The 143,610-nt window shown below is 45.6% G+C and overlaps 6 protein-coding genes across 9 annotated transcripts in view; 5 read left to right on the top strand and 1 right to left on the bottom strand.

Moving 5' to 3' along the window:
- The first annotated feature begins 7,295 nt into the window (after positions 1–7,295).
- Positions 7,296–10,619, top strand: ikzf5 (IKAROS family zinc finger 5). Its single transcript, XM_047029219.1, has 4 exons — positions 7,296–7,692; positions 7,849–8,030; positions 8,202–8,375; positions 8,465–10,619. The coding sequence occupies exons 2-4, from the start codon at positions 7,898–7,900 to the stop codon at positions 9,424–9,426; spliced, it is 1,269 nt and encodes a 422-aa protein (XP_046885175.1). The 5' UTR covers positions 7,296–7,692; positions 7,849–7,897; the 3' UTR covers positions 9,427–10,619.
- A 171-nt stretch (positions 10,620–10,790) lies between these two features.
- Positions 10,791–17,840, bottom strand: LOC124474034 (deleted in malignant brain tumors 1 protein-like). Its single transcript, XM_047029884.1, has 20 exons — positions 17,769–17,840; positions 17,579–17,617; positions 17,171–17,324; positions 16,764–16,960; positions 16,404–16,502; positions 16,188–16,286; positions 15,879–15,971; positions 15,705–15,767; positions 15,184–15,282; positions 14,983–15,021; positions 14,698–14,796; positions 14,497–14,535; positions 14,212–14,310; positions 13,897–13,938; positions 13,628–13,778; positions 12,921–13,135; positions 12,456–12,631; positions 11,820–12,211; positions 11,375–11,619; positions 10,791–10,962 (listed from the first exon to the last, which is right to left on the bottom strand). The coding sequence occupies exons 1-20, from the start codon at positions 17,818–17,820 to the stop codon at positions 10,904–10,906; spliced, it is 2,451 nt and encodes an 816-aa protein (XP_046885840.1). The 5' UTR covers positions 17,821–17,840; the 3' UTR covers positions 10,791–10,903.
- A 2,169-nt stretch (positions 17,841–20,009) lies between these two features.
- On the top strand, positions 20,010–33,958 carry plekha1a (pleckstrin homology domain containing, family A (phosphoinositide binding specific) member 1a). 4 transcript variants are annotated; one of them, XM_047029539.1, is made up of 13 exons: positions 20,010–20,114; positions 22,675–22,878; positions 23,352–23,408; positions 23,648–23,693; positions 27,120–27,217; positions 27,366–27,500; positions 27,752–27,892; positions 28,042–28,110; positions 29,331–29,395; positions 29,554–29,707; positions 30,085–30,158; positions 31,352–31,426; positions 32,212–32,533. In XM_047029539.1, exons 2-13 carry the CDS (start codon positions 22,738–22,740, stop codon positions 32,438–32,440), a joined length of 1,284 nt encoding a protein of 427 aa, XP_046885495.1. In that variant the 5' UTR covers positions 20,010–20,114; positions 22,675–22,737; the 3' UTR covers positions 32,441–32,533. The 4 variants fall into 4 exon arrangements, with proteins under 4 accessions (XP_046885495.1, XP_046885494.1, XP_046885491.1 ...); XM_047029538.1 differs by lacking the exon at positions 31,352–31,426; XM_047029535.1 differs by lacking the exons at positions 30,085–30,158; positions 31,352–31,426 and having other exon boundaries at positions 32,212–33,958.
- A 2,755-nt stretch (positions 33,959–36,713) lies between these two features.
- On the top strand, positions 36,714–56,011 carry htra1a (HtrA serine peptidase 1a). The gene is made up of 9 exons (XM_047029866.1): positions 36,714–37,705; positions 45,837–45,936; positions 46,166–46,370; positions 53,181–53,375; positions 53,691–53,723; positions 53,863–53,977; positions 54,180–54,237; positions 54,363–54,458; positions 55,367–56,011. Exons 1-9 carry the CDS (start codon positions 37,246–37,248, stop codon positions 55,533–55,535), a joined length of 1,431 nt encoding a protein of 476 aa, XP_046885822.1. The 5' UTR covers positions 36,714–37,245; the 3' UTR covers positions 55,536–56,011.
- A 1,631-nt stretch (positions 56,012–57,642) lies between these two features.
- wapla (WAPL cohesin release factor a) lies at positions 57,643–70,177 on the top strand. Its single transcript, XM_047029275.1, has 20 exons — positions 57,643–57,957; positions 58,644–59,054; positions 59,331–60,018; positions 60,382–60,701; positions 61,092–61,222; positions 61,439–61,537; positions 61,717–61,884; positions 61,998–62,134; positions 62,410–62,521; positions 63,048–63,284; positions 63,431–63,542; positions 63,729–63,826; positions 63,965–64,041; positions 65,011–65,183; positions 65,431–65,546; positions 65,675–65,938; positions 66,419–66,632; positions 66,767–66,855; positions 67,023–67,118; positions 67,983–70,177. Exons 2-20 carry the CDS (start codon positions 58,670–58,672, stop codon positions 68,046–68,048), a joined length of 3,582 nt encoding a protein of 1,193 aa, XP_046885231.1. The 5' UTR covers positions 57,643–57,957; positions 58,644–58,669; the 3' UTR covers positions 68,049–70,177.
- Positions 70,178–106,851: 36,674 nt separating this feature from the next.
- Positions 106,852–143,610, top strand: part of LOC124474190 (glutamate receptor ionotropic, delta-1-like) — a 146,547-nt gene continuing 109,788 nt past the window's right edge. The window contains exons 1-2 of the mRNA XM_047030128.1: positions 106,852–107,188; positions 109,022–109,177. Of these exons, the coding sequence (XP_046886084.1) occupies positions 107,110–107,188; positions 109,022–109,177 (235 nt within the window). The 5' untranslated portion in view covers positions 106,852–107,109. The remainder of the gene's footprint in view (positions 107,189–109,021; positions 109,178–143,610) is intronic.

Here is a 143,610-nt window from a genome sequence, read left to right on the forward strand (position 1 = left end):
TCAGCCAGAAATCCTCAGCACAAATATATGCCTCCGGTGACGGACAAATATTCCGGAACAAGCTTTACCCTTTTTTTTCTATTGTGGCAGGAAATGAAGTTGACACACAATTGTGTTTACCTGACACTAACACTCATGTCATCACCGTGGATACAACTGCAGTACAAGAAGTACAACATCACCCAGCACACCACGCATGATTGCCCCCTCCTTGTGAAAGACAGTAATTGGTGTTTGTGTGCTCTCCTTCTCTTTCTCCTGTCGCTTTAAAGAGTGTGGTAAAGAGTGCTATCGCTGGCACCTGATTAGCATGTGTCCTCTGCCTCTTCCAGCAGCTGTCGGGACTGCCTAATGACAGGAAACTTGAGCAGAGACACACATGCACACACACACGGGCACGCACACACACAGGCACACACATGCACACACACAGACACGGGCGCGCACACACAGGCACACACACACAAGCACACACACATGCACACATGCACACACACACACACAGGCACACATACACACACACACACACACAGGCAGGCACACCTACACACACACACATGCACAGCTCTGCTGAAGTCATACATACCAGTACTTGTTCCTTTTCTGTCAATAGTGTGCTTCTTTTTTTGTAATTTTTCTCCTGTCTAAAGTAGGTATGCTATTATAGGCTTCTCTATTAAACAGTCAAAATGGAGCATTGATTATTTGTAAAAACATAAGTGCAAATCAAATCAACATAGCACGATAAAAGATGAGGGTTGCTTACCTGCACATACACAGGAAAATGGGAACAATTATTGACCAATTGATTTTCATGTGGGGGGCATTTATTTTCCCCCTTGAAAAGGCCTTGACTGTGGAACTCCCCCATTTCTCCACAGCACCATCACACCAACAACCACCACCGACTCCCTCCTGTGCCCTCAATCTCCCTGCACCCTCCCAGGAATTCATTTCTCAGCCTCTGGAATGCAACTTTTCCATCAGCACTGTTATATATTTGGCTTTCCATTTCACTTTAATAGGGACGGAATTGGCTACATATTCTTTTACAGCCCCCCGACACCATTAGAAAGCCTGTTGTCATTTGGATTATTTATGAAAAACTATTTCATGCTTACTTACATTTGCTTATTTCCCCCCAGTGCAACCTACAGCAGATTTGGTCCATTTCAAACGTCTTAAAGCCAGTTCTTTACGTGTGTAGGTCGCAACTCTCGATTGCGCCCGGGCTGAAATGCTGGTGTAGAGGGCCAAGCCATGGAGAAAAGGTGACAGATAGATTATGGGGATGCCATGTGAGGGAAGAGAGAATGGAGAGAAGGGGCCATTGCATGGTTAAAAGGACATGGATTCTAAGAGGTAGATGAACACGAAGAGCTACACAAGGTGGAAAATAGAGAGTCAAGTGGCTGAGCGGGTAGAGCATTGGGCTAGTAATCTGAAGGTTGCCAGTTCGATTCCCGGCCAGTACGATGACGTTGTGTCCTTGGGCAAGGCACTTCACCCTACTTGCCCCGGGGAGAATGTCCCTGTACTTACTGTAAGTCGCTCTGGATAAGAGCGTCTGCTAAATGACTAAATGTAAATGTAAAATATGAGACTGGGTAAAAGGGAAAGCTTGTAGAGGAACAGTTAAGAGGGTGCTTTCTAGAGGGCAGAAACATGGTAGATGTGGGTTGGGTCAAGGAATAAAAAATATATGCCATGACACCATAAGTTTTAACACACTGACAAGCAAACAGAGAAGGGTGTTATGTTACCATGACAAATATAATAGTTTGGAATAGACACAGTAAGAAACATGCTAAGATAGCAGAGGAAGTTATACCATGGATTTATATTTTAGTCATAAAACATGCCATTTCCTTTGTCATCGTATGGTGTTTATGAGTGTCATTGAATGATTTTAAACCATTTCTATCGACTTTTCCAACAGTTAAAAAGGCAATTTTGTCACGCAGCTCAAATTTAATCCATCAAAACTGCCTTACTTAAAGTTAATGGTATAGCCAGATAAAGCAGGTGACACACTCCTCAGCAGAATGACACATCCATCCTTATAATCGCAAGCTTACTGTATACCCCCACCCCCCTCGCACACTCACGCACATACACACAGACACACTGTGTGCACATACACACAGACACACAAATACACACACAAACTCTTTCCAGTGTTTGGCCTGTGTTTTATAAAGTGACCCTAATAAACTGCGGTGTGGCGCGGCAGGTTTGTCACTGTCACAGGTAAATGATGTAATTAATGAGCGCAGAGGGGAGCGTATCAGGGCTGGGCTGGTACCTCTTAAACACCTCTCCAGCTGGCTGGGTTTGGGAAGGCCCAGCTGGACACAACCACGGGATCGATGCAGGGTCAAGGGTCAGCCGACCCCCCTATTATGGTCTGTGCTGCTCTCGTTCTAACTAACGATGCCTGCAGGAGCCAGGACAGCGGTTGGGGATGGAGTTTGGAGTGGGTCCGAGCCTCGAATGAGGGCTTGGATCAGGCCTTGGTCTGGGGCCCTGGAATAGGTCAGTGGGCCTGGGTTGGGGCCTTGGTTCAGGGTTTGGCATGGAGATAGTGCTTAGGCCACAGCCAGAACAGGGAGGGTTTGTATGGTAATAATGTTGGACTGAAAGGAGGTCTTTAAAACGTTTTAATATACAAAAGGTACTGTGGTACAAATTGGACTCACATACTATATTTCCGATCTCAAACACAACATAGCTACAGGGGGAAGGCCCTTGGCTAGCGCTATGAGTCATTGGGTAGGATAGGACACAGAGCAGCAGGGGAACATGGGAAATCGTTCCTGGCCAGATTGGGTTTGATCAATACTCTCAAAGGGCACAGCCCTCATTAATCTAAAACTTCCCTCACATTAGGAACTCTGTCCGATTGAGACCACTCTATTCCGACTCAATGGCTGCTCCAATAGATCCATTTAGTTATCTAAAGCATTTAATCTAAAGTGCACATATATAGGATGTAACGTTTGTGGAATCTAAGAAGGAAAACATGCATTGTATGGGCCTGAGTACATTATAGCACTAAGCAAGCATGATTGGATCTGAGGCTCAATTAAGTTCTACTCAGGCGATTATTTATCACTTCAAAATAAGCAATAAATACAAATGAAACCTAGATCTCTCTGTAGAACCTATAATAACCGAAAAGTCAACTTCTTATTTGTTGTATTTGTCAGGTTTTATTTTTAATTGTTGTATGCTGAAGAATATCCCTGTCATAGACAAGCCTACGAGTGCATGGTTTGTGAAATCAACCCTGAAAAAGTAGACAAGTCTTCTTTGGTCTGAGCCGTGTGGTGGACATGTGGAGAGGTTCTGAGCCGTGTGGTGGACATGTGGAGAGGTTCTGAGCCGTGTGGTGGACATGTGGAGAGGTTCTGAGCCGTGTGGTGGACATGTGGAGACAGCAGATCCCTGGTGCTTAAGGAAGTGCCATTGGACACACTATATTATCCTGCTATGGACAGGCTCATCTATTATGGGTCTTCTCGTGGACCGAGTGAAATGCTCGTATTAGGGCAACTGTGCGTTCAGAGGCATCATTCAGGACAATGAGCTATAGCCACAGAGTGACAAGCTAGAAAAATGCCCCCACTTTTCAGGCTGTACAAATGACGTTTGGCAACGATAACTCACAATTGGACACTTCATTTCAAGTTGCTAGCGAGCCAGCCAGTCAAAACCTATTATACCATCTTCTTTATTTGTGGCCCGTGGTTTTGGTAGTCAGGCTCTCAAATAAATACTACTCAAATGCCACTTCAGTCAAAAATATTGGCCAATTCTTTCTGTACCTCGTCTGGGTCTGGATGGCAACCTGCTTCTGGAGGTATAAACCTTTAGGAGTCAGGTGGTCAGGCATCCATCATGACCAACAGCAGTATGGGCAATAGGATATATGCCAGTGACTAGAAGTGACCAGTACAGTTCCCTTGAGGGCTCTTCACCAAAGCATGGTATTCAAATGAATTGATTACCAATCTATCATAGAAGAACTGCTTGCTCAAAGGTATAATCATTCTCCTATGAAGAAGAGATGGGTTTGAATACCTTTAAAAATTGACAGTCATTCAAGAGTAATTGTATCGTTTGTCACTATACTGACAGGGTATTTCATTGTTTTCAATATTTCAGCCCAGCGGAAAATGTGCCAGAGGAAACCCAGGCTGTCACGGCGTGTAAAAGGTGTGAATTCCTCTAAATGTGCTTTAATACGGTAATACGGAAGTCACAGGGACATTCCTACTTCCTAAGGTGACAGCAGCTTTATTGTGCATCGCGTCATAAAGTCACATCATCGCTGTTCCCCACTATTATTAAATTTAACGTAGTGTGTGTGTGTGTACGTGTGTGTGTTTATGAGAGACTGAGTGTGTGTGACAGCCTGGTGTTTGTAAACAAACATGTTTAGAGATATAGTCTGGATGGGGGGAAAATGTGCCCTCTGAATTTGCACAGTAGCTTCACAGTGTCTGAAGTTTAACATTTTTCTAAACTATTTTTTTTTCCTTCCAAAGCATGGGTAGTTTTGGTCAACCTTAGGTCAATAAAATGACTGTCCCCCAAGCTGGTCTATCTATCAAAAGATAAGAATTTGTCTTTGGAGGCCAGACTGAATTCATGAGAGACAGTTCTCTTTGGTTTGCCGGAAATTAATCAAGGAGATGAGGTTTTGGTGTGCCTATATCACATCTAATCTGTCCTTTGTGAAATCGTAGACGGCTCCAAACCTCACCAATCGAGAGCCACACAGTCTTTATGAGAAGCCACTTGTTCCCTGCATAATTGCGGGGTCTCATTGCTGAGTTAAATAGGAGACGGGGGTTGTCGGGATGGCTAGTCTTGTTTGCCCATGTAAAGTGTGATCCAGATAATAGCATTCTCATCAAAGGCGGCAATTACATTCATTACAGCGGTGCGAGGCGCGCCTGCAAGGAAATTAAGTGGTGCGGGGAAAGAAAAGCTTAATATATACCTCTATTATTCTCCTCCCCACCTCTCTGCTCTTTTTCAAATGAACCACGTGGAGCGGGGGGGGATCTCAAGAAAAGAAATAGTCTCAGAACAAGAAGAATAAATCCAGTCAAAGTCCCCCTTCACCTTGCTGCCACAGAGGCCGCTCTGGCTACAGTTACTATGGCTGCACTCTCAGGGATTAAAAAGCCTTTTCTCGGAGGCTGACATGCATGCAGCTTTAACACAACACCATAATATGACTGGAGTCTTTAGAAATGGCTTAAGGCCTTCTCTAAATTAAAACCCAATTTCTTTCAGGAGCAAGGAAATGGATTGTCTTATGTCCTGTAAAACCACAAACAGCTCATAAATCAAGCAGTTTAGAGGAGAGGGAACCATTTTCATTTAGGGCACTTAATTGTGAATTAAGGCAAGTGGATAACACTGTAATCTCCTCTAAAGCAGGTGTTTTTCTATCTGCCCGACTCCTTTCAGAAACATATATACTACGGAAGTGAAAATTAAAAGGTACACCGTTGAACATACTTTAGATAGAACCATACATTTAAAATGTTGAATAAATTGTATTAAGTACTTAGACTTGGAATCTTTCTAAAATACACATTTAGCCATTATTAAAGCAAACCTAAACATATATTTTAAATCTATTTGTAAATTGATGATAATGTGTTAGATGCCTTGGAGTCATGCAATGCGGGCCCAACTTATGTTCCCCCACAACATTCAGATCATCAGAAAACAATAAACACAAGGCCGTTATCATTTAATTCCCAGATGTTCCCGTCTAAATGTCAACTTGGGTTGAATGAGTTACCTCCTCTACAGCCTCATTAATACACACTGCCCTTTTACCACAGTGACCAATACATCCTGCAGTGTGTATATTATTCATGCCAAATGAGAGGACGTTGGCTTGGAAACGCCAGTATAGTGGACTCAGGCCTAGAAAATGTGTTGCCTCGTTGACTAGGCCTTGATTTAGCTTGTTTGTGTTTATTAACAGATATCTGGTGTAAACAATGAACATAACACAGGCTACTTATTCACTTAGACCACACTGGGTTTTGAAAGATTGGATACATGGAGCAGAGGGAACAGGTTTGATCAAATTTGCAGTTGAGTAAACCACAAAAACAAAAACTGTCATTCATCTTTTTCAACGGACAAATTATTGTCAGTGTGAGTAAATTATTTAAAAGGATCTGCCCCCATTGGAAACCTGAGCATAATTAAATTGCAATAAAATAACATTAGTGTCGACAGGCCATTAGGAGGTGAAGTAATTGACTGTTCTCGCGGTTGTCGTTTCAGACAGTCAGGTCGGCTATCATGTCTTCCAGATACCAGGTACCTAATCCATGAGGTTTGTTTTGTCTGTGCTATCCAACTCAAACACTACATATCTGAGACTTGTTTAACTGTTGTTCATTTAACGTTAACTTCAATGTGGAATGATCAGTATTTTTGTTTAAATGTGGGTGCTCTGTCGATCAACGTCAAAAGCGAACGGACGGAGGCAAACGTGTTTCAACAACAGGACACGTATGCCACCCAGTGCCAAATATCGGGACTGTCTCTATAGTAGCTAATTTTCGTTTTCTCGTCAAATTAATGTCTAGAATGATTGTAGCATGTAGGCTACGTATGGTGTGTAACTACATTTTTCTCATCCAAACATATTAAGTCTACTCAAGCCTTTCTGACAAGTTGCTCACGTTGCAAAGGTCAGGCGGTTTCTATTACTTGTTGTAATTTTCTGGTTGCTTCCCAAGAAGTACGTAGGCCTACCATTGAAAATGGATACGATGGCTTCGCACAAACTAGTCATTTATCACTCTGTCTTTAATGCTCTTGCTTGAACGTTGACACAACAGAGGGAATGTGATCTTCTGTAAACTTATTAACCGTTCAATTATTGATTGTGATGAAACATGCATGAGTCAATTTAACGCAATGCGTCAGCTCAAATAAGAATCTTCGTGTAATTGTGGGATTTAATTTGTGTTAGGCGTTTTCTAATTGTCTAATGCCATGCAGGGAATTTCGTTTTTCAGAAAATTACATTCTAGGTATAACATGTTGTTATCGAAGTTAGCCTACAGTTTTTTAATTGAAGGCCTGATTATTAAAATACTTTTTTTATTTATCTAGCTAGCCTACCTATTACTGTAAACTGAATTTTTCAAGTTACAACATCGACACTAATGAGCAATAACTTATCCTATAGGAACTGTTATTCGCGCTCCCATTGCACCAAAGGCGGGACAGATTTCACTGATGGACTCAATGAACTTTAACCCCATGAACAGCTTCATTGTTGTGATTCTGGTAGACAAGCGCTTCTCTTACACATTTAGACTGAACAGAGATAGCCAGTACGATAGAAACAATAGTATGACTTATTGCGGTCAAAGCTTGGTTATTAATATTAGGATTTTTTAAGGTGTCAACACAGTTTTTGTGGGCTACAAATGACGAAATGTCTTTAGGGGTAGATAGCTGGCTGACGCGTTAGCAACCACAGCAACCTGATGATGGGGAATGCTGCTTAGCCACAACGACTTTCAACGCCACCGACTTCACGCAATATTGTCCATCACTAGCGTCGTATGCCCGCTATGTCAGTCTAAAACATAGCTTACGCTTGTTACTTAGGGAAGCTTTCGCTGACGGTCTGAAAATGTAAGTTAACTCTTAGTGGATATTGTAACGTTAACTTGTATACTGTAACTAGCTCTAACTTCATAATCAATCGGATCATGTTGTAATTAAAGCGATTTCTTATTCCAGCATTTGTAACTTCATGCTGACGCAGTCTATTGTATTCATTTATTTCAGTTGGAATATTGCACGGAAGGCCACCTGAAGCCGCCATTACAATATTCCAATGGGTGAAGAAAAGCCAGACACTTTGGACTTCGTAAAGGATTTCCAGGAATATCTCAGCCAGCAAACTCAACATGTAAATATGATATCAGGATCTGTCAGTGGTGTCAAAGAAGCAGACGATCTTCCAGCAGGTAACAACTAAGCTACCTATTCATTTACCCGTCAACAGACATGAGCTGATCATGTTGCTAGAGCTAGTTGACCCCGTTCAGTTAACACTGACCCTTTTCATCACCCATCAACAGAGAAGGCATTTAGTCTTGTATCCAACAATTCTTTGTGTTCTTTCATTCTGTGTCCAGACTGCAGTCAGAATGGTCTGGACCATCCATCTGTGGACATGGCACTGGAGGATGGTTCAGGCCTACTGGTAGACGGCTTTGAGCGGACCTACGATGGCAAACTCAAGTGTCGCTACTGTAACTACGCTACCAGAGGCACAGCCCGGCTCATCGAACACATCCGCATTCACACCGGTGAGGCTTCCGGCAATGAGACCCTTGTCATATTTCTAATGATGTGTTTCCTTCCTCGTGTTTGTGATGCATGTTTTTACCTTCCGTAGGAGAGAAACCTCACCGATGCCACCTGTGCCCGTTTGCCTCGGCCTATGAGCGCCACCTGGAGGCCCACATGCGCTCCCACACGGGGGAGAAGCCCTACAAGTGCGAGCTGTGCTCCTTCCGCTGCAGCGACCGCAGCAACCTGTCCCACCACCGCCGCCGCCGTCACAAGCTGCTGCCCATGAAGGGCGCCCGCTCACTCTCCCACAAGAAGATGCTGAGCGTGCTCCAGAAGAAGACCGGCCTGGGCTACGGTCGCAGGCTCCTCATCAACTTCAGCCCCCCTTCCATGGTTGTGCACAAGGCTGAGAACATGAACGACTATTCCCACGAGATGCCTCGTCTGCGCCAAGAGGCCTACGACGACCAGGGAGGAGAGGGCGGGGAGAGCCGGTCCAGGGACGACTCCCACCATCATGACCTTATCATGGAAAACCCCCTTAACCAGCTGTCCACCCTGGCCGGCCAGCTGGCCAGTCTACCCTCAGAGACCCACCAGGCCAAGACTCAGACCCCCATGTCCCCGGGGGCCGAGTCCTGCGTCGACGAGAAGCCTTTCCTCATCCAGCAGCATCACCCAGCCACGGCTCCCGCCGCTGTCGCCGTGGCAGCCAGTGCTGCTCACTCCTCCCCCATCACCCCAGAGCCCAGGCCTACTCCTCACAGCAACTGCAGCCCGGGGATGGGCCCCTGCAGCGAGCACAGTGGACGCACAAGCACCCCCAGCGTCACCAACAGCCAGCCCAGTACCCCGGCCCCGGGCCTGACCTCCCTGCAACAGGACCCCCAGATGCTGCACCACTGCCAGCACTGTGACATCTACTTCCCCGACAACATCCTCTACACCATCCACATGGGTTGCCACGGTTATGAGAACCCCTTCCAGTGCAACATCTGTGGTCACAGATGTAGGAGCAAGTATGACTTTGCTTGCCACTTTGCACGGGGTCAGCATAAGCAGTGATTGGCCGGGGTCAGCATAAGCAGTGATTGGCCAGGGCCAGCATAAGCAATGATTGGCCAGGGACTGCTAAAAAGATGGAAGAGCTTGGTTTTTATTTGATTCCATAATGGGGATTTTTGTATTTATTTATTGCTTTTAAACTTTATGAAATTGGCCTTGATGTAGCCTAGCCTTTACACGTTTTGTGGACGGACATTTTCTAAGACTGACTTAACATTTGTAGATTTCAAAATGTATTTTTGTGTACATTTTAGAGTTCCCATGCTATGTATTTATTATTTTATAGCGATTAAGTGTAATAGAGATTTAAGATCTCACATAAATCAGTCAATCATCACCATTCCATAAGTTCTTTGTCACCACTGCAAAGATTGTATTATTATATTTGTGATGTGATTGCACTTAAAAATTTTCGTAATTTCATAGTGCATAGAGGGCACTTTTCATTCAAATTTCCAACAGTGCCTCAGATAGAATCTGGTTTGGATAATTTATTCAAGGATATAAAAGGACATTATCAGACAGAGTACCATGTCACTTTTATAAAGTCAATTTATCTTTATAAAAAAAAAGTGTATTTCTTTTTATAGAGGAGTAACTGTTGATTTGCAAAGGTCCCATACACAGTGCCCTCTGCAGAACCTTAGCAAGGAGGCCCACCTGTGGCTGTTACTGAGGGGAAGAGAGCTGCCTTCATATCATATCATCATCACAAGTTAGCCTAACGTGTCAGAAAGAGATCAGATCTTCTGTTCAGAATTGCCAAGTAGCACCAGAGATGCCATGTTTTAGCCTGACGTTAATCACCTTGAATTGCCTCAGTCGTGCCGTAGTATCAAGGCAGTGCATTACACTACCTGGTTCTCAATTCTTTACTGGATATTTACTGAGTGTTGTATTCTGAGTGGTCAGGTGTTGTATCCATAAAGGTGGACATATGCTGAAGGTGAAATAACCTACCTTAGCAGGATTGTTTTTTGTGTTGGATGCTGTCATGTTTGTTGCCTGGCAACAATGAGAACATAGCAACTGTTTCTGTCATCATGCTTAGATTAAAAACGATGTCTGATGATGAGTTTGTTGTCGTAGGTTTATAGACTTGCTTGGTGAATGTTTTAAGCGTTTTGGCGATCACTTTCTATCCTACGGGATGACAATTATGTGAAGAAAAAAATAATCCTAATAAAGTGTTTTCTAACAGAAATTCCTGTTGTCTTTTCAAGTTTGCAGTTACTCCTTTTTAGAGGCATCCTTGTGCAACTAACAAGTTAACACTTCAGCAGTAGCCTACTCTAATTACCTCAGTATCCTTGCCATTTAACTGGTGTAGAGTTCGCAAACATACAGAATACCTGAATTCAACAGTCTTTTGAGGATGCTTTTATTGATTTTTCAGAAATAAATGGTTATAGTGTAAGTATCAAATGTTACTGAGTTAGATGTGCTTCTGATTACAGGAGTTGGTTCACAGGTTTACTCAGGCCTTCACCTCATCCTTGACCTCTGGTTGAGGAAGTTCTCCTTCCTTCTCAAGGTCTGAAAATGGCAGAAAAATGAACATGTACTGTCTTTTATGTAGTACTTGAGCTAAATTTTTGTTTCATTTTTATCGCTGTCATCATGAACCACAATCATAACCTTCTCCATGGGTTTACTCAACTTGGCTTGGACTAAAACTTAGACAACAAAGACATGACACGAGAATAAAAATACACGTGTTGTGTTGTGCAATGACTTCGTAACCACCAGACGGGGTACTACAATGCTGATACGTTTAGTAAAATGCTGTATGCAGAAGAAGAGTGAAGTAAAGAGACAACTGAAGCTGCACACATTTCTTGATTGCCGAGTCTACTTTTTCAATGCTACAATACCACAACATGCAAGAATGAATCTTTTGTCAATGAATGAATCTTTCATATGATTCAGTGAGCACCAGTCTGCTGACCTTGACGTTGGATGGGGCCCAGCACCAAGGTGTGGCTGTCGTGGTTGGAGCCCAGGGCCCTGGCCTTGCGGGAGGAGCAGCCTCGCCGACAGCGGGAGTTGTAGTCCGAGGCCTGACAGATGATGACCTTGCACTGCAGGTATACAAACTCGTGGGTTCGCAAGAATTTGAAGGCCTTGAAGGTGAAGCGGGCGTAGCTGTGATTGCCTGAGAGGTAGGGACGGTAGGTGTTGTCCCTTGGACATCTGTGGGGACATTGAAGGGCACATGCTACTTTTGAGTCCCTCAGATTCAATAAATGTATGGTTGTGGAGGTATAAATGTTTATATTAAAGTAATCGAACCAACCATGAGTGAAAGAGGGCTCAAACACAATTTTTACTTCTTACCTACATGAAAAGGTATCATAAAGTGTACTTTAACATATGAAGCTAGTGTTTCTTACCCGTTGCGGACCAGGTCATAAGACCTGGTTTGGAAGTCGTGAGGTGAGGGCGAGGCCACGCAGGTGTCCAGGAACAGCACCAGACTGCTGTCGCTCCTCCTCAGACTCACCTGGACATACAGGTCCTGGTTGAGCTTGACCTTGAAGGGGACCTCTGTCACCTGGTTGTAGAAGTTACTGGAATGGTAGAAGGCCATGGTGCCGTTGAACCTGCCCGATCCTGTGATGGAGCTGTTGGAAACCTCGTTGGCTTGGTACATATTCTGGACCATGATGTCCTTCTCCATGTGACACTCCACGTTCAGTTTGAATTGCGACTGACGCGAGATCTCACCCGAGTTAGACGGGGTTGCACGGAGGGCGTTGGTGTACACCACTCTCTCATTCACAAACTGTCAGAGTGAACGTGAAAGGAGGATGAGGGAAAGGAGAAGAGACAAGCTTGATGGAAACTATAGTCTACACAACACTAATCTACTTGTCATACATCTCATAACCGCATCTTGCAGCAGATCTATTGTGCACAGTGTTAAGATATGTTGGATTCATTATCTAATAAATCATGGCACTCAGGGTCTGACTTTGAGCAATGTGAAATTCTGTGGTAACCACTGGCCTCTGGCATGAGTTGCTTACCTTTCTTACGGTTCCACAGGTGTTGATGGGGAAGCTGAACACCACTTGATAGCTGGAGACTGAAGGGCGGCAGTGTTGGTCATTCAGGTACAGGTTGTATCCATCATAACCCAAAGAGTTCAGGTAGGATCTGGAGACCACTATATTCATGATGTCCGAAGAGCAGTCCACCCGTCCTGACAAACGACAGCACAAAACATCCTGTTCGTCTTCCCCATTCAGAAGAAGTAATTCTTGCAGAATCGGAATGTCCACCTCCCTCTACAGCAGATAACCTTCACACACGCTTATCCACAAGGCCAGGAAGAGAGACACTGTTTCTACCGCTCAGTCACCCATGACGAGTCTTCTATGGAATCCAACCCCTAGCCTTTCTATCTTACAGAAGACTCACATACATTAACATAAAGACGCCAAGCTGGTCAGAGAAATGTGCTTCTTCCAAGCCTTCCCTGTCCAGGTTACCTGTGCTTGCTGGCAAAGAGCTGCTGAACTGAGCCTGAAAGCCACGGCTGACCACGGATCGGTCGGAGCGGAAGACAACCGTCAAGTAGCTGGAGGAAGAGTGGAAGGCATCCAGCGTGGTGTTCCCGCCGGAGCACAACTTCCCCAGTGGTCGGGAATTAACAGATGGACCATCGTACACGGCGACGTAGTCACAGTTACAGCAGTTCTCCAACCTGTGTAAAAAAACGAATGTCATTTAGGGGTCTTTAGCAGCAGGTCCCTGACACGGCTGAGAAGAGCGACCTGGGCTGCGTTTCCGGATAGCGATGGATCGTAACTAACGATCAAAAAACGAAACCATCAATATTTCTTACGTGTTTCCCAAACATGCTTGTAGGTTAATCTATGCGCTTTCAAGAGCTACAAATTTTCAAGAGACACTTTAGCTACGATGTCTTTGGGAACGGCCAGTAAAACTAAGATTCGTCCTACAATGGATTCTACGATCAACTTTGGCTGATGCTTTTGGGAAATGCAGCCCTGGTCTGCAATCTATGTGAGCTGCAGTCTTAGAGTAAATGGTTCTATAAAGAACCAAAAAGGGTTCTATCGCTTGCTTCATAAGGGAAATGGTTCTTTGCTCCAAAATGTAAAACCCTACGGTTCTATATTGAACCCCAAAGAACCCTTATTTTTTAAAGTGTGTGATCGAGTATGACACTCACTCCAGCGAGGTGAATGATAGGTAGACCCTTTGTCCAGCAGGGACCGATAGCTGCCACACACAGTTAGCGTTGTCATGGTAATAGCCAGGGTAGTAAGGGCTGGTGAAGGACCCAGAGCCATACAGGTTCTCTCCACAAGGCAAGTGAGGCGCTAGAGCGAGGAAAGGACAACATGAGAAAAGGAAATGTCAACACGTCAGATCTTCAAGAGTCAGTTGGGGATGTCAGGTAATTAATGAAAAGTTAATTTTACTGAGAATTGTCCATACCTGCTGTTGTGTATGGGCCGTTGGTGCCCATTGGACAGTAAGCTGAAGGAGAAAAATGGGAATTACATTTAATGATAATAATAATAATTTATGTGGTCATCTATGAAATGTTCAGTCACCCTGGACTACTTCAAGTAGTATACAGCATACATTTTTAAAGGCTTTTATTAGAACAAAAGTTGCCATTATTTGTGTAGTTCTGCATAATAAAATGTTCACATTTGTACATTATAAGTTGAGAAAGCACAAACTTTCACCCATTGTCTCTAAAATTACTGTAATGGTGCACAGTCAGTCACAGCTGAAAACACTTACAGCTGTAGTCATAGCAGCAGTTGCCATAGCGTTGACAGGAACTACTGCAGGAACAGCTTCCAAGATTCGAGCCACAGTTATACCGACAGGATCTCTGAGCTGGAAACATAAAGCAGATGCCTCATTAGGACAAAATTATCCTGTCCTATATGGTGTTGGCAACTGCTTAATAAACAGTACCAACAACCAAACAAAAACACTGATTTAGGTAAACATGTTTCTTTTGAATATGCCTTAAATAACTGCAAAAATTATGAGTTATAGATATAGCCGCCACAAATATACCTGTAGTCGGAGCATCTTGTGTTGTACTTGCACAGTAATCTATAGAAGACAGACATATCCTTAAATGTCCTTTACATTGTAAAACAGGTGACCAACGATTGTAATTGGTAACATTGTAAATTGAGAAAGGACACACAGTCACCCATTGTTGCTAACATGACTGAGATGGTGTTAAGTCAGTCACTGAGCTGAATAACTTACAGCTGTAGTCATGGCAGCAGTTGCCATAGTATTGACAGGAACTGCTGCAGGAACAGCTTCCAAGATTCGAGCCACAATTATACCGACAGGATCTCTGAGCTGGAAACATAAAGCAGATGCCTCATTAGGACAAAATTATCCTGTCCTATATGGTGTTGGCAACTGCTTAATAAACAGTACCAACAACCAAACAAAAACACTGATTTAGGTAAACATGTTTCTTTTGAATATGCCTTAAATAACTGCAAAAATTATGAGTTATAGATATAGCCGCCACAAATATACCTGTAGTCGGAGCATCTTGTGTTGTACTTGCACAGTAATCTATAGAAGACAGACATATCCTTAAATGTCCTTTACATTGTAAAACAGGTGACCAACGATTGTAATTGGTAACATTGTAAATTGAGAAAGGACACACAGTCACCCATTGTTGCTAACATGACTGAGATGGTGTTAAGTCAGTCACTGAGCTGAATAACTTACAGCTGTAGTCATGGCAGCAGTTGCCATAGTATTGACAGGAACTGCTGCAGGAACAGCTTCCAAGATTCGAGCCACAGTTATACCGACAGGATCGCTGAGCTGGAAACATAAAGCAGGTGCCTCATTACATTACATTTACATTTATGCATTTAGCAGACGCCTTTATCCGAAGCGACTTCCAAGAGAAACCTTTACAAAAGAGCATAGGTCACTGATCATAACAACGAGATAGTCCCAAACATTGCAAGCAGCCAAAACAAGAAGCATACATTGTGAAAAAACTAAACAGGACAAAATTATCCTGTCCTCCAAGGTGTTGGCAACTGCTACAAAAAAAACACTGATTTGGGTAAACATGGTTTCTTTTGAATGTGCAAAAACTAAAGTACTTAAATAACAACAGTTATAGACGCAGCAGCCAAGGATCAGAAGCAACCACTTTTGACTGCATACATTTATTCCCCCCCCCCGTGTAAAATCAACTGTGGCTGTCACACAAGATGGTTTGCAGGGGGTTTTACCTTGAGATGTTTCATATGTGCCCTCTGCTGTTGGGGTTACTGCTGTTGTGCCCTCACAGTATTCTAAGAAAGGTAAATTATTCGCATGGTGCAACGGATTAGAACAAACGAGAGACACTACTAAAGTAACACAACACCCCCAATGTAAACGCAGATTGTAAGATCTTCACATACCATAGTAGCTATGGCAACAGTTTCCATAGTACCGGCAGTTGTAATGGCAGGAGCAGTGTCCAACATTGTAACCACAGTTGTACCTGCAGAGATCTTGGTGGAAAGGACACACACACACGTTGAGAGGTCTTCACACTTAACGGCTAAACTAACACACATAATTTATAATAGTTTAGTCGGTGAATCGAAAGGAGTATTAAACAGATTTATTGAAATACCATAATAGTACAGTATATACTAGTATAGTACAATATGGGCCTATGAACGTCAATGGTTTTCATTCCTTCTCTGTTAAGCAGGTTAACCTACCTCTGTCAGCAGTTGTGTCCATAGGCCAATGAGTGGGCTCCATAGTAGTCTCCAAAGCAGTGGTTGTTTCAGGTTGCGGGGACCCACCTGGACAGTGGTCTAAACACACACGAAAATTGAACCTTTACCATTAAAAAATGGGAAGCATCCACAAGGTAAAAGTTTTATCAATAAATGAGGCAAAGGGATGAACGCCTGGGCATTCTTGGTTCTTACTTCGATAGTCCTGGCAACAGTTGCCGTTGTATTCACAGAGGTATGAACATGAACAGTTCCCCATCTGATGGCCACAGTTATATCTACAGGATCCTTCAGCTACATGTAAACATGAACAGATGTAATCAACCATTGGATGTTGCTTCTAAAACATGCTGTTATTTCTTCAAGAGTAAACCGCCTGTAGACAGTATTCTGTTAACAGTGTTCACTATCGTGTGAAGAGTTATATAAGGGAACGTATTCATAAATTCCCTGTCTGCCATATCAAAATGCAGAAAATACAATACACTATGGAGATCCAAGACACGGATAGTTAGGTGAGGGGCTGGTGTGTTCCCCTCAACTGCAGTGACTTACCCACTAACTGGTATTCAGCCTGAAAGCCTTGGTGGTTTTGAGATCCATCACTTTGGAACTTCACGGTCATATTTGCTCCAGTGGAGTGGAAGGAGGAGGACTGTCTGTCACACAGCTTCCCCAGCAGTCGGCCTCTGGTCGAGGAGCCGTCGTAGACAGAGATGGCATCGTACTGGCAGTTGGAGCTTTTTTCAAGACTGAGAGCAGAGACAGGGAGGATGGAGAGGAATGGTCAGATTTCCTCGCTTGTTTGCTAACTATCTGTCACATATGTAATGCGTCTGACTGTATTATTTAATGGATTCATCGTTTTCATCGGAAAGTTGAATATAAGTGGGAGGAGCCAGCTTTACCTTCTGTCAATAAAAGGAGACGTTATCAGTGTGTGAATGGAAGCCTGCTTATACCTGACGAAGGGGAAATCCAGTTGAATAACTTGATTTCCTCCAGATGTCTGGATGTACCACACACAGTATGCATTGTTGGGGTAGTTGCCTGGGTAGTTGGGGCTGTTAAACTTTCCTCTTGACCCTAACAGGGAGCCACCACACTGGGCATAGGCTAAAAAGAAGGAGAGGATACAATATTTAGAACAAGTTGTTGCCTCAGTCACCATGATTCCTTCTAAACAGGCACCTTTGAGGGCATATATCAAATGTCCTAGGTAGCTAAACAGTGCATATGTCAAGACGGACATCTTTGTTAGGATTGCCTCATGACAGTCGATTATTTCTGTCTTTTGGATGAATTGTTCAACAAATCAACGGTCCTGAAAACACAAAATAACGTGTCTCTAGTCATTGCATCTTCCTTACTGCTGGTTCTATACCATGGATCTGGTGTGGTCCATTGACCTAAAAAAACAGATTAAGAGTTAATGTCAATGAGCAGAATCTCAACATAAATGTTTGTCAGAGGCACATTGATGGCTGCAAATCAGAAGTCAGTTTATTCTTAAGAAACAGACATCAATTCAAAACATAACGTAGATGTCTGTAATCTTACCTTGAGCTGCACTTATGAGTAGCAGAGAACAAGCTACAAAAAGTGTTGCCATGTTTCACCGATGGTCCGATTGTGTCAGTCCAACATTACAGGGGTTTAAATACCCAACGGATGGCTTGAAACTTCCTTAAAGCACCAATAAAATTGCATCTCAAATCATGTCCCAAATTCTTTATGACGACTGCGTGGGAAAGTGTACACATGGGCCTGTGGTCATAAAGTATTTTATTCAGATAACGATGAGGATGTCACATCCAGCAAAAGTCGAGCATCTCATAAACCTTAACTTCCAACAAATGACAAGAACATTAAAGACATACACTTGAATTACCAAAAGGAAGAGTAATCAACCTGCATATGAAAATGTGCCGGTATGGCTACATCTGGTACATTAGCATGATGGACCCAAGCACTCGTGTTGAAGATTCACTTATTCTTCTTATGTAAAATAAACATGAAGAGGAGAAACTCAACAAGTGGGCAAAAGTGCTAAATCAGCAGGCTTGTGAAAACACCTTTCCCGCTCTCTATCCGTGTATACTTGCAGTTGAAAAATTGAATTGGTTCCATGCCCCAGTACAAACCAGTAGGCTACATGGTAAATGTGTATTTATAAAAGGACATTATTTGTTAAATGCATAACCTATAATTAATTCAAAACTGCTTCTGTCGAAATAATGAATATTGTGACCAAACTTTGGTTTTGTTTCTATAGACAACACTTATCTTCATCTGGGCGATTTCCTTAAAATGCAACCCCATGCTGAGATGAATGAATACCTAAACACTGTCACATCTTTCAAAGGCTATGAGTTTTGCCAAATATAATATGCATATACATTTGTTTACATCAGATATGTCAAGTGTTTGTGACAGAGTGAGCCCGGATCCTAAACTGTGTAGCTGCACATGGTGTATTCTGTTGACCCAAGTGCCTTAAGAGGATTTTCCTTATTATGTGCAAGTGTGCAATTCTCTCGAGGCTGTAAAGCAAGCACCTGTTGAGTTTACGTCCTTTTCCCAAGACAGAATGTCAGATCAGAGTCACTACCGTTTAAGAGACCGGTTTAGCATTTCTGTCTGCTAGTTCTGGTTTAAAGTAGTAAGTGTTAATCCATTCACTTCTACTTAATTGAAAATAGGCTATTCCTTCACTCTGCACGTTACACTTGCAGACGTTCGATGTCCAGTGACTCGGTGTACATTTACATTTAGTCATTTTAGCAGACGCTCTTATCCAGAGCGACTTACAGTAACTACAGGGACATTCCCCCCGAGGCAAGTAGGGTGTAGTGGTGCCTTGCCCAAGGACACAACGTCATTTGGCAAGGCCGGGAATCGAACTGGCGACCTTCAGATTACCAGCCCGATTCCCTCACCATTCAGTCACCTGACTCCCCCCGGTGTAGTTCTACTATATCCCGTGTAATAATACAATTCTGTATCGGCAGATTTGGGGTTCGGTTGTGATATGGCGGGAATATTAGCATCCCAGTGTTACTGCAGTTTACTTCCAAAGCAGGCATTCACAACCTTTTCGCGGCCACTTACTACATTGCTTAAATATTTTTGCGGCCCCCCCAAACCAAACTTCAACAGAGTACCCGCCTACTTGGAAGTCAACGCTTTTCAATGAGGCGAGGCCAGATTCTCTGTACAAATGAAATGTACGAGAGTCTGGTTAGGACAAGGCTACTGTGGCCCCCCTGAACTGACTGAATTAATTTCTTCTTCTTGTAGTCATCATGAACTGAGGAAGGGACATTGCAGCCTTTTTTGCCCCAGTAAATAAAAAGGTTAGAGAAACATATCAAGGTATTGAGAGAGCTGAGGAGCTGGAAGAGGGAGAGCCAGAGCCGTTTGTATGATTTTAATGTAAAGCAAAATTTTAGTTTAATGTAATGTTTAAATATAATTTGTTTCCGTTTTTAAATGTGCCTCTCTGATTAAACACTGGTCCCCCTTGGCCCCCCAGTAAAATTAGTCTAGAACCGCCACTGGTCCTTGAATTTAGGTATGCCTCTTTTCTCATTCCGAAACCAGTTCTAGAAGTTGTTTTTCGTCCTGGAAGACCTTAATTTGCATACAGTATAAAGTTAGTTTAGCTAACCATTAAAATTTAAATCAAGGCGCCTGCCTTTGACGGCCAAGTTTAGAATGGATCGATATCTCGACTAAAAATTGTGTACAACTGAATTATACCACTAGATGGGGCAAAAAGCATTACTGCGCTGTAAAGAACAGCAGCCCGTGCAGCAGTGATGGTCTGTTCCGAGTCAGCGTCACACTTGACTGTTCTCTCGAACAAGCTCACCACATTTACCGGCAGAAGTCTAGTGTGAGTGGGTAAGTAGCTGCCTGTGTTGATGCTAATTCAGTGTAAATTGTAATACTGTTTTACCAGCTAGCTTGTCGTGTTGGTTTAATTAAGTGACGTACGCAATAGCTAGCCCTGCAACACGAATTGTTTTGGATTTAACTCTTTCAAGTGATGCTATCTAGCTAACTAGCTACTGTATGTTATTTTTCTTCAACAAGGCCGGTTAGGTTCGGATAAAGTGTTGACCACACTCACAGTTAACGAGTTAGAGATGGATAGAATTCAAAATATAAACGAAGGCTAAACTCTGTCTCCTGTCGGATAGCTTAGCTATTAGCCCGAATGTATATGCATCTGTGCTCAGGTAGGACAAGTCAGTCACCTTTCTTGAATGAATGCTATCGGAGTCACCGCCGGGTGGCCCGGGATAATTTCACGGAATACTTTTCTGCTCTACTCGATTGCTTGATTTGTTCATTATTCTACTCTAACTATTTAGACAGTGTAGCCTCTTTCATCCTGTTTTTTACACAGCCAAGATGAACTAGTCTGGCCATACCATCCATGTCCATATACAACGCTAACTAGCTGCCAGAACTTCATTACTGTAATTATTGCTAGTTTGCTCATTTTTAATCGAGAGGTTATCCATTTTCTAATGGTCTGACGTGCATTGGTTTGTGTAGGAGGACGTGGTCCTTTTTTCAAAACGTGTTAGGAGAAGTTCCTCTAACAGACCCTTCATTGTCACCAAATACTCATTTGAATCTAGGACGTATTTAAATAAAGCCACACTAGGAAGACGCTAACTGATTCCCTAGTCATATTCAAATGCAATTCAACTAGAAAAAAATTCTAGCCAACCTGCTTCGATCGTTATGGTGTTGCTTGATTGCAACAAAAGTTAGCCTGAGGTTTTAATGGGTGAGTGTTGAGGTGGGGGTCTATTAAGTGTCCATCTTTTCAGCAGAAGCATGACCAAACTTGTGAGATGCAGAATATTTGTCAGTATCTCCTAATCTACACAACGTTTATCTTGAAAACATGCCAGCTAAACATCAGTTATCCCCTAATTCGCACACAGTCGCTAATTGCAGTCCTTGTTGACTGCAGGACATGAATGTAATGTGAAACACAGTGTTGAGTGGTCATGAAAGACAAGGGACGTGGCAAGGAAAGACGATTAGAGATATTTCGACAAAGAATCCTATCAGATAAACAGAGGCAGCTAAGCTGTATTTACGCTGTTGTGATAGAAGACACATTGTCTCTCTATTGTCAAGGAGTCGGTTGGCAACCAGCAAGATGTAAGACATCACGAGGATAGCGCCGGACCCTGGCAACATGAGTAGCTGTTCTGGCTTTCTGGTCAAAGAGCAGACATACTTCTCATGCATTCTCATCTCACATCTAATGCATTTTAGTTATGTTTTCTATCTAGGGAAGCATCAGTCAGACCAGTCCATCTGTCACCATACCCCACCCCACCTCACAGAACCTCTCTACTAGACACCGCACCACCATGTGTCAGCTGTCATTCATTTTCTACCATTCTGAAGTCTCACTCGTCTAGTTGTTTACCCCTCTCCCCACTCTCCCACTCTTTCTTTGCCTTGGGGCTGTTTTATGGACGACCATTTGGTTGGTAGGAGAGGAGACAAAGGCCTCTCTCACCCGAGTCGCTATGGAGACCCACATGTCTGAGTGATCCAGGACTCGGCCGTAGGCAGTGGTCAGCTATAGCATCTCCTCCCACTCGGTCTGCCTTGACACTGTCTTAATAGAGAGTGAGAGAGTGTGTGTGTGTGTGTCTATGAACGTGAGAGTGTGTGTGTGAATGTGTGTGTGAATGTGAGAGTGTGTGGGGTCACGGGGCGTCTCTGCCTGTCATAGGGGGTGTGTCCAGACAATGTGTGGGTTAGCCTTGACGTCACCCCTAGATTCAGCATACAACAAGCAGAGCTTGTGTCTAAACTGCTCCTTGTCTGCTCACATATGGCTCATTGTCATCCATGCTTAAGGACGGAGGAGAGAGAGAGAGGGGGGGTTAGGGTGTGAGGTGAGGCCTGTGCTCTTAATCATTCACTATCTCCGAAACCACCCTTACTGAACAGGAAGGCCGGAGGCGTTGAGTTCAGCTGGCTGGCTGAGGTGAAGTTAAAGATTAGCCAGTGACCCCACCCAGGCCCAGCTCCGGAGGGTGTGTGGTACTGTACACTGCTGGCTGGTGACCTGAAGGTGAAGGGTGTTCCTCAACCATGAATGTGTCACTTGAGTTATTTTCAGTTAACTGTGTAGGAGGGAGAGGAGGAGGAGGGGGAAAAAGAGAGAGAGAGAGAGAGGGGGTGGGGGGGGGGGGGCAAAGAGCATGAGCCTGGCAGACGAGGCCAAGGGTGTGGTGGGGGTAGGGGCAAAATGAAACAAAGGATTGAGTGAAGGAGAATAAGCCTAAAGACATTGAGTGGCAACTCCTGCTTACTCCTCTCACTCTCCCCCCCTCCTCTCTCCCCACCTCCTCTCTCCCCACCTCCTCTCCCCCCTCTCTCACCCCCTCCCTCCTCTCCCCCCTCTCTCCCCCCCTCCAAGCTCCCGGCCTCCTCCCTGCGTTTGCTTCCGGACCCCCAGCCCAGGGAATGTTCCGACGGGGACATGCCTTACGTGGATAGGCAGAACCGAATCTGTGGCTTCCTAGATATCGAGGAGAATGAGAGCAGCGGGAAATTCCTCCGTCGCTACTTCATCCTGGACACACAGCTGGGCAGCCTGGTCTGGTACATGGACAACCCACAGGTAACTATCACCCTTCACCTTCTACACTGCCCTGCTTTTCTAATAGGAATAATACTGTGTTCATTTGGCAGACACTTGTTTGGTTTGTTTGGATAGTCCCACTCCCCTTAGCGAATCAAACGTGTGTTCACACGAACGGGTTTTCACTCATAAACCAAACAGTCGACCAATCACCGACAAGCAAGGAAATCCCTCAGGAGGGCAGGTTTGACAGGTCATTAGAAACATTCAAAACCTCTCATATGCTTGTTTTATTTGGGAAGCATCTCTACTAACTAAATAGCTCCTGTTATTCCCTTGAATAATGATTTTTCCCGTATCTCACTCTGTCTCTCTCTTCGTCTCCTTTCTTTCCTCCACCCCCCCCTGCCCTCCACCCCCTGCCCTCCACCTTCCCTGCCCTCCACCTTCCCTGCCCTCCACCACCCCCTGCCCTCCACCCCCCCTGCACTCCACCCCCCTGCCCCCTTTAGAATCTGCCCGTGGGTGCAGACTGTGTCGCCTCCCTCAAGCTCACCTACATCTCCAAGGTAGGAGTGGCTACTCTCAGCATCATGTCCTAATTTAACCCCAATTATACCCCATATAGCGTTGTTATTCATTCATTTTTACTGTGTGCGTTTCGCATCCTTTCAAATGTTACCCTGTATTGTTTTGTAAAACTACTACGCTTAAGTGCCTTTGCAAATTGCCGCTCAGGGACAAATAAAGTGCATTGAATTGAATAAGCTTCCGTTTGACTGCTTCTCACAGTCCTTCTGTCTTTCAGGTGAGCGATGCTACTAAGCAGAGACCAAAGGCTGAGTTTTGCTTTGGTGAGTCTGACCGTGGAGGAACCACAACCTCTCCTGGGATTCCTCTCTTTAACCTCCTCTGGTTAAAGGATTGATCCTTTTCTGACCTTGTCTGTGTTTCCACACAGCCTGTGCAGCCGAGCCAGCCTCCATGTGCAGCTCAGCCAGCTCTCGTCCTCAGCTGGAAAGCCAGCGCTCGATCCTCAGGCACTCTTTTCTAAAAAAAGACAGTTAATATAACTGAACTCCTCACAGCATCATGGCCCTGGACCACTGTACATTTACATTTAGTCATTTAGCAGACACTCTTATCCAGAGCGACTTACAGTAAGGATAGGGACTCCCCCTGAGGCAAGTTGGGTGAAGTGCTTTGCCCACGGACATGACGTAGTTTTGCATGGCCGAGAATCAAACCGGCAACCTTCTGATTAATATCCCGATTCCCTAACCGCTCAGCCGGCTATGACGGCTCATTTAACAGTTTCTCAAATGTAGCAGTTATTTTTTGTAATGTCTGAGCTGATGACAGATCCAGAGCCAAAATCAGAATGGCCATGGAGTAAGGCTCAGTTTGGCCCTGGAGTAAGGCTCAGTTTGGCCCTGGAGTAAGGCTCAGTTTGGCCCTGGAGTAAGGCTCAGTTTGGCCCTGGAGTAAGGCTCTGTTTGGCCCTGGAGTAAGGCTCAGTTTGGCCCTGGAGTCAGGCTCAGCCTGGCCCTGGAGTAAGGCTCAGTTTGGCCCTGGAGTAAGGCTCAGTTTGGCCCTGGAGTAAGGCTCAGTTTGGCCCTGGAGTAAGGCTCAGTTTGGCCCTGGAGTAAGGCTCAGTTTGGCCCTGGAGTAAGGCTCAGTTTGGGCCTGGAGTAAGGCTCAGTTTGGCCCTGGAGTAAGGCTCAGCCTGGCCCTGGAGTAAGGCTCAGTTTGGCCCTGGAGTAAGGCTCAGTTTGGCCCTGGAGTAAGGCTCAGTTTGGCCCTGGAGTAAGGCTCAGCTTGGCTCTGGAGTAACTTGGCTCAGTTTGGCTCTGGAGTAAGGCTCAGTTTGGCCCTGGAGTCAGGCTCAGCCTGGCCCTGGAGTAAGGCTCAGTTTGGCCCTGGAGTAAGGCTCAGTTTGGCCCTGGAGTAAGGCTCAGTTTGGCCCTGGAGTAAGGCTCAGTTTGGCCCTGGAGTAAGGCTCAGTTTGGCCCTGGAGTAAGGCTCAGTTTGGGCCTGGAGTAAGGCTCAGTTTGGCCCTGGAGTAAGGCTCAGCCTGGCCCTGGAGTAAGGCTCAGTTTGGCCCTGGAGTAAGGCTCAGTTTGGCCCTGGAGTAAGGCTCAGTTTGGCCCTGGAGTAAGGCTCAGCTTGGCTCTGGAGTAACTTGGCTCAGTTTGGCTCTGGAGTAAGGCTCAGTTTGGCCCTGGAGTAAGGCTCTGTTTGGCCCTGGAGTAAGGCTCAGTTTGGCCCTGGAGTAAGGCTCAGTTTGGCCCTGGAGTAAGGCTCAGTTTGGCCCTGGAGTAACTTGGCTCAGTTTGGCCCTGGAGTAACTTGGCTCAGTTTGGCCCTGGAGTAACTTGGCTCAGTTTGGCCCTGGAGTAACTTGGCTCAGTTTGGCCCTGGAGTAACTTGGCTCAGTTTGGCCCTGGAGTAAGGCTCAGTTTGGGCCTGGAGTAAGGCTCAGTTGGGCGTGAACGTGTGGGTAGGTTTGGACTGGAAAATTGCGTTTTTTTTTTTAAATTTAAACCGGTTGAGGAACTCCTGGGTTAAGGCCTAAATCATGGTTTGCGTTTCACGGTTGGTTAATTTTCTTACTTCTGGCCAGCATGTTCATGCTCGCTATAGCTTTAATGCGTTCTTAATAGCTCTTTCCAGGAAAGGCTGTTTTGGAAAAGCCGTCATATAGGCAAATACTTCAAGATGGACTTACAGTAAAAGTGGGGTCAGAGCAACAGGCTGATTCATTGTTGTGTGTGTGTGTGTGTGTGTGTGTGTGTGTGTGTGTGTGTGTGTGTGTGTGTGTGTGTGTGTGTGTGTCTCTCAGACCAACACCACATTTTAAGGCGTGTGTGTTTGATCCCAGCAATGAGTCAGATAATGGATCTTATTCCAGTTACCCCGGAAACCCCCCCTCCACCCCACCCCCCCTTCATACCAGGTTTCCTAGCAACCTCCGTAGTTCCCTGGTCTCTGCCCCCTGATTGGCCTGACGTTCTCGAGCCTCTGCTCTGAGTCCCACATGAGGATGTGAGGAATCTTCCTTCCTCTGACGGTTGGTTCCTTGGTTTCTAGAACTCTCTCGTCTGAGAGGGTGCTAGTACTTTGGAACATCTCTTTTCTTCATCTCTTACCGGTTGACTCCAAAGATAATTTTACTGACAGACAGTGTTCCTCTCCTTAGTAACTTCCCCCTCTCCCTTCTCCCTCTCTCTTCTCCCTCTCTATGTTGGAAATGTGCTACTCAAATTTACGCCAACTGCAAGCAGAGAGAAGGTACAGGGAGAGGATAGAGGGAGCGGGTGTCTCATGGATTTTCCTGAACTGAGACAGGATGTGACCACAAACTCTCTTCCTCTCACGCACACACACACACGTGCACACACCCACACACACACCCACGCACACAGTGTGGAAGAATGATGTCCTTTGTGACTCCGTCCTAAGAAGTGTTTCTCTGCCCTGCCACCCCTCTGCCCTGCCACCGCCCTGCCCTGCCACCCCCCTGCCCTGCCCTACCACCCCCCTGCCCTGCCCTACCACCCCTCTGCCCTGCCCTACCACCCCTCTGCCCTGCCCCCCCTCTGCCCTGCCCTACCACCCCTCCTGCCCTACCACCCCTCCTGCCCCACCACCCCTCTGCTCTGCCCTGCCACCCCTCTGCCCTGCCCTGCCCTACCACCCCTCCTCCCCTACCACCCCTCTGCTCTGCCCTGCCACCCCTCTGGCCTGCCACCCCTCTGCCCTGCCCTGCCACCCCCCTGCCCTGCCCTACCACCCCCCTGCCCTGCCCTACCACCCCTCTGCCCTGCCACCCCTCTGCCCTGCCCTACCACCCCTCTGCCCTGCCCTACCACCCCTCTGCCCTGCCCTACCACCCCTCTGCCCTGCCCTGCCACCCCTCTGCTTTTTAGAATGTTCTAGAAGTTTGGAAGAAAGGACAGGGACATGCATGCAGAGGGAGAGAGAGAGAGAAAGGGAGAGGGTGAGGGAGAAATAGAGAGGCACTCTGTGTCAGAATCAGTGATTGAGAGCTAATGAGTGTTTGACCTAAAAGTGTTCCGTGTGGGAGTGAGATCAGGGAGTGATTTGAGCTCATTAGCGAGAGGCTTTTTCCACTTCCAGGAGCACCCAGTGTTCAATGTCCTGTTAACGACAGCATCACATCCCATCTAGTACAAGCCTGATGTGCTGCCAGCCCAGCTCTGGGAGATGAGTCATTTACACTTGGTCAGGCTTTGAACTTGTTGATGTGTGTGTTTCAGTCATCAACGCTGGGATGAGGAAGATCTTCCTGCAGGCGAACGACCAGCAGGACCTGGTGGACTGGGTCAACGCTCTCAACAAGGCCACCAAAATAACTGTGAGACACACACACACACACACTCTCTATTCCATCCATGTGTTGTCACCCATGTGTGTGGAGGGTGTGTGGAGGGTGTGTGGAGGGTGTGTGGAGGGTGTGTGGAGGGTGTGTGGAGGTTAGTGACTCGGCGTTCCTCCCTGGGCAGGTCCCCAGGCCGTGTGAAGGCCAGCAGGACGTGCAGAGTCAGGGAGCCCTGCAGGAGCTGGCCCAGGGGCCCAGGAAGCAGGTGTCCTACAGGACGGAGATCATCGGAGGGGTCCCCATCATCACCCAGACGCAGGTACCTGTAGTCCCCACGCAGCTCTGTGTTCTCTGGGCCACGTGCTGCCGTGTTGACCTGGGGGTTACACAGTGAGACACAAGTATGGACTCTCATAATGGCCCAACCTCCGTCAACACCCCCACCTCACCCCTTCCACCTCCCTCTGTTCCTCCTTCCCCCAATTCATCTCCACCCCCTGCCTGTCTCCCTCTTCCCCCCTCCCCTGGGTCTCCCATCCTCCGCCTCCCTCCCCCCCTCCCCCTCTCCAGCAGGAAGGTGGAGAGGGCCAGGATGGGCCAGACAGGGAGGGTCTGCGACGGTCTCACAGCCAGCTTCCGTACTTCCTGGGCAGGCCGGCTCTGGACCACACGGTCATCAAGTCTGGCTACTGCGTCAAGCAGGGCGCCGTGGTGAGTGAAAGCCAGCGCTCGGATGGAGCTGCGGGGTTTCCAGGGGTGCTGGGAGAGGGCTGGATACCCTGTAGGTCCGGGGGAAGGTCCTCCAGGAGTGTGCCCTGAGACAGTTTCTCTTGTTTTTGACACGTCTTATCTTTCCCCAGATGAAGAATTGGAAGCGGAGGTATTTCTTACTGGAGGAGAACTCGATGAGTTACTTCAAATCAGATCTGGTAAACTGCCAATCTCATCAACACTGTTAATTTTTACATTTACATTTAGTCATTTAGCAGACGCTCTTATCCAGTGGTGGAATCAACTCCCCACCTCCATCAGAGACACGGACTGTCTCTCCACCTTCAAGAGAAGGCTCAAGACACACTTGTTCCGGGAGTACAATGGTACTTAGGAATGGTTTGCTGAACCCAACGCTAGTTTCCTCAAGGTTCACAATGACTCTTGCTTAGACTGTTGCTCTTGTTGGTTAGTGGTAGCTGATTTAAACTGTTGTATTCTTTTTTAGTTAATCCTATTTTTATTGCTTTCCTACAGGTACACCTGCACTTAGAGATTAATGTTGTGTAATTTTTAACTTGTTTAACTACATGCTCTTATGGTTTCTTCCCTTTAGCACTATTTTTTGGTTGTTCACAATATGTACTTCTTGTTTTTGACTACCCGCAATGCTGTGGGGCTATCTTGTTGTTATTATCAGTGACCTATGCACTTTGTGAAGCTCTCTCTTGGAAGTCGCTTTGGATAAAAGCGTCTGCTAAATGAATAAATGTAAATCCAGAGCGACTTACAGTAAATACAGGGACATTCCCCCCGAGGCAAGTAGGGTGAAGTGCCTTGCCCAAGGACACAATATCATTTGGCGCAGCCGGGAATCGAACTGGCGACCTTCAGATTACTAGCCTGATTCCCTAACCGCTCAGCCACCTGACTCCCTGTTAATGCAGTATTGTCTGTTGAAAGTGACAGATTTCTATATGGTTGTACTTCCACTCATTTCTCTCTCTGCATGCCACACACACGGTTGTAACACGTTTCACGCTAAGTCTGGAATTCTGCACATGACCAAACATGCCTCTTTACCCCTTCCCAACCTCCGCCCTCCCACGCACACACACGTCAGCACCCGTATGGGCCCGTATTGTAGACCTAGTGAGACAGCAACAGTGCCCAAGGACATGGCCTGTCTGTCCTGACACTGTCAACGCCAGGCTTAGAAGACAACAATGTTACTATCACAGTGTCCCTGAACAACAAGGCCTACTGCACCATACCACAAGCTTTCTCTTTAGTTTAACATTTATTATTATTCGTTGGTTTAGCATTTATTATGAGAAGTTTAGGTGTAGAGAATAGAAATAATAGAATATCATCTCTCTCTCTCTCTCTGCTTCTGTCTATGCCTCTCTCTCTGCCTCTGTCTCTCTTTTCTCTCCAGGAAAAGGACCCTCTGAGAGTGATCCCATTGAAAGAGGTTAACAAAGTCCAGGAGTGCAAACAAAGGTGCAACCACAAACACCTCCTCTCTGTGGAACAAAAAGCCCTCCTCACAGCTGCCCCGTCTAGTGCTGGGTGAGCCTGGTACTCCCTGACTGACTGGAACCTGGCTCTTGCCCCTCCCCCCTCTTCCCCCCCACCCTCCTCCCTCTGTCCCTCCCCAGTGACATCATGATGAGGGACAACCTGTTTGAGGTGGTCACCCCGTCCAGGACCTTCTTCCTCCAGGCCGACAGCCCGGAGGAGATGCACAGCTGGATCAAGGCCGTGTCTGGAGCCATCGTGGCCCAGCGGGGCCCCGGGAGGTCTGCAGCCTCAGTATGTACCTGAGGGAGGGAGGGAGGGAGGGCCAGGGGGGCATGCTGTCTTCTCCTCTGTCTCCTGTCCTCAGTGTGTCCAGCTGCAGGGGATGCCTTCAGGATCAGGGGATGTCTGGAAGGGCTCACGCCAGCAGCCATCCAACCCCCTGCTATCCACACACAAGCACCAATCGAATCTTTTAAAAAGCAGTAATGCTCTCCACGAGTATTACTCCGTCCCCCCCTGCCCTTGTAGAGATCAGAGCCGGACTGCCCCGTGGCTCAGTCCAGCCTGAGGCCCCAGGCAACACACCCCAGGCCTGAGGCCTGACACCCCCCCCCCCCCCCCCCCCCCCCCCGTGTGCTCTAATCCAGCTTTGCACTGTGTTGTTGCAGATGCGGCAAGCCCGCCGGCTGTCGAACCCCTGTATACAGAGGTACACGTCCCGCATCGGGGAGTGCAGCAGCACGTACGTCAGCTTTTCTACCCCCCTCCCCTCCAAACCTCCTCTCCCTCCAAACCTCCCCTCCTCCCTCCTCTCCCTCCAAACCTCCTCTCCCTCCAAACCTCCCCTCCTCCCTCCTCTCCCTCCAAACCTCCTCTCCCTCCAAACCTCCCCTCCTCCCTCCTCTCCCTCCAAACCTCCTCTCCCTCCAAACCTCCTCTCCCTCCAAACCTCCCCTCCTCCCTCCTCTCCCTCCAAACCTCCCCTCCACCCTCCTCTCCCTCCAAACCTCCCCTCCTCCCTCCTCTCCCTCCAAACCTCCCCTCCTCTCCCTCCAAACCTCCCCTCCTCCCTCCTCGCCCTCCAAACCTCCCCTCCTCTCCCTCCAAACCTCCCCTCCACCCTCCTCTCCCTCCAAACCTCCCCTCCCTCCTTACCGTCCGCTCTCCTCATCCCCCTGGCAGGCACACGCTGCCCTCCTCGTCCAGTCTTGCTGGACTTACTTGCTGTAGTATCCTCAAGGAAGGTGGTCGCTCCACCTTCTGAAAATATGTCCCCATTTGGACACCTAACCCACCCCAAACTACTGCCCCCCCCCCCCCTGCTGGGATTGCTCGATAACAAACCAAAGCCTTCTCTCTCTGCTGCCTCGCTGATCTCTCTGCTGCCTCGCTGATCTCCCTGCTAGTCACCCCCCCTCTCTCTCCACCCTCTCCTGGCCGTAGCTGTTGGCTGCGCGTCTTGAGTTTTGGGTTTAGGATGTTGTGAGCTTGGACACAGTTTCAGCACAGCGGCTTGGCTGTGCTGCACCTCCCCCCCTCCCTCGCACCCCCAGGGCTTGGTTTGGGGTTTTCGAGCATCTCTTACCCACCCTTCTAATTGAAGATAAACATTTCTCTGCGACGTAGTGAAATCTACAGCTTACACACACAGCACTAACTACCTCAACGTAAATTGTGAACTCCAGCATCATAAGCCATTCACTGGCCCATTTCCTGTTTAAAGTCTGTTTTTATATGAACCTTTATTCTCTTACACTGTCTAATCCTCTGCTTGTCCTTCTGTCTGTCCTTCTGTCTGTCCGTCTGTCTGTCCGTCTGTCTGTCTGTCCGTCTGTCTGTCCTGTCTGTCCTTTTGTCTGTCTGTCCTGTCTGTCCTTTTGTCTGTCTGTCCTGTCTGTCCTTTTGTCTGTCTGTCTTCTATATGTGTCTCAGCAGTCTCCTGCAGCTGTGTACGTGTCTTAGATGTGTAACATCCTGCCTGTCTCTAGTCCTGCCTCCTGTCCGCTGCCTGTATGTCAACACACACACACACATTTATATTTGTGTCTCTGTGTGGTAGTCTGTTTCATTCATGTCTATGTGACTGCTCACTAACATTGTCTATCTTTCTGTTCTGTATTTCTGTTCATCCCCCTCCTTGTCTTTCAGAGAGTGAAGTCTGATAGTGAACTACTAGCATTGAAACACTGAAATCTTCCATCTACTGCTCCCAACTCTCTTATAATACTCCTACCTAGCACCACTCTACCCATCCTACCACCCATCACTACTATACTCTTCAAGCTTTACTTCCATTACTTACTTCTATTCTACTCTACCAGCTACATATATATACTTCTACTGATCACTACTCTACCAACTCCATGTATACCTTTGCTCTACAAGCTATTAATTCTTCTACTACATACTACTCTACTGTATCAGCCAGCATTCATCCAGGATGCTGTCAGAACATCTACCAACACTCCTGCTACTACCACTACTGGTACTGCTGCAACTGTCCACATTACTACATTACCACTGCGACTACTTGTACTGCTAGTATTCCTGCTCCTGGTACTTGTGCTGCTCCAGATAGGACAGCTACTGATCCAGATGCTGCTTCATCAGGTCCTTTACAACATCAACCACTGACTGACTGCAGATACATCTCTTTGGCTTTTCCTGTAATCCTCTCAATTTTGTTTTTTTTATCTGACCTGTCTGCCCTAATGTCTCTCTCTCTCTCTCCCCTGTCTCCATGTCTCTCTCCCTCCATCTCTATGACTTCTCTCCCTCTCTATCTCTCTCTCCAGGAAACATGCGGTCGTTCCTCTCCCTCCACAGTCTACCGGAGCCCAGCGGGCCCCCCTCTCCCTCGCTCGCCCGTATCTGCAGTGCCACCCTTCCCAGAGTGCCCTGCTGTCGCGGGTGGCGCCCGCCCGCAGCATGGCGTGGGACAGCGAGCACTTCATGAGCCTCCTGCCGCGGCCCGGCCGAGCCCGGCCCCGCCTCTCCCTCCAGGAGACGCCACTCGCCAAGTGACCGCCGTCGCCACGGCAGCCGAGCCGGAGTCGCCGTGGCGACGGCGCAGTCACTTTGAGCCCTGCCCTCGCGAACCTCCCCTCGACCTAGACGATGCCGACCTGCCGGTCAGTGAGGTCTGACCTTTGACCTCATCCTCTGGTTACGGGAGGGGACTGTAGTAGACGTTAGCGTTAGCGAACAGGCTAGCTGGTTCTGGTGTACTTTCAGATAGGGATTTTAATGGAACAGAACAGGAAGATGGCTTACGACTGCGTACACCTTGTGCAGTTTAAATGAATACTGGCTGTTCCATGCGACGGGTCACTGTAACGGTGTGTGTGAGAGAGGACTGGCACTGTACAGAAATATGCACCAAAGACGTCGCCCGGTTTACCAGTCCCTCCCACTGCACCCCTTTCAAACCTATTTATTTACTTGTATGGTTGAGACTGTCAAAGTTCCAGGGCTGAAATCAGCTTGTCCGTGTGACATAAAATAAGATTCAGGAAAGAGCTTCATTAGAACCTGTCACACGGTGATTTTCTGCCAAGTCGGTATACATCATGGCAGCTTGTAGACAATATTTCCTCGTCTAATTTGACTAATTCAACCTAGCCTATTGCCACTTATTTCCTGTTCTAACATCACTAATCTATGTGTATTTAACACTTTCTGTATTTGTGGGATATTTGACCAAATGTGTTGGAGCCACTTATGTCCAGTGTAACTGGAAGGGGTAACCAGTGGTCACTCTGAGATGACCAGTGTCTTCTGGTCGTGGTACCAGAAGATGTGCAGCCTTAAGCAAGGTCTTCTTCGTTTGCCAAACTTTTGAGGGTACTTTGATGGATCCCGCCACATGGTTTCCATGGTTACGGTTTCCAGTGACTGACTGTTTAGAGACGTGAGGATGGATTCACTAGTATGAATGGAGCTGGGTGGCTTGAGGAAAGGCCGGAAGGAGATTCTGACCTGCAGTCAGGTTAGGACCGGTTAGGACTGGTAAGGACCGGTTAGGACCGGTCAGGTCAGGGCCGAGGCTTTTTCAAGCAGCTGTAAGCAGGTTGTGAGGATCATGTAGAGATGTTGTTTAGTAACATAAGACCTTGTAAGAATTTGTATTTTTATCTGCATGTTGCCAATTCACTAATAATTGACCCTGGTGCCTCTGTGGAACAGGGACTGAAATGTATGTTTGACAAATCTGGAAATTATGAGGATGTAATCTTTTTGTAAGCTGTTTTGTTTTTTGTTTTTTTTTGCCAAGTTTTTTTGTATATTAATTGTTAAGCTTTTAGATGTTTACTTTCAAAGTCCCCTGTGCCTGTTCCTCCAGATAGGTTGGGTTATTCCTGCAGTAGGCAACTGTTCTTCATGTCTATTGAGAGCCTCGTTGTAGTTCTACTAGGTGAGATCGCCTTTTAAAAAGTGCCTGCATCAATTCTATCCAAATAACAAAGCAATTTTAACCCTTTCATTTGTCTTATGTAATTGTGATTATGTCACTATTTATTAAATGGATGACTTGGAACCAAAGGCCTGTGTAGTCGGTGAATCGAAAGGCCAGAGACGCTTGGTGTTCGTCCCTGGCTTGGGAACCACAATTCACCTTAGGTTAGATTCTCAGGAAGATAATTGACTCGTTAATATCTGACTCCAATTTTAAGACACGTGCACAAGTGCGTTACCTGTAACCTCGAGCGCTAAACAGTTAATGACATGAAACTCTGACGTAGGTAAAAATCGTCTGCTTGATCAGAGCACCGACCCTAAAGTATGCGTGTTCACTAAACAGTCGTTTATCTCTACTATAATATAGATTTAACCATAGTCGACCTAGTAGGATATGTAATCGATCACTCAGAGGCCCCGGTAAATTCCTTCGGAGCGTGGAGATCCACTGTAAGTGACTCAGAAGCCTTAAGTTAAAACCTACTCAAAAGTCTATGTTTATAATCAGTTAGCCGCATCAACCAGACAAGATCTAAGTTTTCACCGCCGTAGCCTGATAGATACGTTTCAAAGAGAACAAGTAACGTCAAAATGCACAATAATAGTTTATTATCTAAATAGTAAGATAATCAATACAATGATAATGAAATATCAAATACAAAACATACCTTCAGAGCAATGGTTAACAAAGGTATGTCACAATGAAGACTAGGCGCCTAACGCACCAGAGCTGTATCGTAAACAAAACTCGAAGTGATTGGTAACACTTCTTCCTATATACACCCAAACCTGACTAAAATGGGGACACCGGTCACATGACTGAAAAGTAGTCTAAACGCATACAAATTCAAATTGGATCATTAATCAAGGCTACAGTAGACCAAGTGGTTCCCTTGCAAGACAGGGGAATATGTTAAACACATGTTGGTCTGCTGTAGGCACAAACTCTGTAAACCCTGTACATGTACATGTTACAGTATTAAAATTATTACAAACATGTAATACATAAAGTAAGATACAAAAGCATATCAAACATGACATTAAAAGCTGTTTAGAACCTTATTTTCAAGAACACAACTTTTAATGATAATTTCAGAGTCTTCCTCTGTCCATCTTCCTCTTCAACTGTTGAGACCACCTCTCCAGAGGTGTGTCATTAAGGTGTGATGGTCATTTTAGCATTAATGCAAATCAACAACTGTCCCAGACAAGTGTCTGGGTGACCAGTGACAAAGGGGCTGCCAAAACAGCCCTACACCTGGTTAATTACTTTTAATTCTGTGGCAACTGTATTAATTTGAATAACGCTAATGCGCATAGGAACATTTTTAAATGATATCATACAGATGACTTGGATTATTGTGTTTTTGTTGTAACTTTATCAGCTTTTTGTTTTTATTTAGAGGTTGTGATACATTAGTAAATGTGGCTGGTGAAGAAGTGAAACTTCTTTCCAACTTCATGGTCAATGGAAGACCACACTGCCCTCTAGTGGCGAGACAGCGTCTTACCCGCAGGGTAGACCACACTTCATCCTGTTTTTGTTTAACACCCAGCCAGTCAGCTGGACCCTCTGAGCTGGGTGGGGTGGTCCTGTGAGGATCCCCTTTTGGGACCATGTACTTAAAGTCTCCAGCTCTTTCATTTGTGAGTTGGGTTTACCTCAGCGCTGTCAGTGACCTGTCCAGGATGAACGATGCTCAGCGGAGCATGGGCGGACGATGATGTCATAGGACGGAGAGACGTCATGGTTACATAAATGGTCAACAAACATACAAACTCAACATGTAGACGGTCTTTGGGGTCTCGTAAGAGAGAGGAGAGGCTGAGAGCACTCCCTGCGCTTGTTTCTGACAGTAGTTCTGCTTTTATTAGCGTGAGGGAGATGAATTTGGTTTTACGCTCATAAAGTGGACCACTTTAGGTGGGCTCTAGAGCAACACATGTTCAGCCTAAATACACACGTTGATCGTGGTCGTTTTAGTAAAGTTTTCATGAGAACGCTGTTTTAGTCGTGTCGGTTGATCAAGTTCGAGGAGAGGGTTCCCTCCAAATATGGATGAGAGAAATGTATAAGGCCATTGTATTGTTCCTTAACTCAACCCACATTTACCTTTTCCATTGAACTGTTTTAATGCCACTTGGTAAGGTAAAAAGAAAAAAAAATCCCCCAAACTGGTTAGATTTACAACGTACGTGAACAAAGTGATCCTTTATTCTTGAATCTGCACCCCGCTGTGTTCATATTCAACACCACAGGGGGCCAAGCCCTCACCCAGGCCTGGCTTGAGAAGTGGTCTGACCATCTCTTTAAAGCTACATACTCATTAGAATACCCCTTGGCCCCTAACCAATCGTGAGAGCGCTTTATGACGCAGATTCATTGGTTCTCTGTTTACAGGATGTTTAACAGCTCACCACAGGCATGTATGCATACAAAGATTTGTTGTTTTGGTAAAAACCCATAACTGGTCATGGCAGTAACTTTGACTTTTCACTGTTTCTCTGTGCAGTAGGTGTGAGTTGTTCTGAAGCTAGCTTTGTTTGTGCACATTTGTTCCACAAAAGGGCACAATTCGATTTACAGTAGACCACAAATAAGAAACTAATATTCATTCATTTACTTTGGGTAAATTAAGTTTAATTCCTAACCACATGGTTTATTTACTGGTTGCTTACTGTTTGGTAAGTTTCTAACCACACATTTGGCTTTGGTGTCTTGAACAGAGCAATATATTGCTCTATTACTCAATACAATTAATGAGCTGTATCCATTGTTGGGTTGGCAGGATTGTCTGCACCAAGCGTGACTAAGTCATCAAAGAATCAGCTACAATTCATTTATATAATGCCACGTATACAATACATCAGTACAAGGATTTAGAAGAAAACATTTTACCGTTTAAATCCGAATGTAGGCTTATCTTTTGGATTATTATCGATAATAAGTAGTGGATTATGATAAAACACTATGATTAAATGTTTTAGACAAGCCTACATAGCCTACTATATTATACTATACTGTACGCTGACCAACAAATTGAGTGGAAATAACTACAGCAAAGCTCCCCCTTTTATGGGACGTCACGCACATACACCAATCACAAAGCGTGGTGTTATTGTCTAGAAAGTGTGCCGGGTCATGTGGAATTGAGTAGGCTTTCATGAATGCAGTGCCAGCAAAAAAACGCCAAGTCGCGTATTGGTGCGCAGTGAAAGTTGAGCTTTCCTAAAACCCTCTAGCTGAAGAGACTGCCCTGCCGAAACCACTCAGTCTCCTTATCCCAAATCACTGTAGCCTCCGCGGACTTTTAAAGGACATTTAATTGTTTAGCCAAGAGCTTAACAGTGGTTGTACTTTAGATATCATCATGTTTTGGCCACTATTGTGCGTAAATGTTTTCCTGTTATCCGTCCCTGTACACGCTCAGATCTCTAATAGGTACGCTATTGGCTGTCCCAGTCGCTGTGACAAGTCGATGTGTCCCCGTATGCCAACGGATTGCTCAGCAGGACAAGTTCTCGACCACTGTAACTGCTGCCAGGTGTGTGCGTCCGGGGAAGACGAAGCGTGTGGCGGCAATGGCAAACTCGGCGACCCGGTGTGCGGAGAGGGCTTGGAATGCTCGGTGTCCGGTGGTGTGGCATATTCAGCCACGGTCAGGAGGAGAGGCAAGAGTGGCATTTGTGTCTGCAAAAGTACCGATCCAGTTTGCGGCAGCGACGGGGTGTCCTACCGTAACATCTGCGAGCTCAAACGGGTCAGCAAGCGGGCGCAAAAACTCCAGCAGCCACCTGTTCTGTTTATTCAGCGGGGAGCATGCGGAAAAGGTAACTTGCCTGGTTCTATCGTACCGTCATCCTCTGTGGTCACGTTAGAGACAGTTTTATAGTAACTGACGAATGTTGTTCCAATGACCAATTGTCCGAATTACAATGTGGACTTTGCGTCGCTTACTCATTGCCGTCGATAGTTCCTGTAAGACTGTATAGTGAATGGGGTCAGAAAACATGTGTGGATGCAGCTGCAGTCATGGAGGTAACAGTCGCCTATTCATGGTGCAACAAACAGCAAGTGGCCTTTGACAATAAAACAATGGCATCCATTGAAATCAGTGTCTGTCTGTGTAATGTACCCATGCATACAAATATGCTCACAGATTATTGATAACTCTCCGTAGAGAATGGCTCAGTTCAGCTGAACCCAACTAACTCTGTGTTTTTTCTGTATCAGGCTGTAGAATGAGACTAATCACTAGGTTACAGTCAGCATAACACTTAGAGATTAGCCCTGACATGCCTGCAGTCGTATGCATATTTGATGCTTGATTACTGCAATCACATTCACCACACATTTTCCCTGACGTGTCTGTGTTGAGGAGTGATTGTGAACAGACTCCTGGTACAGCAGACACTGTCAGAGCCTGGCCAGCAGCCTGGACTCCTGCTGTCACAAACCAGCAGGACTTTAGATGAACCACACGGTGTCTTCATCTCCTTCATGTTTTCTCTTGTAAAATTCCTCAATGTCCGATGTTAAGGTTGATGAATAAGATGCTGTTCTGGTCCCATCTAACCACTGAATTCTTAGATAATGGTATCAGAGTGAATACTCTCGATTAAGGGATTTGTTTCTCTAAGTCTGTTACAGTGCTGATGGTTACAGAAGTCTGTTACAGTGCTGATGGTTACAGAAAACTCACAGGTGATGAGAGATCAAAGGAGATCCTGTTCAACTTTGTGTGTGTAGGTGTGTGTGTGTAAGGGTGTATGTGTGGCGAGGGGGACATGAGTGTGTGGGTGTGTGTATTAGTGTGTGTAGGGAGGGGTGTGTGGGGAGGAGTGTGTGTGGGCCCCATCTGTTGAGCACCACACCCCAGCACCTGCAGCTTGATGGACGGAATGCTCCCCTTGGCAATGAACCCCCCCCCCCCCCTCTCTCTCTCTCTCTCTCTCTCTCTCTCTCTCTCTCTCTCTCTCTCTCTCTCTCTCTCTCTCTCTCTCTCTCTCAGTTCTCAGTCACCCTTTCTCTCCCCCCTCTCTCCATCCTTTCCTCTCCTCTCACTCTTTCCACTTCTCTATCTCTCTCTCTTGCCCCCTCTCTCCAACATGAGTAAACACTACTTTTGGCAGCGCTCTGTAGGACTGTCTCCTCGGTGATTGACGGCAGAGATGCAGTCACTCCGCTCTCCTCATCAGCCCCTGTCAGCCGAGCCTCAGATGGGAGAGCAGGACTGTGTGAGCAGGACTGTGTGCCAAGCTACATGAGGTCCCCTCACCAGAGCGAGAGAGCCCCCCCCCCCCCCCCCCCCCCCCTCAGGCAGCGAGTCTGGACCCCGGCTTCTCTCAAAGAAAACACACAAAATTACACTTTGCATGATGTCACTTGCATCTGGTTTCTGAAGTTGTTGATTAGGCAAGTTGTTTAAGTTGGAACAGGATGTAGGTCGAATCCTACTCGTGTGTTTTCTTAAATAACTCACTTTGTCACCGATAGGCATATAAGGACTCCAGAAACAAGTTGAGATTTAGAGGTGTTTTTAAAAGCATAGACTGAGTGAATACATGTGTTGATTTAAGGACTTGGTTTGAATGTAAACCATCACACCTCAACAAATGGCAACACAATGTATGACTATGAGGAGTGATTCTGTGACTTTACATTGGCAACCCCTGACGGTGTTTAGATGGGAAAGTGCAAATCCTGTAACTGTTCCTGGTGTGAGTGCTGATTAGACACATTTCACTCCAGCCATAGTCCCTGCCTCGTCAGTCTTGCCTTTACCGTGAACAGTCCAAACATGTTCCCACATTTCCTCCTCCCCTCGCTTTCCCATCCTCCCCAGATTTCCACCAGGAACACAGAATGGGACAACTGTTTGTCTACATGGGCATCTCTTTCCTTACTTGGCAGAGAGAAAGGGATTCTGGGATGTTTTGCTCGCGGTGTGTCGGAGATTGTGTAAGATCCACAACATCCTCAGCTGTGACCTGACTAAAAGAAAATGAGACGGAGAGAGAGAGAGAGAGAGAGAGACAGATGGAAAGGGAGCAGCCTTGATGTAACCCTAACCCTCTGTAGGAAGGGAAGCTTCCACATAGAGAAACTCATAAAGCAGCCGTGTCAATACAGGCAGGCAGTCTGGGGCTGGTCTAGGACCTGCAGGGTGTGTCAGTGTGTGTGTGTGCTCATGTGCATTACTGTGTGTGTGTGTGTGAGTATGTCAGCAGGGTATGTTATGGGTCGAGGCATGATGCCTTGTGCTTGTGTTTAAAGCAGCTTGTGGTTTCAGTGGGTCCCTTGCTTGTTTCCCATGGCCTGCCTCTCTCCTGCTTCTGCTAGGGCATGCCTTCTCCCTCTCTTCCCAGGGTCAGAGTCATCAAAAGACCATATATCTCAGTTTAACTGTCTGTCAGGCCAAGTTTGTATGTGTCTGTGTGTGAGAGTCAGAGAAAAAACTGAGAGCTTGAGGCTTACTAAAGTATTTTATGTGACTATGCCATACGCTCAACAACTGGCAGTGGTTCAAAAAGACAAGCATCGTCCATGAGATATGACCTGTAGCTTAGTGCTCTCACTACTTTATGAAAGCACCTAGACGTGACACACACCAGCTTTCATGACAGAAATAGCTAACAGTTAATAAAGTAAAATCTTTACAAAGACATTCCAACGATTCTCCATATGCTATGGTTGAGGTAGGTTTTTCCTCTTCTTACGACAGCTGTTTTTGAGTTTGTCAGATGACTTGATTCCACCAGTCTCCCATTGCGGTCCTCACGCCCAGGATTACGTTTGTCATCAGAGAGCAACCTGCCTCGCTCTGGAGACTTCCAGAACCTCAGCCACACCATAACCTGCCTCGCTATGGAGACTTCCAGAACCTCAGCCACACCATAACCTGCTCTGCTCTGGAGACTTCCAGAACCTCAGCCACACCATAACCTGCCTCCCTCTGGAGACTTCCAGAACCTCAGCCACACCATAACCTGCCTCGCTCTGGAGACTTCCAGAACCTCAGCCACACCATAACCTGCCTCGCTCTGGAGACTTCCAGAACCTCAGCCACACCAAAACCTGCTCTGGAGACTTCCAGAACCTCAGCCACACCATAACCTGCCTCGCTCTGGAGACTTCCAGAACCTCAGCCACACCATAACCTGCCTCGCTCTGGAGACTTCCAGAACCTCAGCCACACCATAACCTGCCTCGCTCTGGAGACTTCCAGAACCTCAGCCACACCAAAACCTGCTCTGGAGACTTCCAGAACCTCAGCCACACCATAACCTGCCTCGCTCTGGAGACTTCCAGAACCTCAGCCACACCATAACCTGCTCTGCTCTGGAGACTTCCAGAACCTCAGCCACACCATAACCTGCTCTGGAGACTTCCAGAACCTCAGCCACACCATAACCTGCTCTGGAGACTTCCAGAACCTCAGCCACACCATAACCTGCCTCCCTCTGGAGATTTCCAGAACCTCAGCCACACCATAACCCGCTCTGGAGACTTCCAGAACCTCAGCCACACCATAACCTGCTCTGCTCTGGAGACTTCCAGAACCTCAGCCACACCATAACCTGCCTCCCTCTGAAGACTTCCAGAACCTCAGCCACACCATAACCTGCCTCGTTCTGGAGACTTCCAGAACCTCAGCCACACCATAACCTGCTCTGGAGATTTCCAGAACCTCAGCCACGCCATAACCTGCTCTGCTCTGGAGAATTCCAGAACCTCAGCCACACCGTAACCTGCTCTGCTCTGGAGACTTCCAGAACCTCAGCCACACCATAACCTGCTCTGGAGACTTCCAGAACCTCAGCCACACCGTAACCTGCTCTGCTCAGGAGACTTCCAGAACCTCAGCCACACCGTAACCTGCTCTGCTCAGGAGACTTCCAGAACCTCAGCCACACCGTAACCTGCTCTGCTCTGGAGACTTCCAGAACCTCAGCCAAACCATAACCTGCCTCGCTCTGGAGACTTCCAGAACCTCAGCCACACCATAACCTGCCTCGCTATGGAGACTTCCAGAACCTCAGCCACACCATAACCTGCTCTGCTCTGGGGACTTCCAGAACCTCAGCCACACCATAACCTGCCTCCCTCTGGAGACTTCCAGAACCTCAGCCACACCATAACCTGCCTCGCTCTGGAGACTTCCAGAACCTCAGCCACACCATAACCTGCCTCGTTCTGGAGACTTCCAGAACCTCAGCCACACCATAACCTGCCTCCCTCTGGAGACTTCCAGAACCTCAGCCACACCATAACCTGCCTCGCTCTGGAGACTTCCAGAACCTCAGCCACACCATAACCTGCTCTGCTCTGGAGACTTCCAGAACCTCAGCCACACCATAACCTGCCTCCCTCTGGAGACTTCCAGAACCTCAGCCACACCATAACCTGCCTCGCTCTGGAGATTTCCAGAACCTCAGCCACACCATAACCCGCTCTGGAGACTTCCAGAACCTCAGCCACACCATAACCTGCTCTGCTCTGGAGACTTCCAGAACCTCAGCCACACCATAACCTGCCTCCCTCTGGAGACTTCCAGAACCTCAGCCACACCATAACCTGCCTCGCTCTGGAGACTTCCAGAACCTCAGCCACACCATAACCTGCCTCGCTCTGGAGACTTCCATAACCTCAGTCACACCAAAACCTGCTCTGGAGACTTCCAGAACCTCAGCCACACCATAACCTGCCTCCCTCTGGAGACTTCCAGAACCTCAGCCACACCATAACCTGCCTCGCTCTGGAGACTTCCAGAACCTCAGCCACACCATAACCTGCTCTGCTCTGGAGACTTCCAGAGCCTCAGCCACACCATAACCTGCTCTGGAGACTTCCAGAACCTCAGCCACACCATAACCTACTCTGGAGACTTCCAGAACCTCAGCCACACCATAACCTGCCTCGCTCTGGAGATTTCCAGAACCTCAGCCACACCATAACCCGCTCTGGAGACTTCCAGAACCTCAGCCACACCATAACCTGCTCTGCTCTGGAGACTTCCAGAACCTCAGCCACACCATAACCTGCCTCGCTCTGGAGACTTCCAGAACCTCAGCCATACCATAACCTGCCTCGTTCTGGAGACTTCCAGAACCTCAGCCACACCATAACCTGCTCTGCTCTGGAGATTTCCAGAACCTCAGCCACGCCATAACCTGCTCTGCTCTGGAGAATTCCAGAACCTCAGCCACACCGTAACCTGCTCTGCTCTGGAGACTTCCAGAACCTCAGCCACACCGTAACCTGCTCTGCTCTGCAGACTTCCAGAACCTCAGCCACACCATAACCTGCCTCGCTCTGGAGACTTCCAGAACCTCAGCCACACCATAACCTGCCTCGCTATGGAGACTTCCAGAACCTCAGCCACACCATAACCTGCTCTGCTCTGGAGACTTCCAGAACCTCAGCCACACCATAACCTGCCTCCCTCTGGAGACTTCCAGAACCTCAGCCACACCATAACCTGCCTCGCTCTGGAGACTTCCAGAACCTCAGCCACACCATAACCTGCCTCGTTCTGGAGACTTCCAGAACCTCAGCCACACCATAAACTGCCTCCCTCTGGAGACTTCCAGAACCTCAGCCACACCATAACCTGCTCTGCTCTGGAGATTTCCAGAACCTCAGCCACGCCATAACCTGCTCTGCTCTGGAGAATTCCAGAACCTCAGCCACACCGTAACCTGCTCTGCTCTGGAGACTTCCAGAACCTCAGCCACACCGTAACCTGCTCTGCTCTGCAGACTTCCAGAACCTCAGCCACACCATAACCTGCCTCGCTCTGGAGACTTCCAGAACCTCAGCCACACCATAACCTGCCTCGCTATGGAGACTTCCAGAACCTCAGCCACACCATAACCTGCTCTGCTCTGGAGACTTCCAGAACCTCAGCCACACCATAACCTGCCTCCCTCTGGAGACTTCCAGAACCTCAGCCACACCATAACCTGCCTCGCTCTGGAGACTTCCAGAACCTCAGCCACACCATAACCTGCCTCGTTCTGGAGACTTCCAGAACCTCAGCCACACCATAAACTGCCTCGTTCTGGAGACTTCCAGAACCTCAGCCACACCATAACCTGCCTCGCTCTGGAGACTTCCAGAACCTCAGCCACACCATAACCTGCCTCACTCTGGAGACTTCCAGAACCTCAGCCACACCAAAACCTGCTCTGGAGACTTCCAGAACCTCAGCCACACCATAACCTGCCTCCCTCTGGAGACTTCCAGAACCTCAGCCACACCATAACCTGCCTCGCTCTGGAGACTTCCAGAACCTCAGCCACACCATAACCTGCTCTGCTCTGGAGACTTCCAGAACCTCAGCCACACCGTAACCTGCTCTGCTCTGGAGACTTCCAGAACCTCAGCCACACCATAACCTGCTCTGGAGACTTCCAGAACCTCAGCCACACCATAACCTTCCTCGCTCTGGAGATTTCCAGAACCTCAGCCACACCATAACCCGCTCTGGAGACTTCCAGAACCTCAGCCACACCATAACCTGCTCTGCTCTGGAGACTTCCAGAACCTCAGCCACACCATAACCTGCCTCCCTCTGGAGACTTCCAGAACCTCAGCCACACCATAACCTGCCTCGTTCTGGAGACTTCCAGAACCTCAGCCACACCATAATCTGCTCTGCTCTGGAGAATTCCAGAACCTCAGCCACGCCATAACCTGCTCTGCTCTGGAGAATTCCAGAACCTCAGCCACACCGTAACCTGCTCTGCTCTGGAGACTTCCAGAACCTCAGCCACACCGTAACCTGCTCTGCTCAGGAGACTTCCAGAACCTCAGCCACACCGTAACCTGCTCTGCTCAGGAGACTTCCAGAACCTCAGCCACACCGTAACCTGCTCTGCTCTGGAGACTTCCAGAACCTCAGCTACACCATAACCTGCTCTGGAGACTTCCAGAACCTCAGCCACACCATAACCTGCTCTGGAGACTTCCAGAACCTCAGCCACACCGTAACCTGCTCTGCTCTGGAGTCTTACAAGGACCGAAAGGGTGATCTTCAGTTCCAAGAATTATATTGTACTTCAACTCAACTTTAACTTAATTACACAGAACACGCCAGATTATCCAGCACATCAACCAATATGATGTGCATTATTACATTATGAAATCACACAGGAAACTCATCTTTTTCCCGTTTGAGGGAAATTACCACCTCCTGAGGGCATGGAATACACTGGAATTCCATCTCAGAGTTTTCCGTTTTGGTCCCAAAAAAGCCATGGTTCCGCACTGTGTCATTACTGTATAAAGTGAGCTCAAGTGTACCAAGACATTACACACTCCCACTGACGCGGTTTTGTCGGACCACAAGGAAAACGCTAAATATCTGTCCTTTGCCCCTTAATTTTAGCATCACATTACACAGTAGAAATACCCAACTGTAATTGTTTCTGTTGTCTTGCCTCTTTGGTCTTGAATCCGGTTTTCTGAGTGGAGATGTGCTTTCCTCTGAGGTAGATCGTAAAACGGTCTCTTGTAAATGAGGAAATGGTGAGGTAGCTAAGTGGTAGTCGACGCCACCACATCTTCCAAACACACTGTCCCTCCTCAGGGAAGGAAATATGAAATAGGTGGTTGTTAGGGATGATTGTGTTGTCTTAACTTTAACAAAACAAACACGTCCACAAGAATCTTCTGAGGTAACGAGCAGTAATTCCCGGGTTGGGTTTGAAGGTTTTGTTGCCATCCCAGTATGGGTTAATTACATGGTGAATCCACTTAACCTCTGATGAAGGAAACACAGACACACAGTGTGTAGTCTCTAGACTTTACCTCAAACTCATCTTGTTATCCCTTCAGAGAACAACCAGTTTGGCTTGATCTTTTCTCATTGCCCTGTTGTTACAGTCCCAAAAACATTTTGTAGTGTTTTTTGACAATTGTGGTTGTAACAGTGTTGTTTTGTGTGTGTGTTTTCAGCACAGGACAACCCAAACAGCCTGAGACACAAATACAACTTCATCGCTGATGTTGTGGAGCGCATCGGCCCGGCTGTGGTCCACATTGAACTCTACCGCAAGTAAGAGCTGCACCTGTGTGAGTGTGAGAGAGTGTGTGTGTCTGTGTGTGCATGTTGGAGTATGTTAAGAGACATACCAGGGTTTATTACACAGCCCACCTGCACATGACTCCACCCTTGATGGAAAGAACACTTAACTTTGAAACCTGTTTTAAGGGTTTAAAGTTTCTCTCCTTTTTTACAATGTCTTCCTGCCCTCCCTCCCTCCCTCCCTTCCTCCTCCATCCAGGATGGCGTACTCGAAGAGGGAGGTTGCGGTGGCCAGTGGCTCTGGGTTCGTGGTGTCCGAGGACGGTCAGATTGTCACCAACGCCCACGTCGTGGCCAACAAGCATCGGGTGAAGGTGGAGCTGAAGAATGGGGCCTCATACGACGCCAAAATCAAGGACGTGGACGAGAAGTCTGACATCGCCCTCATCAAGATCGAGACCCCGGTCAGTGGGGTCAAATAATAGGAATACATCATTAAAATAGCTGAGTCTAGAGAATAGAGTAGTTCCAGCTGGAGCCAAAATCCATGCAATATGCTCAGGATCAAGCCAACACATGAGGCAAACAAGTCCTGGGTTCACATCCCTCAAATAAAATACTCTTGTATATTTTAAACTGTGTGTAATATCGTACGGGGCATAAGTAGTAGGTTCGTGGAGTGTGGCTTTTATCACAGCAGTTGCACAGTGCTTCACAGCTTGATCTGAGCTCCAGAGTGTGAGAGTGTGTGGAAATGAAAGAGTTCAAAACATTCAGAGGCAGACAAGAGGCAGACAAGAGAGGCAGACAAGAGGCAAACCAGGTTTTGACTCCAGGGTCCCAGGCCAGAGGCAGTCACTGCCTCTCTTCCAGCCTCAGAGGCAGTCTCAGCCTCTCTCCCAGCCTCAGAGGCAGTCACTGCCTCGCCTCTCTCCCAGACTTCACAGCTTCTACACAACAAGCAACAACCGTAACGCAGAACAATGAAGAAGCAGCAGTATTTGCTGTGCTGTCTGTAACAAAACAGCAGGCATTGTTAGATCATCTGGTAACTTCATGATGAACAGCTCTCGGCTGGTTCATCATGGCCCATGTTTGGCCCAATGGTCGATTAACAACCATCCTTAAAAGATGCATAGAATCATTCCTTACAAGTGGATGAAAAATTGGTGCCATACAGTTTGTTTTCAATTACAGCCGTATTAACTCGTACACGGCAGGATGGATTTATGTACTTCCTCATAGAGATGTGAGATGTGCCTTACAAGTCTCAGGCCTTCCAGTAACCTCCAAACCCACCTCAGATTTGTGTGCAACTCTGTGGGATCCACATCGCCCATTAATCACAGCCAACAGACATATGAAAGAATGTCTGGCAGACAGTCAAAGCCACAGGCTACAAGTGAGATCCAGCCCCGGCACTATAGAAGGACTCGCTGAACCCCCCCTCACCTCCCAACCTCTCCCCCCCTCCCTCTCCCTTTTTCTCTCTGGGCTACTCAGCACAGCTGAAAGGTCACTCAGGACCACGATGGAGGTCACCACAGCCTCCAGGTGAGCAGGGGCACAGGGAAACGTTTAGCGAGACACGGCACCCGGTTGTTTGCCGACGCTAGCTGTGGAAACTCTACCTCCGTTCACATCCCCGACTCCACTGTGAGTTGGCCTCATCACCGAGTCCCACTGTGGACGATATTGAGAACAGCTGTTGGAATCTTTGCACCAGTTTTGCCGGTGTGAGAAAGTGTGTACCCTCGCCCGTTCTGTGCCCGTACGGCTCTCGTTATGACTCCTGTTTGACCAAACACCACAGCTGGCTGGGCAAGGAGCTCAGCTCAGACACAGTGTGTGTGTGTGTGTGTGTGTGTGTGTGTGTGTGTGTGTGTGTGTGTGTTTGTGTGTGTGTGTGTGTGTGTGTGTGTGTGTGTGTTTGAATGCAGTTGTATGTGTGTGCATGTATGTGAGAGAGAAAAGAGTGGGAGGGAGGGAGGGATGAGAAAGAGAGAGAAAGAGAGCAAAGGAGAGACAAATTAGAGTGTAAGGAGACAGAGAGATAATGAGAGGGCTTGGGGAGAGAAAGTTGCCTTTTCTGATTTGAAGTGTGAGGGAAAATACAGTTGTCAAAATCCAGCCCCTCAGGTCTCTCTTTTCTCCCTTTTCTTCTCCTCCTGTACTTGTCTGTCACATCTTGCCACAAGACTTGTATAAAGTAGGTTGCTATTGTCAAACTCAGAGCTTTCAAAAGCTGATAATCGATCGCACATGTTTGTGACTGTGAGCTTTTGAAAGTGGGCTTGTTGGATGAGCTCTCCCCTCTCTCTGCTTCATGAGAAGTTTGGTTTATTGGTGGCTGGGCTGGCCTGGTCTTGGGCTGTGGTGTACCCTCGTCTCTGGGGAAGACATTAGTCTGTCTGCAGCATCTGGAACTTCACAGGAAGAGAGAATGTGGTCAAGGCCTGGAAAATGGATCCATATGTCAGGAAAGCTAACTAAGTGAGCTAATAGGCTAATGAGCTAACTGTGTGATGTGGAGCTGGGAAGATGGAATTCTTCATAACGAAGAACATCTCATTCATGAACGCTATTCTGTAGTTCCTCTCACTTAGCCCCCAACAGCAGGGAAGCATAAATTGTGTTATTACAATGGCCTGGCTGCCAATACAACTCAGGACAACATTTCTAGGTTATTTTCATGGTTTAGTAGGACACCATGTCAGAGCTCTTATGCAGGGTAGCACATGTTACAAGCCATGAGAGGACATTATAGTAGCTAAATACACTTTGAATTCCTCAGTCTCTGGTCGTAACAGATTTCATTCTTCATGGCCATCATGTAGAGGTCTCAGTGGGTCACCAGTTCTAGACTGGTATGCAGTCTCAACGGTCCTTATTCAGGAGCTGTGGAGAACACGCTCTGGTTCTCCTGTCTGTGGAACGCAGCGCCTGGTTCTCCTGTCTGTGGAACTCTCCGCCAGCATCCTTCAGAAGGAAGCAGAGGGAAAATAAATCATGTCCCTCCCTTCCTCCCTCCCCACTTCCCCCCCTCATCTCCCTCTACTTCTCTTTCTCTCTCTCTCCCCTTTCCTCTGTCTCTCTCCCTCCCTCTCTCTCTCTCTCTCTCTCTCTCTCTCTGTCTCTCTCTCTCTCTCTCTTTCTGTCTCTCTCTGTGTTGCGCCCGCCCCTGGTTGGAGGGCGTCAGGGAGGGGGCCAAGGAAAGCTGACTGTCTTGTCCCGGTCCCTCCTCACCATGCCTCAGACTTGATGGTTCATGCTTCTGATGTCAGCCTTGCAGAGAGACAGAGCCAAATAGCTCAGACTCATCCCCCCAAACCTGTGTGGCCCTCAGTTCAAAGGCATGGAGGTTTGTGGTGTCTAGCCACTGGTGAGCTGCCTTACAGACTCATCCACGGTGTCTGTAAACCATGTAACACACACACATACAGAGACACACACACAGACATACATATACAGTACTCACACACACAGCCACACTCAAGAGACACACACATATGCTGTATACACCCACACACACACAGAAACACGTATAGTACACACATGGAACCTATAGACATGTGTTAGCTGTTACTCTGGCCACACCAGCATGTGGCAAATAGTTTTTCCTGCAATGTTGATAGTGATACGGTTGTCCTATATGACCAAATTGTGTTTATATCATCTATAGAACCTGATTACTCATTGGGGTGGCAATCAGTGATATACTTTCCTGTTGTACAGCAACCTAAGTGCTTCACATTTCCGTTCCTGTTAAAAATTCATCTTTCTCCATCCACCAAACCCCATCTAACACACACACCTTCTTACAGTAGACACAGGAGAGACACACATAATCACTCATACACACGCACACATAATAATTGACTGGCTCTTACACACAAACACACCTCAGTTACAGATGAAGAGACTTGTCTGGAAAGGAGAGCATGATGAATGCTGTCTCTTTTATTGCACAACTAATCTAAAACCAGAAGTGTCATTTACAGACACAGCACACTGAAATATCGACTACTGCTATTGCACCTCATACCGAGTTTGTGGCTTTTGCAGGATGTAAATTGATACTTCTGGCTTTGAAGTCTACTTCTGGAAAGTCACGGTTGAAACCAAAGTGACCAGAGCAGTGACTGTAAAAGTGGTCAAAGGTCAAATCACGTAACAAAGAGTTTGTGTGTGAGTGTGTGTGATGAGTGTGTGTGTGTGTTACATTTGAGTGCCCCTGTGCACTTAACTCTTGCCAGCTGTGTTGGTGTAGGTTTCCTGACATCATTTTGTTGGAGTTCAAGTCAAATGAACTCCTGACTCGCGTGAGTATATCCCACCGAAGCCATTATCCTCAGCCTATCACAGCAGGAAGCACGATAGCAACCAGGTTTGCACCTGGGCCCAGAGCTTGTTAAACAGTAGTTAATGTAATAGGTTTTAAACAACACCTAACTACCAGTGCTGTAAGGCTAAACAGAGCCTTGGTTTTCGATGGTAAAAAAAATTGTTTAGATTTTTTTCTCTCTGCACCTCCATCCGCCATCGCCACAAGATACCATCATGCCTCAACATCAGAACCTGTAGAATACAGGCCGTGTAGTCAGGATGTCCCTGCCTTTTGCTCTAGATGTGTCTAATGCTGGGGACACACTATAAGATTTTTTTTTATCTTATAAGATTTTCAAACTGTGAGAGACCACAAACATGAGGACCAAAAATCCCAGATTTAGCCGTTTTGCTCCTGCAGTGTGTGGTCACTCTTAACACACCTCACACCAAGGGAACATCTGATAAAATCTGCGGAACCATCAAGATAATCGGGACATTTGTTACCTAGGATTGTCGGAAGGGCCGAAATTGGCCTGATCATCCTGTGGTGTGTCCCCAGCATTAGTCCCTCCTTCCACCAGGTCTGTCTCTATGTCCCCACATGGCTGCATGCCAATATTATGTTTGTTTTTTTGTTTCAAGTTATCTTGCTTTCTACTCAAATCTGATGGTCTACATATTTCCACCTTATCTACATTGCAAGGCTGCAAAGAGCCGCGCAAACACTGTTTAGTTTATTTAGGGGAACTAGGAATGTGGAAAATATGTAATTTGATAAGACCTCAGTGAAAGGTTGTAATTTCTATATGTTTTTGACTTTATGTATAGAATATATATATTATACGGTCCTAAGCAGTGGTCAATTTGTATTTTTTTTTATAGACTTTATAAACATTGCCTTCCTCTAGCTAGGAGCGTGGGCCTCTTGAATGAGAGGCTCTGTTTCTGGTTGTGGCTGGGGTTGTGGTACAAGTTCAAGGGCACTATAATGTAGGACCTGCCTTCCGAATGGCAGACTGAGTCACTGCCTTGGCTGGTAAGTGATAGCTTGGTCAGTAGTCACACATCACTGGCCCTGACATTCACTGTTTTATTTAAAGCCATTCACACTTTGAGCTTTCCGTCAAACAGCGTCTGTCAGCGAACCTGTGCATTCTCAGAGTGTGAGTGGACTGTACGTGCGAGGAGAGGGTGCTACTGTCATGAGGACAGTTAAATTGTTGTTACTGCTCTCCGCTGGATTGTAGAAAGAACATGACTGCTTCGTCTAGTGTGTGTGTGTGTGTGTGTGTGTTCCACATGCTGTCATCCAACTTTCTGAGCGGTGACCTTTTTAAACGTCGCCGGTCACCGTGGTTATGGTCACACAGTCAGGACGGCGGTCAGTCGTCAATGACCACAGACATACAGTCCTGAGCGTCTCCATGTGTGACTCACACCCACCAGACTTCCTCTCTGGACCACGTGGGTTTGTCTCACTTCCTGTCTCCATCTGTTTCTACGGTTACCTCTCCAGGGGGGTGAAGGTTAGGTCAACTAGATGGGGGTCGAGTGTTTTGGTGGTGGTGACCGAGGAGGGTGGGGGCAGGGAGAAGGGGACTGATGGTGTGTCTGTGAGATGGTACTATTCCTGTGCTCGACCCTCATGGGGGTGGTGTGTGTATGAGTGTGTGTGTGAGTGTGTGTATGAGTGTGTGTATGAGTGTGTGTATGAGTGTGTGTGTGTGTGTTATTCAGAGGGGGGGGATCGGTTAGGTGGGAAGGAGAGGAGGGGGGCGATTTGAAAGGTTACCCATCCTGACTATCTTTGTCGTGTTCTGTTTATAATTACACCTCAAGGATCCTGTTTGCAGGTTTGAAAACAAAGTCAGAGACGCATTTTATATGACGACAAAATAGAATCTAACTGTTCCATGTGTTGTGTACACAGAGCGTTGAAATAGCAGCTATAGGGTGGTCTTTTTGAAAGACCGATGGCGAACTGCAGACATTACTCTTTTTGTTAAAATAAACATAAACACTCAAATCGTACCGAAAAAGTACAAAGTCTGTTCTGAATGGGAACATACTGTACTGTGTGATCTACTGTAGCATGATCATGTTTCACAGCTGAGTACAAACAAGACAAGCTGTATCTAGGTGCATAGTTTGCATACATTTTCTTTGTCTGTGTGTATGTAAGTCTTGCTGGCCAGTGTCAGTTACCTTACAGCCTCCAAACAGACTATTTTTAAACCGTGGGTAAACAAAATGGATACATGCAGCCATGCGGAGAGCCAGGTCTCTCAAGATGGTGCTGGTGTCAGGGCCACAGGCTGCAGTCTGGGCACGCAGACCAACCAAGGTGACGTGACGACGCCGCGCAGGCTAGGACTGATGCCATGAAGAAACGGAAACTGTGGATGGATAAATATATCTTTCCTCTGTCTGTTAAGGCCCTGCAGCCCTGCTTGCTTTCTCTCTCTCTCTCTCTCTCTCTCTCTCTCTCTCTCTCTCTCTCTCTCTCTCTCTCTCTCTCTCTCTCTCTCTCTCTCTCTCTCTCTCTCTCTCTCTCTCTCTCTCTCTCTCTCTCTCTCTCTCTCTCTCTCTCTCTCTCTCTCTCTCTCTCTCTCTCTCTCTCTGTCTCGCTCTCTCTCTCTCTCTCTCTCTCTTTCTCTTTCTGTCCTCTAATGGTAATATTATAGTGATGATTTAGTGGGTTCAGTTAAGGAATGTGTTATTTTAAAGTGATTCATTACTTTCTGACCACTCATAAAATACACAGTACACTGACTGATGCCAGGTAATGTGGGCTCACGGTATTGTGGTTTAAGAAAAACTGCTCGAAATATCAACAGAATGCATCTTGGCCTACAGCATACAATTTTAGATCCATTTAATGATGACCACCGTATGAGTCATGTGTTACGTTTCAATACGTCCCCCTCCATGGTTCTCCCTTCCAGACCAAGCTTCCTGTGCTGCTACTGGGTCGTTCTGCGGACCTGAGGCCAGGGGAGTTTGTGGTAGCGATAGGAAGCCCTTTCTCCCTGCAGAACACTGTTACCACGGGGATAGTCAGCACCACCCAGAGGGGGGGCAAAGAGCTGGGATTACGCAACTCAGACATGGACTACATCCAAACAGACGCCATCATCAACGTGAGTGTGTCCCCGCTGGAGATACACACACACTCGACACACATGCACACGCACGACACACACTCAACACACATGCACACACTCAACACACACACTCAACACACATGCACACACTCAACACACATGCACACGCAAGCACTCACGCATACCCAAGCACAGACACACACACACGCTCAACACACACACTCACACATGCACAAACAGGCACTCATACACACACCCACTCGAGAATGCATTTTGTTCTTGGCACATTCTTACAGACACCTACAGTGTTCCACTGAGCAGAAATGCTCTAATGCCTTTTTGTTTTTGCAGTATGGAAACTCTGGAGGACCTCTGGTGAATCTGGTGAGACTAATTTACCTTTCTACAAGATACCAATAAGACAGTGCTCGCTTGTGAATCCAGTCCAAAGTGTAGTGGGTATGGTATCCTAGAAAGACAGTTTGCATCAAAGTAACGTTTTGTTTGATGGTCAACGCTGTAGGATGGTGAGGTGATTGGCATCAACACACTGAAAGTGACAGCTGGTATATCCTTCGCCATTCCCTCCGACAAGATCCGCCAGTTCCTGGCCGAATCCTACAACAGACAGTCACGTGGTAGGACATTGTTCCTATGGTTACTGAGGTGTTGGAAATCCAAGCTCCACCAAGCATGTTTTTCTTGATGATTCCAAGTAATGATTGATATGGACCGGGCCACATGACCACGAAGATACCTCAGTACACATACACACATTCAAACCCAACTGACAGATTCAAAAGGTGAATGATAAAATGTGTCATGTATGTTTTTCATTAGGAATGACGTCGACTAAAAAGAAATACATTGGTGTGCGGATGATGTCTCTCACGCCAGCGTCAGTTGAATCTTAAGAATTACATGTTTAAAGTCTGAAAATAAAATCTCTACTCATTTAAAAATTTATGAATAACTTTAGCGATATTAATTTTTGTTCTCCCTATCGCCTTCCCGGATCTCCAGGTTGACCAAGGAGCTGAAGGGTCGACATAGAGATTTCCCCGACATCACCTCCGGAGCTTATGTTATGGAGGTGATCTCTAAAACACCAGCTGCAGTGTACGTAAACAACTCCACCACTGTCTACAATTTATGTCCTTGGTTTGGAATTCTACTGTGTATTAGGACAAGTTGTGTTCAGATCTTTCAATGCTCAGAGATATTGCCTTTGGCTCTGTCGACTGTACACATGTTTCACATTTCCAGAAGGCCCTGTACACCCTATGTTCCTCATACAAACTCATGCACACTGACAGGTACACACACACTTCTATCTCCCTCACACACACACACACACACACACACACAAAGGTGCTCACACACACATAATATGCACATACACAAACGGAACCTCACACAACCTTACACAACCTTAAACAACCTCTTAGCAATACATGAACAGGCCTCCCCCAGACATTTCTATTCGAGCCCACCACCCACCTCCTCCACACGCTGTATTCTCAGCAGCAGCCGCGCTTTTAACAGAGGGGTTTTGGGAAGACGCTGAGGTCAGCGATTCCCTTCAAGCCTCAAGCGGTGAGCTTTTGTCTGTGGTTTGGCAAATTTCCCTCGCCCAGCCTTCTGCCCACATAGCCCCCTTTGCACCTCTATTAGACCCAGCGAGCCACATGGTGATGTGGGTGTTAGTGATGTCTGGCTGTGAAAACCTCCAGTTACAGAACACGAACGGAATGTGGAAGTAAGGGGTATGTCGGTTGAGGTGGTCTCTGTTCAGATGTGCGTGCGATTTAGGAGCAGTTGTGATGGAGCTTTGATGTCGTTGCTGGTAAACTACCTCGGTCTTGGTTAAATTTAGACGTAACTCACTTTTTATTTCGAGTGCCTTTGCAATTTTGGTGTGTCTGTCACAATTGTTGTTTATCCACAGATGGCTTAGATAGGGGGTGATTTAGTCTGTTTTGAAACTTCAACATCCTGAGCCCAGTCTGCTTCTCCCTTCCCCTCAGCGGTGGACTGAAGGAGCACGATGTCATCATCTCCATCAACGGCCAGAGGATCGCCTCGGCAACGGACGTCAGCGCTGCCATCAAGAAGGACACCTCACTCCGAGTTGTGGTGCGCCGTGGCAACGAGGACGCCATCCTCACTATCGTTCCCATGGAGATTGACCCCTGACCCCGCCCCTGCACTTTGGGCTGGAGCTCATATTTATCACCAATAGACCTTATATGGGTGCGGGGCTAGTACCACACCCCCTGGAACTAATAGACTGTGACAGCAGACGTCCAGCCAGGTTCAGACTCTTAACTCTAAGCCTTGAAGGGAACAATTGACGCTCTTAGTAGAGTTGTAGTTCCTCATCCATGTGTATTGTACGTTCCTTCTTGTATGCCTTGATTGATGCAGCTACTGTTTACGGTTAACAGAAGGCAGTTGATAAGTTGTGACCCTTTGACTGGTTTTGATGGTTTTGTTTCTAAGACAGACTTATTTGTTCAGGTAGGCCCGTCATGGACATGTTAAACACACTTAAAGAGCTCTGGGAACATCTGATTTGTGTAATTATTGTTTTCTAATTTCCTTTTTTTTTAAGTACTGTAGCTATATGTTTTCTTTGTTTGGACGTACTGAAATTAAAGGGTTTTTATCTATTTGGTGGTGGTTTGTGGTTTTTTGGTGGTGAGTGTGGATGTGGTGCTGTCTTGCTCACCATTGCTCACTCACTCTCTCTGCCTCTCTCTCTTTCCCTCTCACACACACACACACACACACACACACTGACATGGACTGCTCCCAGATGGACATCGCAATTTTACATTAGCGTGTGGTGTATAAAGCTGAGTCATCACACATACATATGCACAGACAAGGGGAACATAACATGGACTCAGGTCTGTTTCTGATTTGGTTTTTATGGCTTTCAGGGGTTGAGGCTAGCCTGCTGTGCTGCTGGCCCAGGGCGGTCAGCGCTGACCTCACAGTGAGGAGGGTGCTCCAAACACGTGAACCAGGACATGGTTGGTTTCCACAGATGAGTGTGCTGTCACGCCCCTCTCTCACCCTTGTCCAGGGTCTGTTTATCACACTGCAACCAGCCCAGAACCGGAGGGATAAAAAAACAGCTTCATAGCCAGTGTACGGACGTATCACTCAAAAAGGACTGGTGTACATCAAAAGCAAGAATGGGGGTTTATGCTAGGACATAATCACACATGGTCCTACTGACAGGACATGATCACACATGGTCCTACTCACAGGGCATGATCACACATGGTCCTACTCACATGACATGAGGTTAAAAAAACAAAATAACGCTTTTCTTTTAAAGAACACTCCGGTTCTGTGCTGCCATCTCGTGGCCCTTTCCTACCCCACAGCCAGTCTCCCCAGTACGAATGTTATTAAATTATTAACATATCATAAAATATGATTTGGTCTCAGTCACACACAGAGCAAGTCACATGTTCAGACCTCATCTCACTTTGCAAAAACATCATTGTAATTGCCTTCCTAATTGACCCATGGACAGAATAACATCACGCACATGTGAGTCTGTGTGTAGTGTTGGCTTCAGCTGTGAGGACAGGGTGGGCCTCTGAGTGAGGTCAGCTGGTGTGAAGCCAGAATGCCAGGATATGTGCCCAAACCATCAGTAATACAGGAGAGGATAGCATGAGCTCATATCTCTAAGCCATGTCACTGCTGATGTTGCGTTTGAGTGCCAAGCTGTGTCAATAAGTGCAATTGCAGAGTAAGAATGCATGGACAAGCCTGGCTTCAGTTCATGGTAGCTTCATAGTAGACTAGCTTACATTTATTATGCGTGATAGCCAGGAAAATAAAAAAGGCTCCCTATAACAATTGTTATTGATTATGCCACCATGTCATTGATTTGCTTCCATACTTGTTCTCTGCTTTGCTGTACTCTCTTTAATGGTTTTTGGTTCTCCCCCCCCTCTCCTTCTCTCTCCTCTCCTTTCAGTGTGTGTTGTTATGGTCGAGACGTTTAACTTTTACAGTAAACACTTATAGGTGTTTCTGTAGATTGTGGGTAGTACACACACACTACACTGGGGGCAGGATCATTTCTGCAATCCCATTTGTGGACTGTAGCGACCTCTTTCTTTTTGAGCTCTGTTGCAAAATGATTATCAGCCCGTTTAAATGTTCCGTCCAATGAGAAGCACTGATACTGACACAATGGCTTGATCGTTGGCTCGCTACTAAACATTCTCTGCGGTGATTGGGTATTTTCTTCTCGTAGACATGTGACGCTGGGGTTCTTGGCAGCGAAGGAAGAGGGAGGGGACATTTTTAATGGCAGACACAGCCTGCACAAAATGTATAAAGTCTGAAATATGAATTAATTTCAGTCATTCATATAGTAATATTTAAAGCTAATATAATAAGTTTCATTTGCATGTGACAATTGGCACAGTTTTCTTCTGTTAAAGAGTTGAATTTAATTTCGTTCTGCGGAGTTACGCGCTTGTTTTGTGCGGTTGGCTAACTACTAGCAAGCTAGCTTCTGTAGGCTAGTGCTAGTTATAGCCTGGCTATATCTAAAGACGAGGCCCTGCCGGCTGCTGAATAAGTGGTGAGTTTAAGTTTAGCTGATACAATCGATATATCTGTCTTTCCTTTCTAATAAACAAATAATAAGGTATATGCTTGTTTGCTTGATTGCTAGCTAGCTACATGTAAACCTGTTTAACTCTCCAACTAATCCACGGTCGGGACGATGACATTCTAAGAAAGTCAGTGTTTACAGTTAACAACGTCAAAAGGTTCCAGTGACGGTCATGTTCCACTTTCCAGTCCATGAACAGAGTATTTAGGTAGAACATTGTCTTGGGGTATATATAACGTTAACTAGATGGTATAACACAATATATATAGAGGAATTGCTTGCTACACACTCTTGAGTTTCGTTACTGAAAATAGTCGCATCAGGCCTAGCTAAAGCTGTCAAACCCAGTCTGAATTGTCAGTTACTAGCCAACCACATGTCAGAAAATGTGTTGTAGATCATTTACTAGATATCAAACAGTAACATCTTGATGTTGTATGTGTGATATAAGCTAATGTATACTCCAACAAGGTTACGTCTTTAAACCAACTATCCGAGAACGTCACCAACCAGTGTCATTGCTAGTTAACTGCAACCATTCAGAGATTATCTTTAGGCTGTTGTTGCGATTTTAAAGATATTGTGTTTACTCTGAGCCCTCCTCCTCCTCGGTGTGATATCTCATTGTTTGTGCTTTTCAAAAATCCCCACAGAGAATATGTAACGTCCCTCAATCAGCATGACATCTAGATTTGGTAAAACATACAGCCGCAAAGGAGGGGAGGCCAACTCCAAATTTGACGAGGTCTTCTCCAACAAGAAGGCCACCTTGAGCACGAAATGGGGCGAGACGACCTACAAGGCCCAGTTGGGCTCCAAGAGGCCGGCCCTAAAGCCGGAGGTGGTGGAGTTACCCAAGAGACCCAGGATCGAGGACGACGACAGTTCCGAGGACCCGTTTGGCTTCGACAGCGACGAGGAATCCAAGCCTGTCTCCTCCCATGGCGGTCCGCAGACTAAAACGGAGGTGGCGGAGCCAGCGCCGGCAGCGCCAGGCCAGGGGAGCAGTGGGGGCAACACTGCCTCGGCACACGGCAGTAGGGACTCAAATGCCACGTCTACATGTAAGTAACTCTAGTTCAGAATGACGCTTCTCTGGATGTGTTTACAGCCCTCATACTAGCGTTGAAGTCGTCGTGGACAACCAATTTGCTTTATTTTGGATTGAACATCGACGCATTATTGTGATGAGGATTGCAGGAGTATACCTGTTTTATGTTTGAGACTCGAAGGCTTGCCAAATGAACTAATCCACTATTTCAAGTTTTACTATGGCCCTCTGTGAAGTTGATATCCACCCATATCCTGTCTCAGCTAACATTAGTCTGTTTTCTTTATAGTCAAGCCAACGACAGGTGAAGGTGTTGCAAAGAACAGCCAGTCCTGGTACAGGGACACCCATGATGGTAACCAGAGGCCCCACACGGCTCAGTCCACCCTCTTAAAGACCGTGTCCATGGAGAGGTCAGAGGACTGGGACTCAGCGGGGAGACAGATTCCCTCCTCCTCTCCGAGCATGGACCCAAGCGCCCCGGGACCCAGCGTGGACGCACAGGACGGGCTGTCCTCTGAGAGAGGGATGGGTGCGGACCAGACGCCCCCGGCAGAGCCGGTGGAGACCATCGCCCCCTCTCCGTTCCTCCTCCGGCCCTCCAACTGCAAGAAGTACCAGCGGCCCAACCGCTCCAACAAGGGTCCCGACGCCGAGGCCAGCGAAGGCCAGCCGCCAGGCAGTGGGTCGACCACACTGAAGCCCAGCAGCGTGTCCTCGGCCGGCGGCAGCGCCGGCGGTAGCGCCAGCGGCGTGGGGAACGCCAGCGCGGCGACCAAGCCGGCCGGGAGGGGGAGGGGACGGGTACGGGACTTCACGGTGCTCCATCCCTCCTGCCTGTCCGTGTGCAACGTCACCATCCAGGACTCGATGGAGCGCAGCATGGACGAGCTGTCCACCACCGCGCCCCCCGCTGACCTGGGCGAGGCCGGGCAGATGAAGAAGAAGACGGATGCTCCGCCTCTCAAGCCCACACGGTAAACAAACTCAGACTCACTTTACCGGCTCGACGGGTAGAGGATGTAGCGAAGAGGCTGAGGCCTCACTGCTGGGACCTGAGTTTGATTCTAGCCCGGGGCAATTTTCTGCATGTCTTCCCCTCTCCCTCCCCCTGCTTCCTGTCTGTAACTGTCTCTATCAGATAAACAAAGTAGAAATCCCCCCCTCCCCTTAAAATAATAAATACATTAAAAACTTAACATTACAGTTTCATTTGACAGTTAGAATGTTAAAACCATTAGTGACACTTTATCTGAATAAGTGATACATGTCCATCTCATCCGGTTAAGACTTAGAAGCGGTTGGATTATGATAAACAATGTTCCTATCTGATCCGGCAGGTTCCGGCCCACCCAGAGCAAAACCAAAAAGGAGACCAAGCTGGAGTTCTTTGGCTTCGAGGACAAGGAAGGCCAGGATGGCGAGGAGGGGGCCGACCCGGCAACCGGCGGCAGCAGCAGCTACAAGATCAAGTACTTTGGCTTCGACGACCTCAGCGAGAGCGACAGCGACGAGGACGAAGAGAGCTCGCAGGCCGCCGAGAAGCGAAAGGCCAAGAAGGCGGCGGCGGCTGCAGCAGCCGCGGCGGCGGCCATGTCTGCCGACGTCAACAGCCCTGCGCTCAGCGACTCTCAGGACAGCCAGTGCAGCAGCAATGCAGGTGAGACGAACACGGCAGGCTCAAGTTACACCTCATTTCCTGTCACATGTCACTACAGTTACAGCAAAGCAGTCAGGCCAATTAAACTCAGGCTCCCTCCGACAGTCTGCAAAAACATAAACATAACATCAAAGGGATGTGAAGTGTATCAGTGCAGAGCTGAAGCGATCAGTGGCAAGCTTGAGAGTTTCAGGAGCATCTCTCAGAGAGCCGCTACAGGCTAGCATACGGGCTAGCATACGGGCTAGAATACAGACTAGCATACATGCACTGGGACCGTGACATCTTGTCTAACCCGAATGCTCCGTCTGAAAGACTGTGTGGACACGTGGAGATGGTTTAGGGTAGACAGTCTGTGTTCCTGCTCACTCTGCATGCCCTCCCTGTCAGATGTTCTGGAGTTCAGCGACGACTCGAGCCCAGGGGGGTCGGAAGGTCAGAAGGGTTGCCCAGGGAAACAGGGGGACAAGTCCAAGGACTTGGGCAGGAAGATCTTCAGCGGGCCTAAGAAGGTCGGCAAGGTAAAAGAGGTCATGTTCATACCTGATCTCAGGGATGCCTTAGGTCAGCTCAACTTTGTCAGCTTCTGTGAATTAAATGTAATCCGTCCTTTGAGGTTCTCTCAGAATGTTCCTAAAGCTGTTAACTGTTGAATGTCATTGTATAAAATCAGATCATGGGGATCCTCATAAATAACTCCTCACTAACGGTGTGTTGCCTGACCCTGGTCCCTGCAGTCTCCTGCTAAGGCTGTGTACAACGCTCGCCACTGGAACCAGCCTGAGCCTGAGGAGATGCCCCCCCCTCCTGCACTCTCCCGCGCCCACACCGCCCCGGTCAGAACCGCAGAGCACTACCATCACTTCAGCACTCACACAGTAGAAAAGCCATGGATATTGTTATGTCTGATGATGATAATCATGTTTATTATATTGTTATTATATTGTTATCTTTGGTTTGGGTTACTGTCAGCTTGCTTGTGGTTTGACCCTGATGTGTGTGTGTGTGTGTTCAGGCCAGTCTGTCAAGCAGCAGTAAAGACACCAACACCAAGAGCCACAAAGACGACGGCCTGTTCAAGGCTCCTCCCCCTCCGCCCAAGGTCACCAAGTCTGTGACCATCCCCACCCAGCCCTACCAGGACATCGTCACAGCACTCAAATGCAGGAAGGAACACAAGGAGGTGAGCTAGGCCTTCTGGGAAATGTATTTTTCAGCTACGATAGCAAAAATCACCTCCAATGTGTCCCTGATGGGGCCCTGTGGCTGTTGCTGAGGCGTGTTGTGTTCCTGCAGCTGTACACGGTGGTGCAGCATGTCAAGCACTTCAACGATGTGGTGGAGTTTGGAGAGAACCAGGAGTTCACCGACGACTTTGAGTACCTGGAGACAGGCTTGAAGAGCAGCCAGCCTCTCAACACACGATGCCTTAGGTACCAGGCCTGCTCATGCTGCTGCGTCACATGCTGTGTGACCAGGAGAATGTGCATATCACTCGGCAAGCGGAAACCTGCTTGTTAAACCCCTCATTCCAAAATCATGGGCATATTAATATGGAGTCGGTGCTCATTTTGTTTACTTCACTCCCCCTCTCTCTCCTCTCCTCCCCCTCTGCCCTCCTCCCTCCCCCCTCTCTCCTCCCCCTCTCTCTCCTCCCTCCCCCTTCCCTCCTTCTCTCCTCCCCCTCTCTCTTCTCCTGTCCCTGCAGTATAATCAGCCTGGCCACCAGGTGTGCCATGCCCAGCTTCCGGATGCATCTGCGGGCCAGAGGGAAGGTGGCTCAGGTCTTCAAGATGCTCAGCGACTCCCCTCAGCACCCTGTAAGAGCCTCTCCCCCCCCCCCCCCCCCCCCCCCCCCCCCCCCCCCCCCCCCCCCCCCCCCGGCTGCTGGTCAGAGCAGGTCCAGCCTGAGCGCCAGGCTCAGAAGGCAGTTCTCTCTGCTCTCTCTCTCTGCTCTCTCTCTGCTCTCTCTCTCTGCTCTCTCTCTGCTCTCTCTCTGCTCTCTCTCTGCTCTATCTCTGCTCTCTCTTTGCGCTCTCTCTCTGCTCTCTCTGCTCTCTCTCTCTCTCTCTGCTCTCTCTCTGCTCTGTCTCTGTGCTGTCTCTCTGCTCTCTCTTTCTGCTCTTTCTCTGCTCTCTCTCTGCTCTCTCTCTGCCCTCGCTCTGCGCTCGCTCTGCTGTCTCTGCTCTCGCTTTGGACGCTGGGTTCAGGAATCATGTGCTACCTGGCTAAAGACTTTGGCCACTGTTGTATTTCTACACTAGTTACTTTGAAAAGCCGTTACTTATCTTCTATTTCTCTTCTCCTTCCCTATTCTCTGCTCCCCTCCTCTTCTCTCTGACCCAGAACCTGGCCCTGTGCACGGCCTCCCTCATGTACATCCTGAGCCGGGACCGTCTGAACATGGACCTGGACCGGGCCAGCCTGGAGCTCATGCTGCGCCTGCTGGAGCAGGAACAAGAGCAGGACCTGGCGGCCCATCACGACCAGCTCACCCCCAAGGAGGTGGCCAAGGTCAAGGAGAAGATCCGCAAGCTGTGTGAGACGGTCCACAACAAGCACCTCGACCTGGAGAACATCACGGTGAGGGGAGGGGGGGGGGAGTGAAAGAGGGAGAGACAAGGTTGGGGGGGGGGTGCTCACGATGTTTGATTGATTTGACAGGATTTGAAATTTGGGCAGTGAGAAATGTCAATCTGATTGGTGTTGTTGTGTTTTGCTGTGAGCAGTCGGGTCACCTGGCTATGGAGACCCTGCTGTCACTGACGTCCAAACGAGCTGGAGACTGGTTCAAAGAGGAGCTGCGTCTGCTGGGAGGCCTGGACCACATCGTAGACAAAGGTGTGTGTGTGTGTGTGCGCTCGTGTGTGTGCTCGTGTGTGTGTGCGCTCGTGTGTGTGTATGCCTGCATATGCCCTATACTCCGGGCCCACGTTTCATTCAGGTTCATTTGTTAGCTTGTAGTCATTGACCTTCACTTTGTCCGTCACAGTTCATTACCTGTGTGTGTGTGTGTGTCATCCACAGTGAAAGAATGCGTGCAGAACTTGAGCCAGGAGGAAGATAAGGAGAATCTGGTGGCGTCTTTATGGGGCGCTGAGAGGTGCCTGAGAGTGCTGGAGAGTGTGAGTACCAAACGTTAGTTCAGAGGGGAACGGTGGGCAATTTCTTGGGAAAACAGACAGTTTAAGGTAAAAAGGTTTTCCCTTAATGTCCTAAATCTCTTTTCTTCTCCTCCATCTTCCGTCCTCCCCCTCCCCCAGGTGACGGTGCAGAACCCAGAGAACCAGAGCTACCTGATCGCCTACAAGGACTCCCAGCTCATCATGTCCTCTACCAGGTGAGACTGAGCAGGACTCCCTCCACCACGCTCCCCAGTACGCTGGAGAAGGTGTCAGTCATCAGAGGAGATGCAGAAGTAGGCTTGTGTGCTGCTGCTGGTGACTTCCATCTGAACTAAGGGCATTCTCCTTCCAGCTGCTTCCCAGCGAAGGCCTTCATCTTGCTGCTGCTCATGTCCTGTCGACCCTTAGAGCCCGCCAAAGCCCCCATGGAGATACTGTTGTCTAAATCTCCCTTTGTCTGTCTGTCCTTTTGTTTCTCTTCACCTTTGCATCTACTCTTTTCCTCTCTGCCTCCACCTCCCTCTCTTCCTCCCTCTCTGCCTCCACCTCCCTCTCTTCCTCCCTCTCTGCCTCCACCTCCCTCTCTTCCTCCACGTCCCCCTCTTCCTCCCTCTCTGCCTCCACCTCCCTCTCTGCCTCTTCCTCCCTCTCTACCTCCCTCTCTGCCTCTTCCTCCCTCTCTACCTCCACGTCCCCCTCTTCCTCCCTCTCTGCCTCCACCTCCCTCTCTTCCTCCCTCTCTGCCTCTTCCTCCCTCTCTACCTCCACGTCCCCCTCTTCCTCCCTCTCTGCCTCCACCTCCCTCTCTGCCTCCCTCTCTGCCTGCACCTCCCTCTCTTCCTCCCTCTCTGCCTCCACGTCCCTCTCTTCCTCCCTCTCTGCCTCCACGTCCCTCTCTTCCTCCCTCTCTGCCTCCACGTCCCTCTCTTCCTCCCTCTCTGCCTCCACGTCCCTCTCTTCCTCCCTCTCTGCCTCCACGTCCCTCTCTTCCTCCCTCTCTGCCTCCACCTCCCTCTCTTTCTCCCTCTCTGCCTCCACCTCCCTCTCTCCCTCCCTCTCTGCCTCCACGTCCCTCTCTTCCTCCCTCTCTGCCTCCACCTCCCTCTCTTCCTCCCTCTCTGCCTGCACCTCCCTCTCTTCCTCCCTCTCTGCCTCCACCTCTCTCTCTGCCTCCGCCCCCCCAGAGGCCTGCAGTACTGCGAGGAGATGATCCAGCGCTACAGCCGGGAGGTGAACGTGTCTCTGAGCTCTTCGGGCACAGCTCTGCCCCACTGCAGCTTCAGCAACGTGGGCAAGGCTGTGGAGGACTGCATGAGGGCTGTGATCGGAGTGCTACTCAACCTCACCCATGACAACGGTACGCTGACTGGGAGGGTGTGGTGGTGATGGGGAGGGGGAGGGATGGGGCTGTGGAGGTGACAGAGAGGGGGAGGGATGGGGCTGTAGTGGTGACAGAGAGGGGGAGGGATGAGGCTGTAGTGGTGACAGAGAGGGGGGGGGGGGGCTGTAGTTGTGACGGGGAGGGATCAGGCTGTAGTGGTGACAGAGAGGGGGAGGGATGGGGCTGTGATGGAGGTGGAGTGACGGGGCTGTGTGTGTTTCAGAGTGGGGCAGCACCAAGACAGGAGAACAGGACCAGCTCATTCCTACAGCCCTCAACTGCGTCCTCAGAGTCCCCCGCTACCTGCCGCAAGAGCAGCGCTTCGATATCCGAGTCCTGGTGAGAGCTGTGTCTGTGTGTGTGTGTGTGTGAGGGGAGATGAAGAAGCACCCCTTGGCTTTTTAGTTGCTTTGGCTTTTTCCCTTTTCTTATCTCTCTCTCCCTTCCTCTTCCTGGGTGCGCTGCAGGGCCTGGGGCTGCTGATTAACCTGGTGGAGTACAGCGCCAGGAACCGCCACAGTCTGGTGGACATGGACTTCACAGCCCCCAGCTACCCAGAGGACAGCCTGCCCCAGGCACAGGAAGAGAGAGAGCAGCCCCAGGCCTCTCAGGCCCAGGCCTCCCAGGCCCAGGCCTCGCAGCCTGGCGCAGCCCCCAGCGAGCCCACCGCCCCGGGGCCTGAGGAGCAGGTCAAGCCTCCTGGTTCTGGAGCTTTGGCAGCTCTCGTGCAGGTGTGTGGCTGTTCTGTGTAGATTACACGTTTGGCAATTTCCTAGTCTGTTGTATAAAAGTAGGGGCAGCACACACAAACTAACGAGGAAAAAATATGACCTGTATTTTGATGGTCATTTGTTTATTTGGAGTGTCACTTATTTTATCCAGCACCAAATGCAAATTAGTATTCTTGAACAACTGAAATCTCCTCTGATGTACCATCACCATCCACCTGTATAAAATCTGACAGTTCCGATCTTTCTTCCTCATGTACCGTTTAATTTTCACGGGTTCAAGCTCACAACAATAGGTAAAGACTTGGGATGCTAATTTTGAGAGGAAATAATTTGACCGATAACCGTTGCTCGTTAATGACCGTGACCCTGACTGCATGGCTGTTTCCTCTCCCCGTGACCCTTGACCCTGACTGCATGGCTGTTTCCTCTCCCCGTGACCCTTGACCCTGACTGCATGGCTTTTTCCTCTCCCATCCAAAGTTCTTCCTGGAGCGCGAGCGAGCAGCCATACAGGCCGAGGCGCAGACTGATGACCTCATCAGCGAGGCGCCCAAGCCGCAGCACGACCAGAGCGGCCAATGGCAGGAGACCTCGGGGGAGATCCAGTGGGTCGCCGCGGAGACCAACGACAGCGAGAACGACAAGGAGAAGGAGAAGAAAGAGGAGGAGGAGGAGGAGCTGGACCTCAACAAAGGTAAAGATTCAGAGATCTTCTCCCTCCGGGTCAGTCTGGCTCCTAGTTTAAAGTGCTGATCTAATGTCATCCAGGGGTTTGGTCTGGCGTGAATGCAGAGTTGTTGATGGTTTCTTTCTGTGTGTGTGGTGCAGCTCTGCAGCATGCTGGGAAACACATGGAGGACAGCATTGTAGCCTCGTACACCGCCCTGCTGCTGGGCTGTCTCTGTCAGGGCAGTCAGGTACACACACACACCAGCACACACACACCAGCACACAAACACACACACCAGCACACACACACACACCAGCACATACACACACCACCACAAACACACACCAGCACACACACACACACACGTGAACCCAGGACCTGTGTATTGATGTGTGTGTGTGTGGTTTTCCTCAGGTCAACGTGACTACTGTGAGGGAGACTCTGCCCCAGGGAGACTTCTCCATCATGACTGAGATGCTGAAGAAGTTCCTGAACTTTATGAACCTCACGGTCAGTGGGATACAACACCACTGCAGCTCATCACAGCTGCTCACACTGCTGTCATCTCTACACACACACACACACACACACACACACACACACTGCTGTCATCTCTACACACACACACACACACACACTGCTGTCATCTCTACACACACACACACACACACACACACTGCTGTCATCTCTACACACACACACACACACACACACTGCTGTCATCTCTACACACACACACACACACACTGCTGTCATCTCTACACACACACACACACACACACACACACACTGCTGTCATCTCTACACACACACACACTGCTGTCATCTCTACACAGGGATCTGAAACACACACACACACACACTGCTGTCATCTCTACACAGGGATCTTACACACACACACACACACGCACACTGCTGTCATCTCGACACAGGGATCTGAAACACACACACGCGTTTTGTTTCACTCTTTGGGGGACTCAGAATTCGGGTCCCGTAAAAACATCCAGTTTTTCCAACCCTAATCTTGATGCAAAAAAACCTAACCTGTAAAACAAGTCCACCTCCACACACTCACACACTCACACCCTCACACCCTCACACCCTTACACACTCACACACTGACACTCACACAGATATTTACATTTAGTCATTTAGCAGATGCTCTTATCCAGAGCGACTTACAGTTAATACAGGTACATTACCCCGAGGCAAGTAGGGTGAAGTGCCTTGCCCAAGGACTCAACTTCATTGGCACAAGTGGGAATTGAACCGGTAACCTTCTGATTACGAGCCCAAATCCCGTAACCGCTTAGCCACCTGACTCCCTATAAATTGCACAACAGTGTGTTAACTTGATGTTGTCTCCCCCCACAGTGTGCCATGGGCAGCACAGGGCAGAAGTCCATCTCCCGGGTCATAGACTACCTCGAGCACTGCTAGCACACGGGTCCCACATCCCCTCAGTGCCGGCAACAAGATCTCTGCAACACCGCCTGGAGCCACCAGGGGGCGCCTGGACCCATGCTCTCTCCCTCTTTCTCTCTCTCCACTGCAACCTGCTGACGTTCTCTCTCTCTCTCTGAGGGGATAAAACCATCAGCGCCTCTCCGAATCAAAGTCGGTCAACATACTTTGGGCATTTGGAAATCCTAAAACACGGGAAGGTTGAAGGATCTTCCTCAGGTAGATCCTTCAAGTCCTGCTGGTCTGGAGAGGAGGTAGAGAGGAAGAGGAAGAGGAGGAGGAGGAAAAACAGCTAGACTGTTCAGCCTGCTGACCTGTCATGTATAACAAAGCTTTTGAACTGAATCATTTGAACATTTCCTTCCCTGTGTGAGAGGAGTGTGTTTGACGCAGCCTACAGTGAAATCATGCGGTGCATTAGCATGGAGGGGCTGGAGGAGGACTGTGTGGGACATGTTTCATCACATCAGGCTGTTTTTCCACGTCTGCCCTCGAATCACATTTGAGGAGGGAACAGGAAGTCATGGTTCTGGCTTCATCTCCGTTTGTGCCCTTTATCTGTGGACGGTCCCGTGGATACACCTGCCTGGTTCACATCTGCCTGCTTCCCAAATCAGGTGGATCTTTTTGCTTTTCCTCAAAGGCATGTTGTTAATGCTGCATTCTCCAACAAATCAGCAGGTCTGGGTGGAAACCTCTCGCTCCTCTTCTCAGATGATGGCTCTAGTGACGGCTGTTAGGAATGTGTTCAAAGCCTCTACCCTTCCCAGACCTCCACCGCTCCTCTGGAAACGTTATAATCCCTTTTTCCTCGATCTCATGGTCTACATGTAATAATGCATTCACAATATTGGTAGGGTTGATCTATTATGAATTAGTTTTGTGTTTTTATTCTTCTGTTTGGTAGTTCCAATTGCGGGTTCATGTATTTATTTGACAGTTTCTGAAGTGTAGAGCTGTTTGGACTGAGACAATGTGAAACGCTCCCCCTGTATGAAGACCCCTCTGTGTGGATCTGGTTTTGGCATGACTCGTTGCTTGAAGTGGTTAGAAAATCCCCTGTCGCTATAGAAAGAGGGTGACTGTATATTGAAGTGATTGAAACCCTTGTGTAACTGGTTGAGGTTTGTCATCAAACTGGCTAAATGTTCAAGCCTGAAAAGCAGATGAATCTTGGTTGATGTACTCTGGCAGAATGGCCTGGTCACCCTGCCATTCAAACACATTTCTTTCCAGCATGATAAGTGCCGGGCCAATCACAATCATTTATCTGATATGGGGGCAGGTTTGACAACGAAGCACGCAACAACAGTACAGAAGTGTGCTGTGAGGCATTTCTTTTAAAACAACCAAGATGACGTTCTGTTACTCTGATTGGATAGAATTGGATGAATTCAACCAATCGCGTCCAGAGGCCTTTTGATTTGCGCCCGTTGATGAAATCGAAAATGACCCGAGAGGTTCCAGACTTGCGCGTATTTGCTGATTGGTGTGGCGATGTCAGGCTATAAATCTTTGTAGAAAATTTGAAAAATATTTGTTTGTTTTGTTAATTGAATCTTAAGTCTGTTTTGGTAAGTGGGCATTTGATGCGAATGCATTTGGATGATGCAACTGATAGCTGTAGGACTAACCACTTTTAGCAGTTCTGTCTGCGCTTTAAGTTTGTCTCTGTTGAACACAAACATAAGCTTTCATTAATCACAGTGGTCAATCTGAGCTAGAACGTAAAGTCAGGTCCTAATGAGATACTATTTGAATGACAGCCATACTTAGAGCAAATTTTTTCATTTCATCTGTATTTTTTATGCTGCAGTGAATGTTCCTGTTGAAAATTGGTTTGCAAAAAGCTTGTCCTGAATGGAATTTTAGAATGTAAATACAACTGTACATAGTGGTTAATGGACGTTAGAATGCTAGACTACTTTTATGAAGCTGATATTTTAATTTTATACAATATTTCTGAGTTGTGTCATTTGAAGTAAAACAAAAAGATATAAAAAGACAACAGCAGGAAAAAAGTTTGTACCTGTTTCCAGGACATTGTCTTTGCTTAACATGTAAATAATTGTAACTCAAATAAAAAGTTGCTACTTTCAGTACAATCCTGTGTTTGTGTGTGTGTTGCATGAGCTGAATATATTTAGTTTCGTATTACCATACATAAGTTTTTGTCCATTTAATCTATTCTAGAGAAAACTAACAGTTTCTCAGCAAACTACAACATTGTTTTTCCTGTTTTGCTATTCATACTAAAAACATCAATATGAGAATATCTGTGGCAGTTTATGCAATGTTCTCTCTCCATATTGTCTTATCCCCAGGAGCCTTCTATAAATCATCTTTTAATATTCTACCCTCAGCCTGCTTCCTGCTCATTGGCAGGCCCAGCCTGTTGCCTGGCAAAGTGTGCGTCAGGTTCTCAACAGACGTGGTTGTGTGTTCTCCCAGAGAGACGACATCCTGAAGTGGCGTCAGTCTCGTGTTGACAGACAGGTGTTTAATGGAAACAAAGGATGCCTTAAGGTGCTGCAACCTAACACTCATAAACCTACATAATCCTAGAGAGAGCTTTGGGGTAGGGGGAGAGGGGGGGATATTTGAATATCTGGCAACCCCGATCTTCCACGGCAGGGGCAGAGCACAGAGACACAAGATAAACATGCTGCATGAAAGGCGGGGGGGAACAGAAAAGTGGAATGGAAGCAGGGTTAGGTCTGTGGGGTTTATACAGAGAGATGCATTATACAGGCACGACGGGTTCATTTTATATGGAAAGCAAGACATCAGTCAATATCACTGGGTGTGGATACTCTCTTGGTTGGTGTGTGTGGGGGTGGGTTCTCAAATTAATTGAATCGTGTTCATTCCCCTTCGGAGTACCTGTTGAGACATGGTGGAAGAGAGAGGGAAGAGAGAGGGAAGAGAGCAAAGGAATGAAATGTCCTTCTTCCCCACCTGTCAGTCAGCTGGGTTCGAGGGGAGGTGTCTTGCTCTTTATGTCCATCTCACTCACTCTAACTGGGGTTGGGTTTCTACATCTTACCATGTACATCTGCCCAATCCTGCTTGTTCCTCTCCGCTCTACTCTCCCTCCTCCTACGCTGGCTGTGAATCTGTCTGTCCATCTGTCGGTCCGCCTCTCCCTCTAACTGTCTGTGTACCTGCCTGCCTGCCTGCCTGCCTGCCTGCCTGCCTGTCTGTCTGTCTGTCTGTCTGTCTGTCTGTCTGTCTGTCTGTCTGTCTCTCTGCCTTCCTGTCTGCCTGCCTGCCTGCCTGTCTGGCTGGCTCTCTGTCTGCCTGTGCTTATCACCCTTTTTCATTATTCTAAGCGCGGCAGTACTGCCAAATCTTTTTGTGCATTGTTTGTTTCCAAAGGGTTCGGGGCTGCATATCACCATTCCATTCAACCACCGGGGGAGGTGATAAACACACTGTTGAGACACTCTATACTTCAATGTGGTGTCCTGGGAGGTGCACCAAGACCCTCGTAGCACAGTGCCATGGTACAGTGGTCATGTCAGGCCCATGGATGCTTCCCATGTGCACATCCAAACACCCACCCTGGGATGAGCTTCCTGCCAACACAGGCTGTCATTACAACCACACCACCCCCTTCGCCAAATCAAGATGACACACACTGGCACCCACCCTGCACATAGACTGGCACTCATCCTGCACATACACAAACACACTAACAGGCACCCACCCTGCACATACACAAACACACTAACAGGCACCCACTCTGCGCGTACACACTATAAGGCGCCCACCATGCACACACAGACACATCCCCCCCCCGCTCTCTTTTGGCCTACTGAATGAAAATGGACTTTCCTCTGTGGAAGTAAATAGAAAACTGGAAGCTGAGGCTGGCTTAGATGTCTACCTCGCACTCTGCTCCCCGCCTGGCCAGTGGACGTAAAGTCCATCCATTACAGTGCAGGTCACGTACGATCAGGGATACAGATGGGCTAGTGAGTCTTTCTGCTGTGTCAGTCAATGATTTAAGGTACGAGATTAAACAGGAGCCCTCTGTGTGTGTGTGTGTGTGTGTGTCTGTAGGGTGGGTGCCTGTTAGTGTGTGTGTGTGTGTGTGTGTAGGGTGGGTGCCTGTTAGTGTGTGTGTGTGTGTGTGTAGGGTGGGTGCCTGTTAGGTTGTGTGTGTGTAGGGTGGGTGCCTGTTAGGTTGTGTGTGTGTGTGTAGGGTGGGTGCCTGTTAGTGTGTGTGTGTGTGTGTGTGTGAGTGTGTGTGTGTGTAGGGTGGGTGCATGTTAGTGTGTGTAGGGTGGGTGTGGGGCGGGGGAGGTGAGAGGCTTGAGAGTACACAAGCCGTGTGTTTTTTATCTGTGGGCTGGAGCCCTCTGGCTCTGGCAGAGTAGAGCTATAGTGTTCCACATCTCTACACCACATCAGAGGTGTGGTGTTCCACATCACCACAGAGCAGTGGTGTGGTGTTCCACATCACCACATAGCAGAGGTGTGGTGTTCCTGGTGTGTTCCACATCACCACAGAGCAGAGATGTGGTGTTCCTGGTGTGTTCCACATCACCACAGAGCAGAGATGTGGTGTTCCTGTTGTGTTCCACATCACCACAGAGCAGAGGTGTGGTGTTCCTGGTGTGTTCCACATCACCACAGAGCAGAGGTGTGGTGTTCCACCCATGGCTGGGGGTCTCTCCTTCTCAGCAGATAAAGTTATCCAATGAATACTAGTTCCTTTCTATGAATAGTGAGAGGTTTCCAATATAGTCAATCAATTCAGACTGAAGGTTTGAACTTCAACCCTTCTCACCTTGTGCGTGTGTGTGTGTGTTTGTGTCTATATACATGCAGGGTGGAGCCAGTGTGTGAAGAATGATGTGGAGGTTTTTAAATGATTTGGAAAGTCATGGTTCTTTTACTTAACTGAATGCGACTGAGTATCAACGTTCAATCACAGTGATTGCTTTGGGGATTGCCCTTTTTCAATGCATAACAAAACAGGCGTAGGGCAATGTGCATTCAGACCACACAAACAGTACATACGCAGCACGAACACTCTCCATTCAGTGCATAGACAAAAGCATTGATATTCAGTCTGTTAGAATCCCAGAAGTTTTACACATTGTATTGTGTGCTCTCTATTCAGACAGAGGTTAAGTATGTTGGCTGCCTCTTGATTCTTGAGGGAGGGACTGCCTCTGTTCAGGGGTTAAGGGTGGAAGGTGTTGCAACTGAAATAAGCTTCACATCGAATTCCTTAGCTCCATTGTAAATTAAAACATGTCTGTCTGTTTAATTATTTTGATGGAGAGAAATATTCACATCAACAATTTAACACTACCTCTCTCTCTCTCTCTCTCTCTCTCTCTCTCAGTGGTTCTGCTTATCTGTGTCTTTGATCTCACCTCCATGTTTTTCTCAGTCTTAACCAGGCATCAACCTGGCCCCAACCATAGCCCTCTCCCTAACCCTCAACACATAGTTTCTGTTCATTCTGTAAAGCACAAAAATCTGTAAAGCACGGAAAGTCATGCTCTGGGACACGATTCAATAGACATGTTTCTTTTTGTGTCTATGAGCATGAAAAACCCGATTCCAGATTGCTTGATCTACAGTCAGACTCTATACCTCTGAGCTATACCCATGTCCATTGATCTGATTGGCTGACATCAGAGGGGCTTTTTTGCCACGTTACTGGTGGAAACCAGCGGCTCTAGAGGCTTCGGGAGCAGTCGCTAACATCCAGCACGCCAGAGGAGCAGACATGCCAAGCTCAAAACAATGCTCCAGAGGACTCAAGTCTTTGAGAACCAAACACTCGAGCAGGCAAATCTTCCGTGAGCGATGTTGAAAGATGACAGTCAGAGTTTTTGATATTGGGGTTGTGTTTGAAGGCATCACCGCAGGGGGCTCAGTTGGATTATGTAGCATTAACAGTGGGGTGGCTGTTCTCTCGCGATGTCCAGCCCTCATTCATTCAGTCTCTGCAGCTGCCATCGTCATGGCTCCCCAGTGTCCCGTACGAAGGTGAAGAGAAAGTGTGGGCCAAAAGGAAAACAGCTGTGTCAGAGAGGGTGCTATTTTAAAATGCGGATTCTCTGAAAGAGAGAAAAACAGACCTGAAAGACCTTGTATTTGCATTATCTTGCATAATTGAATCTCTGAGTAATTCAAAAGGAATTAATATTAATCCTAGCTTGTGGCGGGGTGCCGGTAAAGCTGCCAAGGCTGGAGGGGAGAGGGGGACGCACAGGGGAGGGCTGCCCACAAGTCTATCAAACCAGGGAAAAGTAGACCAGCGCTCTTGGGAGGGTTTGCTATTATATGGATGAGGACCAAAACTACCTTTTGTTTGAACTGACCTGGTTTTCCCCCAGGGCTGGCCCTAGGCATGATGAGGCCCTCAGTAGGTTATTTTAGGGAGCTGCACTTGGTTGAATTCAACACAAAGGAGGTCTGAGGGAGTTGGACTTGGCGCGAGGTATAACAAAACAATAAGTAAGGTTGTGCTGTTATGTTTGTGTACACAGATTGACAGTTGATCAACGACTCGAGTCGTGCATGGTTCACCGTGATGTTTTGGACCTAATGTGGTGGAAGTTAATTTAATTGTTCTTGACAGCGTCACTGTTACCTTGACCATTGCAAGGTTGCAAGGCTTAAAAAGATTTCAGAGGTCAACGTTGTTAAGTCTTTAAGAGCAATGCGTGACTAAAACCTTTTCATGCAAAGCCTAAACAACAATGCGTGTCCTGTTTTGTCTTCTATAAACTCCCGGTAGGATTAAGTCTGCTTGGTAAAGTATGGAAAGTTCACTTAAAGTTCTTCCATCCTGTCTGGTCCAATTTACCTCCACCTTCAGGCATGCAGTTACACCTGAACTAGAAAACTCTCTCAAACGGAACAAATGAACCATCAGAGGGTAAATCCCCCTTTCCCTTCTCCTCCTTCCTTCTCATATTCCAGTCTTTTCTTTCATCATTTTCCTTCCAAACACACGTTATGCCCTGAACCACAGTACTTAGTAGTTATATTTATTGGTCCAGAACCAGTGTTGTAGAACTCGAAACCGTTCTTGATCTCACATTTTGAAGGTGTCTGTGTAGTCTCTGAATCGACCCGATTTTCATTCGGTCTTGACTCGGTCTCGGACACAGAGGACTCTGGATTTGAGGTAAAAACCGATCAAGACCGCAACTGGGGGAGTATCACTTAATTGCTTGTGCATTGTTTAATTTATTTGTTAATATATCATTCCTGTTATTGTATGTAAAACGTCACGCTTCAAATGCAACCAATAATTTCACAAATGTACATGGAAATTACCGATCACCCCTTCTCGTAGCCCAAAAGTGAATGAGGAAGATAGGTGAAACAGTGGCTGTCTGAAGATGTCGTCCAAATCAGATTAGACCTGGTTGAACCCAGGGCCGTCGTTTAGGGGTGAAAGGTGTTGACAGTTCTAGGAGCCCACAGCCCAGGGGGTGGCCACAAAAACCCAGTAGCCTATTATGTAGGCTTCTCTTTCTATGACTAAATTATTATGCATAGGCCTAACTAATGTTAAGGATGGTGTAAACTGGGTGTTGAGAGGAAAAATGATACACGGTTAAGCATCGGACCAAGTTATTTGTAGTTTAATTAGTAATGATGCAATCACAAGATACACAATGAAAACAACACACCAAGATGTCCGTAGTCTAGTACAATGAATCAGTCGATGATGCAACAGCAGTCGTCCCACCAAGACAGAGTACAAGATTAGAACGAACGAAGGCCTTCGTTGAGAAAGTGGTCGTGACAGAATATCAGAGAAAGTTCTGCCCCTCCCAAGTTCTGTCCCCCCGCCCTTGGGAGACAGATCTTGTACTCCCCAGAGAGGGAGGTCTGGTGAGTGGCCATTGGTCAGGAGACCTTGGGGTGGCTATTGTTAACCAATTAAATGTCCAGGGCGTTCATGCTGGCGCAAGGTGGGCAGTCCACGGACCTGGTGATGTTAGGAGAGGGAGGGGGCAGAGAAGACCCACAGGTCTGGTGTTGTTCAGGGAGGGGGGTGGACAAGACCCACAGGTCTGATGCAATCCAAGGGGGGGGGGGGGGGTTTGAGTTCTCCAGAGTTGAGAGCAGGTCATCTCGAGGTCCTGATGATATACGGGGTGGGGTCTTCAAGGGGAAGGGGAGAGGGTAAGACCACTCCTAGGTCAGATGATGTAAAGGGGCAGATGGGCTCCAAGGAGAAGGGGGGCATCCAGTGAGAAGGGGGGGGGGGCAGGGTCTCCAGGGGAAGGGGGCATATTATCCATAGTAAGAACTGTCCGGTCTGACTCGTCCTGAAGCAGAGAAGAGTTATGTTCCCAGCATCACCTTATCTCCCAAGTTGACACTTTTACTCCCATGAGCTGACTAGCTCATTGTGCTCACACCAGTCCCTGAGCGTCACGAACTCGCCTCCCAAGTCAGTTTGCCTGACATCTGCATTCTTGTCCACACACCAAAGTTACATTTCAATGTTTCTTATCTGTTACTTTATTAAATCAATTGATCACATTCAATATTTGTATCTTAGTTATTAGCATTACAAAACATGTGTGTTTACATATTCATATTAGATATTGATTGGTATAGCAGCATTGATCAGCAGTATAATGCTATCATTCCCTCACACTAATACTCATACGAATGCATCAGAGTTAAAATAAAAATAAAAATCCACAAAATCAAGCAAATTGAAAATATTTTCCGAGCAATAACACCCTTCTTCATTTGATCCATGGTTCGCTCCTCTTATGAAAATGTGCGAGTAATGTTATTGCTGCTCACGAACTGCTGCAGCAGCCAGTGACAATGCCAAAACAAACATAAATCGGGACGCCAAAAAAGAGAGGAGAGGAAGAAAAAAGAGGCCAGGAACACATCAGGAGCCCAGTCCAGAATCTATCTGCGAATTTCGAAGACAGGTGAGAGTGATAAGCTAGCTGGACAGGCGCCCTGTGGGTCACGAGAAATAGCATAGCTCGCCTCGTCCTACGTCACTATGTTTGAGTGACTAATGTTAGGAGCTAGCGCTTAGCCAGCTAACATTACTGCGTTAACCGAAACGAACGTTCAACGTTACTTGTGGTCAGCAGTGTAAAATACTTGCCTGAACAGGCTGACATTACAAAAGTATCCACTTAATATCATCCAGAGAAAAGATCAGTAAGGTTATGATTCGCCAAACGTTATAATACGCTGTCTAAATATCAGTAGCAGTAGGACACCATTTTCCATTCTTACATGAGTGTTTACTAAAACTAAACTGCTATGGTACTGTAGCCTGTTGACATGAGTCTTGTTAATGTTAAGCAGGGGCTTATCTTACAGCTTGCCATCCTCATACAGTAATAAAGTGAAGCTGTTTCTCTAGAGCTATGGCATTGATAAGTCAATATAGATGTTCTGATTCGCCAAACGTTATAATACGCTGTCTAAATATCAGTAGCAGTAGGACACCATTTTCCATTCTTACATGAGTGTTTACTAAAACTAAACTGCTATGGTACTGTAGCCTGTTGACATGAGTCTTGTTAATGTTAAGCAGGGGCTTATCTTACAGCTTGCCATCCTCATACAGTAATAAAGTGAAGCTGTTTCTCTAGAGCTATGGCATTGATAAGTCAATATAGATGTTCTTATGTTAATGCCAAGACTAGGTATGTTAGTTATTCATCAGTTGTTCTTGTTCCATAAAACACCATAAATATGTACAAAAGCAGCGTTTGGGTGTGTTGAACCAGGTGCTTGATTTTTACAAATTTTTTGATGACTCAGTGACTCTGACTGACTGGGTTATTGAAAAAAAAAAATTGGGTGCATTGCGTCAGGCACTGTCAAGAACATAGAGGAAAAACACAAATTAAAAAATTATAATACATATAGTCTAAGATTTTGTTGTTGTTGTAAAATTGGTCTTTGGCGATGAAAAGTCAGGGGGTGGGTGCCTACACCAATATTCTTTTAGGGGGCCAGAATTCCTAGCAACGGCCCTGCCTGAACCACAGAGTTTACAATAGTGTTTAAATTCTACAAAGAGACGCTCACTCAGACGGCTGGGACTAGGCCTACATCAAACTTTTACCGACATTTAGAAAGAAAACATAAGAAAAGGTAAGCTAAATATAAGTGACGCTAGCAAAGCTAGCCACCTAACGTTTGCCATCTGCCTCTATCAAAACTCTTCAGAAATCCCCCCCCCCCCCACAATGAGATTTAGCGAGTATTAGCTATTTAACTTTAAAAAAAAAACATAATTTAAACACACTTTTAGCACAAGTACAGTAGTGATGGAAATCTACATCCACCCCAATAACTGTCATTGCTGCTTGATTTAAACATGCACTTAAATAACACTTTGAAGGTCAACAAGTTTCACAATTACGAAAAAATTGTTTTCTTTCATGCATATGAAATCATGGCTACAGAAAGGAACTTGTCTCGTTTGTGTGTGTTTATTTGTACAAAGTCCTGGACCCCTCCTGTGTATCTGGAGTAATCTAGAGATGCCAGTGATACACAGCATCAGGGATTCTAATCAACTTTACATCCTCTTTCTCCTGTTTCCCCCCCTCATACACTATTAATGGAGCTCTCTCTCACTCTTTCTATCCCTCCAGTTGTAATTACCCTCTCCATCAGAGCAGTTGTGAGCTAGCCCAGATGCAGGTTCCCCCCCCCCCCCCCCCCCCCCCCCCGCTTCCTCTGGGTGGGAAGGGGGCTTCTAATTTTAGATCTGCTGCTCAGCCTCACAGGAATGTACCACAACAGTGACTGTGCACTGTAGTCGCCCGCACTCGTTTTTGCGACAGTATCATTGGCCTTTGGATGGTGCTGTGATCTCTGTGTTTCAGGGTGTCTGGGTCAGGCCGGGGGTTTCATGGATATGGACACCAGAGATGGCAAAAGTACACACAACACACATCGTTCAGTCAAGTAGAAGTACAGATACTCGTGGTTAAAAAGACTGGTAAAAGTTAAAGTGCTACCTATACTTTTTCACTCAAGTTAAAGAAGTATAGGCTCTGATATTTACTAAAGTTGCCACTAATACTACTGGTTGGACCTCACATCATATTAATACAAATATACACTATTGGTACGCAGCACATTTGCCAGGAATTCGAAAGCCAGGCAGGAAGGAATGTTTAGTCACAGACAATTTCAAACATCTCCCTCATATATGACCAATATTTTCGAAAATATTTTTTCAACCTTTCAAAACCAAACCAAAATATGTTTCAACCTTTCAAAACAAAACCAAAATAAGTTTTCAACCCAACTTTTTTTTTTTTCTTGTTGCCTTCTGCCTTGCTCCATGGAAGCTTCGTACACTAGCTTACGTTTGATGCACATGATTCTTTTGCCAGGAAATGAAAAAAGGCACAACAAATATTTTCACAGACTCACTGGTGAACACGTTACCCCTTTGCCAAGCTCATAGAAGAAATGCAGTACATTTTATTCAATCTTCCTTCTGTAGTTTTAAGTAAGTCATTAAGATTGATTGACAATCGTAAAATGTGATAAAAAGCATACGTTGTTTTGTCTCATCATGTGTGATGGTATCGCACGGACGTGGCCACGCTCTGTCACTACAAGGTGTCGTTCGCCACTCGCTGGGCTCGAACGCACGACCTCTGACTTGCCAAGCATGACCACAACCAGCTACGCCAAAGAAAAGCTAGCTATTCGTTGACGCGGGTAGCCCATTCCATACCTGAGGAGTGAGTTTCACAGGTTCACACCCGTTACACATGTTGAGCTACTCATGCCTCTGGTTTTCTACTGTGAGGATAGGAGGGACTGTTTACGGAGGGAAGATGACTAGAAGTCTCCCTAGTTGCCATGGTGTTGTAGAACAGACTGAAATCCAACTCATACATAGAAGTATCGATAGCTCAGTGCAAGCGGTTTCTCTCTCTCGCTGTCTCTCTCGCTCTCTCTCTCTCTCTCTCTATGTTTCTCTCTCTCTTTCTTCCTCAGTTTCTCTCCTTCATCTCTTATTTTCCATTTCTCTCCTTCTCCATCATAGTCCTCCCACTGTGGGTGCCGACTGTACCTGCTGCAAACCCTAAAAAATTAAATGTAAGTCTCCTGTCCAACCCTTTGAAATGCATTGTGTGAGGCAAAATCCAATAGGCATCAAAGATAGAAAATATATCTTTCAAGTTGATACTTCTGAGGAAGCAATAATAATTTCCAGCCTCCCGTCAACGAGAATAGGACTGAATATCCACTCTAATGCTTCTCTCTGTGTTGGCTGTGTAGAATCAACAGTGTTTCCCACAGATTAGAAAACTAGTTGTGGCGGGGAGGGGGGTGGGGGTTGTCAGACGGGGGGGGGGGGGGGGGGGGGGGAGTCGTAATAATTCCTTCGTTAATAATTTGTTACACACTTCATTTGTTAATAATTTGTTACATTAAATATTAATCGTTAATGATTCACACCTTCACAAAATTAACAACAACTAATATATAATTTCTGCATTATGCATGTAGCCACGCTAGTGCTAAACAACTATTTAACTGGTCGGCTCCAGGACGCCGGGTAAGTAGCTAGCTCCTGAGACTTCTCACCAAAAGAACGAAGGGGAACTGTCAGGCCAAATAGTGTCCTAGGGCCAAATAGTGTCCTACCTGACGTCACAATGCCGTTCAGGAAACTGTCATGGTTGCTATACTGGTTACTAGGTAGGAAGTTTTGTATTTAGGCTTATTTAAACTTAAATAAGTGAATTCTTTGACGAAAACAATTAGCCAGCTAGCACCAGCTGTCAAACGAGTGAAAACTTTAAATAGTAGAGTAGAATATACTGGTTTAAATAAGCCTAAATACAAAACTTCCTACCTAGTAACCAGTATAGCAACCATAACAGTTTCCTGCTAGCACTCGTAGATATATTTTAGGAATTTAAGGTCGGCATAGCGACGGACGCGTCCTTGCTTTGGAACGGCATTGTGATGTCAGGTAGGACACTATTTGGCCCTAGGACACTATTTGGCCTGACAGAACCTTCGAGTAAGGTACCTAGCGAAAAGTAGCCTCAACTTTCCTCGACTTTTAGGTACGGCACTAATGCTGAAAGCTCGTTGATATATAGCTTTCGGTCTTACTAGAACGGCGTTTGTATGCATTGTTGCTAACGTGTGCTGACGTTTTGACTGTGCCTATGTGAGAAAGACGCATGAGTGACAGAGAGACGGAGGGAGAGCAGGGGAAAGGAAATGCAGCTGAACGAATACGCTGCGTGTTTTAACCTAAATAGCGATAAAAAAAATGTTTCACAAAACGCAATGTGTGGCGGCCGGTGTTGATTCTTTGGCGCACCGCCACAAATTAGTCTGTGTGGGAAACACTGATCAAGTTCAGGGGTCAGGGAAGGATGCAGGACCTCATGTTCCCGTGCTGAGCAGGGAGGGACAGGGTTATTAAATCAAACGCGCCCTTTCTCCCATGATGACACAGTTAACTCCCTACTCTTAGAGGCATGTCAGATACTTAAACGGTGCTTTGTAGTAAATTACCAAAGTCCACCTATTACATGACAACACCCTGCACCGAACAGTCAGAATATTATGATTTATAACTCATAACCATTCAAACCATTTAGTTATCCTTAATATATTTAATACACCTATTTTATGGCATCCATTTTCATTTAATACTGTATCACAGTGATGTTCACTATATCAGCTATAATCTGAGGCTGAATATTGGATCTGATTAACAATAATATCTAATCTAGTTTAGGTAATGAAATGCAAATTCCAAGATTTCTAAAACTCTTCACCATACGTGGGAGCCTGTGTACATTCCCTAATGGCATCTCAACGACTTCAACCACCAATATTCCCCAGCATCATTTGCAAGTCTGATTCATAAACTTTGCCTGTGGAAAATTTGAATACTTTGCAGAAATCCCATCACAACTTCTTCATTTCGGTTTGCACTTCTACAAAGAGACGGTTCTGAGTGTAGCCAGAGCAGCCTGGGCACTGACGATCACTGACAGCCTCTATATCTTGGTAGATTGGTGTTGAATACATATCAGTGGATATAACAGCAGGCTTATAGACATGGCCATGTCCCCCCCCCCCTAAAATCTAAGAGCCTTTGTTTTCCTCTTCAGTTTCAAGCTGTTTTATAGAATCCTCCCTCTGAACATGAGCCGCCAAAGTAAAAGAGGCACGGCAATCTCCGGCCTCATTGGCCACCGGTGCCTTGAGGGACTGTTGGTGGTAATAGTCTGGGCACGCATTTTCACCGCGCAGTTACCTGACCCAGACCGTTCCCTGGGTGCATAGCAGCACACGCGTGCCCACTCAAGGGCCTCTTTCTTGGGGGGTGGGAGCTCGGTTCTTGCCCCTTCTGGAACAACATCTATGGGACATGTTGATTTGGCAAGATAACAGCCAGGTATGGAGGTCTCAGTGTTGGAACGTTGCCCCACATGCTTGCCTGCATGTCAATGATGAGGCCCTGATTAGCTGTTTTTCTAAACCTCTATCCGTCTTCCTATTTGATCTGCATGTCCCTTTCTGTTTAGGGCCCTGTTGCTATCTTTTTATATCCCTCTCTCTTTCTGTCTCTTTTTTTAGAGTTCAAATGTGCTGTATGTTTCCAAGCATGTTTCCACTGTCCTTGTTTGTGTATGTCCACCTCTCTATGTCTCGCTATCTCTCTTTCTTTCTTTCTTTCTTCCTCTCCTGTCTGGACTGACTTTTGCTCACCTGAACGCTCTCTCTCATTCTCACTTTCTCATTCTCACTCTCTCATTCTCTCTCAACCTGTGTCTGTAAATTTCCATCTCTTCCTCTCTCCCTCTTTCTCTCCAGCTCTTGTACCATCTTGCAGTGCCCCCCCTCCTCCCCCTTCTCCAATTATGTTCCATTTCCTTGCCTAATTAGTAATTCCCATAGGTTATGGATCAGTGTTTACTGAGAGTGGTTCAGCTTAGGGTTTCTGGGTCATACCAGCAGAAAAGGATGGGGGACAAACTTCAGATTGTGCTTAACGGCTCTTGGTAAAGCTGCATTTGTCAGGATCCTTTTTACGTAGGGGCGCGATCTGTTGTCTTTTTGCCTCCTCACCTAGCAACAGAGTGTGTACTAAGGAATACGAAAAACTGCAAGCGAGGGATGATAAGAATTTCGGTTAAGCACATTAAACATGTGCTTGTGCAGTAATCAAATGGTAGGGTCAAGTCGAGGACATGTATTTAAATAATGGACACATACAGAAATAAAGAACAGAGGCACTTACAGTTCTGTTTTGTGTACACTTTCACTGATTATTGTGTTTTTGAGGTATCAGGAGAAAGTGAATCCTACCAATGCCAAAGATAGCTTGGAGAGTCCGTTCGCTACAGCGCGTTAATCATTAATAGAGGATGTGCAGGCGACGGAGCCAAGCTAACTAATGTACCCAGTGTGTATTTATTCAGATAAGAGACGGGCGACGCGGGTTAAGAGCACTGTCAATTTGATCAACACAAATTGAATGAAGCCTCCATTCCCCAGGGGCACAGGAGCATGCTGCAGTCGGCAGGTGATGCAATTAAAGAATTCCCAGCACAAGCCTTAAGACGCGTTGGCTTCCCGGAAAACGAGGTATCAGGGAACTGTAGATGGGGAGAGCCTTATTTATCCAACGTGGGCTTCAATATCTTCCATACACCTGAAGGAACTGTGATTTTATAGGTATGTGTCTCCGGCATGATAAATACCTGATTTAAAATGGGGTCTCGTACTTTAGGTGAGTGTCACTTACAGGGGCTTTCAGCCCTCTGGATGGTTCTGCAGGGCATGCAGAGTGTTTGTGTATCCAGTGTTCTCTGTTATGAAAGAGATTTAAGTTTAAACATCCACACTGCGGGCACTCTGCAAACTCAAGAGCTACGTGGTTTAATCATACCCAGTGTGGGAAACATTTACATTTTGTCATTTAGCAGACGCTCTTATCCAGAGCAACTTGCAGTAAGTACAGGGACATTCCCCCGAGGCAAGTAGGGTGAAGTGCCTTGCCCAAGGACACAATATCATTTGGCACCACAGGGAATCGTACTGGCAACCTTCATATTACAAGCCCAATTCCCTAACCGCTCAGCTACCTGACCCCCAACAAAAAATAGAAGCCCACCAACGTCAGAAGTGCAGCTCTCACTTTCGACGTTTCGTTGCAGGGATTTCAAGACAGTTGAGGGCCAAGCTTCCTATACAGGTGTTTGGCAGGTTGGGATGAGCCTCCAGGACAGTTGCGATACTTCCCACAGGTAAAGTAAGTACACAGGAGAAAAAAAGCCCTCATATGTATTAAGGTCCGTCTTCAAAATGCAGTAGCCACAATTTCATGTGTGTGCTCACGCAAACAGGGTGTCCATTAGTCTTGGTGCGTGCAGGGCGCTGGCTCCTTCACATCGGAGAGACAGTGACCTCCATCTCTGAGAACACATCTTGGAGAACAGTTCTTTCAACAGGCAACAGGTCGAATAGGACAGCCGAACTCAACACATCCATGATACTAAAATATCAACGCAGTTCCCAAAATAACCCAAAATTACAAAGACAGTTAGGAATTTGGGCTATTTGGCACCATGATAGTTTTCCTCAGGAATGGGGGCGTACTGTGGAAGCTCAGTATGGGGCTTGAGGGGGGCGGAAGATCTTGGCCATAACGCTACAGCGCCGCAGCTTTTAACTTGCTGTGGTACAGCAGATCAACAACGTGTTTTTGTGGGTAGTACAGAGAAGGTTAAAGACAAGATAATGGAGTTCTGTTGTGATCCATGTAGGTGTATCATGGCAGATTTATGCCTCATCTATGGAAAGAGAAGGAAATCATGTTACTCACCAAGCACACTGGCCACCATGTTGTGAATAATTCAACACCCCACCGTATGTTGTATTACATCCTCGGGCGCTGGTTCCCCTTCTGGGATTCCACTGCGGGTATTTGCATTTCACATAGATATTTTCACATGAATCATGGGCAGGGCTTGAAAATAAGGTAAAGCCAGATCTGTGTTCCTGCACAGACTTTTTTGTGACTAAATGTGTTTTACATGTGCTCGCAGATAATTGTGCTATGTGTTTGAAATTATATATATACTTCCAAGAGTTTTAATCTCAACAAATGGGTTTTATAGGTGAGGAAGCACAGATGGATCAGATATATGTTGGACCCACATCTCTATCATGGATACAGGCAGATAATTATCTGGACTGAAGGTAGCCTCCATCTGTTGCATGTTTACATAAACAAGCTTTGCGATGTTCACCTGCTATAAAAATAAATGGTAACATTTCAGTAGCACTTTACTGGAAAGGCAGTCTTCATGTCCAGCTTCATAAAACAATTCTTGACATCTTTGTGTGCATACCTGCATTCATGGCACTTTCATTCAATACAAATTCAAAGTGATCATCAAAATCAAAGCTTTTAAACCTGAAGTGTTTTTTTTTGCCTGAGTACTCAACTGGTGATCAATCGGCAGTACATTATTTTGAACAATAAAACCCAATTGCACAGCTTGATTTCTGGCCACGCTACCACTATCTTGTGCAGCCTGTAGTCTGAGAAAAAACAATGTCTCCCTCAGATCAGCAGAGAGTCTTCAGCACCTCCTCGGAATACTGAAGACAATTCGCTGTGTAGCCAATCAGATGTTCTGACAGTTCTGGCAGGACTGTGAGGTGTAAACACCTAGCCGGTTCTACAGGCAGCCCGGCGAGGACACATTAAATATACTTATGTAAAACAGGTCTAGCAAGCATAAATACTAAATAATATATTTGACTGTGTTTGCGGTCGATGTGGGACAGAGGGTGTATTTCAGCTTGCGTTTGGGGCATGTCACTCTGAGATGGACAGACAGGGAATGTGCTGGAACGTACCTCTGGTGAGCATATGAAAGTAAACAGTAGGGGAGGGCGGATCGATCTTTCAAGCTAACCTTTCCCCTCCCCAACCTCCCCCACCTCCCCTGCTATGCTGGGGGTTGTTGCCGGCGTGCACGTGCAGTAACACGACTCAGCAGCACACTATACTAACAGTATTTTAGACAAAACTCTTTGTCCTGTGTTTCATTATGATCATGATCAGTCAATTAAAGGGAAAAAAATCACAAAATCATTCAATGATCATGAAAATTCTAATTTTCAATGTTCATTCAAATGTGCATATTGATGATGCAATCACTTCATAAATTATGGAGCATAGCTTTCCCCCCACACGAAAGTAGATAAGATGATTTTCTAAGTAAAAAGTATGGGTATTGGCCATACTGGCCCCGTATTTACTTGATATCGGATGGATACCAAATTTTGCAGTATCGCACACCCATAGTGTAAACACTGTTGCAGGGTCATGCGGCTCCACTAGAGCTGGTTGAGACAGACATAATGCATTTGATTGAGAGCCTCCATGGAAAACTGAGGGGGCAGAATTGAATTACAGATACTAGCCAAGGGCTGAGTAAGTGTAAAGATCTCTGCGTTTTCCCGGCTGAATATTAATATGAGCATCCTTTCCCCTCAGCTGAGCTGCTTGCATCGCAAGGACGAACGACGAACGACGAAAAAGAGAGGGGAGAACATATTTGATTCTCTCGTTCTCCAATCCAAAGGTTTAGTCAAGTATTTTTCGTGTGTTTTCAAGTTAGACACTGCTGTAGTCTGCCATGCCTGACCAGGAATGGTGCTTATTGACATCCGTTCAATGATATTCGAAGTTTGCTGCGTTTGCCTCAGAGTTGAGACTTAAGGGACTCGGCTACCTTGCTATGGTTTTACACGATGGGCTTCAAACTTCTGTTGTGGAAAAAACATAACACTGTTGTAATTATGAGGATAGGTAATGATTATGGATTTATATGATTTAACCACATCAGTTCACTGGCTTGTGAGCTGGTACGGAAATAATGTATAGATTTCTGTTACACCAGCATACTTGGTTTTGCTCTTTTTAAATACAACTCTCTTCTACTAATTTCTCTGACCTGGAAGAGATTATGTAAGAATAGGACTTCACAATTTAATTTATCTTAACATGACTTTCATTAAAGTTGGACCAGGCTGCCTATTCTCTAGAACCTAAAGCCTTGTCATAGCCTCTGAAGAACACAGTGTGTTTGACAATGGAGACAAATCCTTTGAGGATACAAGGATCCAATAACTGTTGAAGTTGAGTCAGTTGAGGACTTCATTTGGAAACATTTAATATGGAAAAAAGAGAGTTGGTTTGTAATTGTTAAACTGGTGTAATGACTGGGGTGTGCAAGAGAGTGTCATTTAGTATGAATGTCACTGTAGAGTTTGACATTTGAGTGCATTTTTACAGCAAATGCCTAAACCTGATGTAATTCATTTAGTTCTGGTGAAACCCCTTTTTTTTAAACCATCTTTTTTAATTGACTTTGTGAAACTAGTTTAAAATCCCCAGGCAGGGTACATAATCAGCATGCTGACATTCGAGCGGCATTCTTTGAAATTGTAGCTAGACATTTTGATCAAGAACTTTATTAACAAACAGGCAAAACCGTTTTAGATATTTCACTGATGATAGCGTCCAACACATTCTTTATTGTTCACTGTTTCCTGTTGAACTTGATGTACTAAATACACAGCTTTCACCCTGATTGCTGCTCACGGCATATCAAGTAGCCAGAGCAACAGTTGGGCTCCATAAAAATTATAACATTACATTTGTTGACATTACATTTGTTGACATTACATTTGTTGATAGTACAACACATTTGTCTGGCGTGTTCTTTGCTGCTCTGACCTACTCTCTGTATCGTAGTCTATTACATAACCAGACCCCCCCCCCCCCCCCCTCCTTTGATCTTAAACACGTTTCATTGTTTGGGTGGATTGTTTTGGCTGGATTCTGCCTGTAGGCCAAAATGTTCTTTAACTAAATTGTAGCAAAGTTTACTATGTGTGTTAAAGTGCTGTGCTTTGAGAAAATAAAACAACTCCTAAACCATTATTTTCCAGAGAGAGGCGATAACAGTTGAATAACTTTATGGAACCAAGACACAAAGGTAAAATCATTTCTGATATTTAATTTGAGTATAAATACTTTACCCTCTTCTCTAAGAATTATTGTAAATGATGCTTCAGGTGGACACAATGTGTTCCAGCTAGCAATCTTTTGTTAAAAGAATATTGAAACTCAAATGTCAGGGTCAACATAATGCTTGACTGAAAAGATAATCTGTCCATCTGAGACATTGTATATCTCCTGCATTAACGAGTGAGCACATACAGTCCTCCCATGGTCATTACACACGCCTCTGGAAGACTTCTTCACCTCCATGTACTCAACAACCCCAGAGGCTACACGTTCACAGTGTGTTCTGGCAGTCCTAGCAGTGCGTATCGGTTTGATAAGGGTCATGATGTCTCTTCCTCTGTTATACATATAGCTATGAGGTTCATTTCTCTTCTCCATCAGGGAGCTGGAAATTGCATTATGGCTCTTTGATGGCAACACATTGACAACTGGACGGTCTGACTTCATAATCACGGTTCCATTATTCTTAGTCGGCTCATCGGGGACAGTCTGAGCCCCTGGTTAGATCATCTGTAGATGGTTTTCAGTACATCCGTGTGCTATTTTGGGGTTAGTTGTTTCCAGTTATTACCACAGCGTCTGGGGAACAGTTGCCGTTGTCGGGAAGTAAAGTATTTTGCAGCACTTCCGGGGCGGGAATATGTATATTTGTGGGAGATACTTTTAGGTAATGGAGTTTGCATTACAGTAATGGGATATCAATGCTACAAGAGCATGTGATTTCACAGCATTTATTGCCCTCGCTGGCTGGCCCATGCTTTTAGATATAATCATTGTGTGTGTGACTAGATGATGCCTGACCTCTGAGTGATCGAAGAGCATTCAACAGCAGGCTTCTCTCTTACCTCTGCAATGGTAATGGTTGTGGTTAAGACATTAAAGGTGATTGAGAGAACAGGCAGTGTCCTTAAGGCACAGAGAGAAGCCTTACTTATTCAATACACCTCTCTGGGCACCACTCAGCAGGATGCATTGGGGTTTTTTCTCTTGTCGCCTTTTGAGCGCTATCATTTTCCAGAAGGAGTAATGGCGATAATAACACAGAGGAGTGTTGTCCGTGAGACTGCTGCGTGGACGAAGGGAGGAAGACTGTGTGCTCTCCTCCACATCGCCGGTGAGACTGCTGCGTGGACGAAGGGAGGAAGACTGTGTGCTCTCCTCCACATCACCGGTGAGACTGGCTGTGGAGAAGGCAGCGGAGCCACACACTGTAGCAGACAGAGGATAAAATGGATGTAATGACTGGCCTTGGGAGAGGAGAGCGACGCAGCGGAGGTAGAGAGAGAGGAAGAGGAAGAGAGAGACAACGAGAGAGAGAGTTTGTGAGGGGGTTGCTGTACAGGAGGTCGGGGGAGACGTCACTGAGAGTTAATTTCACAAAGTGGCATTGTGAGGACACAGGGATTCCTCAGACTGCGTGGAGCTACGAGTTACGAGAGAAGGGGCCGAAACTGCCTCACGTGTAGCAGAGCAAGTAGACCCAAACGATGTGTAGTCGGTGAATCGAAAGGCCAGAGACGCTTGGTGTTTGTCCCTGGCTTGGGAACCACAATTCACCTTAGGTTAGATTCTCAGGGAGATAATTGACTCGTTAATATCTGACTCCAATTTTAAGACACGTGCACAAGTGCGTTACCTGTAACCTCGAGCGCTAAACAGTTAATGACATGAAACTCTGACGTAGGTAAAAATCGTCTGCTTGATCAGAGCACCGACCCTAAAGTATGCGTGTTCACTAAACAGTCGTTTATCTCTACTATAATATAGATTTAACCATAGTCGACCTAGTAGGATATGTAATCGATCACTCAGAGGCCCCGGTAAATTCCTTCGGAGCGTGGAGATCCACTGTAAGTGACTCAGAGGCCTTAAGTTAAAACCTACTAAAAAGTCTATGTTTATAATCAGTTAGCCGCATCAACCAGACAAGATCTAAGTTTTCACCGCCGTAGCCTGATAGATGCGTTTCAAAGAGAACAAGTAACTTCAAAATGCACAATAATAGTTTATTATCTAAATAGTAAGATAATCAATACAATGATAATGAAATATCATCAAATACAAAACATACCTTCAGAGCATTGGTTAACAAAGGTATGTCACAATGAAGACTAGGCGCCTAACGCACCGGAGCTGTATCGTAAATAAAACTCGAAGTGATTGGTAACACTTCTTCCTATATACACCCAAACCTGACTAAAATGGGGACACCGGTCACATGACTGAAAAGTAGTCTAAAAGCATACAAATTCAATCTGGATCATTAATCAAGGCTACAGTAGACCAAGTGGTTCCCTTGCAAGACAGGGGAATATGTTAAACACATGTTGGTCTGCTGTAGGCACAAACTCTGTAAACCCTTTACATGTACATGTTACAGTATTACAATTATTACTAGTATGTAATACATAAAATAAGAAAAAAAAAAAAAGCATATCAAACATGACATTAAAAGCTGTTTAGAACCTTATTTTCAAGAACACAACTTTTAATGATAATTTCAGAGTCTTCCTCTGTCCACCTTCCTCTTCAACTGTTGAGACCACCTCTCCAGAGGTGTGTCATTAAGGTGTGATGGTCATTTTAGCATTCATGCAAATCAACAACTGTCCCAGACGAGTGTCTGGGTGACCAGTGACAAAGGGGCTGCCAAAACAGCCCTACAGATGTGTTAATCATTGTGCTACAAATTATTGCCAGTTACCCAGAGAGACATCTCTCCAGTGTTTTTTTTTAAATCTTGGCCCCTTCTTTATCTTATTTCCTGCCCCGGGTGTGAAGCTGTACCACTGCACACTGGGTGGTAACACACAGGTCAAACACATCTTTTAAACAATATATTAGTGACATTATGCCTACAATGCAAAGACTAAAACAACTCACACACAAATCTATTTAGATAACGTTGTCTCTAGATATCTCTTTTCATCATTTGGTTGACTTGGGAAATCAAAATGGCAGACACTCAAATAATAACTGATATGCTCTTGTGCTCTGTTATGATCTTAACCGTGGGTTGCAGCTACATTCTCCCTCATGTTGCCTCTCACGTACTCTCTACATCAACCACACAAATCTTTAACTTATGAACAGGTCAATATGTTCTTTTGAATAATCACAAGGTAGTACATGATATGAGCGCTGGTCTGAAAATCAAATAACTTGTTCTGCAATACCCTCAATGTGTTTACATTTTACATTACATTACATTACATTTAGTCATTTAGCAGACGCTCTTATCCAGAGCGACTTTAGACGTTTAGACGGGTTAACACCACCCCAGCAAGGTCCCTTAACCATCTCTGTTACACTGACCTGGAGCTAGTAAATAACTGATAGAGCCCTGTTGACGTGGCACGGAACTCTCTGGCTCTCTTCATTATGGGGTTGTAGATCTCCTACAGTAGATATACAGCTGGAAGTGGAGTAGGGTAGTAAGTCTCTTAGCCTCTTGGGAGACATTGTCTCCGGAAGGCCAGACTCTACCTCCTGTATCTGGCTCCAGGAAAGGAAAGGAATGTCTTATTGGCACCTTGCTTCGGTTGGTGGTTGAGCCTGTGTTCAAACTACCCAGAGGATGGGTTGGTATGCTGACGGAAGGAACGGCATGGAAGATGGTTACGATTGTGGTTGTGATAATTATGTACGAGTGAATGGTATTGTGTGTTCCTGAGAGGAAAAGCGCGTTGGCATCCTGTACCTTCTGGGCGACCACAGAATGAGAACATGGATCAAGATGAAAGCACCTTGGTTCTCGAGGGAAATCGTCTCTCTCATTCCATTACACTGAAGACTGACTTTGTAGCTCCCTGGGCCGTAGGGCAGTCATTTTATGAAGAGAGATATATCATTTATGCAGAGATTCTCTCCCTCTTTTCAAAGAATACGTTTATTGTTAGACAGCTCATTTGGTTTTTACTACTGGTGTTTTAAAAGCTGCCCAGTCTACCATATCAAAATCTATTGAGAAAACACTTTTTAAATAACCCTTGAAAAGACAAGATATGTTGGGAAAATATAACAAAATTAAGAACCGATAAACCACAGGTACTGTACAACCTTTCATCTGCAACTCAACTCTGTTAGATCAGTATTTGCAAATAGTGTAATTGTTACACGTAATCCCTTTATAATAATCCTTCTTTATAATCCCCTTGTACGATTAATAATCCCATGTATGCTTCATAATCTCCATGAAATCCCATTTATCTTTTTATACTTTGCTATCCCACTTATACATTATACTCCTTTCATATATTTGTAAACAATCTTTTTGTACCGTTTTTTTTCTCCACCTTTTTAAATGTCAATATTCTATTGTGATTGGTGCTTGTTAGTGAGTTAACTATCAAACCCAGTGACATTGTGTGAAACCTATCGACAATGTGCCTACACAATCATGTTTAGAGTCGAACATTTCTCCCTGAAATGCACCTCTTCACATTTAATGCTCCAGAGACGTTTTTCTTTTCTTTCGGTCTAGGTTAGATCCATGTGTGGCATTTGAAAACGGTTCTACAAATAACGTTTTTATTTGATTGAATTTGCAGTGGAAGCCAGGTAAATTTACCATACAGATAGGGCTTGTTCCATCTAGTGTTATACAATCGTTTTTCATATCTGGCAGAGAAAGGTCTACATGCAAACTATTCGCTGGAGAGAATGTACAGTACTGTACATGACTATCAAACAGCAAGGAACCATTTTCTTAGTTTTATTGGTCTAATATATCTTTAGCCTGGAGCTTAGAGTTGGAGAGACGCAGTTTAAGATTGGCTGGATGGTTAAGCCATGTTTCCCCAGGTGAGCTAAATAGGAAAACCAAGATGTTATCACTCCCCTCTGACTCTTATGAAGCCTGGCCAGTGCTGAAGCATAGTGCTGTCCCATCCCCGGTTGCGAATCAAACATTGTGAAAATCACTTTTTACCAGGTCTTATACAGTAGTTCATGTACATGATGTATTCAGCCTGATTGAAAATTACCAAACAATACCCTTGGCTATTCAGGATTATCATAAACAGTGGCCTGGGCCCAATTCAGGCCTGACAAGGTCACTTTTTCTACACCAGAGGACAGAATGTTGTTTTCCTTCTGGTTCCTAACATAGTTTCTTCGGTTGAATACACTGTTCATGAATTCAATCAGAAAATAACTCAGGAAATGCCCTATGACTATCCTAAGGACTGCTTCAGCTCTGGTCTACAAAAGCAGAAAACAAAAGCTGGCTGGTGAAAGATTTTCCATTTTCTCTGAGCTATCGACAGCCTGTCCTATATTTCCTTGTAGGCGACCTCTCACCTCTCTTCCCCTCCAGCGAACTGGTCCTCTCTGTTCCTTTCGTCTCATCATCATCTGATCACACTGCCCCGTTAGAAGAAGAAGAGTTGTTGTAGAGCGCTTGCCTCTAAAGCTCATGCAGCTTTGACCTCTCTAGTGTTCTGCACCATTGGTCTATTGATTTTAATTCCCCCCTCTCTTGTTTATTTTAAGTAGCACTTCATGATTCATGTAAACATTCGACTGCCAGATTCCGCTGTGTCTGGCTTCTCATTAGGACTCGTGATGCATGTGTGTGTGTGTGTGTTGGAAACCGGGCTTTAGTTCTCTTTAATTTTCTTCAATGGCCCAACTGACAAATTTGTTTGTTTTAACCAATCAAAGCACATGTTTTCCTCATTCGGTTTCTCCCATAAGTTGTGGACGATAATGGTTAGCTTGTGCAGTAGTATCGATTGGCAATGTTTACACAAGCTCACAAACCAGGAATATTTATGTTCTTGAGCTTTTCTTGTCCTTAAATAATCAGATGTATAACAATTTTAATGTGTTAGATGAAAAGACAGAAGGGTGGGTCAGTTATTAGAACAGATATTACCATGAATCAGAAGCTAAGATTATAATTCTGCAGTATTTCGGGAGGTCAGAGTCAAGCAACAGTCTGTGTTTACTAGCCTATCACATAGTAACCACATCCCAGCTGCCACGCAAGGTAAACACAAAATAATATTACAGTGGAACAATAACATCTGAAATACTTAAATACAGTGTGACAATAACATCTCGATCACAGTAGCCATCTCATTTAAGTATTGTGAACAAAAAACCCTAACTAGATGGAATTGCATGACCAACTAGAACTGTAAGCATTTACCCTCACTGTTTGGTCGTCTCAATCAAAAATCTCTCTCTCCTTTCTGATTGACATCACATACAAACACACTCCCAATGTTTTTAACATTTGGTAATTTTTCCATTCTGCTTCAGAACCAGTCTTATCTTCACTTAAGACTGGACCAGTGAATAAGACCGCTCTGGAGCATTTATATCTGTGCATGGACGCAGTTTTTATGTGAAATTGTTGGAGTGCTGAGAGGAATACCAATAGAGTCAGAGCTTTGGTTGGATATCTACTGAGCAGCAGCAAGCGGAGAATTACATTACCATGCCCTGTAATCACGGCGTTTACTGATTGTATTTACCTATTTTGAAGCGAAGTATAAAGCCCATAGAAGCCAACACAATTAAACACAGTCATACACACGTGCACAGTCATACACACGCGCACAGTCATACACACGCGCACAGTCATACACACGCGCACAGTCATACACACGTGCACAGTCATACACACAGTCATACACACACACACAGTCATACACGCACAAAAACACTTGCACTCTCACATAGGCTACATGCAATATCTGCTTTGTGAATAATATTAGCAAGCAGTTGAATACAAACTTCAAAAGACGGGTATACCCATAATGTTATGATTGCAATATTTGTGCGTTTGTATTTTAGTGTTTCTACATGTAGGACATGAGCTCTGCAATGTGATCCCGCATGCTTTACGTTTTATAAAACCACAATTATAGTCAATGTCTACGACTCACAATAGTACATTTGTAGTCTTGAATGAAAGGTGGCACTCTGCAATTATGTTGGCTGTCATCATATGCAATCAGGTTAGAAGTTGAAATATGCTAATGTAAGTGACAAGGACAATACTGTAACCAGGCGAGGCACTGAAGGAAGACTGCTTTCATTGAGGTTTCATTTACAGTAAACAGCTATTTATGGTTATCACAGGTCATGGTTATCACAGGTCATGGTTATCACAGGTCATGGTTATCACAGGTTACAAAAGAAGCAACAGAACAGCCATGTTATTCTCTCATTCAAACTTCTTAGCGGGGACCACAGGCCTTTCCTCCTAGGTACATTCAAACATGTCCAATGCAACACTCTAGCAAGTTTACGTTTAAATACACAGTCCAATAAAAGCGGTTTTAGCGATGTGCCGCATCGAAATAAAACACGTTATTTTTCCCTTTCATGCGTGTATTATAAATGAAAGCCAGGAGACATCCGAAGCGCACACTAAGCCGACAATGTAGCCCATTATGCATGTCGAGAAACATCACTTATTGATGGGGAAAATGGAACAACCTGCTTATTTAAGCTCTTCTGGCTCATTTAAGATGAAAAGGTCAATCACACAAAATATCGTCTTCCTGCGAAGTATTCGGGGGACGGGTGTGAGTGCGAGTGGTGTTGAGGTGGGGAGTGTTACTACAGAAGAACAATTACCAGTCTTTAAGTAACCCTCAGGACATGAAAACTCATTTCAGAGACCATCCACAGGACACGGACAAGGAAGGAGGAAATTGCTTGCCCGGAGACTCGTTGAGTCAGTGGTTTCTGTCGTTTTATTGGATGGCAAGGGTGGTAGGATGTGAATATTTTGAATTCCCTCATATAATCTTCTACAGTAGCCCATTTCTCCTGGCCGTGTACTGGCCGTGTTCATCACCATGTTCTTGTGTCACACTATACTGAGTTTCCCTGGTGTCCAATTTGTTACAGTCTAATTGGGAGAACTGTATGTCTTCATGATGTGGACTATGGTAATATGCTTAATTAATTTCTGTGGGGTTCCTTTTTTTAAGTATAACATTTTTGTTCTATTAGGAAGTAGGCCTGGTGGAATTCACACAAACTGTGTCGGTGTTTGACTGTGGAGTTTTGAATTTCCTCAGCATTCGCTCATTAAAAGTTCTGCAAACTCCACAACAGCACTTAATGAAAACGCCTTGAATCACATGCATTCCATACATTCCTTTCCATGTGTACAATAGCGGACAAAATGTATATCACTATGACTTGATTCTTGGCAATGCCAACCCTGTTTCATTAACAAACTCATTAATGTACAGACAAAGCACAGACTGCTACACGTCGCTTTTGACATTTTTATTTAATTTTTATGATTGTGAAGATATATCTGTAACAAGCCTCTGAAATAACTCATCCTGGCATCCACTCACTGGTTGGCGCTTCATCTACAGCTCTGATGAGCAAAGGCTGGGCCAGTGCAGCACTAACCCTCTTTGAGACCAAAGTCTTTCTTTGGAACCACGGAATGCACAGCCATTTTTTGTGTCCACCGATTCATCTTTTTGCGCCCATCTGCTCCTTCTCTCATAGTGACCTGTCGTCCATCCATCTTGAAACATAAAACATGGTTGACTGAGCTGAGCCAAAACACCAAGGATAAAAATCAATAGTCTTTGTCACAGTTGTCATCCTTCTCAATGTAAAACCATAGTCCTGAGGGTCATCTGAGCCAGATAATGGAGTAATGATCCTCTGTGTCTTAAAGGGTTCAAACTGGGTTTACTGAGGTGCAGACAAGCTGGCGCAGTGGTGGATGTCTCTGTTTTGATGGCTGCGTCCATCGATATGTGTGTTTGTGTTTGGAGAGCCTTCTGCACAACTGTGGGTCATCAGAGTGGGATGCTGTCTAGCACTGTTGTCAACCACTGGCTGGATAATAAACACACATGCACACATGCGCTTTACACACTACTGTGAACCACTGACTGGATAACGAACACACACACACATGCACACATGCGCTTTACACACTTCTGTGAACCACTGACTGGATAACGAACACACACACACATGCACACATGCCCTTTACACAGTACTGTGAACCACTGACTGGATAACGAACACACAGCCACACACTCACACAGACAGTGACTGATCACCTCTTCTCAGTCACAGTAGCCTGGTGTGATGAAGGGTGTGGAGGTGGAGGTGGGGGTGAGGGTGACAGGGAAGAGAGTAGGGTTGTATGGTTCATCAATACACGTCTCTGACCTTCTCCAAGACCACATTGATTAACTGATCTCCCTTCAATCCCCTGACTGACACGCTTCGCTCTTGTAGAGAGTGATATACCCACATGTACTTCAAAGAAATGGTTAATAGGTGCATGATTTCATATGTCATTTACTCACAGATGTGTTCAAGTCTGTTTTAAATGGAAGAAACCTTGTTGCGCTTGATTGCAGTAAATGATTTTCATCGAGACAGAAGATGGAGTTCCGCTACAGAGAGGGGGTTCCACGTGTCCAGGGAGAGGGCACAGTCACTGGGGAAGTTCTGCCCATTGGCCCCTGGGGAGAAGCTTGGATTGAAGAGCCAGGTGGTGTCTAAGGAAAAATACCCCCATCTGTGATTGTCTTCTCTGACTGCAGCCCACAAAATAATCAAAGTACCTGGTCACCCCCGGCAACCAAGTTAAACTGAGAACTCTGTTGTTTTCCTCTAGATTTTTCACGGAACATTCATTTTCCCCAGATTCTATTCATCTTTTGGTCGCATTGCACGCGGTCTGTGTTGTGCGTCGGGTATTTTTCTCTCCAGGAAATACACTGCACATATTTGTGTGTACAGAATTATAGTACTGGACATTTGGTGTGTTTTTGCAATCGTGCAAGAGCAAGACTTAAAGAGCAAGAGAGAGAGAGAGAAAGAGAGAAAGAGAAAGATGGCATGTATACATTCAGCAACAAATTTGACCTATGCATTGCAAAGTTGACAACTTTCAATGTGTGTACACCGGTATCTAAAAGATTTAAAATTATGTTTGTGGTATATTTGTTTGTTTTTGTTCGTGATACAACAACACTGTGCATCAATCGCTGGCTGAGGTAAGTGCTTGCATGTGAAATAGTCAGATTGCACAATCCTGTGGATCTGGCAGTGTCAAGGCATTGGAGCGAGCTGGTTAAGGATAAATTAACGCACGCACACACATACATTTTTGTTTTCAACTCTAGAGGCAAATGTGACTAATGCTCTTGTTGAGTACTGTACTGGGGGGAATCATACCTGACTGTACCCATTGTGATTCCAGAAATGGAAGGGAGTCATGTAAATGATTTGTCCTATTCAGAGAATGAAGCTGTAAAAAAACAGAGAGGTCTGATCTAATCTGATGCCTAAATAAGACCCTCGTCATTTGTGCTTTTTTATCACCAGAGTGGTGCTAAATCATTAACAGTATGTTTGCTAAAAAGGGAGATTATACTGTTGATAAAATAGTGAAATCTCACATCCACAGTTTACAATAGTTAAGGATTTCAACTCATCAGACTACATTTTTTATTCAATGGCAACATTTCTTGGTGTTTACTATTGATTGGCTAAAAATTCTAAATCATTCCCAAGAATGCTGTCTCCCTAATGTGATATTTGTGTCAATTACAGAAGCAGAAGGGTTCTCTGAACTAAATGTGAAGGGTCTGTTTCAGTAGACCACTGCCTCCAAATAGCAGTACATCTGGATTGATTAAATCTCATTCCCATTCATCAGATGTCATGAGGATACTCACTCATTTACCTCAGATTTTAAGGCTAATTAGCCAAATTGAGGATGCTCATATATCTGCAGGGATTTTATATGTGCTCTTTAATGAAGGAAGTGGTGCATATTCCTACATATTTTTCATGGATTATGACAGATTGATGGGGGCAGTAATTAGCGGTGTGACTGTGTGGAAGCAGCCAACAGCAGGACATGTAGAACAGAGTCAGTGTAATGCCTTCTCTGAGTCGTGTCACATGAAGGTTTATTCAAGTACAGATATGAGCCTAGCATCCAGAGAAATCACACTGAAATTACATTTTGGTTTCTCTTCGGCATGTGAGAGAGAGTGGACGGAGAGGGGGAGAGAGAGCGCGTGCGAGAGAGAATACGGGTACGGGTAACAACATAAGTGAAAATATGGAGTCTGGGTAATTTTTGGTAGAATATTTGAAGCCCTGAGGTGAAAGAAGCTAGCCTTTGAACGTAAGGTTTGTGAGGACAGGACCAACTGTTGAGATGGCCTTCTCAAATGAAACGAGCATTGGACACAGATTATCAACTGTGAACGCTGCGCGTCAACCACGCTTTCAGATGTCCAAACCCCTCGGCTCCTAAATAACTCTGTTACGGTAAATGTTTAAATTACCTCAGAAATACCGACCCTCAATTGTATATGATGATTAACTTTGGTCCAAAATCCATGTTTTGGATAAGGGGCGCTGCCAGAAATTTTGGGCCACATGAAAAAATAACCAAACCCAAAAGTTGATCATTTCTATTCGTTTTTCAATTTTTTGGGGCCCTTGTCAGTCAGGGGCCCTTGGAATTGTCCTAACTTTTCCCCCCTATACGGCACCCTTGCACTGGATACAGTTCACTGTAGATTTACAGTGTTCTCAGTCAGTGTGTAAACAGTCTAAAAAAACAGTAAAAACAGTAAAAACAGTAAACAGTAAAAAGCCTGCCCGGCATATTGTTTCACAGTAACTAGGCTATCCGATAGAATGTCCTTTGATGGACTTTCATGTCACAACAACCGTATTCCCAATTAGCGGGACAAATACAGTGCCCTCCAAAAGTATTGGAACAGTGAGGCGAATTCCTTTATTTTTGCTGTAGACTGAAAACATTTGGGCTTGACATCAAATAATGAACGTGAGACCAGAGATCAACGTTTCAGCTTTTATTTCCAGGTATTTACATCAGGATCTGATGCACAACTAAGAAAATATCACATTTTGTTTGAATCCACCCATTTGTCATGTGATCAAAAGTATTGGAACAGATATACTTAAAACATATTTAAGTGAATAAGACTTAATATTTAGTTGCAAATCCTTTGCTTTCAATAACTGCAGCAAGTCTGTGACCCATTGACGTCACCAAACTTTTGCATTCTTCCTTTTTGATGCTTTCCCAGGCTTTCACTGCAGCCTCTTTCAGTTGTTGTTTGTTTTGTGGGGTTCCTCCCTTCAGTCTCCTCTTAAGCAGGTAAAATGCATGCTCTATAGGGTTTAAGTCTGGAGATTGACTTGGCCAGTCTAATACCTTCCATTTCTTGCCCCTGATGAACTCCTTTGTTGTTTTGGCAGTGTGTTTTGGGTCGTTATCTTGCTGCATGATGAAGGCTCTGCCAATCAGTTTGGTTGCATCTTTCCTTAAATTGGCAGACAAAATGTTTCTGTAGACTTCCGAGTTCATTTTGCTGCTGCCATCATGTGTTACATCCTCAATGAAGATTAATGAGCCCGTCCCAGAAGAAGCCATGCAAGCCCAAGCCATGACATTACCTCCACCGTGTTTCACAGATGAGCTTGTGTGTTTGGGATCATGAGCAGTTCCTTTCTTTCTCCAAACTTTAGCCTTTCCATCACTTTGGTAAAAGTTAATCTTTGTCTCATCAGTCCATAAAACTTTGTCCCAGAATTTTTGAGGTTCATCTCTGTACTTTTTGGCAAATTCCAGCCTGGCCTTCCTATTCTTCTTGCTAATGAGTGGTTTGCATCTTCTGGTGTAGCCCTTGTACCTTTGTTCATGAAGTCTTCTGCGAACAGTAGATAGTGATACCTTCACTCCTGCCATCTGGAGGTTGTTGCTGATCTCACTAACAGTTGTTTTAGGGTCTTTCTTTACAGCTCTCACAATGTTTCTGTCATCAACTGCTGATGTTTTCCTTGGTCTACCTGTTCGACGTCTGTTACTTAGTACACCAGTAGTTTTCTTCTTCTTCAGGACATTCCAAATGGTTGTACTGGCTATGGCCAATGTTTCTGCAATGGCTCTGATTGATTTTCCATCTTCTCTAAGACTCACAATTGCTTGTTTTTCACCCAAAGACAGCGCTCTGGTTTTCATGTTGTTTTCACCTCTGAATACAGTCTGCATAGACAAAACCTATCTTACCCAATCTGAACCTGAGTGTAGACATTCAGTGGTATTTATTGATTGAATAATGTATGTAATAGGACACACCTGGGCAACAAAACACACCTGTCAGTCACATGTTCCAATACTTTTGCTCACGTGACAAATGGGTGGGTTCGAACAAAAAGGTGATATTTTCTAATTTGTGCATCAGATCCTGATGTAAATACCTGGAAATAAAAGCTGAAACGTTGATCTCTGGTTTCACATTCATCGTTTGATGTCAAGCCCAAATGTTTTCAGTCTACAGCAAAAATAAAGGAATTGGCCTCACTGTTCCAATACTTTTGGAGGGCACTGTAGGTTGTCATTCGCATGACAGCAAATGCGTGACACAAGTGGTTTCATTATCAGACAAATAAGTGTCTGAGCTTTGCTGAAGGCCGGGTGATTGCTTTACGTAGTCGCCATATGCTGAAGTCGCATTTTCAATCTGAATAAAAGTGATATGATCCACATAATAATGTCGCTGTGTACGTAGCCTATTTGATGAACAGCAAAACAACGTATACAAGACCAAAAAAAATTCTAATATTTTGAGTAGGGACTACAATCTTTGTTTTACACCTTTTCCTTTGACAAATTCGTTTAATAGGCTAATTTAATTAAAAAGGTAAAAAAACAAAGGTAGAAGTGGTTGACCCTTCTATTCTGTTCCTGAACATTTTTATCTTGCTTGGAAAGGCTCTGCATAGATCGTCAGTGTGTTACAATTAACTGGGCCCCTTCCACAACCTCATCCACTAATTACCGTCGTAGGCTACAAGCACAGTTGGATGGATATTTTGAATGCATAATGTGTTGCCAAGTTCATGGCCCAACCCTGCTGCTGTAAACCACAGCAACAAGGCTCTGGCACTCGTTGGGATACTGTATGTCTCCTGGGCAAGCTGGTGAGGCTTTGTTATTCGTAGGCATGGTAGAACATTGATTGTTATGGTAACAACATACACGTTCATACAATCTAAATGCTACTGTGTTCACAGATAATACAACCTTTTAAATAAACAAACATGGTTTTATTAATTCAGGTCTGTCAACACAATTGCATCTGCACTTCCTACTTGGCATCATGTCAGGCATTCATATCCTATCTGTGATTAACTGTTAGGTAGCCTATGTATGAAGGAGCCTATGGATCACTTTTGTTGACGCATGATCAGCACCATCTTGTTTGATTCCCCTTAATGAGCGAAGCAGGATCAGGCATGACACTCGGGCAGCGCGCGTCATATCACCCATCGCCGTGTTCTCAACCCAGAGGCTTAGCTCGATAGGCGGCGCTTTAAAGTTGCACCATGCACGCACACGCCTCCTCGATGACCTTGTGTTCTGCGCTGCTGCCACCCACCACCATCCCCTTCTCCCTCATGTGGTCTGTCTGTTATCCCCGTGGGGTATATAACTCGTTGCTCCCTGCCTCATGTCATGCATGCTGCAGTGAAGGCAGGGATCGCTTCCCTATGTACATCCACACGCCATCTCCAGCTGTTTATCGTAGTGAGTATGTGTATGTGTGTGCACATGCAGGGGTGTCGATCATGATGAAGGCCATGGTCAAAACAAATTCAGAAAATTCATCATTCCTGTGTGTGTCTGAATTTGACATGTAAGGCTGGAACAACATTTGAAGTTGACTTCCCTTTCAATCAATATTTTACCCTTGTTCAGCACTGAAAAGCTGACACTTGAAAATAATACATACCCCTGAAATATTTATCGACACCTATTGAAATGCAGAGTTTGTAGAGTTTGTGCTTCAATCCATAACATAATTATTGTTTAATGTTACCTCAAGCTCATGGCTTGAAGTGAAATATTTATTTCTGCATATTTTTCAGGTAAGCTTATATTTGATGCTTTATTTGTTTCCTCACAAATACATGTCTGAGAAATATTCTAATTTGACTAGATGTTTTAACCAACAACCATTAGCCCCTACAGCCTTCAGCTCACCTTTTAAAGAGAATCTATATTGGCAGGCGCGGATTAAAGCACAGGCTTGCCTAGGCTGCAGCCTAGGGGCCCCACCTGTGCAGGGGGCCCCGGATTGTTTTTTAATATTTTAAATGTACTTCAGCGGGAACAAAATAAAGACCCTAATTGGCCCATAAGAAACCTTTTTTTTATAAGCAAGTGATTGGGTAGATGTGACTTCAGCTGCTGCTGGTCAAATCATGTCAATCATATTCATAACTCACTGCTATTGCTAGATGGCATAGTGGCAGAATGAACGAAAGAAAGTATTAAAGTGGAACACAAAATGCAAAATACAAAGGTTAAAAGAACATTGTTCTTTTAACCAAGATATCCTGAAACAAATCCCGAAATTGAATGGATACATAAAGACTGGTGAATCTTCATCCAGTCAAAGACAAGATCCACAGAAGGACTGCCAGCTAGCATTGGCCATCGATAATATTTCAGCGAATTTGGGAGAGTTAGTGGTATTGACACTAGTGTGTGGTATTAGTACTTTTAAGGATCTGAATACTTCTTCCACCACTGATGTTGTGATTTTGAAAACACTGTAGAGTTGGCTGTCTCAATGTGTGTGTATGTCAGTTCACCTTATTTGCATGTGGACCATATTCTAGTAAAGCACAATATTTAAGAGGGGGGGGGGGGCTCACACAAAGAGCAGCCTAGGGGCCCCTGATCACCTTAATCCGCCCCTGTATATTGGTATAATTTCATAGCTCAGTAGTCGTTCCATGAGCAAAAGTCATTAATTAAAAAGAACTTCATTAAATTACATTACTTTCTTGTTCCCTAGCATTAGATGAATAATGGGACCAGCTTGACTATTAAGAGCTATAGGCTACTGTGTGATCGAGGAGAGCACTTGAGAAGAGAATGGACCTAATCACTTAGCATAGTCTTTCACTGGACAAAATCAAAAGTCGTTTTAGTCCACTAAAATGTTTTACCCCGAGCAATAACGAAATGACTATCATACTGAGATGGAAACAAAAAACTGCTTCATGACTCGGGTTTGTGCAACCATTGAATCACCCTTTTTGGTCTAGACAGAAAGCTATTGCAACATTGCTAGCTTCAGAGCTCATTGAATGTTTTGGATTTGAGTGAAGTTTGACAACCTTTGAGATGTGTTAAATATGACCAAGAGGTATGCATCATATGTCAGGGGGATTGGGGTCCAAGAGCTCAAAGGTGTGACTAGAACACGCAAACCAAAACGATCACACGGATAATCAAGATCCCTATAAGTGCAGACCTACTAGTGGTTGTTCACAGCAAGGCAAGACACAGCATGCAACATTTCAACTATCTAAATCTACCGTCATCATAACACTACATATGTGTAGTTTGAGTCTATTATGTAATATATCTACCTGCCCTACCACTTATTCCCACCAAACTTCACCATCTAATGCAATTTATTTAGTTCACTGCGATGTACAGTATAAAGCAGTGTCAAAAAATATAAGTCTCTTGATCTATTGAAATGACAGTCAAATAGAATGCACACAGTTTGGGTGCATGGGTGCCAGATATCTTGTGTGATTATAATATCTTGTCTTTGACATGCTGTTTAAAATTCATAGAGGAGATAGTATTAAATAGTAGTAGATAGTAACCAAAGCCAAGAAATGTTTGAAATATTTTGTCAGTTGTTGAGGCAAGGGTTTTAACGATTATAAAATAGACATCCATTTTGCTGACGTAAAAATATGCTAAACCACTGGTTGAAATGCATGGAGACTGTACATGATTTGTACTTGTAGGATCTGGAACTTTATAGGCTACTGACAATATTTAAAAAATTGCCCAAATGCAATCAGACCTCCTTTAGTATAGCCATATCTAAACACGCACTGCTGTAGTTTTTTACTCTGCATGTGCTGTGGGTAGGAACCCATGCTTCCGTTTTTCCCAATATTTCCCACTCGCTATGAAATGGTCTGAAAAATCTTTGGGTTTCACCCTGGGGATTGAATCTGACAGGAGTGTATGAGTGGTTTACTAAAACAATGACGTATGCTTGTAGGGAGATGTGAGACCCTCTGGGGGTCAATCTGACAAGTGAGGACGGTGTGAGAAGAAACCACGCTGATCATCAGTGGTCATATCTACTTGTGTCCAGCAGGGGTGGTATGTGAACTGTGATTTATCAGAAATGCGGGGCACGGATTTGTGTTCAGAGTGGATGAGAAAATCATGGGTACAAAACAAAAATGTGATTAGGTTTAATGTAAATCATGTAAAATGTGTTTCTTTTTGTTGTTGTGTGTGTGTGTGTGTGTGTGGGGGGGGGGGGGGGGGGGGGGGGGACACAAAAAATGTGTCACAGAACTGTCGATTTCAGGTACGATATCCGTGGTGTATGGATAACTAACATGCACGTCTTTCTGCATGTTTTATCATCGCGCTACAGGTGAGTGATTCCACATGTTGCTAAGCGGTCGGGTGAGATCTTCTCCAGATGAGCTGTTCATCCCAGTGGTGCTGAAAGCTTGCGACCTGGTAGGCTTAATCAAACAATTAAGAAATATTTCCGTTCATTCACAGTCACAAGAAATATCCTTTAATTGTAAGATTATACCTATCATAATACTGAGTTCACTTTGTAGATTTTTCATTCTTCATCTATTGGTTACTCTTATGGCAGCTTAAAGGAAACCTAGGTGAGCATCAAGACGCCTCGTTGATCAACTCAGGCAAAAAAAATATGTGCCGATTAAGCATACAACTGGGATCGATTCTGTATGAAACCAAATTGTCAAGTATCTCTAACTAAGGCATCGGCATAGAATACAAATTGTGACAATTAGTCTACCTTAACAGCTTGTGCCGCCGACGGGGGTTATTCATTCGTTGTTCTGCATTTTTAAATCAATCAATCTGTCAAGCACACACAGACATAGGCTTATCAATCCATCAATAATACTTTGTTTGCTTCATGTTTGCAGTTCCTCTCGAGCTTCAGTTGTGAAATACAAGTCTTCCGAAATCAATTAAGATTTCAACTGTTTGGTCTGTCATCCATCACCCGGCAACACGCTTAAGGATGTCCGTTATTTGGCAACATCTGTAGTCTGCATAGCTGCCATAGCTATACTTGCATCGGCGTTGCAAAATATTTCCATTGTCATATTCTCATTTTCAACTTGTGGGAAAGAGATAGGCTAAATGTATCAAATAATTACTTTCGACTTTTCAAAGTAACATCATGGGCTTCAGGATACTTTGTCCGTTGACATTTTGCTTTGAGAACCTGCAAAATAGAGCTGCTGCTGTCGATTATATTCGGATATATTTCCGACGTTTGTAGTTTGTTTCGTACCTCAAACCGAAGCCAATCTCTTGTTGCCGACCAGCCTCCAGGTGAACTCCGCTGTCCCGCATCTTTCTCCGGCTAGAACTAATTCCATTTCTACCCGGCTTCTTAGGACAGCACCAAGACGTAAAGTCTGCAGTCACGTGGTCGGGTGAACAAACTAGAGAGCAATTCGGTTTGTGCTGGCCTATGTGTGTGTATGTGAGTGTGTGTGTCTGCCTGGTTAGGGGGGGGGGGGGTACCTCCTCCGCGTTTTTGCAGCTTGCCATGCTTTAGACACTGAGCGCTGGAGAGAGTGATAGTGAGACGGAACACCCGGGCTCACTGACGATCATTTTATTGGAACCTCCGGTTTCACTACCTTTCTCTCTCTCTCATACCCCCACTTACCTTCATAATTGCCCTTTTTTACAAGTACAAGTTTGACTTTGCGTTTTTGAAAAGCTGTTGTTTCTGATTCGCTGCATTGTGATCATCTATTTTGTGGTGCCCGTCTGGATTGTAGGATAGCCGAGAAAGCTTGGATGAGCTGCTTCACCGACACCCGGAGATGGAGTTGCTGTTGATATGCCTTTCCCTGTGGATATTGCAATGCAATTCTGCCAGAGCGGACTCCATCATTCACATTGGTAAGGATCCCAGAGGAACTATGTGGTTATAGTGTGGTTGTAGAAGCAGAGCTCTTTCACTTGCAAATATGTTTTGAATGCAATATCCGCCTAAAACGTCAGGGTATGGACTGGAAAAATGTTTGAAGTGTGGCTGGTCTATTTGGGGCTATATGCGGCAAATGGAAAATTTGAATCTGGTCAAATTAGGCAACATCTTTCTTGTAAAGTTGAAAGTTTCGGTGCACAATATAGGTGCGTTTCTTTGCTTATATATCCTCATTTTACCTTTAGCCATTATAACTTGTTTGAAATTTTCTTAAACATTGCATTAGGCGGGCAGGCAATACACTGACCAACATTGCTTCTGAATCATCGATCAAGTCCCAAACTGATCCAATATCACAGTTTGAATTAGCTACATGATTTCTCCGCCGTACATTTACATCATCTTTTAAATAATCGAACTCCCATATCTGAAGCCAAGCCCCCCGCCTTAACCCGTCACAAGTCTGAACTTTCAATCCAACGTGACCGCAATATCAATACAAATGGTCATGTCAATGGCTTTTCATTGTACGAGATTCAAAACGCATTTTCGTTTTTCAAGTAATAGAATAATAGTTATCTAATAGTTAGCTACACCTTCATTTGGATTTTACACGTTTGTCAAAAAACAAGAAATTATATTGCGGAAAGGTTACGGACATAAACGGGCCAGAAATATGATTGACTTTGGGCTACTCGATGGTCTAGAAAACTGGCGACGCCTATAAAAAAACACACCATCGAAACATATTGTTTGGTTTGGTTTAAAATATTCTCGACAAGAGACATCACAGTGTTTTTTTATTCCACACACTCTCTCTCTCTCTCTCTCTCTCTCTCTCTCTCTCTCTCTCTCTCTCTCGCTCTCGCTCTCTCTCTCTCTCTCTCTCTCTCTCTCTCTCTCTCACGCACATGCGCGCGCGCGCACACACACACACACAGATAGCTCCATCAAAGACGAGAGAGGGACAGAGATTGAGAAATCCATCACTTGCACAGGCATTCAATCCATTACATTATGTTATTAGGGTCATTATAGTTTCATATATTAAATAGACTCTGACTTGGAATATGTTGTCTTTAATTCAAGTAACATAGTGTGACACGCATATCTAATTAGATGGTCTCACTTGGTTGCAATAAGAGCAGCAAAATCATACACATTATGGCAATTATCTGGGAAATTGCGTTAGGCCTCGGTAACCACGTCACCAGTTATGATTACCTGGATAATAGCGCCTCAGTTAGTTCGAGGTTATTTTCTGTTGTAATCCCTAACACTTCGAAAAACGATGTGCTGCCTTCAGGGAGTTTTCACGTTGAGATGCATCTGTCTGAATAACTAGTAGTGCTGAGTTAAACCGTTTTCACAGTTGCTGTAAGTCTGGCTCTGGCATAGAGTAAGACACGTAATTCACTCAATGATCACTGGGTAAGGATGACCCTCTCCAATGTGCTGAAATTAAGGTCATTGCAACTCACTCAAAGGAAATAATAGATAAACTCTCTGCCATGCATATGTCTGAACTACAGATGGCCAGTCCCATTCACAATATGTATGGGCGTACTCAGATTTTTTGGGGCCTTTAACCTTTAAATTGCTCAGGGAGTCTTTAAATGCAAAATACACAGTAGGTTACACCATACCCTTATACCAACCTCACAACACTGAAAAATGGCGTGGGCTGTAAACTGAATGTTCTATTGGTAGTCTAGTGGCTGAAGCTCCCTACTGTTTAACAAGAGACTGTATCTAAAAACTAAAGTCAAACTTAAACCCAAAGACAATGGCTTTTTCTCCAACAGGTGCCATATTTGAGGAAAACGCAGTGAGGGATGACGAGATTTTTCAACTTGCCATCTCAGACCTAAGCCTCAACGACGACATCCTGCAGAGCGAGAAAATTACCCACTCTGTAAAACTTATTGAGGCCAACAACCCCTTTCAGGCGGTGCAGGAAGGTAAGCGTTGTCCCTCGGAAAATGATTGACTCACGGGTTTCTTTTATTGCGGACCAGTTCCCGCCGTGTCACATTTAATTTGTCATGTTTTTTTGTCAAATTATCGGCAATTTGCCCACACTGGTAGCCTACTATTAGAATAAATGACCAAAACCAATCCATTAAACAAATAACATGCCTTCACATTTAACAGTTGCGAGTTATCATTCGTCATTTGGTTGACAAAGTCTGAATTGATCTGCAGAAGCCATGGTCACCTATATATGAAAATGGCAAAACCATTGGGGTGAATTAAATGATCCTCAAAACCTGTTTGATATCTAGTTCTGTGTGTGTTCATGCGAACACTGTGTGCTGTGTTGTAATTACGTGTTGCCCCTGCCCCCCTCAGTTATTCATGAGTTCCAGATATATGAAGACTACTTTACATGCTGATTGAAAAGGTCAGATTCTACCAAGTCGATATGTTGATTCACATCAAGCATGGGGCGTGAACAAGTGGGACGTACAGACACCACCTACAGAACCTCCTCACCTATGAAAGCTGATGTGAAAACGGTGTCATGATTGTGAATTCGCGAGCAATGACAGCCATACCAATGGAAGACACCCAGTGCAGACACCAGATAAAGCACTTGCTAAGGTGTATTTAGTCTGCAGCTACAGCTGAATTTCCATCCAGCTTCTGCATGATGGCCTCTGAGTAAATGTTTGAGAGGGAACACAGTTACGTGCTTCATGCGTTCTTCCAAGGTTGTTCAGTGCCATTGAGCTGTGTTTTTGTACAGTGCTGATTGCTCTGGCTGGCCGATTGAGAAACGTCTGTTGAACGAAACCCTGAATGGGTTTCCAGATGCCACGGCCATCTATGGTCCTCTGCTTTGTCAACCTGGCATGTTCCCTCCTTCCCAGTTTCTTCCTCGTAGAAGAGGTCCTCTTATTCAAAAACGCTTCCTAATAAACTAAGGCGTGTAGAAACATTCTCTGGACGGTTCCAGACATTGTTCTTTGACCTCTTCCTGGTGCCTCGAAAAACACTCAAATCTCTCTCAACATATATTTTTTATAATAAAATCATATACTTATGGTTTCATTAACCACAGTCTTCAGTAAGAATGCAGCCTACTTTCAATAACCTAGTAGATGTTCAGAAACCAATATCTTGTCTTTCTGTGGAAAATGTCACAACTTGATTTCTACTGCTGGTTACCACCATAGTGATCCATAGGATCAGATGTGTTTGATAAATATTTCTAAATCAAGGAGTCAGATAGCTGAGCGGGTAGGGAGTCGGGCTAGTAATCTGAAGGTCGCTGGTTCGATTCCTGGCTGTGCCAAATGACGTTGTGTCCTTGGGCAAGGAACTTCACCCTACTTGCCTCGGGGAAATGTCCCTGTACTTACTGTAAGTTGATCTGGATAAGAGCGTCTGCTAAATGTAAATGTAAAATGTGAATGCTACTGGTTTGTTTAAAATTCACATCAGTAGACAACAGTATTCAAATGCCAACAATTAATTTGAAAGGCCTGATGCAGATGCTGCCGTAGATCAGTGGCGTAGCCGGAATAATATTTTGGGGTAGGCCTTAGAAAGGCCTGTGCTTCACCACAGGTAACTGTGGCTACGCCCCTGCCATAGATGCAGTAACTTACTTCTACAAATACCCAAGGGAGTTCTGTCAAGTCACAGAAATCGTACCACCTGTATGAAATTGTTTACAATGTTCAGTTGTCACCATCATTACTCACTGTCAATTTAGTCACCCCCAATTACTCATCTTCAGTTTTGAATTACAAAAGTGTTTTGGCATTACAGTGATGATTGACAATTCGTTGAATTTGAGATGATATGAAACGAAACCTGATTCTGTCTGTGAAACCTTTCATTTGGTTCTGGGGGATAACTTGCTAGCTGGGAGACTAAATGAAGGAGTTGACAGCAGATGTTCAATTCTGGCAGCCAACCAGACAGATCAGAGCATAGGAGTTCATATTTACATACAACAACAACAACAGGACAGTCTTCTGGGTACCAAGGCTGATTAACAGCAACTTCCAATCTACTGAGCTGATTCCTCTATTTTGCTGTTATTGCTTGACTTGCTATATAACGTTTTATAGCTGTCCCGGTCTTTATTGGTGATAATCAGTACACATGTTCAACACACAGACAAACAAAGTTGATATGTACCAGTGGATTAAGTTTAGGGATTAAGGTTAGGGTTAGGGGAAGTTTATAGTGAATAGTTTCTAGTGGATCAGTACCTTTCAGTCAAGCCTCTTTAAACCTGGTCAAAACTTGACCGACATCAGCTCTCCTCTTACCTTGCTTGACATTCGTTTTGACATTCTATAGAAGGGCTGGTTTGAGGGTGGCAAGGCTCGGGGGGTGGCAGAGCGATCGATGAGACCCTAGGATCGATGAGCCTCCCTGGGCCAGGGTAGTGTCTGAGATGGTGGGGGAGGTGATGGAGGTGCAGCGGGTGGGTGAGTGACAGTAGGGTCTCCTTGACCTTTGCTGTGCTCTTTTCCTCACATTCAACCCACTGTGAGTGGCAGCTAGACCCCTGCCAACACATACCAGGGAGGTGGGAGCAGAGAGACGGGGGGCTGGGGGGACGGAAAACAATGAGAAGACGAGAATAGCCAGACGGAAACCAAGGAAGTGTGCTGAGAGGAGGAGTTTAAGGAATGAGGATTAGAAAGGCCTGGAGAGTGGAGAAGGAGGGCGAGGAGAAGGAAGGGGAGGGGGAGGAGGAGGAAGAGGGGGAGGAGGAGGGGAGGAGGATGAGGGGAGAAGGAGGAGGGGGAGGAGGAGGAAGATGGGTACATCCTGTACCATCGCAGAGCAGAACGAACATTGGTCAGGTGTTGATGATCAGTAAAGAGGAGGCAGGCAGTCTACTCACACCCTGAGAGGACAGACCTAACATCAGGTCTGTTTTTGATCCTTCCACTGAAAAATGGAAGTAACATGAAGTAATCTGTTGAGTGCTTTGTCTGTAGCCTCCTTTGCACATACACTCACACCCCAGCCAACCTCTACTGCCCCTGCATTTTCATTCAACCCCCTCCCAAGCTAACGTCAAGGACAAACTAATAACAACCCCACACCTCTCTTACCACCCCATCTCTCTTACTACCCCTCCTTTCTTACCACCCCCATCTCTTACCACCCCTCCTCTCTTACTACCCCTCCTCTCTTACTACCCTTCCTCTTTTACCACCCCCCTCTCTTACTACCCTTCCTCTCTTACCACCCCCCCTCTCTTACTACCCCCCCTTTCTTACCACCCCCCCTCTCTTACTACCCCCCCTCTTACTACCCTTCCTCTCTTACCAGCCCCCCTCTCTTACTACCCCCCCTCTCTTACTACCCTTCCTCTCTTACCACCCCCCCTCTTACTACCCCCTCTCCTTCTCCCCCCTCCTCTCCTTCTCCCCCCTCCTCTCCTACTTCCCCCTCCTATGCCACTATGACTTCCATAGTCAGAAAGCACCAGGTTCCATTACATATTAAATCACAGGTGAAACATCACTTTGTGGAAAATGTGCATGGCAAAGATTCAAATCTCCTTTAACAGTCTATGCCAACCCAACACTCTCCCACCTGAGTCCCCACTTGAGACAACTCATTACAGGGCGCCCTCTCCACAAGAAGGAACACGGGCCTCTCACCAGTACGGTCCCGCTGCTTAAATAACCCCTGAGTAAATCTCCATAATGGATTTGTTTGTGTTTTCATGTCTATTTACCGGGCGTGTAGAGCGGAGAACAGTCGGCCATTTTTCCCCAACCTGTTAATTACCCGATGGTTGTTTTGAATCCGTCATAAGCTCCAAGACCCCGCTGGGCTCCAATCAGCTGAGTGAGGCTGCAGCAGAGGTATACCTTTCACCGTTTAATCCTCGTCAAACGCAACCCCTGTAATTATCTGGCATGACGCTCCAGGGATGTTGTCCGAGCCGGGTTATTGTCCGCCGATAGTGTGGCGTGTTTAGCTTGAGCTACGAGTAGGAACAATCGGGAGATTGCTAGCCAAGAGTCTGTGTGTGTTTTCCGCGATAAAACTAGAGCAGTTCTCAGACTCTCATGCAAAGGTGCGTTGCGCCCTGAAAGTGTGTTTTGGATCCGTCAATACGCTGAGCTGGCAGTTCGTGACTTAATCCGTATGCGCTGTGTGTATGTCTGCACAAGATTATTGAGCTGTTTTTAACTTTGCATCCAACTTGCCCACATATGTCAGTGCTGGAAATATATTCACTGACTCTATTTGCCCCCATATACAGCAGCTAGACTTTATAAATTCTTCCATGTTGTGCATCTGTCCACACTGTTGGAGTTGGTTTCAAATAAAGAGGGAATTAGACATCTGAATCGTCAACCTTTCGTCCCCTGAGGTATGAGAAGCAGTATGCAGATAACATGCTGTCCACTGTTCCTTCTGGATGAGATAGTCAGGAACAGGGCTGGAACATGTGTCAGAGCTGGGAGATAGTCAGGAACAGGGCTGGAACATGTGTCAGAGCTGGGAGATAGTCAGGAACAGGGCTGGAACATGTGTCAGAGCTGGGGAGAAAGGCGATGTGATCCCTGGGGTCGGGTGTGCCTGTGCCTGCATGTGTTACATGTGTGTGTCTCTGTGTGCGGGTCTCTGTGCGTGCGTCACAGTTTGGGCCACCGCTCCTAAATGTCTGCTCTGTCCCCCTCCTCCTGTGTCCTCGCCAGGGGAAGGGGTTTGCTGAACCCTCCTCGCCAGGCTGCGGCCTCTCTTTGTCACTCTGCTCTCTGCTCTGGGAGAGTTTCTGTCACCCAGGTCAGTGACTCCGCTGCCTACTCTGGGACTAGCCTCCTTTCAGGTTCTCAGACAATTCTGAAATATCTCTACGTCGAGCATCAAGTTATTTCCTTCTTGGAAATCCCCATAGAGGCCGTTACCACGGTGAATGTGATTGGACTCTGTAGTCAGTGCCTCGGTTCTTAAGTTGATAATCTTCCACCAATGAGCCATAGCTCTGATCTGTATTCAAAGACCCCATCAGCATCTTTTTAAATGTCACCGCAAGCTGGGATTGTGGTAAGCCTTTAATTTGGTTATCTGAAAACAAGCTGGTCTATTTGAAGGGTGGCACTAAGTTAGGGTGGATGGTAGCAATGTGCCAGCTTCTTTTTCCCCACTCATTCCCTTGATATCAGCAGTTTTTTAAGAAATGAAGTAGGAAATATGTTTGGATTCTGATGTAAACAGATGCGCTGTAATGCTCTAATGAGGGTGTCTATTCACACCAGCCTCTTCTGTTTCAATTCATCACTCTGACTCCCTAACTGACTAAGAAGCGATCGTTGCTCTTTTCATGTGGCAGTATAAAAGGTTTGTCAAGATTTTCGGGTACTTCTCCAACAACAAATAAAAAGATGCTTAAACCGTCGCATGTCTGCCTCTGGAACGTTGCATATGCTGTTAGGAGGCACCTACGCAGAGTGGTGAAGAGTCAGGGAAGGGAACGCAGTCGTAAGTTTCGGGTAACGCAAAGCTATCGCAAATACACGTCCCCAAGGACAGCTACAGGTTTCCCCTCAGTACGGTCTGTTCATCTTGCTGAGACAGTTTGACAGAGGGCTGTGTGGGCAAGATCAGTATGACAAATGCTGTTGCTGTGCCGTGACCCCAACCAGACCTCCAACCACCACGGATTGGATATCAATACCACTCCACCTGCCGGAGTGATGTAGCGGCGAAGAGGGGATGGAGGGGCTGATTGGATGTGGCTCAGATGGTCCATCCAATAGGACAGACGGCAATCGGCGGTCTCAGCATCCACTGTTACAACATGGAGGACACCCAGTTTCTGGTGTCGTTTTTGTCCACGACTTGACATGGTTCGACTGCCCACGATGTGCTCGAGACTGTGGGGGTGGGAAGAGAGTGGAGGAGGATGGCGAGGGCAGGTGTTGGAAGGCGGAGGGGGTAGTAGGTGGGTAGGAACCCTCCGCACACCCCCACCCTCCTCAAGCTGAGGAGCTTTGAGGGCAGTGTGTATAATTGACTACCCACCACCTGCACACCATTGGCGGAAAACGACTCCATTCCAGAGCGGAAGACAAGGAGCGCAAAATAACCCCTGGAGTAAATCCTATTAGAGTATAAACAGGAGGCAGCCTAAGGAACACTGCCTGTCTCCATCCCACCTCTCTCCCCTTCATCTCATGGAGGGAGAGGGAGAGGGAGAGGGAGAGGGAGAGGGAGAGGGAGAGGGAGAGGGAGAGGGAGAGGGAGAGGGAGAGGGAGAGGAAAAAAAAGAAAAAAAGATCCCTCTATGAGAACGAGAATGGAGGTGAGAGAGATAGATACATAGATAGATAGGCAGAGAGAGAAACGTGGATGGAGGACAGTGTAAGAGAGATAGAGATAAAGAGTGAGACAGAGAGATAGAGAGAAAGAGAGAGACAGAGAGAGAGAGAGAGCGCAACATCAACAGGAGCACGACAAAAAAACAGACAATCTTTTGAAACAGTAACTGTTGGCTCGGTTCACAGCCACTGTGCCACATTCACTGCAAGGCAAACGACACACTGTGTCGTCGTAGCATTGTCTGTAGTATGGCCCAGTAACACAGACCAGCTCAGCATCCCTGAGTGGGACCATCTGCTCTTTAGTGGCTCTCTCCTCCACACAGCACACCCACCTCTCCTGCATCGACAGCACAGATAGCTCCTGTACACTGACAGGTGCCGTGTTACCTGCGGACACCAGGCGATGAACACATTCTAGAAGTGTGATTCCCCCAAAATGGAAATCCAGCCCGACTCACTCCTGTTGTGACACCTGTTGTATTGATAACGTTCAGGGGAGGGATATTGCATTTGAACACTTTCGGACAGAGCCTTTCAGCTGGATCAGTTGTCAGCGATGGAAAACGATAATGTTTTAATGCGTTGCTTCATCTCCCATGCATCAAGTCAGTATTGGAGAAGAGATTGAGCCTATTATCTAGCCCTATCCCTGTTTAACCATCTGCTCAGGACAGCAAGGGCCTGTTGATAGCTGCTTCTGGTACTGGAGATTGTTGATGAATTACTGATGCATTGCTTTTGACACAGCTATTGATTACGCACAACATCGCTTAACCAAACAGAAATGCCCTCTGCATCCTTAGTAACAATATATGTTAGTATGTTGCAGTTTTAAATGGGTTGACAACGTCAATCAGGCGCCTGCATGGTAGCGAGCAGTTGAATCTTAAAGCAGATTAGGTGTGTTTTTCGGGAAGCAGGAATGACAAGAGAAGATATGAGGCAGTCCATCAGAATAGAGGTACAGCAACACATCTCTAAGCAGCACGTAAAGAGCTGGCATTAATTATGAATCTGCCTGGGGATAGGCATATACGGACTGGAGAGGGAGATGTGTGTGGAATGTACATCCACTGGCCCTCTTTAAGCTCTAGTCAGTGTGAATGATTCATTATTCCTCTATGCTGTGGCCCAGTTGAGTAGACTACTCATAGTCCATTATCCCATCACTGGCAGCTATGGCCTCATTTACACCAACTGAGATACAGAATCAGTTTCCATATCGCTGGGCAACTTACTCGCCATCGCCAGTTTAACCCACTTTGCTTCCGCCTACAGGAATCAAAGTGCTGCCTTGGAGTTTGAGATGTGTGTGTATAACCATGCATAATAAATTGTTTGTTTCGGGGTTTGGCCGATTTTGTATGTCCTAATGCATGTTGTGTGTCTTGTTGTATGTGTTCTGCTAACTGTAACGTGTACAGAGAACAAGAACATCTGACCCCTAAGAACTACACAGTGTGTGTGTGTGTGTGTGTGTGTGTGTGAGGACAGTATGAGTGGGTGAGGACGATATGCATGCGCTTGGATACATGAGCTGAGGGTGAGAATGTGGATGGGTTTGCTAGGAGCAGTGTATTAAGCCAAGTCCTCAGTCATCGTCCAGACTGCCCCCTTGCCTACACCAAAAGACGGCCTTTGGATACACAATACCCCAAATGCTTCATACATAATAAAGTCACCTTACTAAATAAACATGTAGAACACAGCATTATTTATGTTCGCATGTATTATAAATACATGCAGGCTGAATAATTTAATGTTCTGCTCCCCTGTGTGATTATCGACAGGGCTGGAAACAATGGGCATGCTGTTATTAATTAGGCTCATGGATATTTCAGATGGATCTCAGTGTACACAACTTAAAAGCACAGACTGGTCTGATCCACCTGGGCTATACTGAATTAGCAGGAGGGAGAAGAACGCTAAACTCTCCCTGGCTACAGCGTGGAACACTAGACAACTTCATAATCATAAGCCTTAGGGTCGTCGAATCACATCACACTTCACCAGATTTTAATTTGGCAGGCCACATTCGACTGTGCATTAAATTGGTGAGCGATCTACTTTACTAACACATGCACAAGCCTCTAAGCAAGAAGAGAGAGAAGAAGAAGAAGAAGAGTTAAGTTCCGGATCTGATTTGTTTTGAAACCGTAAACTGTATTGAAATCCGCCAGTCGCTGAAAGCCATATGTTTGGAACAACAGAGGGAGTAGGAGGGGTAGGAGGGGATGAGCGCTAGTTAGCTGGAGGGGAGAGAGAGAGGCGGATCCATCTCTAATCGTGTCCGTCCTCCTCACAGTGGGGCGGATGTCTGTCCTGCCCGTTTACATCGATGCCAGCCTTCTCTCAGCCAACACACAGAAGGGAGACATACAGGATAGAGAATCTACCCTGAATAGCTCTTCTTACCATGTTCTTCCAAATACAGTAGGGATACTATCAGCACGGAAATTAATGACAGATTGACGAAGGCAATTTTATTTTCCGTTCTTGTAATTTCTTTATAAAATAAGCGATATCTAAAGATCATTATGTATCAGTGACAACTTCCCTGTCTGACTCGGTGGTCATGTGACCTGATATACGCGCTAGTAGGGAAAACTGCCTCGCGCTTGGCAGTCATCCACTTAATTGTTTGGATATTGAATGGCATTGATTGCTCTACTACAGGACTAATGGTCACCATGTGATGCCCCTCTCGTGGTTTATTGCTTTAATAATCTATCAGTACCATCACAAAACTAGCTCAACATTGCAAATATAGGAAGACAAAATGAAGAATTAGCTAACTGGTTGGTAGCTGAAGGTGGCTACAACCGATAGTCCATACATCCGATCTGGTGCTTTGGAGAACTGGATGTGAGCTACAGAATAGCACATCCGCGTTCGGGAGCAAGACGTACATTTTTACACCAACTGTCAGGTACAATACTACAGGGAGAAGTTAGGGTGTGGAAAAAATAAAGAAATATATGAGAGAGAATATAGTTTGTGCTTGGCAAAGGCAAGCCAATTAATTATTATACATTTGCTGTGTGAAATCGAAAGCTCTGAACATATTAAGCAACTGGCATCATTCTTTTACCAAACACAACCCAAAGAAGTGGGTCTATAGAAGATTGTGTCTGCAGCCTCGGGGACTAGCTCTGGATGTTCCTGCTGCAGAGTTAATGGGATCTTCATGGACTGTGTGTGTTGGCTAGCCGTCCATGATGGTTAACGTTCTTCCATAGAGAGCGATGCAGATTTCTTTCTCTGCTCCCCTTAACGTTTCTGTCTGAGGGTCTTTGGGATGTTTTCTTTATCATGGTTAGTCTCCCAGACCAAAGTCTGTTGGCCCCGAAGCTACTGCGTTTTTCGCTAATAGAGATCTGCTGATCTATTGTTGGCACAATATGTTTTTTCTGTTGTGGTCATTGTTAGGGTCAGTGTGCCAATATGTGATCATCTCTGAAGACCTCCAGCTACCCAGCTATTCTAAAGCCACCCTTTAATAGCTTAAACAGTTTCAATACACTGTTAATGTAATAGGGTCATTGTTTCCTTCGAAACCAACCCAATTCCCTAACACACCAAAATAGCGATAGCATAAAAAAAAAATCTACAATAGCAAACCTATCAAGGTAAAACCCTTTCGCGATCAAGGAATTACCTGAAGGAATGGAGGAAGGATTCCTGAAGGAATTACCATCCAGGAGTGCATTGTGACTGTGGTTTAGGCTGATGACAGCTTTAGTGTGGAGCATGATCCGAGTCAGATATCAGTGAGTGGGACCTCAATCCTCTCCTGTCTGCCTGTGCAGGCTAGCAGCTTAGCCAGCGTGCTTTGTGAGTCCTCTCTGTCATCCCCTCTGAAGAGGTGGAACCCATCAGGATTTTCCCTTGCAGACCGTGTTAATCTCTGATTCTGACTCCAAACGGCAGTAATGCAGAGAATAGATCTGGAGGGATATTATCAATAATCTCGGGTTGTCACATAATGCATGCCCTTGTATTTGACCATACTCATGTCCAATTACATTCATCCAAACACAGACCCTTTTTTTTTTTGCGTTGTTGACGAAAACATTTTAAACTTCAAAACTTGGCCAGGAAAAGATACCTCCCACCTGTCTTAGGTAAAGATCAATGGAGGTTTGAAAAGAAAAGGGGGAAAAAAAAACAGGAATTAAACTGTAGCCTGTAACAACGATTGTGTGCTTGTGTTCTGAGCAGGCAGATGCCAGGCAGATGCCAGGCGGATGCCAGGCAGAGTGAAGGCTTGTCTGCCTCGTGCCAAGCCCTGGCTCATCTTGAGCCTCAAACTAACGATCGCCGCATTAAGACAGATCAGCACAATTTGAGCAGCGGGGGTTGAAAAAAATCTGTCAGAATTGACGATTCTCTCGTTTAATCCCCTGCGGAGAATCTAGACCCGTGTTTCTGAATGATCTGGACAAACTGCTGTGATCAAAGGGATGGACGTTTCTCTTCCACCCCTCAGGAAACCACTGACTCCTGTCTTCCTTGTGTCGGAGGGCAGTCGCCATGTTTGGACTTGTGCCATCAACCCCCCCCAACCCCCAAGTACTCAACCAGAGTACACTACTTCGTATCATGTGAAAACCCTGCACTCCACACACAGGCATATAAGGATAAGGATAATTTGTCATTCCAAAAACATGTACATGAGCTGGAACAAAATTTGGTAATGAGGTCCGGTTGAAACCACTCACAAATAAATAACTAAACTACTTATCTTAAATAAATACAACAAATACAGACAACCAATCACACACATATATATATATATATATATATATATATATATATATATATATATATACATGCAGCACATTTAGTCTTGACATCTGGGTAGTTTCTGTGTCCAGACTCCTTCCACTGTGGCAGGCCGTGTTAGCTGAGTCCTGAAAGCGCTCCAACCCTACAATTCCACCCACCAGGATGAATTTGGTTTTATATCTCATCTCCCTGTCCAGATATAACAGACTGTCAGTCAGGGAGATAATGGAGGACAATCCCTTAGGTCATAATTACTTTGCAATTTAACATATGGAGAGGGTGACCTTATCCTAACCTTTCTCAATTATACGTAAAAAAACCCAGAATGCTGTTCTGCCATGAAAATCGTTGAGGGGGGTCTAAGCTCAGCGGGAAGTTGAGACATTTGAGACAGAGATGAATTGGGCTGTGATTTATTTTGGGACGAAAAAGCAATTATTTATTTAAAAAACGCAATCTTCAGCCTAATTTCTAATCGAAAGTATTGATCTAACATTGGGAGGGAGGGAGGATTTGTAAACGTGTGTGTGTGTTGGGAGAGTGTTCCAGCATTGATTGTTGGTACCCCTCTCTGAGCACAAGGGGGATGCAGAGATGACCGACCACATTTTGAAAAGTAAACCTTGGAGATGTTGTTCCGTCCACATCCCTACAGTATGAATCCTCTTTCTGTAATATATTTTACTTCCACATCCCCCTGCTCTCATCCGAAACCCTTCTGCTGTTATATAGATCCGATCGGATTTCCCTGAGGATTGCAGGTAAGGCTGAGCCTCTGACTGGTCTCACCTGGGCACTTTGTCCTAATGCCTGCTGCCAATTGATCACTCAGCATTGATGCCAATTCATCTTCCTGTTCTTTTTTGCGTCTATTTTTTTTTTTTTTAGGTTCTATGGTAACCGACAGATTCATGGGATCCTGTCAATTGTTGATCCGTTGGTTGCAGATATACAACCTTTTTAAAAGTACCCACTGTAGTTTCTGGAGAGTGCTAAAGTCTAGCGGTGCGCTGCAATCTTTAGCATCGCATTTATGGTTTTATCCATAGAGACGAAGGTCGGTTCTATCCATGGAGACAATAGTGAAAGACTGAGAGAGACACGTCAGGATTTAAGAGAGAAGGACTCCTCCCTCCCAGATAATGTGGGCCTGAAAAATGAACTCCCGTTCCTCTCAATGTAGAATCAGAAGCTTGATTTGATTAGGAGAGAAGCCATACGTTATGCCGTGTTGGGCTACCGTGTTCATCGCGTGATGGCCGTGCCCTGACTCGTACATCAAGCTGCCATGAGCAGAATGTAATATGGTAAAGTAGCACGCTGCTGGACCTGCATCTTTAGACAGATCACTCACTGCACACGAGACCAGGGCTAGAAGAGGGCGACGTTTGTGTGACAGCATACCCTTGATGGGGGTCGTTAAGATGACACGTTGCTACGCCAACAGTATTTATGTTCCCTTTTGTTCATAGCTCATCGTGCCATTGTCTGGGGCCAGACTTACGTAATGTTCCCACTGGTCAATCAAGGGGTTTTTACTACTGTGGCTGCCCCACTCCTTCTCCTCTCCTCCCCCTAATCCCCTCTGCACCCAGGCTGATCAGCTAAGTGTCAGACTCTCCGCAGTTAAACAACTCACTCAGAGAGGAGGACCTGAGTATCCTCTTCCCTCCTCTCATCATCTCCCCTCCTCCCAACACCCCCTCTCACCTCTCACTTCCTCCTCTCACCTCCCCCTCTTCCCTTTTCTCTTCTCTCCCCTCCTCCTCTCTCCCCTTCTCTCATCTCCCCTCCTCTCATCTCCCCTCCTCTTCTTTCTTCAGTTCTCTTCTCTTTTTTTTATTTTTATCAATCCCTCTCTCATTCTGTAACACCCACAGCCATGCTGGCTGCAGTTGGGTAGTATTGATGGCTGTCTGTCCTCAGACAGGCTGCAGGCTCCTTAGACTCCTCCACACCTGGCAAGCTTCCAAACTGGACTGCAGTAGGCCCCCCTTACCCCCACATACACACACACACACAAGCATATACACACACGCACATACACGCACACACAAACATACACACGCACGCACACACACACACATACATTCTCATACATACACATAGACATGCACACACACATTCTCATGCACACACACACACACACACACGTGTATACACCCTGTCATTCAGAACCCATTCTGTATTTTCCTCCCTTTTCCTTATCTCACACACACACACTGTGATAATGACATGATGCCTAGGTGACGTGTGGAGATGAGATACTGTGTGGTTGTTGATGCGTACCTCCCCAATGCAGTCACTGTAGGCGTCTCACTCGTGTGCTGGCTCTACAGAGCAGGAGCAGTCAGGTGACTCAAATGCAATCAAAGATTAAATAGGATGGAATTAATCTACATCTGTTTAAAATACCTGAGTTCTGATTTATGAACAGATGCAACCATTGGATACGGGCTATTATCCTGCACATGATTATCATTATTTTACTTTTATTTTCCCTGTTAATCATGCAGATTCTCTGAGAACGCCGGCAAGGTGATCACATTTAATTTACTTGCAAAAAACTCATTTTGGAGAGGTGATTCTCATTTGTAAGCGAATACATTATCCAAATGAACAGGCAGAGAAAGCCAGCTTGATTCGTCGCACTGTGTCGAGGGCGTCAGGTTGTCTACGCGTTAGTTCAACAACAACAACAAGCACGTCTTCAACATCTCACTAGGACAATCCACATGGGGCTGGCCTCTCATTGCTCATGTAGCAAGATGGATTGGTCTGACTTGGGGAAGAGTAAGGGTCGGTCTTTTCAGGACATAATGACCCTAAGCATCTCAATTAGAGAGAGGCTGAAGTCATGACCTCAGGACCGTATTTGAGCGACAGGGAGTGATCAGTTCAGGCAACCGGACTCCCCCTCTTAGGGAATCTACATGGTACAATCCATTACCAACAGGGAAGGTCAATAGAAACGATCTCTGGGGTGCTGATTAGCCTACTGTGAGCCTTCACGCACCACAGCCATCCTTAATGTCACACAGGTGGTGGATAGTTGTCCCCGCCACTAACCCCGCCCACCCCCCGGCTACACACACACAAACGCACACACACTGCATGCTCCCGCTCACACTCCCCAAGGACCATTCATACCTGCTGACAGGTATTAGTTCAGCCCTACTGATATAAAAAAAAAAACCTCACAGACAGGATTTTCCACATCGACAAGCATGGCGCCATTGGGCATGCCCAGTACTGGCCCGATGCAGTCCAGAGGTGAGGCGCACCCTGCCAGCGTGCCACGGGGGGCTCAGAGATGCCACGGGAAGCAGCTGGCCGTGGAAACGAGCCATCAACACCCAGGGAAAGCTATTAACCCGTCAACCTTTATACTGTGATTACCCAGCTGTGCCATCGACCCCTCTGGGCACTGCCAAGAAGACCACCCTCGTGGTGTTGTGTTTGTATATTTTCACTTATCTTATTTAATCCTTTTTTTTTTTTTGTAAAGCTGCAAGAAAGATGTGGGCGAGGTTTAGAAGAGAGATAGCAATGTCTGGTTTACAGATACTCGGACGGACAACTTGGTCAACAAGTGTTGTTTCAGGAGTTATTGAGTAGATGTTCCGTATACAATATATTGATCTTGAGCAAAGCTGGTTAGACGTTGATCTGAAGGCTCTCAATAGGTGAATACATCAGCTGTGTGCTTTAGTTATTGATGCATCTTGAAAATCAATACTCCTTTCTGGTTGTAGTGTCCGCTTCCCTTGGGTGAAATGGGCAAGTAGTCGATGATCTAGTGGAGTCACCACAAACACCTGCTCTGGGAGACCTGTAATACAAGGCATTAAACATCTGTACCAAGCGATAAAGATGAAGCAGTAAACAAACATTCTCAGAGGGTACAGTAGTTTGCATTTTGTACATTCGTAGGAAGAGAGAAAGAAAAAGCCCCCCCCCCCCCCCCCCCCCCTCACGGAAAAATATTTTCTCATTTGCCAGTGCATGATTAGGACACTGAAGTGAGGCATGTTCGTTCACTGTCGGGGCTTGCCTCCCACAGCCTGTGTAACATCCCTCCAGGAATGAAGAGACACAAACCAGCAGAGATCTAAAAAGACCACTGGCTCATCCTCTACTCCTCTATCGATTCCAACTGCTGCAATCCAATGCTGCACACCATTTAATCTGGTGGATTGCTGGATTCACATGGATTAACCTGTTGCCAACAGTTTTCACGGTCACCACACGTATGTGTGCACAACCACAAGAGGCTACATGGCTACTGTGTCTAACCCACTTCATATTTCAAATTTAATCTCCATTTGAATTAGTTTGAGAGACACAGTGTTCATATTTGCTTAGAGTTCTGTCAATAAACTATGATTGTGCAAAATCCAGGTTATCCACGTATCAGTTCAAATATCATAAATGGTCCCAAAAGAAAGACTGATTGAATGTCTCTCTCCACTCTCTCTCTTCACTCTCTTTCTCTCTCGCCCTACGCTGGCACAGAGTCAAGCCTCTAGGATCTGTACAACTCACTGAAAGTGTGTAGGAGGGGCTGCGATCAGACAACACATTTCCCCTAGTAGCCATTGATATGTAAAGAGGGCTCATGTTGAGACGACTGCACATGTAGGCCCGTGTGACCACGGCGGGCCCTGTGGACATCCGTCTCAGTCTCGTCTCCGTGTCCTGTTCTGGAGCTGCAGAGCACCACAAGAGACAAACAAGATGGAGGATATCCAGCCGCAACAGAGCCAAATTTTTTTACGTATTAAAAGGAAGGTTAACTCCATATATCTTTATGCATCATAAGTCTATTGTCGATGGCTTGGTTGGACCTACATTGTGCAGCCGAGAGTCGCTGGCATTTACTAAACTAAAGATATTTATAAAAGAGTTGCCAACCTTAGTATTGTTTCAGAAACGCTGGACAGCTCATTCCTCCTCTATTCCCTTCAGATGACATTTATCTCAGTTCTGACCTTTCCAAAATGGCCACCGAATTGGATTGTTAGTTTTCCGATTCTGAGACTCTGCTGAGGTAATCAGTTACAGGCTCAAATGAAGGTTTCACCCCATTCATGCTCATCTTTGCGTGGGCAAGCCTCCAGGACAGAGAACTGGACCTGAAGTTTATACAGTAATGTGGTCTTTAACCAGGAGAAATAAACAGCCCCCTGGTGTGCTGTTTTTATTAACTTTCACAGCTGGCCAAGAATGGCTGTTTTTTACAGAACACAGCATTAACTGTGACTGAAATGTAAGGTTTGAGGTAGTCTGCATATCTTTATTTATCCGCTGTGTTACCAAACAAGCTTCTCACCCAAGCTGGCGAGCTGAGTGGATCTGCCAATTATGCCCGGTGGGGGATATGTGTCTGTGTGTATAGATTTTCTGTTTGTGTGTGGGCTTGTGATTGATTGGACTCTATGGAGACGCTGAGAAACACAAACACACACAGAATGCACCTCCAGGAGTAGTTAACTTCCCCAGAACATACTCACACGCATGCATACATGCACACCTACACATACAAACCCGCCATGTGCAGCTTGGGGAGGTAATGGATCACTGAAATCAAATCGTATTTGATATACATGACCAGTAGGGGTAGGGGAAAAAATCGATTCACATTTGAATCGCGATTCAGTCTTCTAGCGAGTCACATCAATCACTTAAAAAACAATTTATATATATTTTATTACTATTTTTATTTATAGATTTTTAATCGAATTGTGACATCAAGAATCGATTCGAATCGTGAGGTAGCAAAAGATTCTCACCCATAATGACCAGTCCACCTGTGGTGGCATGTTTGGCATGATGAGAAACCTAGTATGGACCGTAGCATGTGATGCACAGCCTGCTTGGTACGGTAGCCCTGCATAAGGGAACTCCCCCCGCCTCCCTCATTCACACTCACACCTCAGGGATCAATGTATAAAATATTCTCACTATTGTGTGTGTGTGCCCAGCTCCATGGTAGGGATGCAGCTGCCTGAAGCTTGGTTTCTCACATTAGATCATGCCGATGGTGAGAGACCATCTGATCTTCAGCCCATTAGATCCAGAGTCGAAAATCCGTCTGGTCATTGAGCTTCAATCCTCGCAGTCTTGTTCAAACCCTGACGTTAACGTGCAAAGTTGAATCATTTCTGCACTCAGGGGTTCACAGACAAGAGATGGTGTATGTCAAAATAGATTAAAATAAGAATTAGTCCTCTCAACTGAAATATTGAACCTTTCCATTGTCTACAGAAATAGCTTATTTGGGCTGTAATTAGATTTTAGCAGTGACTAGCCTCGCATAAGGCAGGCCTTTATTTCTTATTCTTGTAATAAACATTTTTTTTTTTTTTTACAATAGAACAGTTTGACCTTTGCAGTATGTAAGGTTTCTAATCCTCCATGTCTATGAACCTCTTCTCACAGGGCATACATCCCTCTTCAACTCAGCTACCTGTTTGGTTTTTGCTGTGAATCCAGAAAAAGACTAGCCTAGTCTAACAGCATGCCAGCCCTTTGAAGTCTGTTGGCTTCCTGCTTTACTCCTCCCGCCCAGCCTGGCTTCTCCCTGCGTCAGCCCGTGTCAGATGAAAAGGGCCGTGTTGTAGTGGGTATTAACATGGTAGAAGGCGCTCAGGATTTGGTGAGGCCCAGCTGGGCTCAGAGTGCCTGCTTAATTACCTGCTCAAACGCTGCTTCTCCCCCCGGTCTAGGCAGCGCCGCCGGACCGCCTCAGTGGAGAGGAGCGACGAGGGCAGAGATGAATCACCCCCTCCAGTCCCTCTGATTTAGCCCTGAGCACACTGACTTTGCTACTGAATACGAGAAGGGTTCTGAGGGAGGCAGAGCTGTTCCACCTGCAGCCTAAGGAAGATGTCAGCAGGGTGGTTGTGTGTATGAGTGGGGGTGTTGGAAAGACAAACTGGTAAAAAGGATGATTCATGCTCCCAGAGTCCAGAATGAAGTCAGACTGTAGGTGTAAGCAACTGAAAACATCATGAACATGATTCATGCTTCAACACATAGAACGTACAACAACAGATGAGGCCTAACATCCAAATACTTGGTGACGGTCAACGAGGAACAGACCTGCTATTTCATCTTGACAGAAATCAAAGAACAAATTAAACATTTTGTGTGAAACACCAACTCTCCTAGCACCCCTAGTGGTAGAGGGTGGTACAGGGTTGGGGGCTATAATTCCCGGCCAGCTGTGATTTGTCGGCAGTTGAGACACAGGAGAGGAGCTTTGCTTCGTTTTATCGGCTGACCTATGTCTGTAATTACTAGAGGGAGTTAGCTGGCGCACTCTGGCATAAATGTTGTCTCGCGTAAGAAAAGTTTAACCGAAACACAAACCTGGTGTGATGGGACACATCACTTGTAAATGTGGAGGACAGAGGGTCTGTGTGCAGAATGTTGGCAGTCCTTTTTGAGAGGCAAATCAACGTTCGAAGGCACCACGGTGAAAGAAAAAGCTGACGTGAATCTAATGCAAACTACAATTTCTACTGAAACCTCGTCAGTGTGGATTAACACCGCAGCTGTCGACCACAGGGACACAGCAACAGCAATGAGGCAGTAACTGAACACATGCACAGCTCTTATTTGATAGTTAACAAAGCTAAAATAATAGATAAGGGCTGACTGAAAATATGGGTGGGTTCGGTCGACAAGCTAACTAGATGTTTTGAACTGTGTAATAACCCCGATCTGGGAACTACATGGGGCAGAAATGCAATGCAACTAAAAAAAATGGACAGAAGTACCTGGTTTATGCAAGCAAGGACGCTCACCAGTCGAACAAGGGTCTGGCTCGAAGGGCATTATGAACTTAATGCCCTTGTAGCTAGCACAAGGCATCAAGGTTTGGCAGAGATTACATTTAACTATAATAGTAACCACTCAATGTGGATGTGTTTTAGAATAATGATATTGGTACAACTGTAAATAGAAGTCAGGTGGGCAGCAATGTGTCATGGTTGCCTGTAGATATTTTACACCCACCACCTCATACCCACTGTTCACCCAGAACTCACTCTCTTGTAAAAATGCTCATGAATAACGTTCTCCATTGTGCCATCTGTGTTTGGAAGGAAAGGCTTTTCTCTGAAAAACAACAACTAAACTGACCCCTAATGAATATGAACGGTAGCCATGGATCTGTGCTTTGTAGAGCATCATACATAAGTAATCAAGTTATTCACAGGCACATCAGCAAGGTCTTGATACGCTTGATCAATAGATTTCCTTTTTGTTTACAGATGCTTAAAACAAATGTCAAGTATCGTTGTCTCTGTATCCTTGAGCAAAGAGCAGATGGCTTAGTAGAGCTAGAGTTTGGGTATCATGGCTCCCTTCTATCATGCGTCTCTGGGTACAACTGCAGAATGGTGGACACGATTCTGCCTCTTTCCTCGGTCAAGACTGATGGGAAGTTAACCCGGAGCACATGACAATCGATCGTCCTGACGTTCCCGCAGACAGACCAGAGGAACTTGTGTCTCTCTGCTCACACAAAACATCTGTTAAGCTGCTGTTTCCCTGTTGCCTGCAGCCAGGGAGAGGAGCGCTGGAAGGGAATATCATACACATAGAGGAAATGGAGCTTCAACAACAAAACATGTAAGCTACACATTTTCTAGATCAGAAGAAAAATCTACTGGTATGTAACATCCTTCTTAGCAACCACTGAACAAGGATCTTTCACTGTTAAAAGTGTTTCTGGATTCAGAGCAATTGGATCCACACGAAACTCCTCCATTGTTATATTATATCTCTGTCTCCCTGTATGATACAGCCTTACAGCATCGTAGAACTTCTATGTCCAGTAACAGACTCTCTAGTGGAGTCAACGAGTGATGGTCAAGTGGGTTGAGAGGAGCTGGGCTCAAAGGCTGCTGGGAAGTGGAGCGAAGGACAACCCCTCATTGGTTGATTTCACCCAATCTTGACCTTTCTCAATAGGGGAGCAGAGTCATCCTACACTGAAAAAAGAAAAAACTGAAAAAAAAAAACAGAGAAAGCATTGGCAGCAAAGTTTCCAGACTGATTCTGTAAAATTACAGTAAATAACCATACCACAAAATTACATGTAATAAGCTGTAAAAATACAGAGCTAATTATTGAGTTATTGAGCTTATTATAGAGTTTATTATTGTTGAAAGAGCAAATGTGTAGCATGGGCCAACATAATTCTGACCATGATTTGTCATTAGGCTCCTTAACGATCACTGCAAAAGAGCTGCAGTTCCTGTGCAGAGACAGAAGAACCTAGCAGAACAACCATCTCTCCAGCTCTCCATTGTAGCCAAATCCCACCTGAGAGGTCAAGACAGCTAGTCAGACTCGTTAGATCAGAGAGGTATATTAACATCGCATCGTTTGAGTATCGTAAAAGTCGAGACTTCAGGCCCCGGGTTCTGGACTGGATGGAGTGCTACAGAGATTGCGTTCTGTTAGAGTCTCCCATGTATGCACAGGAACACTGAAGCTATGTAAGAGGTGTACTGTGCAACACTAGTTCACTCCCATGTTAAAACGTTGCCAAAACACATGATTACCAAGATCAGATTGTTTTTCATTGCCGTAAGTTTAGTGTTTTGAAATACATGCAAGTGAATGTCTGTGACTGAAAGAACATCCATCAACGGTCTTGACGTTAACAGTCCACACAACAATAATGGCAATTGCAACTTCATGTAATACTCACCACAAAAACACAGGCCCACGGTTACGGAGCTGAATCCAGGTGACAATGTAGAGTGTAAAAAAATGTAAATCTGCAGCAACAGAAAAACACAAGTATCATGCAAGCAATTTCTCCCCTGTGTGAGTATCTGAATGTTGGTTTGTTTGAGTGTGAACAGGATTAAGCAAAAACTGCCATCCCGATTTGTATGAAACTTGGTGAAGGGGTGTAGCATGGGCCAACATAATTCTGACTATGATTCGTCATTAGGCTCCTTAACGATCACTGCAAAAGAGCTGCAGTTCCTGTGCAGAGACAGGAGAACCTAGCAGAACAACCATCTCTCCAGCTCTCCATTGTAGCCAAATCCCACCTGAGAGGTCAAGACAGCTAGTCAGACTCGTTAGATCAGAGAGGTATATTAACATTGCATCGTTTGAGTATCGTAAAAGTCGAGACTTCAGGCCCCGGGTTCTGGACTGGATGGAGTGCTACAGAGATGGCGTTCTGTCAGAGTCTCCCATGTATGCACAGGAACACTCAAGCTATGTAAGAGGTGTACTGTGCAACAGTAGTTCATTCCAATGTTAAAACTTGGCTAAAACACATGATTACCGAGATCAGGTCGTTTTTTGTCGCCGTAAGTTTTGTGTTTTGAAATACATGCAAGTGAATGTCTGTGACTGAAAGAACATCCATCAACGGTCTTGACGTTAACAGTCCACACAACAATAATGGCAATTGCAACTTCATGTAATACTCACCACAAAAACACAGGCCCACGGTTACGGAGCTGAATCCAGGTGACAATGTAGAGTGTAAGAAAATGTAAATCTGCAGCAACAGAAAAACACAAGTATCATGCAAGCAATTTCTCCCCTGTGTGAGTATCTGAATGTTGGTTTGTTTGAGTGTGAACAGGATTAAGCAAAAACTGCCATCCCGATTTGTATGAAACTTGGTGAAGGGGTGTAGCATGGGCCAACATAATTCTGACTATGATTCGTCATTAGGCTCCTTAACGATCACTGCAAAAGAGCTGCAGTTCCTGTGCAGAGACAGAAGAACCTAGCAGAACAACCATCTCTCCAGCTCTCCATTGTAGCCAAATCCCACCTGAGAGGTCAAGACAGCTAGTCAGACTCGTTAGATCAGAGAGGTATATTAACATCGCATCGTTTGAGTATCGTAAAAGTCGAGACTTCAGGCCCCGGGTTCTGGACTGGATGGAGTGCTACAGAGGTGGCGTTCTGTCAGTCTCCCATGTATGCACAGGAACACTGAAGCTATGTAAGAGGTGTACTGTGCAACACTAGTTCACTCCCATGTTAAAACGTTGCCAAAACACATGATTACCAAGATCAGATTGTTTTTCATTGCCGTAAGTTTAGTGTTTTGAAATACATGCAAGTGAATGTCTGTGACTGAAAGAACATCCATCAACGGTCTTGACGTTAACAGTCCACACAACAATAATGGTAATTGCAACTTCATGTAATACTCACCACAAAAACACAGGCCCACGGTTACAGAGCTGAATCCAGGTGACAATGTAGAGTGTAAGAAAATGTAAATCTGCAGCAACAGAAAAACACAAGTATCATGCAAGCAATTTCTCCCCTGTGTGAGTATCTGAATGTTGGTTTGTTTGTGTGTGAACAGGATTAAGCAAAAACTGCCATCCCGATTTGTATGAAACTTGGTGAAGGGGTGTAGCATGGGCCAACATAATTCTGACCATGATTCGTCATTAGGCTCCTTAACGATCACTGCAAAAGAGCTGCAGTTCCTGTGCAGAGACAGAAGAACCTAGCAGAACAACCATCTCTCCAGCTCTCCATTTTAGCCAAATCCCACCTGAGAGGTCAAGACAGCTAGTCAGACTCGTTAGATCAGAGAGGTATATTAACATTGCATCGTTTGAGTATCGTAAAAGTCGAGACTTCAGGCCCCGGGTTCTGGACTGGATGGAGTGCTACAGAGATGGCGTTCTGTCAGAGTCTCCCATGTATGCACAGGAACACTCAAGCTATGTAAGAGGTGTACTGTGCAACACTAGTTCACTCCAATGTTAAAACTTTGCTAAAACACATGATTACCGAGATCAGGTCGTTTTTCGTCGCCGTAAGTTTTGTGTTTTGAAATACATGCAAGTGAATGTCTGTGACTGAAAGAACATCCATCAACGGTCTTGACGTTAACAGTCCACACAACAATAATGGCAATTGCAACTTCATGTAATACTCACCACAAAAACACAGGCCCACGGTTACGGAGCTGAATCCAGGTGACAATGTAGAGTGTAAGAAAATGTAAATCTGCAGCAACAGAAAAACACAAGTATCATGCAAGCAATTTCTCCCCTGTGTGAGTATCTGAATGTTGGTTTGTTTGAGTGTGACCAGGATTAAGCAAAAACTGCCATCCCGATTTGTATGAAACTTGGTGAAGGGGTGTAGCATGGGCCAACATAATTCTGACTATGATTCGTCATTAGGCTCCTTAACGATCACTGCAAAAGAGCTGCAGTTCCTGTGCAGAGACAGAAGAACCTAGCAGAACAACCATCTCTCCAGCTCTCCATTGTAGCCAAATCCCACCTGAGAGGTCAAGACAGCTAGTCAGACTCGTTAGATCAGAGAGGTATATTAACATCGCATCGTTTGAGTATCGTAAAAGTCGAGACTTCAGGACCCCGGGTTCTGGACTGGATGGAGTGCTACAGAGATTGCGTTCTGTTAGAGTCTCCCATGTATGCACAGGAACACTGAAGCTATGTAAGAGGTGTACTGTGCGACACTAGTTCACTCCCATGTTAAAACGTTGCCAAAACACATGATTACCAAGATCAGATTGTTTTTCATTGCCGTAAGTTTTGTGTTTTGAAATACATGCAAGTGAATGTCTGTGACTGAAAGAACATCCAACAAAGGTCTTGACATAAACAGTCCACACAACAATAATGGTAATTGCAATTTCATGTAATACTCACCACAAAAACTTGGGCCCACAGTTACAGAGCTGACTCCAAGTGACAATGTAGAGTGAGAAAATGTAAATCTGCAGCAAAAGAAAAACACACACACGAGAGCTTCACTCAACCATACTTAAGTTAGCCAACATATGGATATAGAATTCCCCTAACTCAACAAAACCTTCCTATTTAGACAGTTCTCGGCACTTTGCCAGCTCCACAATTAATTATCTAATGAGTTAACATACTTTTATCAATCATGTACAACACTAACATTGAACAAGTGCCCTAGTTTTTCGTAAAATATTTCCTACTGACCTAGGTAGTTATCAGCTAACGTTATACTGAGGTAAGAGGAAAAAAATAGAATCAACATAACGTTATAGTAGATGGTCTATAAAGCAACACATTAGAGTCATGCAGGTCATAATGTTAACCGAATTTTGGGATGGCAAATGGCAGATTTAATTAACTGACATTAGATAGCTAGTCTAGCTAGCTGAGCTCTAACCCCTGAGCTAGCTAATAGTCACTCTAAATAATGCTAACGTCAACTAACAATTTGCCTTAAGTTTGGTAAAAGTCCATTCCGTTGAGACAAAAAAAGGTTATAAAGAACATATCACGCACTATATCAGCTTAGCATTCATGTTACCTCTGAATCTCTTTGTCTTATCTTTAGTCAGTATAATTCCTGAATCATTTAACTTCTGGAGAAGTTCCTCAGTTGAAAACTCCATTCTTGTCCGGTTTTCGCGCCAGGTGTGGCAGTGACAGTTGGGAGAAGCTACAACCACTGCGCATGTGTGAACTCCCTCAATCAAAAATCAACATTCAATGTTGCCTCCGAGATAAATATTTTTACTGTGCAATTATTATATTGCTATTCATTATTGATTTCACAGAGTTCTCTATAGTTTACTAGCATTAATAACAATATACTTACTGTTTCTAATTTTTTAGGAAATTAATTTGAGAACTTCATAATTCGTTGACAGCCCAAGAAGTGTGGGAATGACCAGAAAACTTACATTAGGCCTACTTGTGTTACAAATCCTATGAAGCAGGCTTGGTGACAATGCATGCATTGAAGTCATTAAAGGAGCACTGGACCAAATACTTACTGTAAGTCGCTCTGGATAAGAGAGTCTGCTAAATGACTAAATGTAAATGTAAATAGATGTTTCTGTCCTGCCAGGGGAAGCATGGGTGCATCCTTTTTTGCTGGTTATTCCCAGCACTGGGATTTTCAATAAATTACTTTTGTATCTATACAAACATTACTAATTAGCTACTTTTAAAAACATAAAACAACAATTTTAGAGAAAAACTCAATGACCACTGATTTCTTTAATTTCACATGCATTTCTTCATTATTATTAACCTGAAAAAATCTGTAAAATATTACTTCCCATGTCATGTAAAATTACATTTTAATCTGTACAATTACAATTAATTGTTATTAAATAAACATAATATCTATGTTATCTTAAATAAAGGTAAAACACCTGTAATTTTAAGGGTGTAACATTTATTTTACTGCAAATATTGGTATAATTGTTTTATGGAAAAAGAGGAAATATCTGTAAAAGAAATACAGTGCATTTCATGGTTATAAATTAGTTATTTTTTATAGTGTTGCACAGACACAGGAACGTGAGTGCAGGAAAACACCAGAGAAGAACACATTCTCTCTTTCTTTCTTTTTTTTCTTCTTACTCTCTCTCTCTCTCTCTTTCTCTCTTTTTCTCTCTCTCACATACATACACGCACACACAGGCATATTGAGACTTTCCCTGTCTCTCTCTCTTTCTCTCACCCTCCATATCTCTCTGTCACTCACTGCCTTTCACCCAGTCCACTGCTGTCATGTGGGGTCAGGCTGAGGGGGAAATGTAGAAACACGATTTTGAGAGAATCTGAAAAAAAGTAAGGGAGTGTTTGGGCAAACCAGAAAGAGAGAGACAAACAGAGAGAGAAAAAGAGAGAGCAGAGAAAGGGGAGCGAGTGAGATGTAGAATTATTTTGTCATCTCAATGACTGTGCTCAGGCTGTGCTTAATGCAATTTGCTGAAGCACTGCTCCATTGTGGAAGAGCTGCGAGCTGCACACTCTCCACACAGAGATGACTGGGACTGTATGTGTGTTACCGTCCAACTCCACACAGAGAACCCCCCTCTCTCTTCTCCGACATCAGCTTTTTCCCCAGTGGTGCCCCTTCCCAGGGCTGGAGGGGTGTCGGGGCCACTGTGGTGGTCTTATGGGATGTGGTACACCCTGGCAATTAGGCTGGAAGGCCGGGGGGCTTGGAGGCTGGCTGGCAGACTGGGGGTCTGGGAGACTCAAAGGCTGTGAGGCTGAAAGGCTGGGGTTCTGGAAGGCTGGGGGTCTGGGAGGCTGGGGGTCTATAAGGCTGGGAGGCTGAAAGGCTGGGGGTCTGGGAGGCTGAGGGTCTGGAAGGCTGAAAGGCTTGGAGGCTGGCAGACTGGAGGTCGGTAAGGCTTAGAGGCTGGCTGGAAGGCAAGGGGGCTGGAAGGCTAGGGGGCTGCCTGGAAGGCAAGGAGGCTGGAAGGCTAGGGGGCTGCCTGGAAGGTTGGGGGCTGGAAGCCTGGCTGGCTGGCTGGATGGTGTGAAGTCTCCCTCCATGAGCCTGACACAGCCTTGGCTCCTGCTGGAGACTGATAACAGCTGTCTGCTGGAGGTTTACATTTGCTTTATTGAGCGTTAGATTCCCTATTGTGTATTCAGTGTTGATGGCTTCGTCTCATGAGCTTCATGTGTTTGACTCTGAAAGTGTATTTCCTGCAGGGGGTGGGTATTGTGTTTACTGTACTCTGTAGATGAGAAGGAAAGTGAAATACCGTTTCTATTACCCTCTGTGTGAGTACAGTACATTACATCCATAACATGAACTTTCAGGTGTAATTTGTTTCATAAAATTGAATCTGGCATCTGACTTTCCAGCCAGCCTGAAAGGCAACGTGTGTTGACTTCTACCCCAGTCTGGAGGCGCAAGATAATCATATCGTGTCATAAATTCAGATCCTTCTTTTATCCCGTTAGCCTCTTTCAGCGACTCTCCTTCATCCTTTCATTTCCACCTGGTATCAGTTGTGTTTCTGTGTTTGTTTCATCTGCCATCTCATTTCTCCGTAACCTGACTTTACAGTTGGTCGCTGTGCATCAGATTTGACCATTTTCTACCTCGGAATTCATTTTCTTCTCCTTGATCCTATAAAATTGTAGAAACGATCAGATCATCATCTTTTTAGACTTTTTTTTTTTTTTTTACGCCTGTTTGACATTTAGGCTACTAGCGAGTAATCCACCCAAATCTCACCGAACCAACATGGATGATGATCTGCCCACTCTCCAGACATTAAAATCATAATTAAACACCAACTAACTGTCTACGTCAACATCACAAGAGCAAACTAATGAGTTCCCCTCCCTTCATGACCACACACACGCGTAGACTACATCGATCCTATCAACGTTATGCATAAGACTTCATTAGCTGACTCTTTATGCTATGCGGGTAATGTCGACCAGCTGCTTAAATGTGTGAGATAATTTCCTCCCGGGAGGACGGCCTCAGGTTGGTCCTGGTCCTGCGCCAGCCGTCCGTATGAGCGTTTGGAAGCGTTAGTGGGGCTTGACAACCAGTCTCATCAGAGACCTCGGTCTTTAACGCTGCCTGGCGCTTCGCTAACCTTCGTCCGTCACATGGGAACTTATTAGCTGCGCTGCATGACGTTAAAACCGTGTGATTATCAATCGGATGGTTACTCCCTGCAGACAGGGGTTGTGCAGTAGGCAGGCTATTTAGCCCAGTGTCAACTCAGCGTTGTTTTTCCACTTATTAAGATTTGTTGTGTGATAATTTCCTATTTTCAGTCTCCTTGTGATGCTTCACATAAACATCCAATCCATGGCCAAGGCTCCTGAACACGTCTTGTTGGAGCGCCGAGGGAATACATCTCAACTGTGTTTTTATGGCCATGACGGCTGGCATTGTTGATACTGAAGTAACTTAGGCTAAGCCTTTTATTTTAGATTCATCTATATTTCATGGTGAGGCGCTTTTGTGCTTTTAAGCTCTTTGAGATGGATGAGCTTTTACATTTAGAGAGCAGCGTTTTCTTTGAATATATTCTGATGAGCTTGTGAGAGTTTGTAGCAAGTGACGTAAACATTGCCCAATGACAAACATCATACAGCTAACGACATGCAAACCATTTTTGACACTTGCCTTTCTGGGTGTGTGAACGAAAAGAAAGAGAAAGAATGAATGAAACAGCGGTATTTCCGGAACACACGTTCTTCGCTGAGTGTAAACACACGGCAGCTATATTAATCTAACTTTGTGGCTTAGTTTCGTACCTCGTAATTCCTGCAGCTAATCTGTTATTAATTACTGTCACACAGATGCCAAGGCCTCTCAGGACTTCTATATGCACACACACACTCACACACACACACACACACACTTCAGTCCCCACAGTGCCAGAGGGCTGTGGCTTTCAAATTTAAAATCCTCTCATTACCTCGTTACCTCCGTGGGCTTACAAGCTGCAGACTCAGTCTGTGTCCGAGGTCAAAGGTCAATGGCTTATGGAAGCTGTCTCACAGTGAGGACACGCTAGCCCACTGCAATGCACTCCCAGTAACTGTCAGACCGTTGCAAGATTTTATGGATGATATGCCTCGATTGTGCCCCCATTACTTGAAGGAAAACAGATTTATTAAAGGCACTTAGTCTCTTCATGTGTGAGACGATCGTAAGCTAGGACGACGACCCTGCCAAATGCATCTATGTGTACCGGATCATCCTGCAGCACGGAGTGTTTACATACAACACTGGTCTTAAGAGCTAATCATCTGTCACGTCTTTGGATATGCAGAATATGAAGCTCCTATGACATGTTTTAACTGGAAAAAGAGTTCCGCCTAATCTGCCGGTTCGTTTTCTATATCTGGCGTGTTAAAAATGGAAATCATCAAACTGACTTGTTCACAGAAAAATCTCAAGGCCTCTGAGGGTAACAGCGTGCGCTACAGCGAGCGCTACAGCGTGCGCTACAGCGTGCGCTACAGCGTGCGCTACAGCGAGCAGCGGCAGCCTGGTGAGAGTGTAAACATGCCTCGTCACGCACCGTTAGCTTCAGTTTGTCGCACAACTGAAGATGCTGTTTGGAAACAGAGTGCAGATCACACCCCTGTCACTGAAGCACAGAGAGAGGAAGGAAGCCCTCTGGCATCTGGAAGCAAGATCCAATAAAACATGCTGGGAATTTCTACGTTTCCGAAGGTGCGTTTTGGTAAGGCTAGCAGTTCAAATAAAACTGGTGGCGAGCTTGAAGGTTTAACGGTTAAACTTTTCAAGCTCGATGATTGACCAGTTTACTCCACTGTTTTGTACGACCTCCGTGCACGTTACGTCCAATCTATAACACACTCTGCATCTCTGCAAAGGGTGTCCAGCATTCACTGCTCGGTTCCAGAGTGCGGTACATCCTTGACATTCCCCAGTTCTACAGTGGCCTGGCTGGAGTGTTTACACAGCACGATGCCGTCATATGGCCATGGCATAACTCGCTCTCCTCTCCACGGGACAGGCTCTTGAGGCTAAGCAGTCTACACACACGAGAGAGAGAGAGAGACACAGAGAGAGAGAGAGACACAGAGAGAGAGAGACAGAGAGAGAGAGAGAGAGAGAGAGAGAGAGAGAGAGAGAGAGAGAGAGAGAGAGAGAGAGAGAGAGAGAGAGACAGAGAGAGAGAGAGACAGAGAGAGACAGAGAGAGACAGAAAGAGAGAGAGAGAGAGAGAGAGAGAGAGAGGACACACATGAACACACTGTACAGATTAGGCTAATTTATCTAATGCCTTGAACTGATGATGGAGCTCTGATAAACAAGATTAATATGATCCCATTAATCCTTTACTCTGATCCCACTGTAACAATTGTGTTATCAGTTTAATTATTCATTATTCATTCATGTGCCCATCTATTTATCTTACTGGGCATCCATTTACTATTTTTTGATCACTTCAAGGAGGACTAATGAATAATTCCTGTATCGGCTCTCTAGCCTTAATCTGATCTATCACTAATCCAACCCACCCTTCATACACACACACACACACACAAACACACACACAGAAACACCAAACATTTCTGACCTTGGTCCAGCTGCTAAGCCGAATCTGTCCCTCTAAAAGAGAACATCCAGCCTGTTGGCAGACATAACTGTCATTCCCTGTTTGAAGCCAAGGGGCCAGATCCCCCTCTCCCTCCACAAACTGCAAATACACTTGATATGAGTTGTTTTTAATTGCTCTGGAGAGACTCTGCGATGGCAGCCTTTGAAGTTCAGAGAAGGGGGAGAGACAAACCTGGAGGGGGTGGAAGATGTGAAGTGTATCCTGCATGACTGTCACAGCGCACTGGGAGATAAGCATCGCTTTTGGCACCAAAACAAATGAACAACTACCCTACAAGACGAAGGCAGTCCCACAAGCTCAGTCCGCTGTGCTTCTCCCATCACGCCAGGCTGGGAGGTGCCCATCTCTTTCAAGCTTTTAGTTTTTCCTGCTTTCAGAGAAGCACCCTGGTCTGGTGTTTATTTTACCCCCCAAATCGTGAGTGCGACTGGGGAGCATGTGATTGGCGTCACCCATGACTCTTTCCTCCCTCCTCTGGTCTGTTTAGACCTGCAGGATGCTGATTGGGTTCAAGGGCTGCCCTGCGTCTGATGCCAGTCGATGATTGCTTTTATCCCCCAGAAACGTTGAGAGAGATAATGGACACAGGTAGACACACTCAACAGTGCACAAGGATGCACAAACACACACACAAACAGACACACAAATGTGAGCACTTCAGACACACACACACACACACACTTATACAACACACACACAAACACTTGCGCACTTCAGACACACACACATACAACGCACACACAAACAAGCGCACAGACTATTATGTGCAGATTGTGTTTGTGTTGTCTGTTTCAAGGCTTGGTAAAACATGGTGGAAGCGATGAAGGTGGAAGGCCCTTTAACTCTTGGGCTCTGCCATCTCGCTATGCTGTCTTATCTCCAACCTACAGAATGTTAATCAGACTGCCTGGCCTTGCTATCTCTCCAGAGGATCAATAGGCCTGTTAAACCCTCACCAACACAGGAGGCTTTAATTAGCTAGCACTGTGAAACTTCAGTTGATGAATGCTCAACCAGCCAATGGATTTGTTCCAAAAAATAAATGCGCCTGTACGGTTGGAAAAGCATGTTTGTGGTTCTACAAGGAGTCAGATGGCTGAGCGGTTAGGGAATCGGGCTATTAATCAGAAGGTCACTGGTTCGTGCCCGGCTGTGCAAAAGGACGTTGTGTCCTTGGGAAAGGCACTTCACCCTACTTGCCTCGGGGGGGAATGTCCCTGTACTTACTGTAAGTCGCTCTGGATAAATGACCAAATGTAAATGTGAATGGAACTAGCGTCTTTTCCAACATCTAACGGTTATGTTTCAGCCTTGTGGTTTCTTGAAGGGATGATGTGTAAGCACCCTTAGCTCCAATGCAAGCCTATATCTTGAAGTTGTAATTATCAACAACTAAGCAAGCTCCTGACGAAAGGTTAATGTACTACAGGTAAATGAGTCAACTGTACCGAATGTAAATTAGTCTTCTTCACAGGAACTTTACAGACTGTGCAGCTTTCCCAAGCTGGATCAAAAAAGCCCTGAGAATTTAGACGCTTTTGTACAAGAAGAAATTAAAAGTGTAAAAAAAAATATATAAAAGTGTTAGTGTAACATCAAAGAAGGTATAATAACTGTTGCATCAAGCAAGTCCAGCGGTTCATTTTCTGTGAGTGTGTCTGTGGTGCTCGGCGCACTCTCGTTTCCCGACGTAACTCTCACTATCCTGAGGTGGCCGTGCGTAACGACAGAAGAAGAGGCATGCGCACAGTGCAACTGACAGACAGATTTTCCCGCCTTTCTACGGGGCTCACAGCTGTTTGAGCTCCTTTCAAAGCCGCCGCATTTTCCGTTTTCAGTGCTGCGGCCTGTCGCGCTATATTAGTGTGTGGCTGACAGGATGTCTCGGGTGTTGTGCAGGGCACAGATGGAGAGAGACTGAGGATGGACATGACTGGAATTTGGGAACATCTGTGGTGACAGTCATATATTCCTGAAGGAGGCCTTTTACTCTACATGAGCGTGCCATCACTTTCATCTAGAGCTGAGCTGTCTGTCTGTCTGTCTTTCTCCCTCTCTCGCTCTGTCTCTATCTCTCTTCATTCCCTTATAGCCACAACTAGCTCTAACAATTCATACCGCTACTTTCTCTCTTCATTACCCAATCTCTTTATTTTTATGAGTCCATCTCATCCATCTTCCTTCCCTGTCACTCTTTACGTCTTGCAGTGTGTGACACTTATTTGGTATCCATCTAACCCTTACGTTTTTCCTTTGTCTCTCTATCCCTCCTTCGCCTTTTTTGTTATCACTATAGTGATCAGGGAGGGAGCCAGAGAAAGGGGGGAGAGAGGCAGAGATCTAATTAAATTCCGATCCCTCCTGTGAGATTGAGAAGCAGGTCTGGAGCATGGATCAGCGGTCCTTAGCCAATCACATTAATAGTGTTCAGTCTGGGGAGTGGAGGAGCACCACGTGATCGCTGATGTGTATTTCTCACCATAACGGCCCTCGCTGTCCCAGTCAGAAGTGACAAATGCTGCCACACATTCTGAAACCCCAGCAACAGCTCAATCAACCCAGCGTCAATGACTTCCTTGATGTGCTGCGCAAGGAAATATGTGAAGCCATTTTTTACCAGATATTTTATGCATTCAACTATGCGTTGTATATTTGAGACGCGTTTAAAGATGATGTGTGCAGATGTGTGCAGGTGGGACTACACACAGATTTGGTACGTGTGTGTATGTGTGTCCATGCTCACTGTATCATCACGTCCAGGGCCTTGTCAGAAAGCAGCGGGCTGTTCTTGTGTTCTCCTCATGCCCGAGTCTCTAGATGGACTCTCTGTCTTCTGCTCTATTGACAGGCTGGGACCCAGACGTTACTCTGCCCTCCCTCCTCCTTTATGAATAATTAAACCCTCCTTAGGCTCTCTCCTCTCGTTCTCTCTTTCCATCATTCATTCCCCCATCTACCATTCTCTGTCTTTCTCCTCTCTCTCTCTCTCTCTCTCTCTCTCTCTCTCTCTCTCTCTCTCTCTCTCTCTCCCTCTCCCTCTCCCTCTCAGGGAGATCACACACCTTTATCTTCTCCCCCCTCTCCCTCGCTTTCCCTCCCTTTCCCTCCCTCCCTCCCTCCCTCCCTCCCTCCCTCCCTCCCTCCCTCCCTCCCTCCCTCCCTCCCTCCCTCCCTCCCTCCCTCCCTCCCTCCCTCCCTCCCTCCCTCCCTCTGTCCTCCACCATGGAAAGGAGGGATGATGCTGCTGTGCCCTGCCCCACCACGCACAAGGGTTGTTTCTTATTTAATCGGTTACGCTTTATTGAATTTAATTATTTCTAAATGATTAACTTGGGGTTGGAGGAGGGACCGGGGGCCAAACAGCCCTTTGTTGTAAGTTGTGAATGGGGGCAGAGAGAAGATGGAGGGGCTGCGTTTCATTGTTGGGGAGGCAGTGTGAGTAAATAGCTGGGTATGCACAATCATCACTCTTGAATTCCATTACCGGCTTGTTCTGCAGATGCATACACAAATAATGTGAGTTTGTGTATTTTGTGTGTGTTTAGCACCTGCTTTTGTCTGCCTGTGTATCCAGGGTTTTTCTGTTTGTGTTTGCAGGTGTCTGGTGAGTTTTCATGTTGTGTGATGGGTGAAAAGGAACATAAAGAGGTCATGTTCGCTTTTCCTGTGCCACTGTAAAAGGTGTTTATTACATTCTGGAGAGATTCTAGGTCTTGAAAGGTAAATAATAACAATGTCTGACATAGCAGCAGGCTCATTCACAAGGCTACCAGGTTAGCAAACACACACTTTTCTGCTCTCCAAATCCCTTTGTAAATATACTCACATTGGAGGTTGGAAGATTCACAATGTACCTTGTTTTACCAGATATGTGTAACACATGCACACACACACATGCGCGCACAATCACACACATTGGAGTGTTGAGCAGGGGGGTATTCCAGAAAGCAGGTTATGCATTATAAACAGGTAAGTTAACCCACCAGCTGATTCAGAATGTTGCAGCAACCTACTGGCAATCTTGCTACAAGGCTGGGTCAACTGGGGAGATAACTTACCTGGGTCACAAAACCTGCTTTCTGGAATACCCCCCAGGAGTAGCACACAAATGTGTACTTGGGTACTTTATGTAAAACAAGCAAACTGTCAATACTGCCATGTTTTCCACTCTCGGTACATGTAGCGCTGCACTTCACCATTAGCTTGGCAGCTGGTTAAGGCTGTTCAAACATAATTAAGTCAAAAGAGTAGTTGATTGGTAGAAAAAAAAAATGTTTATGACATTTTCAAACGTGAACTAATTAAGCCTCCTCTAATTAACATGAAAGGCTCTCTTTGATGAGTGTGTCGTGCGTCTCAACTGATTTCTAAAATTCCTGACACA

This window comes from Hypomesus transpacificus, chromosome 11 (assembly GCF_021917145.1).
Source record: "Hypomesus transpacificus isolate Combined female chromosome 11, fHypTra1, whole genome shotgun sequence".
NCBI classification, from domain to species: Eukaryota; Metazoa; Chordata; class Actinopteri; order Osmeriformes; family Osmeridae; genus Hypomesus; species Hypomesus transpacificus.

Excerpts from the sequence above, each read along its gene's own strand:
- ikzf5 (XM_047029219.1), top strand. The coding sequence starts at position 7,898 with ATGGGTGAAGAAAAGCCAGACACTTTGGACTTCGTAAAGGATTTCCAG. Across the intron at positions 8,031-8,201 it reads AGCAGACGATCTTCCAGCAG|ACTGCAGTCAGAATGGTCTG; the intron begins GTAACAACTAAG and ends TTCTGTGTCCAG. Across the intron at positions 8,376-8,464 it reads ACACATCCGCATTCACACCG|GAGAGAAACCTCACCGATGC; the intron begins GTGAGGCTTCCG and ends TACCTTCCGTAG.
- LOC124474034 (XM_047029884.1), bottom strand. The coding sequence starts at position 17,820 with ATGGCAACACTTTTTGTAGCTTGTTCTCTGCTACTCATAAGTGCAGCT. Across the intron at positions 14,536-14,697 it reads CTGCTGCCATGACTACAGCT|ATTACTGTGCAAGTACAACA; the intron begins GTAAGTTATTCA and ends TGTCTTCTATAG. Across the intron at positions 12,632-12,920 it reads CTCTTTGCCAGCAAGCACAG|GACGGGTGGACTGCTCTTCG; the intron begins GTAACCTGGACA and ends GTCGTTTGTCAG.
- plekha1a (XM_047029539.1), top strand. The coding sequence starts at position 22,738 with ATGCCTTACGTGGATAGGCAGAACCGAATCTGTGGCTTCCTAGATATC. Across the intron at positions 22,879-23,351 it reads GGTACATGGACAACCCACAG|AATCTGCCCGTGGGTGCAGA; the intron begins GTAACTATCACC and ends TGCCCCCTTTAG. Across the intron at positions 27,218-27,365 it reads ACAAGGCCACCAAAATAACT|GTCCCCAGGCCGTGTGAAGG; the intron begins GTGAGACACACA and ends CTCCCTGGGCAG.
- htra1a (XM_047029866.1), top strand. The coding sequence starts at position 37,246 with ATGTTTTGGCCACTATTGTGCGTAAATGTTTTCCTGTTATCCGTCCCT. Across the intron at positions 46,371-53,180 it reads TCATCAAGATCGAGACCCCG|ACCAAGCTTCCTGTGCTGCT; the intron begins GTCAGTGGGGTC and ends TCTCCCTTCCAG. Across the intron at positions 54,459-55,366 it reads TCTAAAACACCAGCTGCAGT|CGGTGGACTGAAGGAGCACG; the intron begins GTACGTAAACAA and ends CCTTCCCCTCAG.
- wapla (XM_047029275.1), top strand. The coding sequence starts at position 58,670 with ATGACATCTAGATTTGGTAAAACATACAGCCGCAAAGGAGGGGAGGCC. Across the intron at positions 61,885-61,997 it reads GCAGGAAGGAACACAAGGAG|CTGTACACGGTGGTGCAGCA; the intron begins GTGAGCTAGGCC and ends GTGTTCCTGCAG. Across the intron at positions 65,547-65,674 it reads GCTTCGATATCCGAGTCCTG|GGCCTGGGGCTGCTGATTAA; the intron begins GTGAGAGCTGTG and ends GGTGCGCTGCAG.